Source organism: Panthera onca, chromosome B3 (genome assembly GCF_046562875.1).
Source record: "Panthera onca isolate mPanOnc1 chromosome B3, mPanOnc1 haplotype 2, whole genome shotgun sequence".
NCBI lineage: Eukaryota > Metazoa > Chordata > Mammalia > Carnivora > Felidae > Panthera > Panthera onca.
Window position 1 is genome coordinate 73,742,970 of NC_138344.1, and position 130,553 is coordinate 73,873,522.

The window sequence follows — 130,553 nt, forward strand, 5'->3', positions numbered from 1 at the left end:
ATAATAACAACTTGCCTAAACATTTGTCTATTGTGGGAATTTAGTCTTTTTCCGAATTTCAACATCATACATAATGTAATTTTTGTGTATTAAAGCAGACCTTGTAATAATTTTGACCTAAGTTTCGAAAGTTGGCTCTGAATTTCCTGCTCATTTTTTTCTTTTTTTAAAAAATTAAAAAAAAAAATTTTTTTTTACATTTATTTATTTTTGAGAAACAGTGAGACAAAGCGTGAGCGGGGGAGGGGCAGAGAGAGGAGACACAGAATTTGAAGCAGGCTCCAGGCTCTGAGCAAGCAGTCAGCACAGAGCCTCATGTGGAGCTTGAACCCACAAACTGTGAGATCATGACCTGAGCAGAAGTCGGATGCTCAACCGACTGGGCCACTCAGGCACCTCCAAAATTTTTTAAAATGTTTATTTATTTTTGAGAGAGAGAGAGAGAGAGAGAGATAAGCAGGGGAAGGGCAGAGAGAGGGAGACACAGAATCTGAAGCAGGCTCCAGGCTCTGAGCTATCAGCACAGAGCCTGACACAGGGCTCTAACTCCTGAATGGGGAGGTCACGACCTGAGCTGGTCAGATGTCCCACCACTTTTTACCACCTACTCACTGCTAATTAGTTCCATGACTTGGGTGTTACTTCACTCTTTCTTCATCCCTAAAACAAGTTATAGTTTTGGAAATATTTGCTTCATAGAGTTGTTAAGGATTCAATGAGATATAATAAGGAATCTAGGATTGTACCTATTACAAAATCAAGTGCTCAACAAAATTAGGATTTGAAGCATTATTTAAAAAATCACATTTCCCTTGATTTGCCTGATTAGCTTAAATCAGGCACCAATAAAACATCAACATCTTGATTAGGTTAAGATTAGTAGAAAACCTTTTTCTTCCAGCGACTTCACAATCTTTTTAGGGTTTGTCTTCGGTGCTCACGTTAGTTCTCCCAGACCACTGGAGCTGCGATGGCTGCTGAAGTAATTTTCAGTGAAATTTTAAGAACTATGACTCTGCTCAGAATTCCCCTGTTCCTGAGGTAAGGATTTTTGAGAAGTGAGGGTGAGGGGAAGAATGGGGTATATTGAAAAGCTTTTGACTTTTTGGTTTGCTAACAGAGATCTCCTCTTGTCCAAATCCCTGCCCCAGCCATACACATCCTATTGGGGTTGTCTGATTTAACTAATTTGAATGGCCTCATTTGAATCTGGCTGTCAAATCGTAGCTTGGTCTGGCCACAAATAACCCTTTTGCAAACTTAACACCGTCATTCCTTACTTTTTAAAAAACGCGTAGTAACACTGCTACAATAGGGCAACCCTGCTTTCCAGGACTAGGTCTCATTGGTTATCTCAGAGTACAAACGTGTGTTGGGAACCTGCGAGGAGGAATTCCTCTGCGGACTGAAGGAAGGTTTGGGGAGTGGGAAAGCCTTGAAAAATGAGGGTGGCACCCAGATCCCCAATAAATGCAAACATTTATTGGACATCTATTATGTACAAAGCATACTGCCCCACAGTGGGGTTGCAAATATAAGTAGGATCCAGCCACTCATTCCCAAACTCACAATGCAGGACAAAATGAGCGCACAGTGGGAGTAGGCCTGCTTGTTATGGGAAAGGAGGGGGTAGTGAAAGGTTCTTCAGTAGAGGCGATGCTGGGGCTTGCAGTGTACATGGGTACATTGCGTGTAGAGGTACAGACCTGTGTGCAGGTACACCCCCCCTGGAACGAGAAGGGTGGAAATAACATTTGCGAAGTAGGCTGGTCCTGAGATCTCTTAAGGCCACGGTAAAGTTTTATTTTTACCGGGCCAGCAAAAGGGAGCCGGCTCTAAGTAGCGGCGAGGCTTGGAAAGATGACACTGGAAGCTGAGAGACCTATTAGGGAGCTGTAGCAAACAGTCCAAGAAAAAGGCTAAAACTGGAGCATAAACAGGGGTTTGTAAAGTATGCCTGTGTAAGGAAGACAGATCAGACAGGGCTAGTAGCTCTGGAGTGAGGATTCCTCCCTGCTTTTTGGTTTGGGAGAACTGGTTGGTGGATGTTGGTACCAATAACCTGGATGGGAAAAGTAAGCTTACTGGAAAGCGCCATTCAGAACCTCCATTTCCAGCAACATCCCATCTACTGATTCTTTCCTGGTCAGCAAACCAGATTCCAGAAACCGCCTCAATGTTTCCGGCCTCTGCCTTCCAACAGCTCTCTACTTGGCAACCAGTAGTGTCAAAATGGCGGCCTCCCTAAGGACTAGTCATGTGACCTCGGGTTTCCCTTGATGGAAGCCTGGCCGTCCGTTGCGGGGCAAGGTTCACCTGTCACGAAACGGGTGTTAGCCCTTCAAATCCCGCGAGCCAATCGGCATCTGAGACGGCCGGTGCGGCAAGGCGATCGGAAGACTGGTTCTTTCCCCTCACCCAGCCAGCAGCCAATCCCCGAACGTCATATACTTCGCGGATCCGCCTGAAGGCGGGGCGGGAAGCAGGAATGTCGTCACAGCTCTGGCGGTATTGTTACCTAAGGACTTGAGAGGAGGTGGGACATGTGTTGATTGACAGACCAATTCCCCTACCGGGATTTGAGAATTTATTGCAATATCCCGCCTTAAGGGTGGGATCTTATTTGATTGTCAAGTAATATTCCCCAATGGAGTCCTAGCTGGTGGTGACGGGCAGGCTGCTAGACTAATGAATCCTCGGCGTGCCCGGCGCAGTTCTCCAATCGCCGGGCGGCGGGCCCCAGTCTGAGCGGCGATGGCGGCGGCGGCGGCGGCGGCAGCAGCAGCGGGGGCTGCGGGCGGTCGGGGCTCCGGGCCGGGGCGGCGGCGCCATCTTGTGCCCGGGGCCGGTGGGGAGGCCGGGGAGGGGGCCCCGGGGGGCGCAGGGGACTACGGGAACGGCCTGGAGTCTGAGGAACTGGAGCCTGAGGAGCTGCTGCTGGAGCCCGAGCCGGAGCCCGAGCCCGAAGAGGAGCCGCCCCGGCCCCGCGCCCCCCCGGGAGCTCCGGGCCCTGGGCCTGGCTCGGGAGCCCCCGGCAGCCAGGAGGAGGAGGAGGAGCCGGGACTGGTCGAGGGTGACCCGGGGGACGGCGCCATTGAGGACCCGGTGAGGGAAGGAGGGCGAACGAGCAGGGCCGTCCGTGTCACGGGAGGCCCAGAGCTCGGGCGAGCGGGAGGCAGGCGGGAGGCAGGCGGGGGGTGGGGGTGGGCGGGGAATAACGTGGCTGGGGCAGGGCCGGGGACGGATCCTCGACCGCCAGAAGGGGCCTAGCCGGGTTGATTCGGGCGTTATGGGTGCTTAGTATTGTTTTAGAGAAGGTAGCTTGCTTTTCTTTTCATCGTGACCCGTGTGTGGGGCGAGGGAAATGGCCGAGCATGAGGCCGCGCTCGGACGGAGAGCTGGGCGCAGCCCTTGCGTTGGTTCCTGTTAAGCTCTTCTCCATACCCTCTCCACTCATTGTAGGAGCTGGAAGCGATCAAAGCTCGAGTCAGGGAGATGGAGGAAGAAGCCGAGAAGCTAAAGGAGCTACAGAACGAGGTAGAGAAACAGATGAATATGAGTCCACCTCCAGGCAATGGTGAGTAACTGGCGGTTGCACGCGGAACCCGGGTCCTCGGAAGGGTTATGCGAACACGGGTTGTATGGGATTAGATGCTTGGGACTTTGAGGCTGCTTGTCTGAGCAATTACTGGGCAGGTGCTGTGGTCATTGTCCATTGTGTGTTCCTCTGACCTTAGTGAGGCAAAAACCTGTTTTGATGATGGTAATCTTGTGCCTTTCTTTGTCCTTTTTACATGTGTGTTGCTCTTTGTTCTTTATTCTACCTCTACTCTTTGTGGAGGTTTCCAATTGGCATTTGACCTTCAAGGCTCATGGTTCTTCTTTTAGTTTGAGACCTTTTAAGAGTCCTAAGAAATTGCTCCACTACAGGGGGCTTTCCCTTTAATCCAGAAATGTTGAGTTTGGGTTCCCTTGATTTTGTTCACTTTTCAAATGATTTCACTCAAAGTTATTCAATAAACAGGGACTTGGTTTGGGGGAAGGAGGGAATTCCTGTACTGTTCTCTCTGGTTTTTAGGACTGTGTTAATCTCTTGCTGATTTGTCAAATGTTCACTGAGTACCTTTTGTGTGTTAGATGGTATTCTTGATAATGGGTACAGCAGGGAACAGAGCAGACCTAAATCTTTGCCTTCACTGTAGCACTGGTGGTGGGAGGGGTACATTTATTGGTCAAATAGAAAACTAGCTTTGTTTTCCCCTCCGATTTCTTTTTTCTTCAAAGCTGGCCCAGTGATCATGTCCATTGAAGAGAAGATGGAGGCTGATGCCCGTTCCATTTATGTTGGCAATGTATGTATTAGGGCCCTGATTAGTGTTGGGGGAAGCTCTTGTTTTGGGAGTTGCTTAGTAGGAGTATTGAAAGGAACATCTCAAGGATAGGTGGTGGATTTGGGGAATATTGGGAGGGTTTGGAGGGGGTAAAAGGTACTGGTGATCAGCAGAGGCTTTAGGGTTGGGAAGAGAAAAGGATTAATTTCTTAAAGAATCAGATTTGATGTGCCTTGGTGTATATGGTGGCCCAGCCCAGAGGCTCGGCGGAGATACCTGTTGAGATGGGAGCTTGTTTGCCCAGTACGTGTGAAACATAACCCCTTTATCCCCACAGGTGGACTATGGTGCAACAGCAGAAGAGCTGGAAGCACACTTTCATGGTTGTGGTTCAGTCAACCGTGTTACCATACTTTGTGACAAATTTAGTGGCCATCCTAAAGGGTAAGTAGGGAAGTAAGTTGAGGTCATTTTAATCACATTTTAAAAGTAGACAAAATGTTTTATATTGAACAGTAAGTTAACTTGCTGTTAAAGTAAGTGGTGTTCATCTTATGAGGAATTAATGGAGATGTATATCATGAGTTGCACGTAAATGCTTTCAGAGGCCTTTAGATAAAGATGAAGGTTAGTGTGGGTGTATTCATGAGCTAGAAGAGAGAGGGACAGCTTCTGCTTAGCCCTAACTGGTTCTGCTATATGGAAATCCAGGCCCTGTGGATACTGTTTTATAATTTTCCAAGAGTAGCTAGAAATTTGGATTGAAATCTTGCATTTAAGAATTTTTTGAAAAGTAATAAAAAAATGTGGATGTGTTATTACTTGAGTAAAGCATGCCTAAAAATTGGATTTGACACGTAAGCTGCTTTTTTAAACTTCAGATAGATAAAATGACTATTATTCTTTTCAGGTTTGCATATATAGAGTTCTCAGACAAAGAGTCAGTGAGGACTTCCTTGGCCTTAGATGAGTCCCTATTTAGAGGAAGACAAATCAAGGTAAGCCCCATGCCCATTGCTGTTCTGGTTCTGTGTAAACTCTCCAGGCTTATTCTGAGGCTTTTTGTTGTACATCTATCACTGTCAGGTGATCCCAAAACGAACCAACAGACCAGGCATCAGCACAACAGACCGGGGTTTCCCACGAGCCCGATACCGTGCCCGGACCACCAACTACAACAGTTCCCGCTCTCGATTCTACAGTGGTTTTAACAGCAGGCCCCGGGGTCGCGTCTACAGGTCAGGATAGATGGGCTGCTCCTCTCCCCCCGCCTCCCATGAGCCCTGTATGTTTCCTTCTCTCCTGATCTGAGGAATCTCCCTCACTTACCCTCCCCTTGGTCTCCAGGGACTTGGTCTCCTGCCTGTGCAGGGTGAGGAAGGTAGTTGCAGGCCAGGCCAGGAGGCCAGTCTCATCATCGTTTTCTGGAGCAAGAGTTGGTGATAAGGGCTGGATCTCTCCACTTTGTTCTGAGAGATGGTTCTTCCCCCAGCCTTTTTTCCCTTGAGAGTTGGTGGCAGTGAAGGTGTTTACAAAACAGGCCAGGAAGAATGGCCTCAGAGTAGTGAAGGCACTGCTTGGACATTTGCTACTTTTCCCAGAGTTAAGGAGGAGTTGAAGATTGATCCTTTTCAACAGCCATGTGGGAGGATAATGAGATACTTTTTAACTGAGCCAGTGTTTTACAAGGTTAACTTTTTCTCTGGGCCTAGTGTGATGCCCATGTTGTTGCTTTATTATCGTCTCTCTGCCTTTAAATAGACAGGATAAGCATATAGACCTTGGCTTTTCATAAGATTTACTTGTCTACTCCCAGGAGTTAGGGAGGATCTGATGGTGAAGGCCTGGGGTTTAGAGCTGTGGAGAACTGACTAAAAAGTGGATAAACAATAAGTCCGTTTTCTTGCCCCTATTATCTCAGATATGCTTTTTTGCCAATGGCAAGGTATTCTGTTAAATTGTCCCCTCCCATTTGCCAGGTGTGTCACTATTTCTGGGATAATGGGGTCAGTTTTAGGATACTTGGAAACTTCTTTCCCCCCATTCCCTGCACTATAACTGGGGCAAGGGCCCATGGGGAGGGGCTTGTGCTGACTCTTAAGTGATTATGTTAACACCTAACTCTCCTTCTTTCTTCCAGGGGCCGGGCTAGAGCGACATCATGGTATTCCCCTTACTAAAAAAAGTGTGTATTAGGAGGAGAGAGAGGAAAAAAAGAGGAAAGAAGGAAAAAAAAAAAAGAATTAAAAAAAAAAAAAGAAAAACAGAAGATGACCTTGATGGAAAAAAAAATATTTTTTAAAAAAAAGATATACTGTGGAAAGGGGGGAGAATCCCATAACTAACTGCTGAGGAGGGACCTGCTTTGGGGAGTAGGGGAAGGCCCAGGGAGTGGGGCAGGGGGCTGCTCATTCACTCTGGGGATTCGCCATGGACACGTCTCAACTGCGCAAGCTGCTCCCCTTGTTTCCCTGTCCCACTTCACCACCTTGGGGGCTGCTCAAGGGTAGGTGGGCATGGGTGGTAGGAGGGGTTTTTTTACCCAGGGCTCTGGAAGGACACCAAACTGTTCTGCTTGTTACCTTCCCTCCATCTTCTCCCTAACTTTCACAGTCCCCTCCTGCCTGCTCCTGTCCTGCCAGGTCTACCACCCATCCCACCCCTCTTTTCCGGCTCCCTGCCCCTCCAGATTGCCTGGTGATCTATTTTGTTTCCTTTTGTGTTTCTTTTTCTGTTTTGAGTGTCTTTCTTTGCAGGTTTCTGTAGCCGGAAGATCTCCGTTCCGCTCCCAGCGGCTCCAGTGTAAATTCCCCTACCCCTTGGGGAAATGCACTACCTTGTTTTGGGGGGTTTTGGGGCGTTTTTTTGTTTTTCAGTTTTTTGTTTTGTTTTGTTTTCCTTTGCCTTTTTTTCCCTTTTATTTGGAGGGAATGGGAGGAAGTGGGAACAGGGAGGTGGGAGGTGGATTTTCTTTATTTTTTTAGCTCATTTCCAGGGGGTGGGAGTTTTTTTTTTTAATATGTGTCATGAATAAAGTTGTTTTTGAAAATAAAAATTGTTTGGCCTTTTGGGTGTAAGGGTTATTTATCTATTTTCCTATTTTCTCTTAGATCCCAGATGGCTGTTAATTCTCCTTTGTGGAAGTGCTGGTGTTGTGGAGGGGAAGTTCTCATTTACGAATTAAGGAGTAGGAGTTAAAATTACAACTAACAGGAACATTGTGTATTTAGTTGAGGATGATGAGTTTTCTGGGTAGCATGTAGCCCTGATTGGCATTTGAGGTAAATCAAATGAGCCTGGGAATGTAAAAGAACGGCCAGAAGAGAGTAATCTGATAGCACTTCAGTGTGTACTCCTGAGTAAATTGAACATGCAAATGAATTATCCACACCAGCAGCACTAGATTCTTAGGGGTATCTGGGTAGCTTTTCTTGTCTTTACCCCAAAGTCAGCTCAAAAAATGAGGGAGAAAGTAGTTAACTAACAAAGACCATGGCAATATCTTTTCTAGCCATGCAGTGACCACTTACTCTGTTCAGCTAACTCATTTTGAATCATTCCATTAATTAGGACTTAACTAACTGGCTTTTACTGATTTAATATCCTTAAGTTTAGTAGTTGGTCACATTAACACCAAATTTCTCTATTTTGTATTATGTCAAATCGGTATCCAGATTCCTTGGGTACTACTACATTGTGTTCCTGCCCCTCTGGCCCTGCTCAAGTCTTCTCCATTACTTACAGGATTTCTAAATTTAAACCTTTATATATTCTGTTGCACCATTAACCTCTGTTCCCAGAATATTTTGTGTTTGCCTCCGACCTAGGTATTCTCTTCAGTAATCTTAGGTTAAAGAAATGAGTGTCCTATATATCTCTGAAGCCTTAACCCACTTCTCCAATGGCTTTGTATTCTGAATTCTCAGGTCAGTATTGACCACTTCAGCATTTGCTCATTTATTGTACTGTTCCTGTTGTGTCATTTGTTAAGCATTCTGCAGTGGGGGGGATATCTGTCTGCTCTAACAACATTCAGCTAGAATAGTGTGGAGATTGCTGCAGAGGCTTATTAAGGAGTCTGGTAGCGATGGTTTCAATATTTGCTGGAATGTGAGAGGTCTGAAGTAGCTTGATGATGTTAATGCTGGGAAGGTCTCTTCTATCCACCAGGGGGCGTTAAGTGGCTATCTGCAAAACCCCTTCCAAATTGCTGGATCTTGGACAGGCGAGTGTCATTTTTTTGACCCTTCTTTGTTTTTAATTTTATATGTCCAGTCAGTTCTCCATATCCTGCCCATTCTTTCCATGCTATTTTAATTGCTTGAGCAACTCCCCATCTTAAAGTGGGCTCCTGGTAGATGTCTGACTCCACAAACTTAATGTTGCCAGAAATGCCCCTGTTCTACCACCAGTAATTGTAAACGCAGATGTGGAATGAAGTGCTTTCCCAATTTAATTCTGATTAGATTTCCCTGTCACATCTTGTTCTACATGTGATGCCCTGTGCATTGCAGTTAATTTTATTATATTTCATTTATTGCTCATGCTGTGCCCATTCCATCTGCTCTTTCAGAATCGTAATGTATAAAGCCAGGCACTACAGCCAGAAACCTTTCTTCATTCCCTAGTCATTATGAATCACTCCTGCACTCAGGGCAAATTGCTTCTATCTCTGTTTAGTACTTCATAGCTTTATAATTAAAACAATTACATCCCTGTTTCCCCACTAGACTGCAAGCTCCTTGAGGGTATGGATTGTGCCTTTGTATAACTTAGGTGCTCAGAAGGTGTTAATTCACCTTGGGGGTTCCCTTTATCCTGGACCTGCTAGTTCTTACCCTCACAAGCATCAGATTTCTTTCTTTACTTGGTCTTTTCATTTTTCCTGCATCATCCTCAGTGATTTTAGAGGAAGTAGCATGAAAGGAAAGTTGCTTTCCTTGGGAAAGATTGCTTGTTTTTTGGTCAGTCACTCCTGATGAGCTCCCTCTTATCTGAGGGATTGGAATGAACCTAGTCTCACATGGATCTTGTGGGAGGGAAGTGTCTAAGACAATTGGGGGAGCCTATCTCTAAGATTTCTCTGGAGTGAGAGTCTGAGTCAGGTCTTTGCAACGACAGCCCAGAGCTCTTTCAGATGGGATTTGCCCAACCTGACATCAGCAATAAAGAAAAGTGGTTGCTGTTTTTTTCCGGTAACAGCCTTCCTTTTATGTATGGTTGAAATGAGTGGCCTTTCTTAAATCAAGACCTGATTTTAAAACATCTTTCAATTCTGCTAATCTCAAATGCCTTTTTCCCTTTCTTTATGCTTGTGGTAATCATTGATTCAGCAAACATTTACTGAGTACCCAGCAAGTGCTGTTCTAGGTGCTAGCATTTGTTAAAGAGAAATCATTTAGTAAGAGAACTTTAATTTTATTCGCTGTAGAAAAGTGTCAGTTTGCCATACCTCTGGCATATCCCACTGAAAAGCTATATGGGTTTTGTTGTTAGATATAATTCACATACCATAAAGAATTACCTTTTAAGTGTACGATTCAATGGTATTTAGTGCAACATATATTAACCATCATCACTACCTAATTTTATTAACTCTATTTTCATAACCCCCCAAAGAACCCTATACCCATTAGCAAGCCCCCCTAATTTTCCCTCCCTCTAGCCCCTAGCAACTATTAATTTCTGTCTCTATGACTTTGCCTGTTCTGGATATTTCATATAAATAGAATCATACAATATGTGGCATTTTGTGTCTGACTTCCTTCACTTAGCATAGTGTTTTCAAGATTCATGTTGTAGCATGTATCAGCACTTCATTCCTTTTCATAGCTGAATAATAATTCCTTGTATGGATTGACCACATTTTGACTATCCATGAGTTGATGGACATTTGCATTATTTCCTTTTTTTTTCTTTTTTTTACTATTAGGAACAGTGCTGCTACAAGCTACATGTTTTTTTTGTGAGCAAACATTTTCGTTTCTCTTAAATACATACCTAGGAGTGGAGTTGCTAGATCATAAAGTAACTATGTTTAACCTTTTGAGGAACTACAGGGCTGTTTTCAAAAGCAGCTGCATCATTTTACATTTCTGCCAGCAGTGTATGAGGGTCAGTTTCTCCAGATCCTCACCTAACTTGTTACTGTCCATCTTTTTTATTATAGCCATCTTAGTGGGTATGAAGTGGTATCTCATGTTTTTTATTTGCATTTCTCTAATGACTAATGATGTTGAGCATCTTTTCATGTGCTTCCTGGCCATTTGTATATCTTCTTTAAAGAAAAATGCTCAAATTATTTGCCCACTTTTTAATTGGCTTGTCTGTCTTTTTATTATGAATTGTAAGAGTTCTTTAGATATTCTGAGTCTTAGACCTTTATCATATATTTGATTTGCAAATATTTTCTCCCATTTTGTTGGTTTTTTTTTTTTTTTTTTTTTTTTCCCACTTGATAGTATCCTTTGAAACAGAAAGGTCCTGGAGATTTATGCCTGTGTTTTCTCCTAAGAGTTTTATAGTTTAACTCTTACATTTAGGTCTTTGATCCATTTTAAATGAACTTTTGTGTATGGTGTGAGGGAGGGGCCACTTCATTCTTCTGCATGCAGATAATGCATTTGTCTCAGCACCATTTGTTTAAAAAGCTACTCTTTCCCCCATTGAATGGTGTTGGTACCCTTGTTGAAAATGAATTAACCAAGAATGTGCAGGCTTGTTTCTAGAGTCTCAAATCTATTCCATTGATCTATATGGATGTCCTATGCCATTACTACACTGTGTTCATTACTGTACCTTTGTAATAAGTTCTGGAAGTGGGAAGTATGAGACCTCCAATTTTGTTCTTTTTCAAGATTGTTTAGCTACTCTGGGTCTTTTACATTTCATATGAATTTCAGAATCAGCCTGTCAGTTTCTGCAAAAAAGAAAGCCAGAATGTTCATAGGGATTACACTGAATCTGTAGAACAATTTGGGGAGGATTGCCATTGTAACAATACTAAGTCTTCCAAACTACGAACACAGTATGTCTATTTATTTAAGTCTTTGATTTCTTTTAACAATGTTTTGTAGTTTCCAGTGTATAAGTCTTAGACTTCTTTTATTACATTTATTCTTAAGTATTGTCTTTTGCTATATTAAATGGAACTTTCTGCATTTTGCTTTCAGAATGTTCATTGCTATTGTATAGAAATACAATTGATTTTGTACAATGATCTTGTACAAGTTTAACTGTAAGTTTAGTAGCCTTACTGAACTTGTTTGTTTAGTTCTAACAGGTGTGTTTGTGTATTCCTTAGGATTCTCTATATACAAGATCATGTCATCTGCAAATATAGAGTTTTACATTGTCCTTTACATTCCGGATGTCTTGTTTTTCATTTTCTTGCCTCATTTCCCTAGCCAGAACCTCCAGTACAATGTTGAATAGAAGTGGTGAGAGCAGACATCCTTGTCTTGCTCCTGATCTTCGGGAAAAGCTTTCAGTCAGTCATGATAAATAAGGTGTTAGCTGTGGGTTTTTCATAGATTACCTTTATATCATGGATGTTTAAACACTTGATGTTCTCCACACCATCCATGTTCTGTCATACCTCTGGACTTGGCACTGTTTCAGTCCAAATATCCAAGAAGCTTTCCTTGACTGTCCCCAAAAGAGCAGATCCTTCCTCCTCAGAGCCACTGAAGCACTTTTACATCTCCACATTTTCCACGTAGGATTGTAATGATTTGTCTCACAGTCTTCAGAGCCCTTGCAGGGAAGGACCATGCTCCCTCCCCCAGAGCTGAGGCAGCACCAGACAGTGGGTAATCAGCAAAAAATGGTTATGTGGTGGCCAGGCTAGGTTGACCGAATAAGAGGAATGAGAGTGGCCTTCATGTCACTTAATGTAACTTAAGCTTATAAATGTACCCTGTATATACTTTTAATTTTCCTTTGAATAACCCATTATGGCTCGTAGTTGTGAGTCCAACGAAAACATTTCTACAGTGTTTCATGTTCGTGAAAGTAGTCACTTCCTTATTTTCCTAAAAACGATCTCCCAAGTTCCTGGGTTGTCTTCTAAACTGATTACAGGAGAATTAATATTTTTGTGGTGTTTGGAAATATTTTCTATCTGGTGTACAGGAAAAAGATTGCAGGATCTCAGTTCTCAAAATCTAGCTACTCTACTTAAGAGTCACATAACCTTGAATAAGTTACCTTTTCAAACCTCAGTCTCCCCATTTGTAAAACCCTAAACCATGAGAACTGTTTCTCATGGGGTTAGTGATCAGGCAGGGTCCAGTGAGATTATGTGGTTGGTGAATTTTAGAGCAAGATGCCAGTTGTGTTAGTTATACATGCTGACCCTTTTCACCTAGATTATGAATTTCTTAGGGGTGAAGGACTATGTTTTCCCCTGTGCTTCACTGATACTTCTTGAATGCTTTCATTTTCGTTGTCTCTACCTTTTTGGTTGAAGTCAGAGAATCTGGTTCTCTTTCAACTACCCTCCTACAGGAGCTGCTCGAACTTCCTGAGTGTTTTTTACTTTTTTTTCCCTGCCCTTCTTCCAGCAGTGTACAAAGACTGGATTTGCTGGAATGCCCCGTTGATACCATTCCTCACAATATGTACTGGATGATGTCATTAGTGTACGAATAACTCCTTGTACTTCCAAAAAGTACAGAACTTTCTTACCTACCGTCAGGTTGGTTTTCACCGAATCGCTGGAGACAGTAGTATGATCTCTTTTATCATTGGGGCTACCCAGAACTAAAAAGTGAACATTGGAATCAGTTACATTGTTCACAGACATTGTTCTACAGAATGTGGGGTACACGGTACATAACTGTGAAGGAACTAGTGGAGTTGAAAGAGCAGCCAGAAGGCCGGGTTTTGAGTCCTGGCTCTGCCATCTAATGGCAGATCCTTCCATTTCTCTCATTTCCATGTCCTCAGTAGTTAAATAGGATAAAAATAACAAAACCAATTTCAGAGGGCTGTGAAGATTAAATGAGAAGGGTTCTTATGAGTTCTCCAGTAATGCAATTAGTATGGAGACCCCAGCAGCATGGCTTAGTTCACAGAGCTTTGGGCCTCAGATTTGGATTGGCAGAGAGGAAGGAGATAGGACCCTGGGTGCTGCAGGAATGTGTAGAGAACGGGTCTCCCTTCTCTGGAAGAGACTGGCCTCAACACTTCAGTTTCCCCAAGAATCTTTTCCAGGACCGCCTCACCCATTTCCTACCTCCAGGCCTTTGCTGTCCCTATATCCTTTGGGTCGAAAGCACTGTACTTTTCTCCTAAGCCTTTGCGTGAGGGTTTCCTGACTCTGAGTGAAGTCTCACCTGCTTCAGGATGCAGCTGTCTAGTGCCCCAAACCACTGGTCTCTCTCCTCATTACTATTCCTAGTCTTAGATGGATTTTAAGGTCCCTGAAGGATGGCCTATGCCCTAAATATCCAGGATGGTAACTGGTTCGTAAGTTGGGCACAGGAAACATTTGCTGAAAGAATGAACTAACAATAACTTTTTCAATGTCTATCATGTGTCAGGCTTTTGTGTTTTTAAATTGAGAAAGACAGCGTTCTTGCCCTCAAGGAGCTTACCATCTAGTGGTAAATCAGTTTAAGAGACATGTATAAATACATTATCTTGTTTAATCTCACAGCAACCCTTGAAGGAAGCTGGACGTTAAGAGATTTGCCCAAAGTGGTCAAGCCAGGCCAGGGCTAGTCTGAGAGGCAGGTCCTGGCACTGATGTGGAAGACCTATTCACCTACTGCCAACTCCTAGGGTGCCTTGAGACTCCTTGCTTCCAAGGGTAATGCCTAAAGATTGGAAGGGGTTAGAAAGGTGGCCATAGTGTGCATCAGTGAAGAGCTCCAGCTCCAGGATCTAATTATGTCCCAGCTCTGTCACTCATTAGCTTTGTAACCTTGAGCAGGTTACTGAGTCTCTCTGAGCATCAGTTTTCTTATCTGTAAAAGAAGAAGAATACTATAGTGGGCATCCATTGTTTTTACCTGCACAACATCCTGTCCTACTTCTGCTAACAACACACAGTTGCTGCCTTCTGTCTCCCCAGTTGTCAGTAATATGGGTGGGGGTGCAGCCATGTTAACTCAAGTTAGCCAGTCATTTGCTCTCTGGAAATGACTCTTAAGTGGAATGACCCAAAGATGGAATCCCAGTGGAGGTCATTCATCCAGGTGAAGTCATACTTCCCAGACTAGGGGGCCTGTCTGGTTCCTGACCTTTCATGACTAGTTCCGCCTCTTCTGTGAGCTCCCTAACGCAACCTGCCCCACCAAATCCCTCTAGTAAATTCCCATTTTCGTTTAAGTTTATTATGGTCAGTTTTCATTGCTTGCAACAACAAAAACTTTTAATTGACCCAACACCTACCTTGCAGTGTTGGAAGGGACTAAATGATTAAGTGAAGTTTGTAAAGTGCCTAGCCCAGTCTTTAGCTGCATAGCAAGCCATCAGTAAAGGGTGGTGGCTGTCTGTAAAGTAACATGGGGTGGGGGGGAGGAGGGAAGGCCCAGGGGAAGGGGGAAGGGAGACTGTTGCTGATTTTGGTTCCACTAAGAGAAACCTTCCCCGAAGAGACAGTACAACAGAAGGGAGGGAAGTCCAGGCTATGATATGCTCATTTATTCAAAATGTCTTTATTGAAACAGAATGATAGAGCAAGAAAGAACGAGGTCTGGGAGGATGTCTTTGGGCACAGGATGGAGCCCAGACCTAGTGGTTACACTGTGGAGCTCGCTCCCTGTCCCCTGACTCTTGCCAAGGAAGTGAACACAAAGCAGCAGGGAGGAGGTGGGGGTGGGGACAGCCCTCTGAGCTCTCCTCGATGGCTGGCATGAGGTGCCTCTGAGCCTTCTGGACAGCCCTGCCTTCCTCACTCAGTCCTCCCAATCAGTTCGCCAGGGCCTTATACCACATTTCCGTACAAGCCAGCCTCCTGCCAGGGTGCTCAGAGGCCACTCAGAGGGCAGGGTTGGGGGTGGCAAGCAGTGGGACATGGTCACAGCGGTTAGGGGGTGGCTGCCGCAGCAGGGAAGGCCGGCGGCACAGCTCCCCATCCCGCAGCACTTCGGGGAGGAGTTTGCGCTTGGTCTCCGGCAGAAGCATGATGCTGAGGATGCAGAGGAGGGCACAGGCCGCCAGCACCACATGCTGCAGGAAGGCTCCGTGACCCATGTGGAGGCGCTGGGCTGGGCCACTCAGCCCTCCAAGAGCTCCCAGTGCCATGATCAGGCCCAGGCCTCGGCCCCTGGGAGAGATGGAGGAGGCACTCAGCCTCTAACCATGGGCCTCACCCCAACCCTTCTCCAGCACTTTCCCCTCCCTCCCTCAGGCCCTTCCTCAGCCCCAGCAACACTGCGCTCACCGGACAGTGGTAGGAATGACTTCAGCAGCGAGGAGGGTGCTGAGGATGCCAGCAGCTTGGGAGGAGAAGAGGCCAAGGACAGAGAAGGTGGTGATGGCAGCCTCATTCAGATCTGGAGGGCCAAGAGGGAGGATGTGAATGGAAGTGAGGAGATCACGCATGGCCTAGTCCCTGGCTTCATCCCCTTGGTTCTCTGATCCCATGGCTCTAGCCAGGTGGGCTCTCTGGGCATCCACTAATCGACTAGGGAGAACAGACAGGGTTGTGTGGTCTGGTGGGGAGGATTGTAGAAGATCTGGGCAGGGTCTGGTCTGGACTTGGGAGGTAGTGGCTGAGCCTGCCTGAGGCACCTCTGCTGGGGTTCCTTTGCTCAGCCCACACTGTGGGGAAGGGAAGATGCTCACAATCCCACAGGCCCAGCAGGACCAGGGACGCAATGCCAGTGAGGGTCATTGAGAGTAGCAGGATGCCCCGGCGGCCAAATCGGTCCACGGTAACCCCCAGGAAGACACAAGCCAGGGCTGCTGTGCCACTGGCCAGCAGAGAGCACAGGTAGAAGTCCGATGGGCTCCCTCCTCCTCCCACAGGCTGGTAGCAGTGGCGAATGGCATGGGCAATAAAGCTGTGAGAAGGGGGACAAAGCAAACAGCAGTGTCTGAATGCCCATCCACAGACTTCCACCACCCTGGCTGCCCTTGGCAGGGGTCCTCAGGCCTTCCCCACCCAGCCAGCCCCCATTCCAGCTACTGGCCTGGCCCTTGGCTCAGACACCCAGGCTCACTTGGTGAAGCCCAGGATAAGTAGATTTTTCCAGATGTTGCGGTAGTTGAGGAGGGAGGCGAAGGAAAAGGAGGATGTTGCAGGGAGAGGGCAGGTGTTCTCCAGGTCTTTGGGAAAGAGAGAGGAGCTGTCTGTTAGAAGAAACAGCTGAACCCCAGGGTCCTCCACATGGGTGGTGGGGACCCTGAGAGGTGGCACAGCTGTAACCATGGAGAGGGCACTGTCATGTGTACATGTGAAGCATCACCTGTAGGGACCCCTGTCTCTTACCCTGCAGGGCCTCCTGGGCCTCCTCTCCCAGCATCTGCCCATGGGGCCGGTTCCGCTCAGCCAGGATCCTCAGCACGGATTGCGCCTCCTCAATCTGTCGCTTCACTATTAGCCACCTCGCAGACTCCAGAAACAAACCAGGCCAGCTAGGGGTGGGGGTGGGGGTGCACTCTGAGGTCTCCTGATCCAGGGGTGGGAAACTCCCACCTCTGAAGGGCTAGGGCTGGGGCAGGCCTGGACAAAGGGCAGTGGAGAAGAGGAAAGGTCTCCAGGCTAGAGCCAGGCTGGAGATAGAGGTGGAAATGGCCAGACAACAGGTGGAGGATGATACTAACCCATAAAACAGGAAGAGGATGCAGGGAGCGGTGATCATTCGCTGAAGAAATCGCCAGTCCTTAGAGACAAGGGCCAGGCCCAGGAACAGGAAGTGCCCCCCCACCCCCACCAACTCCCCTGCCAGGGCCACCCGAAGCCTCTGGGTTGGGTCGCACAGTTCCAGGCCTAGAGATACAGCAGGGACAGGGAGGAGACGCCAGGGAGGAAGGAGGCATGGGAGAGAGGAGAAGAAAGGGAGGGAGGACAGAGAGCAAAGTCAGACCCAGAGTGGAGGCTGTAGTCATCACCTCCCACAGACTAACCTCTGAGTGGCAAAGAGTGGAGAGACTGTTCAGTCCTCTCTCCTCTCCTCAAACTTGGGAGGGCTCAAGGGTCAGAGTCCCTGGTGGGTTCAGCATTCCCAGTTTACAGGGCCTTTCACATCAGGCCTCTTATTTGACCTTCATATCAACCCTTGTTCAAGGACATACAGCTAGTCAGGATTTCATTTTTAAATAAAGCTCCATTCCCTGACAGCAGTAAGTCAAGGGCAAGGAAGGCCTTAAAGATTGGAGGGCTGGCGGGGAGGGGTGTGGAGAAAAGCAAAGTCCCTGGATCCTTCAAAGACTGGGGTAGAAAGGCAGCTGAGATCCTGGACAGCTGAAACTGGGGACTGAAAAGGGACTGAGGGGATCCTAGGGGGCAGTGGGAACAGCCTGGGAATGCAGACAGGCAGGCATGAGCCCCAAGGGAAGGACATCTGGGAAGTTGCCACTCACGCATTAGGTAGACACCAAGGTCAACTCCAGCAAGCAGAAAGCCCAGGAGGAATCGGAGGGCCATGACACCTGTGGAGGAGCCTGCGGCAGCCCCTCCCACTCCACAGGGGCCCACCAACCCCAAGGTCAGCAGCACAATCCCTCGACGGCCAAACCTGGAAAGTGGGGAGGGCCTCTGGTCACCCAGACTCCCTGGGAGAGGAGTTGCTGGGTGGAGCCCAGCTGCCCCCTTCAAACTTGGAGGTATGAGGACTGGGGTAAAAAGTTGGACTGAGGCTAGAGAAGATGGGAAGGGAAGGGGACCATGGATAAGTGATGTCTGGCCACTGGCCACTGGGATGTAATTATGGTTCTGCAGGGGTGGGACCATGGACTCTTGTGGATGGGGTTATTGGTCAGAGATGAGAGCATGGAAGCGAGACCAACCATTAGAGGGGACAGGATATTGTTTAGGAGACTTATAACCATTGATTTCTGGGGATAGATTGGTTAGTGGGGATAGAGCTTGTCTTGCTTATACTGGTCAGGTCAGTGGGGATAAAGCTTGTGCTCATACTTGTCAGAGGAGATGAAGTCACTGATATACGGGGTTGGGACTATAGATCTCTGAAGGTGGGGCCATTGGCTACTTATGCATGGGGATAGTATTAGTGAAATGTAGCTATTGATCTTAGGGGACTGATTGATTTGGGGGGATATGGCCATTGTTCTATGGGCTGTTTCATGGGTCAATTAACCCATAATGATGGTCAGTGGGGATAGGGTCCTTTGCCAGAAGATCCACTGATCCATGGGAATGGAACTATTTATTAATACATGGGGTAAAAGTATTGATCAATGGGGATGATCATTAACCTTTGAAGATTGGACAAATGATCTTTGGGGATGGAGTGGGAACATTAGTCCTTGGGTGGATGGGGCTATTGGTCAGTGGGGATGAACCTATGGGGATATGAATTCATGGGGATAATCCGTAAGCAGGGGGGAGTCACAGACCAGAGAAGCTGAGACTATTGGTCAGTGGTGATGGTCACTGAGTATGAGTCAGTGGAGGACAGGACTACTGATCCTTGACAGGCTGGGCTATTGATCTTTGGGGATAAGACCACTGATCTATGGGAATGAAGATAGGGGTCACTGATCATTGGGAAGGGGGACTGATCTCTGAGAGTGAAACTACTGACCCACACAATGGGGCCATTTTTCCATGGGGATGGGCTTATTGGTTAATGAGGCTAAGGGTACCGAATTTAGGAGACTGAATTATTGGAACTTGGGGATGAGGGTATTATTCCATAGGAATGATGCTATTGGTCTATGGGAATGAGACCACTGATGCATGAGAATGGGCTGTTGACCTGTGGGTATGTGACTATTAGGCAGTGAGGATAGGTATTGATTTTAGGGATTATTGACTGTTGGGTTGTCTTTGATCCGTGGAAGTTGAGCTATTAACCCATTTGGATAGGACTGTATATGGGTGGAGATGAGTCTAATAATCTATGAGGATGATCATGGAGATGCAATACTTGGTCAGTGGTGATGGTGTCAAGAATTAGAGGAATTGGGAGTTTTGATCCCTGGGAAAAGCTATTGGTTGGTGGGGATAGGCTGTTGACTTTTGAGATAAGGCCTTTGATTCATGCAAATTGGGCTTTTGATCTGGAGGATCTAAGAGCAGTGAAGACCCATGAGGATGGGACTATTAATCTCTGGGGGAGGGGGTGCTATTGTGGTCATTGATCTATGGGGTTTGGACAACTGACCCACAAGAGTGGAGTCATTTGTTTGTAGAATTGAACTATACAGGTCAGTGGGATTGTGGCTGTTGATATTTAGGAATTAATGTAATGATCTACAGGAATAAGGCCCTTGAGATGGAATCCATCATGTGGATGGGGCTATTAGTGGGGATGGGTCTGTGAAGATGGAGAGGGAGGTGGTTAGTGATGACAGGCACAATAGAGGAGGAGCTAGGACTTTTGATCTGTGGAGATAATTTTTGATCAGTGGGGATGGGGCTATTGTCTTTGGAGATAAGCCACTGATCCAAGGATACGGGGATGGGGAATATGTGGTAGTGTCCCCTTGTGCAGAAGAGGTATGGAAGGAGTATTTCTTGATGGGGAGTGAAGTTGAGACAGGGATGGGCTGCATATCATTGAACATAAGTCCAGAAGACTGTAGAGTCCAGCGGATCCTCTTCGACCTCTTGGAAAGGCCACTTGCCTGGGCTAGCCACCCTAGCACCCCCTCCTCTCTACTTGCCCCATCCCCACGGCAGCCCTCACCTGTCCGCCGGGTAGCCCAGGAACAGGTAGCCAGAGGCAAAGCCCAAGATGAAGAGGATCTGCTCCAGGATCACCTGCCAGCCCAGGTCACACACTAGATCCCACTGGGGATGTGAGAGGGATACAGGGGGTGTGAGGCCCTTTGCTCCTCGCTCTCGGCCCGCCCCCAGACCCGCGGCCCAGCAGGCTGCCTCACCTGGCCAATGGCGTTGGTGGTGAGCACCGGCAGACCGTTATAGTCCCAGTCCTTGAGACAATGGTTGAAGTCCGGCGGGGCAAAGCCGCTGCACGAGGGGTCCGTACTGGTGGCGACGCGGCTGGCGGCGCTGGCTGCTAGGGCCGCGCTGGCGACGCTGACGCCGCTGGCGTTGGGGGGCTGCTCCCAGCCGGAGGCGTTGGGGGCGAAGCCTCCGTAGTGGCAGTGCAGTGGGGGCGCCAGGGTGAAGATGGGGTCCGAGGCCATGCCCAGCGCCACGAAGAGCACGGGCAGGCAGCAGAGGCCGAGCTGCAGCTGCTGGCCGCCGCCCAGAGCCCCCACCTGGGCGAGCAGCGCTTCAAAGCTGAGGGGGCCGGGGGGCACGGCCAGCGACAGGCTGCTGCCCATTCCGTCGCCGCCCGCGTCGCCCTCCCCCTCCCGCTCCCTTTCGCGCTCCCGCTCACCCTGCAGCTGCTCCGTGGGCACCGCATCTCCGAGGGTCCCGACCTGCTGGGGGGTGGGGGGAGAAGGGTGAAGCGGAGAAAGCCGCAGAGCAAGGGAGGAGAGCCGGCGCGAGGAAGGCGGTCAGGGGCCGGGAGTGCGCGGTAGGAAAATGCCAGGCTTTTGGCGCGGGTGCGGGGGGATGATGGCGTAGCCCCGGGGGCGCGGGCACTTACTCCGTTGGGGCTGGGAGTGATCTCTACAGTGCTGTCGATTTTGCTGCCGCCCCCGCCATTGGGCTCGGGGGTCCCGGTGGCCACCCGGGGAGCCAGCTTGCCGACCGCGGAGGCCCTGTCGGCCCGCACCAAAAGGATGCGCTGTCCTTTGGCCCAGTGGGGGCACCGATGCCCGGATACAGAGGCTGGAGAGACCCCGCTCTGCAGCTCTGCAGCCGCGGGCGCCTCCTTCGTCTCTGCGATCTCTGCGCTGCTTTCCCCTCCCCTTCCTCCAGACTCTCCTCCCCTTCCCACGTCAGCAGAACCTTCGGTCCAGACTCTTCGTCAGAGAGAGGAAGGGGGGCCAGGGCCCAGGGGCTCTGTCTCCGTTCTCTGGGTCTGCGGGCCATTGCGGTAAAAGGAAAGAAAGCTGAAGGATAGTAGCTAGTCCAGGCAGTTGCCAGAGATTCCTCATTTGCTTCCAATTCTTCCTCCTCATTCATTCATCCAACCATCCATCCATCTTTCCATGCATCCACTCATTCATCAGTAAAATTTATTAAGCGTCTATCATGTGCCTGGCCTTGCGCTAGGCTTTGGGAGATAACAGGATGGACAAGACCCACCTTGGAGTAGCTTACTGGGGAGACAGCCATTTATACTGGCGACTACAGTACAGGGGATGAACATGGAGGGCTGGGCTGGGCTCTGTACTCAGCCCTGGCTGCAGTCCTCTACAAGACCACATCTCTGGGTTTTAGCACCCCCACCCTGGCGGAGTCTTCCTCATCCTCAGCATCATTTGGCACTGTTGACCACCCCTTCCTCTAAACACTTTCTTTTTTGGCTGCTAAGTCTCACACTCTCCTGGTTTTCTTTCTCTTGCTCCTTTTTTTCTCCATGGCAGGCTCCTCCTCCACCTCTTCACCATCATTCAGTGTCTTCGAACCTGAGGCTTGGTCCTGGGCCCTCCTCTCATTTCACTGTTCTTTCCACCTTGGGATCTCACCCATGCTCACAGCCTCGGCCTCATTCACCCCCAATGTAAACAATACAAACCTAATCCCCAGATTTACACCTCTAGCTCACACCTCTCTTCTGAGCCCCAGACCTATGTAGCCACCTCTTATTCATCTTCTTAACCTTGGGTGACTCACAAGGACCTCAAACTCAATACATCCAAGACCAAACTCACGCTCTTCCCCTGTAACGTCTTCTAGTGCTTCTTTGCCTTGTGAATGGTACCCTCACCATTCAACTGTGACCATATGTTCAAGGTGACAGCCCTTACAAGGACTCCTCCTTACCCCCATATCAAATCGTTTACAAAACCCTGTCCATTTTCCTTCCTGCATAGTTCTCAGATACTCTGCTTTTCTACCATTAGTCAAGCTACCTGTTGCACAGACTGCTTGGGCCTCCTAACTGGTGTTCTGCATCCACTTTGTTTCTGCCCCGTTCCTTTATCTGTATTTATAGTGCAGATGGAGTGTTTGTTTTTTTTTCATAATGCAGATCTGTTCATGGCCCTTTCCTGCTTAACAGCCTTCAGTGGCTTCTCCTCACCGACAAGGTATAAATACTAATGTTCCAGGAGCCTCATACATGCTCCTGCAGGCCTGGTCCCATGCTCCCTGGTGCTCCACCTCGCTTCTTTCCCCAAACTGCACTCATCACACTGGCCTTCTTTCAGTTTTTTTTTTCAATGTCACAGGGCCCTTGGACAAGTTAATCTTTATGGCTTGAAGGCTTGTCCTCTCCTGGTCAGTTCTCCTCATCCTTCAGCATATTTGCACATTTGTCTCAGAGAAGCCTTCCTTAACCCCTAGAATTACTACTCAAAAGTGTGACGTACAGACTAGAGCTCCCAAGTCATCCAGGAGCTTGTCAGAAATGCAGAATCCAAGCCTTTGAATCTTAATCTCCATTTTAACCAGATCCCCATGAGTAGGTACATTCAAGTTAGAGGTACACTTCTCTAAGAGATTTGATACCTAACAGGTACTTGATTCTTCATCTAAGGTAAGGGCTATAGAGGAGTGTCCTGTTAGTCTCAGCCAGGAAATCCATTGCTTCTTCTCTCCACTGGACCACACTTCCAATTTGTCTCCTCTGTTCAGAAAATTTCCAGATATGAGAAGCCTTCCAATACACTAAGCAGCTTCCCACCGCTCCCCTCCGCCCCCCCCCCTCCCCCCCGCCCAGCTCATTTCAGTATCTCTTTAGGATTTACTTTGGTGCTGTCACAGTCAGCATTCCTTGGGGATTCATTTGTCTGTGTCCTTATGTCTGCCCTGGAATTATAATCCCTTAACTTTATGTGGCTCTGGGCCCTTCACATGTATTATCTTGTATGGCCTCTCAACAACCCTGTGAGACCATTATGATCATCCTCATATTAAAGATAAGCTCAGGACTCAGAGGGACTCACAGGATTTACCCACAGACACATGGATACATGGCAGATCTGGGACTTGCACTGAAACCTCTGACTTGATTTCCAGGTTGATCTCTTCACATTCTTCCTGGGAGATGGAGGACAGCCCTGTTATAAGTCTTCAATACATAGTGTGCATTTTGGTGACCCCAGAATCTGGAAATGAGTTTTCTTTAAGGGTGAAATGAGAAAGAAGGAACCCAAAATGGAGAAGGCAAATGCATAGAGGGTGCCAAGAGACCTGAACTGTGACTGAAGCTTGGGGTGCCTCTAATCCAGTCACTGTGCTAAAATGTCATTTGGGAAAAAGTACAAATGAAGCAATGGATCTGTGGCTTGGATTTCTTCCCTGTGGTAAATGGCTGGGGCGATCCCCCATCTATCTAAGCCATGGCTCATCAATTTCACCAAAGCATGAGGACTATGGACTAATTGAATTCACCTGCCCCTTGGCTCCTCTAAAAGAAGGTGTGTCTAGAAAGGCAGTGAGCAAGAGGACTGGGAAGGAAGGTTTAAGGGGCCAGACCTTCTTGGGTTAATCTAAGGCGGAGGGTGCCCAGGCCAGCCAGCAGCACTTTCCAGTTGGCCAGAGCTGTCCTGTGGTGCCAAGCTGAGAACAGGCCTTCACTGGGATGATGTCTTCAGCATGGCACCTTTCAAGGCTCTTGTGAGGCCAACCTCTCCACAAGTGCAACTCTCTAATGACATCATATGATAATGAAGTCTTGGTGGAAAAGCTCCCATCACTAACAGTGTCTGCCTTCTGGGAATGCTAGTTCTCAGACTCTTCTCAGTTCTCTCATCCCTGGGGCCTCAGCTCAGCTATTACTCTCAACCATCCCATCTAAAGTCTCCTTCAACAGCCTCTCCTTCATCCAGTTAGTCCCTCACATCACTCTGTTCATTTCCATTACCAGCAACTATCAAATCTGTGGCAGGTATTCTTTTTTATTTACTTATTTTAACTGACTCAGTTATATCCATCCCACCCCCACAATGTACCTTCAGAACTGTGCTTGGCACATCATGGGAGGTGAAACCCACCGAATGAATAGTTGTTGGAAAAAACAGCAAAATCTCCCCCCCAAACCTAAAGACATCCTGCCCACAGTGTGTATTCCATTGGTTTGGCCTAGGGTTGCCAGGCCTGGCCCCTCCTCCAGGTGCCCAAGAAGCAGAGTCAGAGAACCAGACAGCAGGGCTTATTGAGGCCCAGTTCTGTCCTGCCTGCTGTGGGGAGGAGCCCTTAGGCCTCTCCCAGACCTCCACATTCTGGGTGGTCAAAATCATGCCATCACTTTCAGCTAACAGTAAGGTGCTGATGTCCTAGAGCCAAGAACCAGGACAGGAAAAGGGATCTGGATGGCTCCAGGTTTCAGCCACCTGATTCTCTGTGGGGCCAAGCTTTCAGAGGTGGGTGGCAGTGCAGTGACCAAGAACTTCCACCCCAGGCTGAGGGAAAGAGTCCAGTTCCTCCCTGCCCCAAGGGGCCTGGCACCTGCCCCTGACAAAGCAGGGAATAATATTAAATATAAATAATTTATACAAAATGGCTCGTACAAAAAGCTGTGGGGGGAGGGGGGAGGGACATCTCTGTGAGAGGCTGAGATGACTGGAAGGGGAGAGATGTCCCCACCTCTCCTGGTCCCTAAAAACAGAGCCCTCCTGCCACCTAAGGCCCAAAAAGGGGCTCTGGCAGGCAGGAGAGGGACAGAGCAGGACCCTCAGGGGGCCAGGCCGGAGAGCAGAGTGGTGAACTGCAGGGCCTGCCCTGCCAGCTCTGCCACACGCTGTGTCATCTCTTGGGCCGCAAGGCGGGACGGGTAGCCCAGGGCGGCCCCCTTGACAGCCAGCACAGTGGCTCGCAATGCCTGGCCCAGCGCTATACCTGCAGCCCCGACCTGTGCTCGCAGAGAGGCGGAGGCTGCCAGCCGGCCCAGGGTGTCCCCAACAAACACCAGGCGGTGAGCGGCCACCACCACCCGCTTGCCATGGGGCACGAAGAGGGGTGGGGGCTGGTTGGCCTGGGTGCTGGACATCAGGGCCGCCACGGCTGCCTGCAGTGCTGAGTAGTGGCTCTGGCACTGCCCGGCGTAGAAATGCAAGAGCTGTAGATCTCCGGTGGGCAGATCCAGCGGCTCCCCTGCAGACAGGGCCTCCTGAGGGCAAGAGGAGTGGTTGGCGGGATGCTCTCAGTAGTGCCACTTTTGCAATCGTTTCCTCCCTCCTTCCCTCCCTCTGTTCCTCATTCTATCCTTTCTACCTGAGCTCTTCCCTCTGCTCATCAGAAAATTTAAATTCTCACAGCCAGTGGCAGGAAAGTGCTCAGAGGTGATGTCAGATAAATCTAGATTCAAACTGAACTTGTTTCCTTATAATCTAAAATGGAGAATCTGGTACCATGCTGTCCAGGATCAACATAATGTAAACCACATGTGTAATTAAAATTTTTCTAGTAGCCATGTTAAGAAAAAGAAACAAACTGGAATGTTTTAACTCCAGATATAAAAATTGTAATTTCAACCTATAATCAACATATAAATTACTTAGATTTCTTCTCATACTAAGCCTGCAAAAGCTGGTGTGCGTTTTATAGTTACAGCACTTTTTGATTCAGACTAGCCACATTTCAAGAGCCTAAGAGCCACACGTGACTAGTGGCTACCATACTGGATAGTGCAGTTCTAGTATCTGCCTCCCAAGGCTGTGGTGCAGTTAATGATGCAGCATATAGAAAGGGCTTAGAACAGAACACTGTACATTGTGAGCACCATATGAGTACTAACTATGGCTGTGATTAGTGTTGACAAATGCGATGTGCTTATTAGCACAGGGTCCGTACTTGGTAAATACCTGATAAACAGTAGCTACTACGCTCAGGACCGGTCCACACAGTTGAGGAGGCCACCTCACTTTCCTGAGGCCCAGAGAGATTATCTGGTGACTTCAGGGCCCCTGGCTGCTTACTGGTGGAGCCGGGATTAGAAGCCAGGTCTCTTAGGAACCCAGGAATTCACAGTTGGAAGGAGCCTCAGAAGTTACCTGGCCTAGCTCTGACCCACATCCCAGAACTCTCTCTGCTTCCCTGGCTGCTCGGTTTTCTGATTCCTCTCCAACACATTCTTTCCCCTCTTTCTGAATTCCTAATACTCTTTTTCAGGTCCCAGCTCCTTCATGCTGACTCCTCTGTACTCCAGCTCTGGCTCACCGAGCTCTTACCCCCATCCTAATATCTCTCCCTTGATGGTTCCTCTTCCTGGTCCCCCTTCTCTAGCACTGACCCACAGGGTTACCTGCTGCTCCAGTGGCCCCCTCTCCAGCAGTTCAGGATCCCCTGGGAAGGCTTTATCCAGGGGCCTAGATCCCTGAGCTTTATCCATGCCCTGCAGGAGGGATCAGGGTCTCAGTGCAGTGGTGGGGGAGCAGGGAAGGTGGCCTCCCCGTGTTCCTGCCCCTTCCCCCTCCGCCTTCCTTCCTGAGGTTTCTTCTGCCATCAGAGATTCCAGTCCCTTGACTCCAGGTCTGGGAGAAGCCCTGGTGGCAGGTCAGATGACTTGGGGACCCTAGGCTGGGTTTAGAAGGAATGTGGCACCAGTATAAGTGGTGGGACCAAGTACTGGCGACCCAGGCCATAAGGTGCAAGGCCAGTGAAGAAAGGGACGGTCCCTCTGGGTCCCAGACCTTCTCACTCCTCCCCTTGGCTCTCTTGGGGGCATTTCCGGTGGGGGTGTTGGGAGGTGAGCTCACCTTCAGGTGTACATAGTCATATTCCTCGGCCATCGGGATGCCCTCATACTCATTGTGGTGTCCTGCTGGATCATCCTCTACCTCCCCACCTTCTGGATCCCCCTCAACCTTGGGGCCCCTGTAGCCAGGCAGGCGAGGTGGGGGTGGGGGCAGAGGCCGGTCCTGGATGCTGCCCTTTCGGCCTGGAGCAGGAGAGGGAGCCGGGGAAGGGTTGGGGGCCTCAGGAATAGGCAGGGCAGGCAGAGGGCGGCGGGACAGGCTCTCAGCTGAGGGCAAACGGGGCCTGTGTGGAAGTGGGGGGCTTCTGGCCAGAAGCAGGGCCAAGGTGTCCAGGTCATTGGAGGCAGAGGCTCCTGGGGGCTCTGGAGAAGGGGGTGCCTCCGGCCCGAGCAGGGGCACATCGTAGATGCCCTCATCAGTGCCTCCACCTTCCCCATCTGCTAGCAGTTCCTCTGGTGCTTCATACAGATTGAGCAGGGCTGATGCCCGTTTCAGGTTGGAGGGGGCAGCGTAGAGGGGAGGCTCTGGTTCCCGGCCTCCCTCCCACTCCAGATCTGGCTCCAGTTCTGACGGTGACTTTGGGGCCAAAGGCACATCATAGGGAGCTTCATCCTCTTCAGGAGCCTGTGAGGCAACCCGGGCTAGAGGGCGGGTAAAGGAGGCAGGGGAGTCGTAGGGGCCACTGGAGGGAACTCGGAGGGCAGTGGGGGGCACGTCATAGACCTGGAGAGGGAGCAGAGCCACCAGTTACCCTCAGCCTCAGCAGTGGACCCCACTGAGAGCCCTCTGTTCCCTGACCAACATACACAGACCTCTGGTCCTCACCTCCAAGGCATCTCCAGGGGCAGCTGATTGGGTCCCACTCCCTCTGGGGACCTTGTAGATGGGATCAGGGGAGGGCGGGCAGGGTCCAGGTGAAGGTCCTAAGGTAGGACAGGGCCGAGCTGGGGGTGGCACCACATATACCTGGGGGATCAAGACAGATGTGTGGGTCAGGACCAGGAAGCAGATAATGTATGCCTTACGGGAGCTTAGATCACTTCCAGCCCCCACCCCGTACCAATGGGGAAACAGAGCTGAGGAAGGGTTGGCAGGCAGGTTTCACATAGTACAGGATCAGTGAAGAGCTGCAGCCTCAGGGATTGCCCTGCCCCACCTCGCCGCAGGCACCAGTGAAGGGGAACTAGGCTCTTCTGGTTTGGGGATGGGAGGGCTCTAGCTCTCACCTCCTGGTCCTCATTGCTGTGCTCTGGGGCTGGATGTGGTGAGCCATGCTGGGCTGGGAGCACCTGGGTGAGGCTGGGCTGGGGTGCCGGGCCAGCAGGAAGGAGCTTCACTCTGTTGGCGGGCACAATGCCCTGCTGGCCATGCAGGGAACAGAGGCACCAGCCATCCAGCCCACCAGCGCCCTCCCTCTGCAGTACCCGTAGAACATCCCCTCGGCGGAAGGACAGCTCCTGGGGGGACTCAGCGGTGTTGTCGTAGAGTGCCCGAGCCAACTGGGCCTGGTGGGTGAGGTGGGAATGGGGAGATGGGTCTCACACATATATATCAGGTCATGACATTCCTTGCTCAAACATTATGGAGCTCCCCATTTCCCACAAGCTAAAAATCTGACCTCCTGACTCCACTCTTCCTGACTGGTCCTGCCTGGTCTCCAGCTGCATCCCCTGCATTCCTCCTCTTCCTTTCTATTCCTTGAACTAAAGAAATTCTCACCTCAGGGCCTTTGCACTTGTGGTTTCCTTGACCCAGAATGCTCTTGCCGACTCGTCATCTGACTGGCCCTTTTTTTATCCTTCAGTTCTCCTTAAGTGTCTCCTTCTCGAAGAGGTCTTTTCTTCACTCTTCTCCCCACCCCATTCTGTGTCATCTCCACTATTGTTCCCTTCATAACACTTTACACTATTTGCCTATTTCATTTCTTATCTATTTATTCCCCTGCCCTATAAGCTCTGGGGAGCAGGGACTGATGTATTCCTAGCCCCTGCAATAGGGCTCCATAGAATCTTCTTCACCCTTCCTGTTTCCCAGTCAGCATCCCCCACAAGCAGAAGGTTAGATTAAGTGGCAGCAGACACCCATCAATCTGAGGGAGGCTGGGAAAAATGCAGCCCAGACAGTGCCTAGGCATAAAAAGGAAGAAAACAGAAACTGAAGCAATGCTTTTGTTCTCAGTCTGAGCAAATAAGGTTCTATCAGAGGAAGTTGAGGTTACCATGGAGAGGAGAAAAGTGTATACACTCCAGTGTGTGTGTGTGTGTGTCGCGGGACTGGCAGACCAACCAAGAGCAAGCATTTACCATCCTGTTTCCAGTCCTGTCTGGTCCGGACATCTAAGTTTTTTTCCTCCAAGAGTCACATGCTAAGGTGGTAAGTCACAGATATTAAGTGCAAATTATGTATCCAGACACTGTGCAAGTCATTACACTAATCATCTCATCTCATTTAATCCTTAAAACAACCTTATGAGTGGGGCACCTGGGTGGCTCAGTCGGTCAAGCATCCAACTCTTAATTTTGGCTCAGGTCAAGATCTCATGGCTCAGGAGATCGAGCCCTGCATTGGGCTCTATGCTAACAATGTGGAGCCTGCTTGGGATTCTTTCTCTCTCCCTCTCTCTCTGCTCCTCCCCCACTCTCTTGCTCTCTGAAAATAAATAAATAAACTTTAAAACAACAACAACAAAAACAAGCTTATGGTGCTCCTGGGTGGCTCAGTCAGTTAAGCGGCTGGCTTTGGCTTAGGTCATGGTCTCATGGTTTGTGAGCTCGAGCCCTGCATCAGGCTCTGAGCTGACAGCTCAGAGCCAGGAGCCTGCTTTGGATTGTGTATCTCCCTCTCTCTCTGTCCCTCTCACTCTCTCAAAAATAAAAATAAACATTAAAAAAAATTAAAAGATAAATAAAAAATTTTAAAAAACAAGCTTATGAGGAAGGAGCCTTCATTATCCCCATTTGGAAAGGAGACTGGGACAGAGAGAGTAGGACTTTGCCTACAACACATGAACCCCAGGCTGTTTGACTCCAGAGTCCGCGTTCTCAATCACCCCCTATTACCTCTCCACAATCACAAACGTAAGGTTCTACTTTTCTTCTTCATATGTTAGTAACTTAACCTCTTGGTTAAGTAGAGTCCATGACTCAAACATGACTCAAATACATTATGAAATCTTCATTATTCCCAATTTCCCTTTGGTAGCCACCTCTCACAGGGCTCTGGTTCCATGTTGTTCTTTGGTAGAATCAAGCTTACACCACTCACAATATCAAAATATATTCTGGTTTGGTTATGTTTGCTAAATGACTGCGCCTGCTGGCAGGATCCCAGGCAGTGGTGGTGGAGAGCAGATAGTTAGTAGTTAGACATAACTACCTAATAGGTAATTCATGTGGGCTAATTCAGTAAAACATCTCAAGCTAAAGATCTCTGGCAGACTGCATTTGGCCACCCTGGAGAAGGAGGCCCTGCTCAACCAGCATGAGTGCATGTTCCTCTTGACTGACATTTCCCTTGGGTGGAGAGGTTGTCCAGCCCTTCATGGCTTGGTGATTCTAACAAACTGACTTTTTTCCTCTTGCCTCATTCCAAACTCCTCCAACTATTTTCTGATTATATTTTGGCTTCTAAATGATATTGTTTGGGGTGCCTGGGTGGCTCAGTCAGTTAAGCATCCGACTTAACTCAGGTCATGGTCTTGCAGTTCATGGGTTCAAGCCCTGTGTCGGGCTCTCTGCCATCAGCGCAGAGCCTGCTTCAGATCCTGTGTCCCCCTCTTTCTGCCCTTTCCTGGCTTGTGTGCACATCTGCTCTCTCAAAAATAAATAAACTTAAAAAAAAAAAAAAAAGGATATTGTCCCACAGAAAGAAAACATGCCAATCAGATGACACAAACTCCTGGTTAGGTCCACACTTTTCTTTCTAAGTGTAAATTTGAAATTAGTACTTTGGATTAGACAGTGGGTTAAAAGCACAGTTCTGAAGCAGACAGACTTGCGTTTAAGTCCTGGCCCTATCCTTTTCTAGCTGGGTGACTCTGGGTAGGTTGTTTAACTTTCCCAAGCTTCAGTTTCCTCCTTTGTGCAATTTCATATCCATATCCAAATATCCATTTTCAGGGGCACACAGGTGGCTCAGTTGGTTAAGCATCTGACTCTTGATTTCTGCTCAGGTCATGATCTCACGACTCATGGGATGGAACTCTGAGTTGGGGTCTGCACTGACAGCATGGAGACTGCTTGGGATTCTTTCTCTCTCTATCTCTCTTTCTCTGCCCCTCCCTGTTCACATGTGTGTGTGTGCTCTCTCTCTCTCAAAATAAATAAACTAGGGCCAGTAAATGCTCGATAGATATTAACTGTTATTAGGATCCTGTGAGTTTGATTAGCACAAATGCCACCTCCCACCCCTAGGTAAAAAGAAAAATCTACCTCCTGGGACCACAAAGCTGACGAGCTGACCAGCTTCTGTGCCAGCATCTTTATGTCAGAATACCCCCACCATTTTCAGGCTCTGAGCTAATCTTACCATCACACAGATTGAGGAGCTAAAAGGAGTTTGGTCTGAGAGTGATAATCGAACTCTTTGAGGGGTATGGGAGAATGTCAGGAGCCGTGCTTCCAGCCTCATAAATCTCCTTTTCAGAGCACCCATTCAGAGGGGGCCAGAAGGCACACAGCAGACTAGCTTTCCCTGGGGAATCACAGCGTCTAGGGAACGGTGGAAAGGGGACAGAGTTGTTTGAAATCAGACTATAAGGTGCACTGGACAGAAAGCAGAGGTGGGGCTGTGGAGAGCTCCTCTTTGTGCTCAGGTCTGAATTCCATCCAAAGGGTCCAGACCTCTGGGCCTTCCAATTTCGGGAACCCAGGCCAGAGTTGCTGATAGACTGACTGATGATGGGTGTGGCCACCTCTGCTCTACCCCCTCCTCAGGGGCCCAGCTGACTTGTGAGGGAGTGGCTGCCTTAACTGGGGATGGGGGTGGGGTGGGCGGGTAGAGTGGCAGTGGGCCACACACTCTCTAGGAGGCCTCCTCCCACTGTCCCATCATGCCAGCTGTCTCCTCCCTTTGTCCCCAGTCCCCGGAAAGTGGCCAGAAGCTGGCTGACATCACCTCTCCTCCTCCCTCTATTTTTGCTGTCTCCCTAACAGATCTCCTTCTTTGGCTCAATTTCCCCCCTTTCCTCCATACTTCCTCTAGAGAAGGGCCTCTTTGGCCTCTCCTACTTTCCTGGAGCCACCTCCATTCAGCCCCCTCCCAACCTTTTACTTGCCTCCCAATCACAAGCCCCTGCGACCACCGGTGGCCATCTGTTCCCGCCCATAAAACAGCAGATAGGACTCGGGCTAGACTTGCCCCCTCCCCTCCATCCAGAGGCAGCCACCAGAAAAGAAAAGAGGAGAATGGGGAGGAGGAGGGGAGATGGGGGAACCTAGACCCAGAAGGAGCTGGGGATGAGGAGAGGGAGAAAGGGAAACAAAAGTGGGTTGGGGGGTGGGGGGGAGAGAGACACAGCCTCCCGGAGGAGAAAGGGCCCAGGGAGAGAGACAAAGAGAAAGCAGAAATAAAAGTGACAGGAGTGCAGGGCAGACCGTGGAGGCCAATAGCCCGCATCCTCCTTTCCCTGGTGGACTCACCGACGTGGCTATGGCCATGGCCTTGGCCTCCTGTGTGGCCTTCTCCAGGCCAGGCTCGGTTTCGCTGAGTTCAGCAGCGGCCGACCCGCACCATGGAGGCGGCCCCCGGCTGCGGCGCCTGAGTCGTGGCCTCCGCGGAGGTTGGAGGAGGAGAAAGAAAGCCCACAAAACTCCCCAAATGGGAGGCAGCTTGGCCGGGCAGGAGGAGGAGCGGGGCGGGCCGGGGCGTCGCTGCGGGACCTCATCCAAGGGCGCGCGCTCCGTGCTGTCCCGGGGGCCACGGGGTTGGCCAGGCCCCCGGAGCTGCCTGCCCTAGGCCGCGGAGGGACCCCGGGTCTGCATGGGCCGAAAGCTCCCACCCAGAGCTGGGGCAGGCGAGGAGGCGGGAGCTGGGGCCGCGCTCGACGACTCGCCAGGCCGCTCAGGACGGCCCCGAGGGCTGGGAGAAGCCGCAGAAGCGGTTGGGCTGGACGAGCGAGTTCAGAGGCCAACCCTCCCCACCCGGGGGCCGCGGCGGAGAGCGGTGCTCCCAGGGCTGTGGTCGGGGCGGCCCGGGGCCCTGCGGCGGCCCGGCTGCGAGGGGGTGGGGCGAGCGAGCGCTGAGACGTTCGCCCCTCTTCAAACTCGCCCAAGTTGGCGAAAGAAGGCCAGGCTGGCGCCGAAGGCCTCCGAGAGCGTGGCCGTTGGGCTGCGTTGACCGAGTGGTTGCGTTCGGCCCAGACACTCTCACCCCCCGCGGCGAGGCGGCTTCACACTCACGCACACTCTCCCTCAGGACGCCAGGGGCTGGGGGGGCGCCGCGACGGAACCTCGCTCCCCGCACGCGGGCTCGGCCCGAAGGGGCGGGACGGCCTTCCTCGCGCCGTCTCGGGGCCCACCCGCGCGCCGCCACACCTCAGCCCGCTCACGCGCACCCCCGGCAGGGCCCCTCGGCGCGCCGCGGAGCTCTGGGCAGCTCCCAGGTGTCTCTGGGGACGGAGAGGAAAGCCACAAAGCAAAGGAAGCAGCACAGAGAAGGCGAAGGAGGAGCAGGGGCCAGGGTCCTGTGGACTCGCCTGGAGTGGGTAGGGGGAACACTGAAGGGGCTGCGAAGGCTCCGGGGGGTCGCGCGTGGCCTTCGAGCTCAGCCCCCACGCGCGGTTCCCCTTCCCTCCCCTTCCCGGTCTCCTGGCTCCCTCTCAGGGCAGTTTCTTCCTCCTCCCCTCGGGCCCTCTCAGCTCCGGCGCGGGACTCAGTCCTGGGGATTAAAAGAAAGGAGGGAGGGGAAAAGGGAGGGGAAGGGAAGGGGCGGAGGAGAAAGGAGGACGATCCCTCCAAAGGCGGGTGTTGAGTTTCAGCTCGGGACCCTCGGGCCAAACTGCACGCCCCCTCCCGGGCCCTGTACGCGGCGCCTCTTCCTCTCTCCGTCGCGGAGGACCTCCCGGTGGTGTGGTCTGCTTTCTCCCGGGAGCTTCCCTCACCCCGCCACGCCCCCGCTCTGCCCGGCCAGCCCCGCGCCGCTTTCTGCCTCCCTTTCGTGAGCCCCACATCTGTCTTTCCCTTGGGAGGGAGCGCGCTCCTTCTCTTTTCTGGGGTCCACAGCGGAGCGTCTCTTCTCTCTCGGCGTTACCACCGCAGGGGTGGCAGGGGTGACGGGCGGTTCTTGCGGGGGACAAGGACGGGGAGCTGAGGCTGGACATGGATTCTGGCCCTGGCGAGAGAACATGAGCCTGGTCCCAGAGCTGCAGGCTGGCGGGTTGTGCGGCTCTTACACTTCTCTGCCAGTCTGGGCCTGTCCACCGCCCTCACTCTGGCTCACTCTGCTACCACGCGGAGCAGGAGTGCGGACTGCGGGCACGAAAGGGCAGACCTCTTTCAGAGGAGCTGGGATCAGCTGCAAGAACAGGGTTCTTGGGTTCCCACACCTCTCCTGATCTATTACTACTCCTTAGTGTGTGCTGTTCCCTCCAGCTACCCCTACCTCCTGCTTCTTCCTATTGAGACACACCTCAAGGCCTCTTAGGCTGGAAGGGAGCCTTCCTTCTTCCATTTTTGAGATTCCTAGTATTTAAAAAAATTAGATGCTAAACAGGATTAAAAAGCTGTAGTAGATTTTCAGTGTTTACATTTAACAAATTAACACTTCAAATACATGAAGCAGACAATGACTCTAGGTATAACTTCATTTGTAGATAACATCAGAAGTCTAATTTAAGGCCCTTTGTGAACCCGAGGCTCCCTCCTTCTCTCCTCACATTCCACAGGCCCACACATCCAGACATTTCCTAGGAGGGGAGGGGGATACCTGGCCTGGCTCCCCCTCCCTGTCACCTGGGCACCTGTGAAGAGCCCTGTGGGACCTATAGGGTGGGTTAGGAAGAGATTCTGTTCTGGTCTTGGCTCAGAGTTAGGTGCAGACCTATGGGTGGGCCTGGGAACTCCAAACAGACTTAGATGCCCTTAGGGCAGTAGAGGAACTTATAAATTTCCAGATGCATCTGAAGGGAGAGCTCCCCATCCCAGCTCCAGCCCCATCCAATCTCCTCCAGACCCCAGCCCTGGGGGTCCTGGATGCCTGGAACACAGACATTCAGCTGCTGGGGAGTGACTTGGTATGCTCTGCCCAGAGGACTGTCAAGGCAAATGGGGGCCCAAGATGGAAGTGGGCAGAAAATCCAATTCCCAAAGATGAATGCTCAGGCACAAGGAGAAATAGATGAAGGTCAGAAGACTAGGCAGAAGAGAAGTGCTAGGACCAGGCAGAATGGCGGTTTGGGAGGCAGGCATTGGGGCTCACTGCCTGTAGTTCAGTGCCTGGGGAAATAAATGTAGATGACGGGGGAGCAGAGTACAAACCTGCAGGAAAATAAGAATATGCTTCTGGAGTGCTCAGGCATGGAATGTAGCTTGTGAGACTCAAGAATGAATCCTGTTTTATTAGCTATGTGATTTTGGCCAAGTTATATAACATCTCTGAGTCTCAGGTCCTCATCTGTAACAGTGTCTTTGGTGAAGAGCAAATATATGTAAAATGCCTGGGGCAAAGATCTCCCTCCATGACTTTTCTTCATCTTGCTGCCCCCCCCCACCCCCCACTTTACTTTCATGAAAATTGGAAGTGTTTTTTTGTTGAGGCCAGGAAGAGCCTTTCTCTGTCCTTATCTCATCTTTGCCTTCTCCTTTGCAGAGGTTTAAGGCGATTCTACCTTCTTCAGGGAGAGCTCTGGGCTCCAGGTAAGGTTGGAGAAAACCCAGGCTGGCAGTTAGACCCTGGTTGGGCAACAGCCTCAGGCCGCTGGGCCCTCAGCTTCAGGGCTTACCCTGGTCATATTCGAGGGGCAGAAAGGAAGGAACCCCTTCATCTGGCTTTCTGGGCCCCAGCTTCTCTCCCCTTCCCAGCAGGGCCAACTGCTAGTCTCTTCCATCCCACACCATGACTTCCTTGACCTGTTTTTACTCCTCTTGCTGCTCAAAACTCAGGCGCTCAAGAATTCTTCCAGTTCTCCTCTCTTTGGACCCCACAGCACCCAGATTGCCTGTATTCTACTCCTGGTTTCAACACTAGTTAGTGACCTTGGCATGGAGCCAAGGCTCTTGGAGCCTCTGGTTCCCTGTCTATAAAGTGGGGATAATAATGGAACCAATAGCATCAGGCTTGTTGTGAGGTTAAGAAATTCCTAAAAAAAGGGCACCTGGACGGCTCAGTTTGTTAAGCATCCAACTCTTGATTTCAGCTCAGGTCATGATCTTAGAGTTCATGGGGTCCAGCCCCACATCGGGCTCTGTGTTGGCAGCATGGAGTCTACTTGGCATTCTCTGTCTCCCTCTCCCCCCCGCCCCCCCCCCCGCCTCTTTCTCCTTCTCAAAAATAAAAATAAATAAACATTAAAAAAAATAAAAAGAAATTCCTGAGAACAGTACCTGGCCCATGTTGTGTAAATGTTGGGTAAAAGCAACTATTATTATTGTTATTTGATGGCAGCCCTATGGGGGCAGCAGAAGGTCAAGGAAACCGTGCGTGCCCTTGAGAAACTTACCTCACATAGATCATACTCGAATCCAGTCAGTACCTTCCCCCTTACCTTGGAATAAAGTCCAAATGCTCTACCACAACCTGGAAGACCTTGTGTGATCTGGCCCCTGCCTACCTCTTTACCTTATCTCATCCCACCCTCCCCCTTATCCTTCGTTTTCTATCCACATTGTCCTTTCTGTTTCTCAAATATGCCAAGCTCTTTCCCACCTCTAGGACTCTGCATGTCCTGCTGCCTCTGCCTAGACCACTCTTCCCCCACATGCTTTCCATCATCATGTCAAATTCTGCATTCTCAGAATGGCTTTCCCTGGCTTCCGAAGTTAAAGCAGCCCCCTTCTTCCATCCCCCTCAGCCCTCTAGCTCATAACACTGTTTCATTTTCTTCGTAGCACTAATTATCCAAAATTATCTTGTTTCCTTGTTTATCATCCGTCTCCTCCTAAAACGTAAGCTTCATGAGGCAGAGAACTTATCTGGCTTGTCCTCCTCTGCATTCCTGTTAGCATTTAGAATAGTGGCTGGCATATAGTAGGTGCTCAATAAATAGCTAGTGAGTGGATGAATGAACAGGGCAGCCATGACTGTAGAACAAATCTGAGTAAGCCCAGGGCCCTCCATGGGCAGGCATCAGTGCTGGGCTGGGGGAGGGACTTGCTGGGTCCAGCTCACCTTGATTTTCCACGTGTCGCCCAGGCCAGACGAGGTTCTCTTTGAAGGCAGGCTCCTAAGCCTAAACATTTTTGTACCTAAAGGGATAGTATAAATAGGTAGCAACCAGTACCATTATCACTTACTAATCAGGACACGGGAGCAGTATTCTGGAGACCCCCATCTGGGCCAGGCATTCAGTTGCTGGATCACAGGCAGGTTGTGATATAGAATGCACCCCCACCCCCTGGGCTGAGGACAGCATGCATTTACCAGCAGGGGCAGAAGCATTTCAGCATTTTAACGACCAATGCCCCTACCTCACATCAGATGTGTGCAGATGAGCCTCAGCAGACTCTGCTGAGTCCTGTGGTTTCAGCATTATTTCAGGAGCTGGGGTCCAGAGCAGCTGAGCTGGTTGGCGCTTTTGTGTTCAACCAGGTTACCCCCTCAAAAACAAAAAACAAAAACCCTTCTACAAATGAGCAGAATGGTCCAGAGAGGACCTAAAATCAAGAAATGACCAGAGGCAGTGTCAGGACTTCAAGGCAGCAGGTGAGGACTGGGATGTCTTTTTGCGAAAGGGCAGGACAGTCCCATTCTAGCTTTCTGAAAGCCCCCAGAGCTTTTCTTGGCCAAAGGTGGGGATATGTTCCATTACATCTCCCCTGCCCTTTCCTTCTGGGTGCTGATCCCTCTTCCCAGGGACTCAGCCAACCCCTCCTGGCTGCCAGTTGGGCCCAGGCAGGTGAGGACAGGTGTGAGGTGAACTTTCCTTTGTTTCCGCCTCCAGCATTCTTCCCATTGCCACCCCTTTCTCCCCACACCCCCAAGGATTCCCTGGAAGCTGAAGTGACTCAGGGATTCCAAAACTAGTTACCCCAGGAGGAAAACCCTCTGGAAAATGTTTCTCATGGCAGGGGATCACCCTAAGGAGTCTCACAGAGCTGCTACTGAGATAAGGGCAGAGGCTGAGCAAACCAGAGGGGTGGGGTGTGTGTGACTCAGAGCACAGGTTCTCAGGTCAGAACTGATCATCATAGTGGGGGAAAGGCCAACCTGAGGGGCGACTGTGTGCTTGGAGGGGGCCCCCTCTGCCTTTTAGGGGTTTCCTCAGAGGACATCCTGGTACAGAGGTAGGGGAACACCCCAAAGGCTTCTCCTAAAGGGTAATGGGGGTCTTTTGCAGCATAAATAAGTGAAACAAGTAGCTGGGATCACTTCCAGATCTTTCGAGCACCCCTTCCTGGACAGGGCCAAGATGGGAAGATCTGGGCCAATGTCAGGTCTGTGGTTGTGATTGGTTTGGGGGACACCCAGAGGAATCCAGCTCTCGTGGGAGGGTAGTGCACCCTCAGAGCCTTTTCTGCGGTTGGGGGTTTCTCAGGAACACCAAAAGCCACCCTGGTGGCCATGTGCCAGACCAAATTCTGAGGAATAAGGAGCTAGAGCAGTGGATCCCAGACAGCAGGGCTGAGTGCCTGAGTGGGCAGGAACATCCCATGGCCTCTGGCAGGTTCAAGTGAGACCTGTCCTGGCCCAAGCCTGGGTAAGTAGGAAAGCACATACTGCTGCGTGGGCTTCTCATCCATTTGCAGCTTACTGGGTGTCAGCACAGTGTGTCATCTCCATGCCAGGAGATTAGGTTTGGAGTTGCTCAGGGCTGGAGTGGAAAGCCAGCTCTGCTGCTCCCTAACTGTGCAAGCTTAGGTAGATTACTAAATTTCTTTGAGTCTTAGCTTTCTCATCTGTAATATGGGGATTATAGTTTCCACCTCATGGTCTTATTGTAAGGATAAAATGAGCTGGTGCATGTACAAAGCTTGGCACCATCCTGGCACGTGACACACAGGAGCTGAGGCCAGTGGCATGCAGAAATGAGAGGGCGTCAGGGAGCATAGCGCAGACAGTGGGTCAATGGGAGCGGGGTGATATGTTCCTGGCCTCAGTGCTTTTCCTAAGAGCTCCTGCTCTCCCAGCCACCACCTATTTCCCCTAAGTTCCCACCTCACCCCTAATTCCAGGCTTCCCCCAAACCACCAGCACAGCTTCTCCCAATTTTCCAGACTGCCCCCTGTCCTCATCACTCCTCTGCTTTGGGGCTGCTCTGCCCTACAACATTTGAAGGATTCCTCCTCATTCTGCAGTTTAAGTTCTTCCTGGTTCCCTTTGTTTATTTTCTGAGTCCCTGGTTACTAGAGGAGTATTTTCTAAGGGAAAGCACATGCAAATCAGAAAACATCATTCTAGAGACCATGTCTGTGTATGAGTGTGTTGGGGTTGGGGGGGTTGTGGGTGTGGGGGATGAGGGGGGTCGATGGGCAAGGATGGAGGGAAAAGACCCGGAGGGAAGTAGGTGGCCTGCTCTCAATGCAGTGTATCCCAGGAGGGGTGACCCCTGGCTGACCCATGTCTTTGCAATCAGGTCTAGTTAAAGCATTTCTGAGCACACATGCTCCCCCAGTGGCCCAGGGAGCTGGGGGTGGGCTGAGGCTGGGTGGGCTTGCCCTATTGCCTGAGAGGGGCAGCTAACATTGCTATGGCCTTTGTCCCCAATGCCCTGTGAGTGGGGGTAGGGGCAGATCTGTTCTGGAGGTGGGACCTCATGTTGGGTCTTAGTGAGGCTGTTAATTACCGAGCCCTTTCTCTTCCTGGCCTCACCTTCTCATTTATGCAATGGAAGCAACCACCTACATCTTCTTCCATCAGACCCTGAGCATCCAGTCAATAAACTGATGGGGTCAGGGTATTCCTGGCAGTCCTGTGGGGTTAGACCTGTATCCCTGGCCCAGAGGAGTTCAGGGAAGGGTGGGATGGGGGGGTGGGGCAGCTACTGGAGAGGGCGAAGGGAAGTTAGGGAGTGGGTAATGTACAACAAGGAAGAAATCTTAGATGATGAGGGTCCTAGAAGTTGGGGTCATTGAAGGTGAGGAAGGTCATTGAAGGTCAGAGAACAGAAGGGTTGAGGGTCAACAGAGAGAGAGGGAAAGGTTCCCTGAAGTGAGTGATCAGGAGGCTGTCTGAGAAGAAAGGGAATGGTGAAGACAAGGCCCTGGGTGGGAGCATGGAAATGAGGCTTCCTGAAGACAAACCAGATGATGTTCCCTAATTTGGAGTACCAAGCCAGCCAGGGAAATTCCCATAATGCCAGTTCTCAATGCCCAGAATAGCAGAATACCATTACTTTGACCCCATGCCAGGAAAGGTGCAAAGAACAAAGTGTCCCAAATAGGCTATCAAGGTGTGATGTGAATTATAACTTCCATGCAGATGGCATTTGAGCAGCTTTTGAAAACACTTTCAGGGTTTTTTGATTTTGTTTTGTTTTTTAATGTCAGGTCACTCCCTCCAAAAGGTTGTGGAAATAAATTTGAATAAACAAAACAGGTTTGCTGAAAATAAAACCAGGACGCCCAAGCTGCTCCAGTCAGCCTGCTTCCACAAGGCCCCACCTGTCAGCCAGTGCAGAACCTTGGCTGAGCGAGCAGCATCCATCATGAACCAGGTGAGTGCAAGGGGGCCTGGCAGGTGCTGAGATGTTGCTGTGGGCGGAGAGAGGCCAGGCTCTGGGTTTGGGGCTGGGGATCAGGTGGAGCTGGAAACCAGGATCTCAACTGGGAACAGCTGGGGAAGGAGTACCCAGATTAGTTGAGAGCAGGTCTCTTACTGGCCTTTTCCTATAGGTGATCGTGTTCTTGGTAATGGCCATGGGAACCCACACCCTCAGTATTCGGATCAAGAAGGACTGCATCCACTGGTCCAGCTGCTGCCCCAGCAAAGGGCAGAACCCCACTCATGAATGGCTGACGCAGAACACTGTGCTCATGACCCCGCCAGAGAGCGCTAGCCTCATCCACCCCCTAGAATCCTGCAGGGCCAGTGAAGATGGACCCCTCAACAGCAGGTCTATCTCCCCCTGGAGATATGAGTGAGTCTGCAGCCCCCTCCCAAATTCTTGCATGTGTGCCTGTCAGAGTATATGCGAGGGTCTGGGGAGTTCCACACAATTCCAGCCTGCCTGCCCCTTTTTATCTGAGACTCCATAAAGATTTGAGTGTTTCAACAAGGCCTAGTCTGGGTAGCTCTGACTCTTATTGGGTGATAGCCAATTACCCAAGATTTCAAAGCTCAGCTTTTTCTTTTCTTTTTTCTTTTCTTTTCTTTCCTTTCCTTTTCTTTTCTTTTATTTCTGTTCTTTTCTTTTCTTTTCTTTTCTTTTCTTTTCTTTTCTTTTCGAGAGCGCACACATAAGGGAGAGGAGCAGAGGGAGAGACAGAGACAGAGCGAGAGGGAAAGAGTCTTAAGCAGCCTCCATACTGAGTGCAGAGTCCCACTCGGGACTTGATCCCACAACCCTGGGATCATGACCTGAGCCGGAATCAAAAGCCGGATGTGCAACTGCCTGAGCTACTCAGTCGGTTGAACCTTTGATTATGGGCAGTCTTACTCTTTCATTTGGTGTGCTACACATATATTAAAATTTTCTATTTGTGCCACGATGTAAAAAATATTAGGGAGCACTGAAATCAGGACAACAAAACAATATATTAAAAATTAGGGCTTAAGGGATCTCTATCCTGTGTCTTCTTGGGGCGTCTGTGTTCCCATTCCCCATAAATGTAACTCTGGGATGGGTGGACAAGTTCAGGGGGAAGGGGGAAGGTCAGCTTTGATTGAGACCAGATCCAGGGAGGAGACTGCAGGTCACCATGCTTTGAAGTGGTCTTAGAAGTCTGGCTGGGTCCTGGGCTAAATCCAAAAGAGGTGGGAGCCCCTTTGGGGAGGCTGGGTGCCCGATGGTTGACTTGGCTGGGGTCCAGACCCCTTGTTTGGAGGCCATGACCCCCTGAAGACTACGTGGCTGATCTTCCCCAAAGTGTTCTTGGCGATACTCGTCCCACATTAATCAGAAATTAATGATGACAGTTAAGTGTGGGAAAAGCTGCTTGAGCCCTCACCCCTCAGAGATTCATAATGTGCTCAGAGCGTTAAAGGTTGCAAGAAGTCTGTGGAAAAGAAGACATAAATTCAGTATTTCCCAAACTCATTTGGCCACAGGCCTCTTTTCTTGCAGGGTAGTTATGAGGGAACCTACTCTGGGAAATGCTGTGCCAGCTGAGCCCCAGCTCGGGAGGGCTTGTCTGTAGGAGAATGGCCTTACAACCGAGCGACTGTTTCCTGCTAGCCTTTGGGAGTCTCAGACCTTTGGAGCATCTACTTTTCAAGTCTTGTTTTGGCCACAGAATCCTTTCAGAATGAGTAAATAAGTGTTACCATGCTCGCTTATGTGTGTTTATAATATATGCATGAAAAGTGTCTGGAAGGATGTGCAGAAAATGGTTGACAGTGGCTCCCTCTGGGGAGTGGGACTGGTAGGGAGACAGTGAACTTTACAGTTTTTTTAATACTTGGACGTAAGAGCAGTTTTTACTTTATAAAAGAACGCTGAAAGTGTAATGACAATTACAAAAAGAAACCTCATGCCTGAGCCCAGCAAGACTATCAGATGGAAGCAGAGCCTGTTTGGTGGAGGCTGCTAGCCTTCCCCTGCCTCTGCAAGGGCTCCCAGGACCAGAAAACCACTCTTCTTTCCCCGATCCTCACTTACAGGGGGTGAAACAAATCCCAGAGAGGAGGGGGTGACTTGCTTAAAGTCACTAAGCAAGTGGGTGCAAGAGCTGAGACAAACAGCCAGGCCTGCCACACTACATTTCCACGTTGGGACCTCCCTGCTTCCGGCCCATCCCCTGTCTGCCCAGCCAGTCTCCCTCCAGAGTCTGATGAGTGCCACCCCCACAGGTTGGACAGGGACTTGAACCGGCTCCCTCAGGACCTGTACCACGCCCGTTGCCTGTGTCCACACTGTGTCAGCCTACAGACTGGCTCCCACATGGACCCCCTGGGCAACTCGGAGTTGCTCTACCACAACCAGACTGTCTTCTACCGGCGGCCATGCCCTGGGGAGCAGGGTACCCGTGATGGCTACTGCTTGGAACAAAGGCTCTACCGCGTCTCCTTGGCTTGTGTGTGTGTGCGGCCCCGAGTGATGGCCTAGTCATGTGCCCATAGCTGGTTCCCGGGTGGAACACTGGAACTGGGTGCATGACCACCTGCCATGGTGAGCCAGGAACCCGAATGCTCAACCCTTACAAAACACTACAGGAGCAGCAGGATTGTGGGACAGGGTGGAGGACTTTGGGGGGATCCGCACATTTCACCATTTGGAGTGGATGGGAAATGCAGGGTGAAGCAATGGAGCTGTTTATGGCCGCTAAAAGAGAGCATCCTGCATTTCCTCTTGGGAAAGGTCATAAAGGCCCTCCTCGTTTCTGGAGGCCGCCACCCCCATCTCTTCCTTTTCTCCCATCCCCAGCTGCCCTGGCACAGCACAAGCACTTTCTTGCTACTTTCCTTGTTGTCAGTGGAGAGGCCCTCATTTCATTTGTTCGTTCATCTGTCCATCCATGCCTCCATGCCTCCATGCATGCATCCATCCATCCAACACTCAGTGAGCATCTCCTTTGCACATACCTTGGTTCAGTTACTAGGCTCTGAGGAAGAGGCTGCTATTGAGCGTGGAGACATTTATCCAAATAAATAATCTGTATTTAAAATGGCCTAAATTGTCTTGGCGTCCCTGGTGCCTGAACACCAAGCTCCCCAGCCTGGTTCTTTTTCTTCCCCACCGTCAGCCCTTACCTACTGCCCTGTTCTTCTGCCTTCCAGAGTTTCTGCTGTGGCCTCCCATCCCTCCCCTTCTCTGGCTCCCTGGCCTACCCCTGAACACTGGAGTGGGGGTCAGTCTGCCCTCCTGGCATGCTGGAAAGACAGAGGCCCATTGAGGCACTGCAGCAGGCACACAGCGCCCCCTTGTCCCCCCAACAATCTGCCTTTGTCCTCAGTCTTGGCTGCTACAGCCTGGTCCTGGGGGGTGCTGCCTGGGCCGGGCTCCAGCTCCCACCATCCCTAAAAGGAAAAGGGAGAAAGGACAGCCAGGAAGAGAGGAGTTAGGGGAGGGGGAGGCAAACTTCTTCAGGCCCGGGTCCTTGGGGGGCTCCTAGTCTAGCCCATTTCTCGGCTCACCACCTGGCTCCTCCGGTTTCTTTGTGGACCTCCTCCTTCCCCCCCCCCTCCCTTTCTCTGGGCGGGGTTGGGCTCCAGTAAGGGGAAGGCTGACCACTCCTCCCTGCCCCGCCCCACCCCTCCCCATGTGCTTCCTGGGGGGCTGTTGCAGGCCCCAGCAGGGGCACTCTGGGCAGCTGGGAGAAGACCCATCTGGACAAGCCTCCTTGCGGCCCCACAGCCAGCCTGCCCACTTCTCTTTCAGGTTTCTCCAAGTGCCTCCCTGCTCCTGTTTGCTTCCCCATCTCTCCAGGTTTCCGTCTTCCCAGTACCCTTCCCGGGCTGGTGGCAGTGGGGGCTGTGCCTGGTGGGCCCCACAGAGATGCTCAGTGCTCGGGATCGCCGGGACCGGCCCCCCGAAGAGGGGGCAGCTGCAGTGCTCCAGGGCTTCGCCGTGGACAAGACCTTCCTCTCCTCCCTCAAAGGCATCTTGCTGGAAACTGAGCTGGTAACAGCCACCTCCCCAACCTGGCGCCTCGATCTCTCCCAGTGTTATCCCACTCCTCCCTCTCCCTGTCCCAGGGCCCCCACTGGGCTCACTCCTCAGCCGCCTCCTTTCCCAGGCTTTCTGGACACCCCTGCTCTCCCCAGCTGCCCTGCCCTCACCTCCTACCCTGCCTTCTTGCTGCCTCTCCATCTGAAGGCAGTTACAGCAGGTTTAGGTGCAGCAGGAAGAACTGAAGTTAGACCGGACATAAAAGGGCAGACTTTCTGCACTCCCACTGTATCTGTTGTCTGCTCCCCATGAACATCTATTCTCAGGAAAGGATCTTCCCTTGTCACTTAACAAGACCTTAGTGTAAACTTAAGTCCATTGCATATATGTCATCCTACATTGCCAGAGCCCAGGGACCCTTAAAGTCCATCTGCCTTCTAAACTTTGTCTCTGGGTATAGAACCAAAGGCCTTGTTTTGGTCCTTGTTTAGAGGAGTTTCTGATATCTGGGAGTGGGGATAGGGGGTCCCTCTGGGGGTGCAGGGCTGCTGTGGGCATGACTCCAGAGGCTGGAGTTTACCCTGTACCCTGTGCTTTAGCAGGACACCTCTTTTGTGGTTTCCATAGAATGGTGCTCCCTGGGGCAGTGCAGCTGGGCCACACTGCTGGGGTTGCTGGGATCCAGGGCAGGGGGAAGTGGGAAGCTGGAGACTTCCCTCAATGGGCAAACACCCTGGAGTATGGCTCCCGGTACCAGAGATGGGGAGGCCTCCAAGGATGGGTGGTGGGGGCCAGCCTGGGGGAGTTCCTCAGGAGGGGAAGGCAAAAATCTGGCCATGCCTGTGTCCCCTTCCTGGCAAGCTTCACATATTTGGTCCCACAGGCCCTGACCTTCATCATCTTCATCTGCTTCACGGCCTCCATCTCCGCCTACATGGCTGCAGCACTGCTCGAGTTCTTCATCACACTCGCTTTCCTCTTCCTCTACGCCACCCAGTACTATCAGCGCTTTGATCGGCTGAACTGGCCGTGTCTGGTGAGGGACCCTGCCTCCCCTACCTCATTCTGGTCCCTTTCTTCTCTGAATCCTAAGTTTTCCTTTTCCCTCCCAGCCTCTCTCCTTTTCCTGGGTCAGTAAGGGGCCCAGCCCTGACCCTGATTTCACTGTTGTCACTGACAACAAGGATGCAGGTCACTTAGAGTTGCTCTTCCACTCACCAAAGGTCCAGGTCCAGGTCCAGCCCTGCCCTGGCCCTCCTGGCTGGCATGCCCCAGCCCTGTGCCACCCAGGGCCTGGCTTCTCGTCCTGGTCTCTTTGCATTCACCTGTATCCCTTCCCTGGTTAGCAGTGGGGTCTCTGTCTCTCTCTCTCTTTCTCTCAAGTGCTTTATATTGTGTCCAGGGGTATCTCCATTCAGGGATTCATAGTGTCTGAGGGTCAAGCTGCTGACCAGCCTGGAAAACCTCAGGGTGATGTTCCCTTGCCCTCTGACTTCCCTTGACCCTGCACCCCCGACCCCCCAGGACTTCCTCCGCTGTGTCAGTGCCATCATCATCTTCCTGGTGGTCTCCTTTGCGGCTGTGACCTCCCGGGATGGAGCTGCCATTGCTGCTTTTGTGAGTCCAGCCCCACAGAGCTCCCCAGGCCCTAAGGACCTCTGGCTGGTGTTTGCACACTCTCTGTGCCTCCCCACAAGCCCAAGCCAGTGCCCAGGCCTCTGGCTCACACCTTGCCCCATACCACCCATCTCCTTCTGCCTAATAGATGGTGGCCAATGGCCTTTATTGTGCCATCCCTGATTCTACTCCCACAGGTTTTTGGCATCATCCTGGTTTCCATCTTTGCCTATGATGCCTTCAAGATCTACCGGACTGAGATGGCACCCAGGACCACCCAGGGTGAGTGTCCGTGCTCTGGGGAGAGAAGATGCCCCCTCTACCCTTTGCTCCAGCTACCCCATCCTGATATGCCCTTCCCTGCCTGCCTCCATATTCACAGATGACCAGCAGTGACCCTGAGCTACCTGGCTCCCAGGCCCAGCCAGACAAAGGCAACAGTGCACATTTCCTTTGGTTTCACTAGCCCACAGCCTACTACCTCCCAGCCAGGCCTACAGAGATGGATTCTGGCCTGAGAAGTCACCAGATACTTGTCTGTGGGGCTCAGTGCTCTGATGAAGCTCCAACAGGAAGGAGGTGTTTTGGGGAGGGAGGGCAGGAGGAAGCTGGTCATTCCCAAATTAAAAGATTCAAATCCTACTGGTGAGTCTTTTTCTTCCCCAGAAATCAGGCAGATTAGGAAAGCCAGGGAGTATTCATAGAAATGCTGCCTGGAGCGGGTCATGGTCCCTCTTCTGCAACCAGGTCCGAGCAGTGAGGAAGGGCAGCTGCACTGAAGGTGCTGAAAACTTCCTTCAACACAAAACTTCCTGTCTACATTCTCTGTGTGCCAGGCCTTTGCGGTGTGCCTGGTGGCTGGGTTCCCAGAGTCCTGTGTCTGAGAAGGCACAAGCCTTCCCCATGTAAGTGCCCACCTGCCATACCTGCACACCCAGGTTCGTTGGTGAGTTTGGGACCAGGTGCTTGCCTGGGGTGTGTGTAGAGCTCCCCCTTGTGGTGTGGGAAGGACTTGGTCCACAGGCCACAGGAGCGAGGTCAGCCTGCGGCACCAGATGAGGGCAGAACTTCCCAAAATGCTGGCTCTGGAAGAGCCCTTAGACATCAGCTGGTCTGATGACTTCATTTCACAAAAGAGAAAACAAGCCTAGTCACAGGGAGCGACCTCTTTACTTGTGATAGAGCTAGGACTAGAACTCAGCTTGCCTAACACCTATCTGTACGGGTGATCTGGACACTGTACTAAACTCCTATAGCTCAGGAAAAAAATGGCCCAGCCTCATCTCCAGCTCCCTCCACTAGTGGGTCCAGTCTTCCAGCTTACCAGTGCCTCATCAAATATTTCCTGAGCATCTCCTGTATGCAGGCCCTGTGCCGGGCCCCAGGGATTCAGAAGTGACAGGTGGGCCTGTCCTTGAGCTCTCACAGACTGGGAAGGAGACAGGCTAGTCATGACTGTCCACATAAATGCTGTGGGAGAGTTTGGCTAAGGGGGTTTGGAGAACAGGCCCTGCCACAGCCCAGGAATCAGCCCTGCCTGGCCCATGATAGTCCAGCGCAGCTGGGATGTCCCTGCATAGCCCTATAGAGCCCACATGACCTAGCTCAGTGGCTTGCTCTACCTCTAACACTGGTTTGCTCCCACCCTGAAATAACTCCTTTTCTCTGGGGTGCTCCTTCCAGATGCAGCCCCCAACCCCAACCCCTGGCTGAACCTTGGAACTCTGGAAGAACTGCTCTGCTCCCTTCGGTGATAATCATGGGTCTCTCTTGGTCTGACTGCTCTGATTTTCCTGTCCTCATGTCCTCCCTGGCTTCTCACCAGTACTGGCAGCCTCTCCAGAGCTAGAACCAATCAGATTTTGTATTTTTCTGGTTTCTCCACATTCTCAGGGATCCATGCACAGTCCATTCTCCACCCTTGGGGGGGTTGGGATCAAGGCTTCAGAGGAAGCATAGGAGGGGCTTAGCCAGGTCAGTTCAGGAGATGGGGCGCCAGGCGAAGGGATGAGAAGATGGTCAGGAGAACCTGAGCCCATAAAGCCCAGCAGGGGGCAGGCATTTGCTTGGAGCAGAATGGGAGAGGGGCCAGCCCTGTCTGTCCCCTGGGCAGTTGTATGACCTGGGCCAGACTGTCCCTGGTGAGAGCTCAGAGAGAGTGGGAGTGTGATCTATGGTGCGCACCTGTACATACACCTGTGCTCATCTGTGCCTGTTTGGAAGGCCAAACTAAAACGAGTAATGCCCAGCTTTGGTCCACAGTGCCTGTTGATTCAGGGTCAGTGGCAGCTGGCTCCAGTGTCTCGGGATCCCCTCATGATGAGGGGCTGACCATAGAGGCTGAGGTCAGACCTGGGTCTCAGCTGGCTGTGCCTGAGGATGATAGGGAGTGGGGGGCACCCTGTGGGTTACTCATAAGGGGCCTGTGTCAACCCTTTTATGAACTTCCATCCCCAGCGAGCCCTGAGCCTCCCTAGTGTCAGTGGGAAATTCATTTAGGAGGGAATGGGTATCTCAGGACACCTGTAACCCCTGCAGCCTCAGAGCTGGGGTAGGTGGAGGGTAGCTTCAGCTTTGACACTAAAATTCTGTCTCCCAGCACATAGAATTAGCTCACCCCTCCGGTGCCTTTGTTTTCTCTTCTGACATTTCTCCCTCTCCTCCCTTGTATGGTTGACTGAGCAGAACTGGGACTCAGGGAGGACACCTCACTTCTCTGGGCCTTGGCTTCCTCCTCTGTAGATGTGGAATGCTTTGGTTCGCACAGCTCTGACACAGGGACAGGGACTCCCTCTTTTCAGGAACTTTAAGAGCTCCAGGCTGGCGGTGGAAAGGACAGGGAGCAGGCAGAGTCTGGCACTCATCTTTATTACAGGTTGGCAAGAATGAAGTTCCAGAGGCAGTGTCACTCCTCATCATGCAGTTTTTGCTGAGAAAGGAATAAAAGGTGTGAGGGGGCAGCTGGCAAGAGGGAGGAAGGGTGTGGGGAAGAATCTCTAGGGCTTTTAGGGGCCTAAAGGGGATGCCTTTAGGGGGAGAGGTTCTGGCCTCAGGGATTTTGGTTCTCATTTGCGGGTCTTTGTAGTTTAGGGGGCAGAACTGGGCTTTCTTCAGAGGTGCCAGTCTGTACGGGCCACTCTGAGTAGGAAGGGGATTCTCAGGCATGGGAGCTGTGGGACCCCCAGGTCTGTCACACTGTAGGGTAAGGAGTGCCCACTCTGAGGGGCACTGATATTGGCGGGTGTGTTGACATGGGGTGACTAGTGGGGCCCAGAGGAGGGACCCACCTTGGCGCCGATGTCGCGGCTCTTGGCCCGCAGCTTGTTGACCTGGGACTCGGCGATGTCCGCCCGCTCCTCTGCTTCATCCAGCTCGTGCTGCACCTTGCGGAACTTGGACAGGTTGGTATTGGCCTGCTCCTCCTGCAGGGGTGGGGGTTAGGGCGGGGGAGGATGAAGTGAGAGGCAGCGGGGGTTGGAAATACTGAGCATCCCAATCTGAGGGACTCCCTGTCCCTGAGCTAGGGGCTTGGTGTTCTCACCCCCAACTATGTTCCCCTACCAGCTTTGCCAAGGATATCCTGCTCCTGGCTTGGCATCCTCTTCAACTTGCCCAGAATTCAGAATCCTTCATGGCCACCCACTGCCCAAGATGCATTAGATACTGTCTGGTCTGGTTCCTTTCAGAACCCAGCCTCACTGCACCTGCTCAACCAGAACTCTGATAGATGCTCCCAACCGCAGGGTTCCTGCACACATGTGAGCATTAACACCTTATTTGCACACTTTGCTGCCCACCCGGAGTCCTCCCCACTGCTCTATGGTCAGGTCCTTCTCTGGGCCCAATTCCATAGCCACCTTCCAGCCTTCAGCACTGTCTGGCCCCCTGGCCTGCTTAGCAGTGGCACTGCTTTCTCTTGGGCCTACTGGTGTATGGATTATAAGCAGTTTGTAGGCAGGTCCTGGGTCTATTTGACCCAAAAGCATTGCTTTTGTTTGCTCAGGGTGCCTGACATAGCTCTGAGCACCCAGAGCACATGGAACGTCCAGTCCCCATGCTGAGGCGGACACCTGTCAATTCTCACACATGAGAGGTATGTTGACAGAGAGTGGAGAAAACAATGAACTCACTGCCTCCTCTGCCTGGCGCTTGTAGGCCTTGACCTTCAGTTGCAGCTTGTCCACCAGGTCCTGTAGCCGCAGCAGGTTCTTCTTGTCCTCCTCCGTCTGGGGGTGGATGGATGGGAGAAGCCAATTGAGAGGAGGAGCAAGTGGAATCATTGTTCCCTCCCTCAATACATCACTTTCCTCCCTAGGCCTTAGTTGCCTCTCCCTCCCATGGGCCAGGTCAATGAGGGGGTGGGGGATTCTACCTCTGTTGCTACTTATAGGTCAAAGGGCCACAGCAAGGTCCTCGGTCCAGATCTAAAAGGCAAAGAAGGCTGTAGCGCTAAAGTTGGAAGTGGGGGAAGGGGCCCAGAACCAAACAGAATTCTTTCATCTGATAACATGGAGACATCGGGGCTGTGTCAGTTCCAACCTGGAGCACTGTAGATGCTCCTGGCCAGTGGTTTTAGAGTGAGCTGAGAGGACTAATGAGGAACCCAGAACAAAGGGTATTATCATAGTCCAGACCATTCTGACCTATCATATATATATATATGATATATATATATATATATATATATATATCATATATATATATATATATATATATATATATATATATATATATATCATATATATATATATACTGGGTCAGATTTGGGCACTGTACAGGATCACTGTCACCTGATCATTCCTATCTCCACATCATTGCATGTGTTAGGATACCACTTGCCCTTAGGATTGCAGTACATCTGCAGTTCTATAGCTGTGTCTCCTTCTTGTGCCTCTCATATCCAACTAAATGAATCAATACCCCATTTCTCTGTCCTTCCTTCCCAGGCACACTGTGAAAACAACAGGTCAAGGGCAAAAGCTCTGAGCTATGCAGATGCAGGTCTTAGAACATTTTGGGATCTTCTTTATCTAAGGCCTTCTATCTGTTGTTCCAGAAACTCCTTGGAAGATCTGAGTCTTTTCCCAACTCTGACTTTTAACCCTAAAGTGCTACACTATGTCCCTCCCTTTCAGGCCAGTAGAAGCGTTCCTTGGACTGTGCTAAAGCCTTAATGGTAGCACTTTAGGTTATTAAAAAAAAATCCTGAGGAAATTGCTGGTTAAAAGATTTTCAGGAAGTAGAGGTAGGTTCTGCATTCACTAGGAAAAATCATGGACTCAAGACAAATTGACTCCAGGGAATGTGAAAGAAAATTAATCTAAAGATAGCTTCTCAAGACATGGGTTCCGGGGGGTCGGGTGGCATTCCTGGAAAGTGCATGTGCGTGGGGCCTGTGTGGGTTGGGAGGTGGGACTAGAGAAGCACTTTCTCATTCGCTCTCAACTGCCCCCTAGAGCAGCTCCCACGCCCACACCTGGTAGGTCAGCTCCTTGATGCGACGCTCACTCTTCCTCATGCCCTTGACCGACTCCGCGTTGCGCTTCTGCTCGGCCTCCAGCTCATTCTCCAGCTCCCGCACCCGGGCCTCCAGCTTCTGCAGCTGCTTCTTGCCGCCCTTGAGGGCGATCTGCTCGGCCTCATCCAGCCTGTGCTGCAGGTCCTTGATGGTCTGCTCCATGTTCTTCTTCATGCGCTCCAGGTGGGCGCTGGTGTCCTGCTCCTTCTTCAGCTCCTCTGCCATCATGGCAGCCTGGGGACGGGAGACACGTGTAAAAGAACAGAGGCCCGGGGCCTCTTGTCCCTTGAGGATCACCTTTTTCCCATCGTGGCGTTTGTTTCCCGAGGCCCTCAGACTCACGCAGCTACAGAGTCAACTTGCCACGGCACAGTGGCCTGGCCTGGACCCAGGGCCCCATGTCTTTAGCGGGGACAGGAAGGGGAGCAGTCACTCACATCCGTGATGGCCTTCTTGGCCTTCTCCTCGGCGTTCCTGCACTCCTGCACGGCCTCCTCCACTTCAGTATGAAGCTGGGACAGGTCTGACTCCATCTTTTTCTTTTGGTTGATGAGGCTGGTGTTCTAGATACACGTACACGTAGAGAAAACTATCAAGTAGATACTTTGTTATTTGATTCTACACCTGTATCCACAGAAAATTAAAGCCAGTCATTTTTTTTAAAGTCTTGTTTTTATTTATTCCTTGTATCCTTTGTTATTGTGTATTCCATGTTTTGTATCAGCTTTCCCTTTTCTTATGAAAACAGATATGTTCTTGAGGTTTATCTAAAATTACTCAGCTCTGAAGAAAGACTTCAAGCAGCGAAAGGTCTGCAATTCTTCTCCTGACATCTTTCATAATGTGTCTATTCAGGAGCATGAAAATATTGCAGGGAAAATGGGAACAACTTTTTACCAGGACAATATCCTGGAAATGATTACAGTTGCAGAAAGAATATAGTAGAGTAATGAAGAGGGGGTGGAGTCAGTGGATGATATCATTCCCACACATACTAGATTACAGCAAAAAGGCCCACAGGACCCTGCAGTAAGATGGACACGAAAACTGAAAACTCATTGCAGAGAAGAGCTGACATCACTGTGTATGGGACTGCAGAAAAATGGTGTTCCGTTGAGAATTTGGCTTACAAGTAGATGCACTTGTACTTCGTTAAATGCCCCACATCTCCCTCTACAGAGGAATCTGGGGGCTGTCCTCCAGATCAGGGATGTCAGATGACAGCACGCATTTCACCGCTCCCAGATTTGTGACTTTGGTGGATCTCGCCAACCAATCACGACCCCATTAGCTTTTAAGTGTAGGCCCTCTTCTCAAGGTAGTGATTCCGACAGCCATGACTGACAGATGAGAGATGGCCCAACAGATGAAGCAATTTGCCATTCTGGTTGGACATACTCACTCAGAGCATCTGGTTCAGAAGCTTCTGTGGTGTCCCGGCCTCTGCCACTCAGCAGGTTTGTCCACACGGCCCCTGACCTCCTCACCTGGGAATGCAGCAGCTGCACCCGCTCACTGGTCTCGATCAGCTCCTGCTCCGCCAGCTTCCGAGACCGCTCCGTCTGCTCCACCACGGCCCGCAGCTCCTCCAGCTCAGCCTGCAGCAGGTTGTTACGCCGCTCCACGATGGCGATGTTCTCCTTCAGGTCGTCGTTGGCACGGACTGCGTCGTCCAGCTGGATCTGGGTGTCCTGCGGGGGAAAGCATGTGAGAGACCTGCACCCATCCCATCAAGGCTTCCTATTTGGGGTCTGACACACCCTATGCCATGTTCAAACCCTCGGTCTAGTAGAGGGCAAAGGGGCACATCCCCTCATCTATTTTCTAGGCCTGGAAGCTGGACTGGTCCAGGACATGCTTAGGATCTGGTCGCTTTTCTTTCCTCAAGCCTCCAAGCCCAGGAGGTGGATGGCTCCCACTTTCTCATATGTGTCAGCCCAGGGCCCTCATCATACCTGTGGGCAGCTCCCTTCTGAGCGTCCCAACCTCTTTTACCTTCAGATGGGCCTGGGCAATCTTCAGGTGCTTCTGGGCCTCTGAGGCTGTCCTGTTGGCCTGGCTTAGCTGGATCTCCATCTCATTGAGGTCGCCCTCCATCTTCTTCTTCACCCGCAGGGCCTCGTTGCGGCTGCGTGTCTCTGCATCCAGGGAGGTCTGCAGCGAGTCCACCACCCGCAGGTGGTTGCGCTTGGCCTGCTCCATCTCCTCGTCCTTCTCTGCCAGCTTCCGCTCGATCTCTGCCTTGATCTGGTTGAACTCCAGCTGGGCCCGGAGGATCTTGCCCTCCTCATGCTCCAGGGAGGCCTGGAAGAAGGTGGGGAGAGAGGGTCCAAGGCAGACAGTCAGGGCACAGGGCAAGGTGGGGAGGGAGGCCAAAAGTATGCAGGGTATCAGCCAGGACTACGGCCTCTGGAGAGGAAGGCCTGGGAAAAGATGCAGGTGAGACCTGCATCCCAGACCACCAGGGTGCCCTGGCAGAGGAAGTGCAGGATGCTCTGGGTTTCCTCTGTCAAGGAAAGGGTTTGACCCTCGCAATCGCCAAAACACTCTAGTACCAACACTGCGTAATCCTGACCCTCTAAACATCATAGAAAAGTGGGAGATTTTTCGGGGCGCCTGGGTGGCTCAGTCGGTTAAGTGTCCGACTTCAGCTCAGGTCATGATCTTATGGTTTGTGGGTTCGAGCCCCGGGTCGGGCTCTGTGTTGACAGCTTAGAGCCTGGAGCCTGCTTCTGATTCTGTCTCTCTGCCCCTCCCTTGCTCACGCTCTGTCTCTCTCTGTCTCTCAAAAATAAATAAATGTAAAAAGAAAAGTGGGAGATTTTTATGACCACATATTCCAAACTTTATCTTTGTTTCCTGGGTCACTTACCCTTTAGTGAAAAATGTTAGAAACCCCCTAACTCAGGACTTTCCCTAGGTTCTTAAAAATGAATAGTAATAATAGCAAATATATATTAAGTGCTTAAGTTTGTTACCTCATTTAATCTTAGTAATAACGCATAACATCTTATTAGGTATGTACAATTAATTCCATTAGAGATAAGTAAAAGAAGGTACAGAGAGGTTAAGAAACTGGCCCAATGACACAGTGGAGGTTCTGAAGCCAAATTTCACATTCAGATCTGTTTGACTCTGAAGCCCACTTAATGTCTGAGGGGTTATTATGATAACCACTTTATAGACATGATAGGAAACATAACCTTATGACTTATAATCAGACTGGGATGATTTTCTTGGGGCAGACCTTGGCTTTGGAGGTAGTCATGGGTACCAGATAGTAGGTAGACTAAAAAAGGAGCTAATAACTTTTGTCTTGGGGTCAGCGCCACCCCCAGGTGAAGGAGAGTGGGGAGTCAGAAACAAGACAGGGTAGGTAAGAGAGGGTATGAGGTAAGGGTGTGGGCAGAGACAGCCTCTCACTTCTGCCTCCTCCAGGGCCGACTGCAGCTCCAACTTCTCCACTTCTAGCTGCTTGCGGACCTTCTCCAGCTCATGTGCATTCTTCCCTCCTTCTCCCAGCTGCTCAGTCAGGTCAGAGATCTCCTCTGGGGGTCAGAGGGCCAGAAAGCCCAAAGCCTGAGTTTTCCCTGCCCAGTGTGGCCCTCCCTGTCTCCCCCTCCCCCGCCCCTCCGTGGTCTCTCAGGCCTCAGCGCACCCTGAAGGTTCTTGTTCTCCCGCTTGAAGGTCTCCAGGTGCTCCAGGGACTCCTCGTAGGCATTCTTGAGCTTGAAGAGCTCTGTGCTGAGAGAGCGCGCCTCCTTCTGCGAGGACTCCAGCTCTGACTGCGACTCCTCATACTTCTGCTTCCACTCGGCCAGGATCTGTGGGGACCTGGCTCACTGCGTGGCCCCCAGCCCCGCCCCAGCCCCGCTCCAGGGCCTGCCCAGGTCCCTGGGCTGGGCTCAGCCTCCTCCCCTGCCCTCAAGGAGGAGGTCCCAGTCTTCACGGTGACGTTGGCCTCCCTGCTCCGCCCCTGGCTGCGGCCCCCAGCTTGGGCCCACCTTGTCGAAATTCCTCTGCTTCTTGTCCAGGGCTGCGGCGGCTGCATTGGAGCGCTCCACATCCACCATCAGGTCCTCGATCTCATTCTGCAGCCGGTGCTTGGTCTTCTCCAGGGATGAGCACTTGGCGTTGACGGCCTCCACGGCCTCCTCGGCATCCTGCAGCCGCTGGGCCAGCTTCTTCCTGCCCGGGGCAGTTAGTGTGTGTGTGTGTGTGTGTGTGTGTGTGTGTGTGTGTGTATGTGTGTGATTCTACCTGGGAACAGTGGGACCTTGGAACCACCTCCTCCCCAGACCAGGGTGACCCAATCCTCCTCCCCACAATACCTTGGGACCCTGAACAGCCCTTTAGGCCCTGCGTCCCTAGCCTCGAGCAACCTAAGCCTGCGAGTGCCTAGGACAGAATGTCTTCCCTACATGCAGTGACCTCTGGGTGACAACCCCCACCCCTCCCCATACCAGGCTGATCGATGGAAGCTCCTCTGACCAACAAGCTTTTTGCTCGTCTTATACGTGAGCGTCAGGTATAACCCGAGCCAAAAGCTCATGCGTCACAGGAAGTGAGTCAGGGCCAGCCAGGTTCACTCAGAACACAAGATCCAGGCTCCCTTTCAACCATCTCTGTTAGCCCCCATGCTTCTTCCACCCTCCTCAGATCTCCTTCCCATGCCCACTCTGCCTGTCTTGCTCCTTCCTCTCTTAGAATTGGGTGGGGGACTGCCCCGAACTCACTTGGCCTCTTCGAGCTCTTCAGTCCTCTGGATGGCATCTGTCTCGTACTTGGTCCTCCATTGGGCCACCTCTGAGTTGGCCTTGGACAGGACGCGCTGCAACTCAGCCTTGGCCTCCGTCTCCTCCTCATACTGCTCCCGCAGCAGGTCACAGTCATGTCGGGCTGACTGCAGTGCATGGGCCAGGGCGTTCTTTGCCTGGGGAGAGGTGGGCACTGACAGGCTCATCCGAGGAAGGGAGGAGGGAATGCCCCACCACCATCATTCTCTAGATCCTTTTCATATCTATGGACTTCAAACAAGCCCAGCCTCAATTAGAGTGAGGGCTGGTGTGGAATCTCAGCATCTTGGAGTAGCCTCCCAGTTTGCCCACCCCACCCCCTTACAAATGAGGAAAGAGGCATTTGATGATGTTGAGGTGTGGCTTAGCTGGAGTGTAGAGGAAGCTAGATTGGGGCTCTTTCCACCACAGAGGATTCTCTCCAGTCTCTAGACCCCTAATCCTGGTCTTGATGTTAATTGTCCAGCATTGCCATCAAGCCTGTCTCACTGTCCCTAGCTGCGCCTCACCTTGCCCTCCTCCTCCAGCTGCCTCTTGAGGTCCTCCAGCTGCTGGGTATAGGAGAGCTTGCCTCGGGTCAGCTGGGAGATCAGTGCCTCCTTCTCATCCAGCTGCCGAGACAGCTCCCCTGGAGGTGGGAATAAGAGGGATGAATTTGTGGGCTACGGAAGGGGGCAACTAGTACCTGACCCTCAGGAAGGCGCAGGGCTGGTGAGGGGCACCCACCATTTTCAGTCTGCAGCTTAGCTCGCTGGGTGGTGAGGTCATTGAGGGAGCGTTGGGTCTCTTCCAGCTTTGCACGGTACTCATTGGCCTGGTCCTCCAGTGTCCGGGACACCTTCTCCAGGTTTGCCTTCAGGCAGTAAGGGACAACTTGTCATGGAAAGGGGCTGGGTGGACCAGAGAAAGGATGGGAAGGCCAAGGTGGGGAGAGCACAGGGATCAGCGGGGTGAAAAAGAGAGGTGCTGACAGGAACAGTCTGAAAAGGGTACATGAACTAAAGGAGAGATGGTGAAGAGCTGTGGGCAGAGGGAGGGAGGGTGAGGGAGAGAGCAAGACAGAGACCAAGAGGTGATGAAGGGGTGACGATGAGAAGACAGGGCAGAGACAGTGGAAGGAAGGCCACTGAGACAGAGAAGGGGGCAAGAAGGGTGAGAGGGCAGCCCACCTTGGCCTTGATGATCTGCTCCATGTTGGAGGTGACATCATCCAGCTCCAGCTTGAACTCACTCTTCTCCTTCTCCAGCTTCTGCTTCACACGCTGCAGGTTGTCGATCTGCTCGCCCAGCTCGGCCACGCTGTCGGCGTGCTTCTTGCGCAGGGCCGCCGCCGTGGCCTCGTGCTGCAGCGTGGCCTCCTCCAGGTCCCGCCTCATCTTCTGGAACTCGGCCTCGCGCTTCTTGTTCATCTCGATCTGCACGGACGTGGCCCCGCCGGCCTCTTCCAGCCGCTCGCTGATCTCCTCCAGCTCCCGGGACAGGTCTGAGCGCAGCTTCTCCACCTTGGCCCTGGCGGTGCGCTCGGCCTCCAGCTCCTCCTCCAGCTCCTCGATGCGAGCCTGGGCCGGGACACAGAAAGCTCAGACCCACCGCCTGCAGACCCCACCCCAGGGCTCTAGAACATGCAGGTCTCTCCAGAGCAATGGTTCTCAACTAGGGAAAGTTTTGTGCCATGGGGGATAGTTGGCAATGTGTGTAGACATTTTTGCTTGTCATGACTTGCCATCTAGTGGGTAGAGGCCAGGGGTGCTGCTAGACATTCTGTGATGCACAGACCATCAATATCAATTTGGTTGAAGCTGAATCCTCAAAGCACTTCCTAGAGACATTTAGACTCAGTCTGAGAATCTGCAGCCCTGAATCCAGAGAATCTGTGTTCAGATGGGGATTTGGAGCTCCTGTGAGATCCTGAATCTCAAAGATTCCACAGATTCACTAGACTCTGCTCTGCTAAACATAAGGCAGGAAAGCTGGTGCTTGTATCTTACAAACAGTTGCAATAATATGCCTTAAAACAATCAAAGTGTTTATAATCCGGGCTCCTGGGTGGCTCAGTCAGTTGAGCATCTGACCTCAGCTCAGGTCATGATCTCACGGTTCGTGAGTTAAAGCCCCACATCGGACTCTGCACTGACAGCTCTGGAGCCTGGAGCCTGCTTCCGATTCTGTGTCTCCCTCTCTCTCTGCCTTTCTCCCACTTACGCTTTCTCTCTCTCTCTCTCTCTCTCTTTTTCTCTCTCTCTCAAAAATAAACATTAAAAAAAATTTTTTTTAATGTTTGTAATCTTCCAGGTTCACCACGAAGTCCAGTCAACTATACTCCTCACTCTCCAGGGGTTGCCTTATTTATGTCTAGGGTGGGTTCTACTTTTGTTGTTCCTTTCCAGGCCAGATGAGTGCTAGAAAGTTGGCCTTTTCATCATCATGCCCCTACCTCATTTTTCTGGCCTTTTCCTTGGCCTTGACTAAATTGGGAGAATGTCCCATCTTTCATTTTGATCTGTTCCCTGACCAGCCAGGAGCAAAAGGGAGTATCAGTCAGTGGAATCCCTGAATCTGTGGTTGAGGACAGTGTTAATGGAATGTCTGTGGGTGGGCCCTGGGAGCAGGAGAGAGAGGGCCACCATGCCTCTGCTCTCAAGATGAGGAAGGTAGGACTATGTGCAAGAGCTTGGGCAGGAAGAAGGAGGGCCTCAGCCTACAGCCAAGACCTGGTGAGGATAATAGCACTGTTGTTCTGGGCCTAAGGGCCAAAGAGTTTGCCTAGACCCAAATAGAAGAACCTGGAGAATGTCCTAATATTCTGGCTATAACTGAGAGGGGCATCCAAGAAAATGGAAGGGTAAATTATCACTGAAGGCAGGCTAGCCCCTGAGCAGCTCCCCAAATGAGTGGAATTGTGTTCATGTATCACTTGTAGCCTGGACCATGGGCCCCGAATGCTGAGGGGAGTTCAATGCTCTCCAATAGCCACAGTGTGACCAGAAAATCAGAGGATAAGGCCTTGCCTGTAATAGTTGAGTGCCTGCTGTCTTTGTGGCCACTATGTCCAGACCTGGCCATGCAGTTTCTGTAGCTATAAAATGGGATCGCAGTACCTGTCTGCCTTGCTTCCAGGGCTCTTCTGACAAACACAGGACTAAAAGCACGTTAAAATTCAGGGTGCACTAAAAGTAAGGGTGGCTATGGCTGTTAATTTAATCTCCTCCTGCAGAGGGATGAGAAGGCCATGGAGAAAATAAAAGAACACCTTCTAGCTAGTGGCAGGCTGACTGCTAGCTGTCTAAGTGGTTTTATAAACATTATCTCCTCTGGCCTTCTGTAAGGCAGGTGCTATTATCTCATTTCACAGGTGAGAAGAGAATCTGAGACTCAGCAAGGGGAAGTGAATTGCTCAGGGTTGTAGGAGTTGACTGAATACCATAGGGTCAGTACCTGGGAAGAGTATGATCAGAGCACTCCATAGGAAGGTGCTCCATGAAGGCCCTCCTCACCTCCATGTAGAGGGAAGAAGTACCAGAAGAGAGTAAGAGGAGACTTGAACCCTGTCATTTGTGCTGGAGGAAAAAAACCCATGAGACAGGGCACAGCTCATCAAGAGAGCCCTTTTAGTAGGCTTGTTTGCCTCCCAAAATAGGCCTGCTGAAATAAGACTCATTGCTCTAATGGGGGAAGGCTGGTGTTCCCAAGTGCCAAGTCAGGGGGCATGGTGTCTCCAAGGCCGCCTGGAGTTGTAGATGCTGTCTGGAACCCTACAGAGCTCTTGCAGCCTCAGCTGCCTCACCACTGAGCTCCGCATTTGGCTGCACCAGGAAGAACTTCACCTGGTTTTCCTTCAGTTTCTTCTGCAGCTGAAGGGCCAGTGCCTGCTCATCCTCAATCTTACTGTTCTGCTGATTAATGTCAAACTCCTTCCTGGAGGAGAAGGGAGGGGTGACAGGTGGTCTTCCGTCCTCTGTGCCCATTCTCTTCTCTTGCCTGGCATGCTAGGACAAGTCCCCTCCCCACTGGTGCAGAGGGTGAATGAGGGAGTGCTGTTTGACTTCCTCATTCACACTGTGCCCGGGACAGTCATGGCCAGTGGGGTTGTGGCATCCTGTGCTCTAACCCTCAGGCCAGACACCTCCATTTGCCCCTCTGGGACACCCCAGGCTCCTACTTCTTGAGTTTTTCTTCAAGCTGCTGCTTGTCATTCTCCAGGTCCATGATGCTTTCCTGGGTCAGCTTCAGGTCACCCTCTAGCTTCCGCTTTGCTCGCTCCAGGTCCATACGAACCTTCTTCTCCTGCTCCAGGGATCCCTCCAGCTGGTGGAGAGAAGAAAATAAACAAGGTATAGAAAACATGAGATCCACAGTACATGCTCTTCTGCTCTCTTCTAAAGTCAAAGTCCAGCGGGATTGGAGGTCAAACTAGCAGAGAAATCCCTGCAAGCACAAAAAATTCTGAGTCCTAGTCTAGTGAGGAATTGCAGAGGGCAAAGAGGCTTCAGGGGTCATAGAGGTTAGCTCTAAGTACCAGGAACTCCTTGGCCATTGATGTTGCCTGCAAAATCCTGACCTGAGAGAGACAGAGCATGGCTCTTACTACTCACATCATCCACCTGCTGCTCCAGTTTGACCTTAGACTTAGTCAGTGTGTTGGCCTTGTCCTCCTCAGCCTGAAGGTCATCTAGGGCTTGCTGGTGGGCCTCCTGCAGAGCCTTCTTTTCCTTGGTCAGCTTGGCGATGATCTCATCTAGCCCAGCCATTTCCTCTGTCAGGTTCTTCACCTGCCAACCAAGACCCCCATCCCCTTTAGGGTCACAGGTCACCAGCCTGGAGATGTCTATGGGGATGTCCAATGCCAAGGACCAGGACCACCTTGTGGTTTGGGAATCCTGAGGAGACCTGGGCTGGAGCCAGAAGGAGCTGCCCTCACCTTGTTCTCTGTTGCATGCTTCTCCTTCTCCACCTTGGCCAGCGTCAGCTCCAGGTCATCAATGTCCTTCTTGAGCTCAGAGCACTCATCTTCCAGCTTGCGCTTCTTGGCAGTGAGCTCTGCATTCATCTCCTCCTCATCCTCCAGCCTCTCTGTCATCTCCTTCACCTTGGCCTCCAGCTGGATCTTGTTCTTGATCAGCTGGTCACAGCGCTCCTCTGCATCATTGAGGTTATCTTGTTCCTGGGAGATGAGGAAGGAGAGCAGAACTGGTGATTAAAGAGAGAAGAGACACAGGACCTCAGTCCCTGGGGATGAGATGGGCTATAATCCAGGGGAATAAAGGGGGAGGCATGAAGAGATAATTGCGTGGCTTTACCGCCTGCACTTGGAGCTGGAGGTCATTCTTCTCCTGCAGCAGGGACACCATCTTCTCCTCCAGCTCCTTGCGGCGAGCCTCTGACTTCTCCAGTGCCTCTTTGATGCGCCCAAACTCCTCCTTCATGGTGGCCATCTCCTTCTCTGTCTCTGCGCTCTTCAGCAGTGGCTTGATCTTGAAGTAGAGCTTCATCCAGGGCCAGTTCTTGACCCCCATGAAGGCCCGAATGTTCCACTGGATTACCAATAGGGCATCCCTTGGAAGGAAACATGGAGGTGGGAAAGAGCATTCAGAAAGAGCACTTCCCAAACATGGGACCGACTGCAGTTGGCTCCCAGCCCATCTAAGCAAGTTTGTAGGCACCAGAGGGCTGGAGCCCTGTCTTGCGCCTTGATATACAACCCCACTCCAACATTACCTCACTGATCATGGAGTTACTCAATAAATATTTATTAATTGAACAATTCAACCAGAGGACAGTTTATATCTTCCCTTCTGGGGCACTAGTAGTAATGAAAGCTATGCCACTCAGAATGTCTACTAAGTTCAGTGTTTTTAATCCCATAAGAACTGCAAATATGTTAAAACTTGTATTTCACAGGTAAGAATATCTATAGCATATATGTAAATTATGAAGCATGAAATAAAATCACGAACCATGAACCTATCAATTGTTCAAACAACAACTAGAGCCATTATCAGTGTTGATTCAACCTGTGTGCTTCTCTCCATCCTCTTTCCTGGTCCCCCCACCAGAAGTAGCCACTATCCTGAATCTTGTGTTTTTCATTTCCTTACTTTCTCAAAACATACTTTAACTCAATGCGTATGTGTCTTTAAACAATATGTTACTGTTTTTTGTTATCTCTGAGTTTTATAAAAATTGCATTACACTGTATGTATCCTTCTGTGACTTGCTTTTGTTCACTCAACAATATGCTTTTGAGGCTCATACACATTGTACCATGTAGTTGTAAGTCCCTCCTTTCATTGCTTTATAATATTCCACTGAACAACTATTCTACTATTTACCCGTTCCCCCGGGGATGAAAATTGGAGTTGTTTCCAAATCTTTGCTGCTCGTCAATGATGCTATATTCTTTTTTTGTCTCATGTTGTACATGTGCAGGAGTTTCTGTGGGAATGCACTTAGAAGTGGAATTGGAAGGTATGCAATAGTCCATCTTTTTTTTTTTTTTAAGTGATGCTATACCCAACACAGGACTCAAACTCACAACCCCGAGATCAAGAGCCGCATGCTCTACCAACTGAGCCAGCCATGTGCCCTTACAATTGCCCATCTTTATATTTGTTTTTTTTAAATATTTTTAAACGTTTATTTATTTATTTTGAGAGAGACAGAGAGAGTGTGAGCAGGGGGTGGGGGAGAAGGGCAGAGACAGAGGGAGAATCCCAGGCAGACTCTGCGTGGTCAGCGCAGAGCATGATGTGGGGCTTGAATCCACGAAACTGAGATCATAACCTGAGCTGAAATCAACAGCCAGACACTTAACCAACTGAGCCACCCAGGTGCCCCACAATAGTCCATCTTTAAGAAATAATACATTGTTTTTTCAGGGAGGTTGCACTAATTTACAGACTTCTTGATTTTTGTCAATCTAGTGTTTTTAAATGGTATCTCATTGAAGCTTAATTTGCATTTGCTTATGAAGAATTTTCTTTTTTTTTTTTTTTCAAAGAATTCAAAATGAGACCCAGAATGGTAAAGTCACTTGCTCAAGCCAGCTAGTGAGTGGTGAAGCCAGAATTTGAACTCAGGTCATCTGACCCACACCAATTAGCACTGCTTGTTTGCCTCTTATATCTCTGGGAGAGCCTTTCCCTTTCCTTCACCTCACCTGCGTTCCACGATCTTCTTGAACTCAATGCGCATGAGCTGGCCCCGGGCTTGTGCTTGGATGCGGGTGATGATGCGGCTCAGCCTCTCGTCCCGCATCTCCTCCAGCAGACCCAGCAGCCCCGCCTTGAAGAACACCTGTGGGCAAGAGAGCCACATCCTCAGAGAAGGGTAGCTAGGGTGGAGGAAGTAGGTGGGAGGTGCTGACTGAGCTCCTAGGGGATCCATCACCCATATATCCTAGACCTCAGAGTGAAATATGAAAAAGAAGACAGAAAGGAAGCCTGGGTTCCAGCCCTTGGGTTGATTCAGGAAGCCAGGATTCAGAGGCCTGCCTTCTAAACTCCTAGCTGCTCCGCTTAACATGGCTGGGCGTCCTGCAACTCCACGCTGTGGGGCTTTAGACCCACCTTGGTGTGGCCGAACTTGTACTGGTTGTGGTCAATGTCCAGGGAACCCAGCAGCTTCTCTGCCCCTTTCCTGCTGTCAATGAATTGGCCCTCAGGGATGGCCGTTGGGTTCAGGATGCGATACCTGGAGAGGGAGGTGCCCCAAGTCACCCACGTTCTGTGCTGACCTGCTCTGCCCACAGCATTCAGGGCCACCTGTGGACTCCCCTCCCCACCAGGTCTTCCCAGTTTCCCCCTGTTTCCTCAGCTCCAGGGCACCCTGTATCCACCTCTGCCGGAAATCTCCATAGAGGATGCGGTTGGGGAAGCCCTTCCTGCAGATGCGGATACCCTCCAGCACACCGTTACAGCGCAGCTGGTGCATGACCAGGGGATTGTCCATCACCCCTGCAGCAGGAAAAGAGGAGAAAGGGTCAACCTCAAGGCAAGTGGATGCCAGGTACCCTCTCTAGATTAGACCCTTACACATCGCTCACCCGGAGCCTTCCTTTCATTGGGGATGATGCAGCGCACAAAGTGAGGGTGGGTGGTCCTCAGGTTGGTCATAAGCTTATTCAGATTCTCCTGGGGGTGGATGAGAGTGGGGACTCAGAAGCCACAAGAACCATCTTTTTGGTCCCCGAGCCCCTGACAGCTTGTCTCCAGAACTCTCCAAGGGACAGAGAGTTAACATATAATTTATGATGTGAATTCAGGCTTGTGTAGAACTCCCATGCCCAAAATGACCACATAACTCTAACTTCTTTCATTCCCAAACTCAGAGCATCAGGTTAGGGTGACAGCCAAAGGGCTGGGCCTGCCCACCATGGGCCTCTTGGCATCTCTGTGTCCTTCTTACCCGGTGGAGGGCTGACACTGTCTGAAAGGATGAGCCTTTTTTCTTCCCTCCTTTGCCTTTGCTGCTGTCCCCTAATAACAAGAAAAGAGATGAGAAGCCAGAGCCTGAAAGTGGAGGAACCCTTTGGCAGGGGCAGGGTTCTGCCCCTCACTAGCCATGTGACTTCACAAAGTGATTCTCCATGTCTTAGGTTTTCCAGGAGGAGAATGGTAACTGCCTCTAAAAGATGTGATGAAGATTAGATAAGTTTGCTTGCTACATGGTATATGCTGAAATAATACCAGTGCTTTTCTCCCACCTTCTAACTCCGCCCTTCATGCTTACATCTTTCCATGGTCTACCTTCCTTCTCATAGTTCATCCTCCTCATTCCAGTCCACACCCTCTCTTTTCCTTCTCTGAACGGGACACTCACTTGTTCTACCAGATGTTCAGTGATCCTCCTACAGGCATGACTCTATGCTGGGCCTGGTGCAGGGATGCATGACACCCTCACTGGCCTCCAGTTGCTCACAGTCTTGAGGAGACACAAGACATGTACACCAATATCCATAGCACAAAGTGGAAAATGGCACTTTCAGAGATCAGGTACAGATGGATGCCTGTGGTATCTCCTGACCCCCATCCTGTGACTGGAAAGCAGGCTCCCTTCTGCCTCTATGGTCACATGGTTTGAAGCAGTGAGACCCTGGCCCCTCACAACTTAAGAATTGCTCTGGCCCAATACAGGGGCTGCCCTCTTACCAACATCAGCAGAAGCATATGAGGAGAAGAGTGTGGCCATGAGCTTGAGGGAGGACTTCTGGTACAAGCCCACCACTGTCTCGTTGAGTGGGTCTTTGTTCTTCTCCAGCCAGCCCAGGATGTTGTAGTCCACAGTGCCAGCATAGTGGATCAGGGAGAAGTGAGCTTCCTGCTTCCCCTTGACATTGCGTGGCTTCTGGAAATTGTTGGACTTGCCCAGGTGGTTGTCATACAGCTTGGCCTTGAAGGTCATGTCAGTGGCCTTGGGGAACATGCACTCCTCCTCCAGGATAGACATGATGCCCATGGGCTGAGAGCAAGGGGAGGAAGCAGAGAGAGCATCATTGCATGCACTCCCAAGATTCCAGAGTCCCACACCCTACCAGAGGAAAGACTACAGCCCAGTATAGCGGGCAGGCTACAGAAACTCTGTGCTAGCACCTTCTGTCACAGTATAGGAACCTAATATTCTTGGAATCAACCTAAATCCAATTCTATTCTGGCCTACATAACCTCTTTTTGCCCCAGTGGACCTAACAAAGAGCCCTGTGCTCCCAGTTGTCCTGCAAGGTCCCAAGGCCTTGCAGCAAGTCCCTTCTTCTTGTAAGACTCCTTGCCCCAGGGCAAGGAGTATGTATGTGTCAGAGGTGCCAGACTAAGGGACAGGCCAGAACCCTGTCTATATGACGGGTAACAGTTCTTCAAGGGATGGTTAGAGGGATCCAGATTCTGTACAACATCCTGCTCTTCAAAAAGGATGGTAATTCTTGACTTTTCTTGGGGCAGGAATTGTAATGAGAATTTGATTAAACTAAAGATGTCTCCCTGGAAAAAGGCATGTTCATTCTCTCTCTCTCTCTCTCTCTCTCTCTCTCTCTCTCTCTCTCTCTTTCTGTTTCTCTTTCGCATATAATTTCAGGCAATTCTGAGGCTTCTGGAAGAGCAGCACCCTGGATAACCACCCAAAGCTTCTGGTAAGCTCGCATTTTCTGAAGGGCAATGGCTGGCTGGGTGAGGGTAGTTATTCCAAGCTCTGGTCTGTATCAACAAAGTGCAAAGGCACACTGAGAACAAGCCAGCACTGGGAGCCTCACACCTCACATCCTTGTCTCTTCTGAGTCTATAGACAAGAGGGGCTGAAACAGGCTTATTCTCTGCTATCAGGAAGAGGAGGGAAAACCAAATGTCTCCAGTTTCAGCCTAGGATCTTTCCATGAATGATGCTTCTCATGGAAGTCAGAAGGACCAAGAGTCCTCTCCTCACTAAATCTCCTTCTTAGGACTCTGGGAGGTGACCACCATGCAGGACAAGTTCTTAGGTCCTGGGGAGAGAAGAAAAGGGCTCATCCTCTGTATGCCCATGACTTTACAGTGGGTAGAAGCTGGGTCTGAGAGAGGCTTGGGATTCTGGGGACTCCAGTATCCTGGTTGTAGAAGGGATAGTACTGCCACTCTGTCTGGGATGACAGGGGAAGGTGACACACACAGGTGGCAAGATGGAGGCAGCACCTTCTCGATGAGGTCGATGCAGGCCTGCAGGTCCATGCCAAAGTCGATGAACTCCCACTCGATGCCTTCCTTCTTGTACTCCTCCTGCTCCAGCACGAACATGTGGTGGTTGAAGAACTGCTGCAGCTTCTCGTTGGTGAAGTTGATGCACAGCTGCTCAAAGCTGTTGAACTGCGGGGGGGCAGGGGTGGAGCGGGTCAGGCAGGCAGAGGTCTGAGAGGACAGTGGGGTCAGCCCAGGCCTGTGCCCCAGCCCAGTTAGGAGTGTGGCCGGACCCCTCCTCTGTCAGGCCAGGGAGAGGGAGCCCCCACTGGAAGACAGGATAATGTGTTTATCACCGCTGAGCCCCACCGCCTTTCCCACTCCTGGCCATGATGGTCACAGGTGCGAATGAGTGAGTTACTGTTCTCCCCACACCCAGGCTCCCCCAACTCACATCGAAGATCTCGAAGCCGGCGATGTCCAGGACCCCTATGAAGTATTGGCGTGGCTGCTTGGTCTCCAGGGTGGCATTGATCCGTGTCACCATCCAGTTGAACATCTTCTCGTACACTGCCTTGGCCAGCGCCCCAATGGAATAGTACACCTGCTGGACGCTCTGCCCCTTGGTGACGTACTCATTGCCCACTTTCACCCGAGGGTGGCACAGCCCCTTGAGCAGGTCAGCTGAGTTCAGCCCCATGAGGTAGGCAGACTTGTCGGCATCTGGTGGGGAAGGAAATAAATAAGCAAGCACTTTCCACAGACCTCCTTTCCCTGCCCCAGAGCTTTTCTGAAGCATTGAGTCTGACCCCTGTCACTAAAGAATTGCAAATCCAGGCCTGGAAGGGCACAAGTCTTGCCAGGGGCACCCATCCCAGGCCTCTCCATCTGTCCAGAACTTCCCACCACCCAGCAATTCCTCTTGCCTCTGTCTTTGCATCTATTGGGTGTCCCTGGGCGAGGCCCTTCACCAGCACAGCTGTGAGCTCATCCTTGCCCTCACTGTCCCTTCATGTCTCCAGGGCAGACACTGTGGTTGACAGAAGAGACATGTGCTGCTCCCTGCCTCCTTTCTTCCATCCCAGGATTGGGCCCATTCTACTCTTAATCCATGTGGGGGTTTTTGGGTTTGTTTTTGTTTTTGCTTTGTTTTGTTTTTAACATGTATGTATGTATGTATTTTTGAGAGGGGGTGTGAGTGAGCGAGAGGCAGAGAGAGAGGGAGAGAGAGAGAATCCTGAGAGGGGCAGAGAGAGGGGAGGGAGGAGAGAGAGAATCCCACGAAGGCTCTGCACTGTCAGCATGGAACATGAAGTACCTTGAGCTGGAGCTCACCCGATGCAAGACTCAAACTCACAAACCATGAGATCATGATCTGAGCCAAAGTCAGATGCCTAACAAACTGAGCCACCCAGGTGCCCCAATCCATGTGTTGACCAACTTGACCAGCTGGGAAATCAAGGTTTCTAACAACGTGTTACATCCCCCCCAACATACAATCTCTGTTTAGAGGAAATTTATTTGATTTAATTTCAAGAGTTTTATGGTAGCTTGTAACATGCTGTCATGAAACCCAGGCTTGGCATTTTGATATGGATAGACACAGATAAGTGGTCCTTGAAGATAGGCTAAGAGGAACGTTCTTAGGCATTTGTCTAGCCCTATACACCTCTTATCTCCTTCTCCATGAAATGTTACCGTAGTCCCGGAGTGAGCTAGGAGGGACTGTTGTTCCATTTCACTAAGGAGGAAACTGAGGTCCAGTGAAATGTATGACATGTTGATGTCAAGCTGTATTTTGACCCCTGGCCTTTGCCTCCCAAACAGGACATGGCACAGAGTCCGAACAGGGCTCACCCAAGGATTGGGAACCCTTTGCATACATACCGCATTAATGATCAGGATGCACAGAGCTCAGAGTCCACTTTCCTGAGCTTGGGTGAGTCTTGGGCCCAGGAGGAAGCATCCCCAACTCATAGTTGGGATTGAAGAGTTGGCAAGATTGTGGGGGACCTCCCTGTCTGCCCACCTCCCCCATGTCCCCGCCCCTCCCTGGCTCTCACCCCATCCATCTACCCTACAAGCTTCAGGGTCCCTAGGGAGCAGGCCTGTCTGGGGAGAGTGGGTGGCCTCTGGCTAGGCTCTAACAAGGAGAAAGCCTGTTGGTAGGGGTGGATGGGGTGAGGGTGAGGGCAGAGCCTCCTTCTGGGAAAAGGTGCTGCCCTCTAACCATGTACTTCTCGTACTTCTGGTTTCCTCTAACTTTCTCTATTTTATGGTCCTAATAGTCTTAATAAATTAGGTTGTCAGCTCTTGAAGAATTTTTGAAAGATACCACTTTTGGATGCAGCTTGGGAGACCCTGCTCCCAGTGGACTATCTCCTCATGACAAGTAAATGCCCAGCACCTCAGGCCTTTACAGCACCTGCCTTCCCTGCCCCACCTTCAGTGCCATCTGGCTCAGCCTGCTCCTCCCGCTGCTTCTGCTTGAACTTCATGTTCCCGTAGTGCATGATGGCACCTGTAAGCTTGTAGACACCGGCTTTCTCCTCAGGAGTGAAGCCCAACACATCAAAGGCACTCTGGGAAAGAGCAAGAGAGGCAAAGAGGGTGGTTGGATTGGGTGGTACAGGAGCCCTCAGGAGCTTTCACGCTGCCTCCTTACTCACATCCGTGGCCACGAGCTCCTCGGAGTCATCGATGGAGGCCACGGACACCTCTCCCTGAGACACGAAGGCGTAGTCGTAGGGGTTGTTGGTGACCAGCAGCATATCTGTCCAGGCAAGGAGCAGGGCAGGGGACAAGGGGATGGAAGAGGATAGAGACAGAGAGAGAGGGGTTGGGAGAGGGACACCATGGGGGTGGGGCAGGGATAATAGAGGAGAGGACCGGGAGCAGGGAGAGAGGAGGAGAGTCAGCAAGGACCATGCAGAGAATCAAAAAGACATGTAAAGGTAGACAGGAGACCCAGGGAGGGAGGACAGTGGGAGAATGATACCTGGGAGTAGGGCAGGCACAAAGAGGAGAAGGAAGAAACCGACCAGGAGGAGGAGAAGAAATATGACAAAGAAAAAGTAGGAAAGGAAGCAAGAGGAGACTCAGGCAGGTCTGAGATGGGGGAGGAAGAGAAAGCCACTGAGCAGACCAAAGGAGGAGGGAGGTGAGCAGGAGCAAGTGAGGAGAAGGAGGGTACCTGCCCTGTATGGGGAGGGCCATGTGGGCATTGAGGCATCAGGTGGGCTCACCCAGCAACTCTGGCTTCTTGTTGGACAGGATCTGGTAGAAGATGTGGTAGTTTCTCTCAGCCTTCAGCTGGAAGATCACCCGAGACTTCTCCAGGAGATCTGAAGTGCGGAGACGGGGGGAAGGCAGGTAAGAACAGAGAGTCAATCCAACAAAATGATGGAGATTAGGGAAGAAAGGCTCTTATAACAAAATGGAGAAAGCAGGGGAAGAGGCAAGGAGATGCAGCAGGAATGTTAAGATAGGGTCGCCCAGCTAGCTGGGAAAGAAGGCAGAGATAGAGGACACAGAGAGGTGGGCAGGGCTCCCTGTCATACTCACAGGTCTCTATGTCTGCAGAAGCCAACTTTCCAGTGGCTCCAAAGTGGATCCTGATGAATTTCCCCTGGGGGCGGATGGGACAAACAGTGAGGGAACTGACCTGACCAGAAGGGACAGAATGGAGATCTTGGACCTCAACACAACCCAAAAAGCCCTGAATAGTTCTGGAAATGTTAATGACTTAGTTGGTGTCCCAATTTACTATCAGGAAAACAGAGAAAAGGATGCCTATTCCCCTATTACCAAATATCTCTGAGCAGAAACAACAACATGGGAATGAAGGTAAATATTACTACCTTTGTTTCTTTTTTAAAAAATATTTATTTTTGAGAGAGATGGGGGAGGGGCAAAAGAGGGGGAACAGAGGATCCCAAGTGGGCTCTGTGCTCACAGCAGAGAGTCCAATGTGGGGCTCAAACTCATGAACCTTGAGATCATGATCTGAGCCAAAGTCGTATACTCAACTGACTGAGCCACCCAGGTGCCCCACTACCTCTGTTTAGAGGTAGGGAGTTTAGATAAGGGAGCTGGGACTTAGGCATGGAGACTTTCTGGGTAGGTGGAAAACTCGGAAATCAGCTCCAGCACCTATGCTCTCTTCCCCCTTCCCATATGGAAGAGCTTTGTAAACAGTCATTAGGAAAATCTAGAATGTGACAAAAATCAGCTCCATTACTTGGCTATGAAACAGCCATGGTGACTCTGGGTCTCTTTTCTTGAGTTCTCAGAGCTCAGGGAGGCAGACTGAGTGGGGAGGGTTTGGGGTGTGTGTGTGTGTGTGTGTGTGTGTACACACACACACACACACACACACACACACACACACTTGCTGGTAACCTAAAGCCAAACACAGGATGATCAATTGGGTGTAGTGACTGTTAGGAAAACAGTGCCCCCCTTTTCCTGTCAAGGCCAGATGCGGCCAGTTGGCAGTCATCAAGGGCACTCACGAAGCGGGAGGAGTTGTCATTCCGAACTGTCTTGGCGTTGCCAAAGGCCTCCAGGGCGGGGTTGGCCTGGATGATTTGGTCTTCCAGGGTGCCCTGCAAAAGCAGCAAAACCTCAAGGGTTTATCTTCCGTCCACCTCCAGCAGTGGAGAGGGCAGGAGACTGCTTTGGTCCCAGGAAATGGAGGTGGGCCTGTGGCTCCAAAGGGCCATATTTGGACATCAGAGTGTGTGTCTCCTGCCAGGAAGGTCTTGAGCATTGGGCTTAGTGGTGCTGTCCCCACTGTTCCCCAGGGCAAGGCTGGGGGTCCCCTGGGTCAGCCTGCCCACAGGCCCCCTCTGCTGAGCCTGTGGCCCTCTCCATACCTTGTTGGCATTGGCATTGTCCTTCTTGCCACGGTCACCTATGGCCGCAATGCTGGCAAAGTACTGGATGACACGTTTTGTGTTCACAGTCTTCCCTGCACCGGATTCTCCACTGGAGGCAACAGGGACCCATCAGAACCCAAGATCCCCTCTGTGCTCCATTCAGAGTTCAACACTGCACCCTCCTCCCTCAGAATCCCGGCCATCTAACCTCCTCCACTGGGGTCTTGCAGAGTTTGCATATCATTGTAGGTCACTCCGGCACCCCTCTGAAAACCCAGCTCCCCACACTCCTGACAGTCACAACCTTGAAACTTTCCTCCCCTCTGTACCCCCAGGAATCAGCCTGGATCCTCCCCAAGTCCCTGTGTGGGTAGATGGCATTTGCTCACGTGATGAGGATGGACTGGTTCTCCCTATCTGGAAGAGGAAAGAAGAGAGGCAACAGAGTCAGGTCCATGGGGTACAGGGCTGAGGGGGCACAGGTCAGGGCTGCTAGACTCACCTGTCAGCATGTACTGGTAGGCATTGTCAGAGATGGAGAAGATGTGGGGTGGCGCCTCACTCCTCTTCTTGCCCCGGTAGGCAGCCACCACCTCCGCATTGTACACAGGCAGCCACTTGTAGGGATTGACGGTGACACAGAAGAGGCCAGAGTAGGTCTGGAGTAGGAGAGAGGGCAGACATGAGGGGCTAAAGTGGTAAGCCTGGGGCAGATGGTGACAGGCAGGGGAGTCTCTTGCTTATCCCAGCTGGCTCCTCTCTTCCTGCAGCTACCAGGGGTAGGAAGGGGGCAAAGGGGAGCTGGGCCCCATGGGCGAGTTCTGACCCCTATCCTTGAGAGAGTTGCCCTGGCCTCCTTTGGCCTCTATCCAAGGCTGGCATCCTGTCATGTATACTCACGTAGATCATCCAGGCTGCATAGCGCTCCTTGAGATTGAAGAGCACAGCGGGCTCGTGCAGGAAGGTCAGCATGGCCATGTCCTCGATCTTGTCAAACTTGGGTGGGTTCTGCTGCAACACCTGGTCCTCCTTCACGGTCACCGTCTGGGGAAGGTGCATGGACAGGGATGACCACACTCCTACCAGAACCCTTGCTATTGTGTACTCGCCAGCCTCGCCCACTTACCTCCTCCCAGGACATGGGCCACAACCTGGCCTCGATCTCCCAGCTCTTCTCTGACCAGTGCCCATAGCTCCCCCACAACTCTTTCCCCACATAACTTACGGCTCACTCTCCCTCCCATCCTAGGTACTGTCCTAGAGTCCCTGTGTCTTGCCAGGACCCCAGAGCTTGTGCCCTTGAGCAGCACTTTTCCATCCCTGCTCCAACCGTCTAGGGGCAAACTTGGCGGGGCTGGCAGCTCTCCTGTCTGTGCACACACCTTACCTGACTCCTGGGGGCAGTGCTTGAGGGTGTCAGTTGCTCAGGGTCAACCTTGCCCTGCTGGAAAACATCTCATCCACCTTTCCTACACCTCCCTGCTCTGCATTGGTCACTATCAGTGTGGTTTGATTGGCACCAGTTTGCATGCCCTAATGTCATTAGATCCCGCAGGTAGGCATTCTAGCATTGTTTTCTTTTCTTTTCTTTTTTTTTTTTTTTTTACAGTGGAGGAAGCTGTGAATAGAATAATTAAATGGTTTACTGGCAGGGTGGATAGCCAGTGGCAAGGCTGGGATCAGAGTCAAAGCTCCCAGCAGGCTGTGGGCTGTCATAGCACACCTTGTTGGGACACAACATTCAGTCACCATGTCTCAAGGCAAATGGTTCTGAGCTGCTGCTGGTGACCAGTGGCGATTCTCATGGCTGGCCTGAGGAAGCAGGGACTGTGGACATCTGAGTGCTAGTCCCCAGCTCTGGGACTGAGCGTTCAGCTCAAGAGTTCCTGCTTCTTTGATGAACCACGGGAATCTACTCCCAAAACCAAGAGCACACCGTACACACTGTATGTTAGCCAATTTGACAATAAATTATATCGATCTATCAATAAACATTAAAAAAAAAGAGTTCCCACTTTTTGTGTTCCTCTGGGCCTAAGACTTTGCTCTTGGTTTGGGTGAGGTTGTGGTTTGGGGGAGTTGGTCCGTGGAGGAAACTGAGGCACAGAGGGGAGGGATACACATTCAAGAGGGAGCTTTACTTGATGCTGTGTCTGTGTCTTCTTTATCTACAGGACCCCTCTGAGGCCAAAACCAGTAGAGGTCCCCCCATTCCCGCCCCAGCATCCTCTCTGGCAAAGGATGTGCATCCCTGGGATGGTGCCCTGTTACATCTGCTCAGGTCCATCTGAGAAAGGTCAGAGTTCTCACTCAAATGTTGGGCTCCCTGGGGGGGGGGGGGGGGGCGTGTCCTACACCCTTGCTGGCTTTGGATCTCCTACAGAGCCCCTCAGCTCCCATTGCAAGTGGCCCCACTCTTTATACACCCCCTACCAAACCTTCTCTCCCTTTCCCTGGTGCTCTGCCCCACACACCTTGCCATTTTCTGTTTCAGCAATGACCTTGCCCCCTTCCCGGGACAGGATCTTGGCCTTCACAAACTCCTCCTTGTCGTCGGGCACAAAGCACTCAGTGCGGATATCGAACGGCCGGGTCTGGGCCTCCAGACGCTCCTTCTCTGATTTGCGGAGGTACTGGGCTGCTGCCCCAAAATCAGCCATCTGGGCATCAGTCATTTTGGCGCTCCTTTGTGCCTGAGACCAGAAGACCCAAGCCTCAGTGAGTGGCACTGCCCTCCACACCCTCACTCCCTGCCACACTTCCTTATCGCCTGGGTCCTATTGCTCTTCCCCACCGCTGAGAAGATCCTCGCCTGGGTACCTTGCCCTGTGACATCATGCTGGAGGAGAATCTCTAAGGAGTTTGCTAAGGGGAGGTGCTGAGCTGCTTGGAGAAAGGACGGGGGCCCTGGTCCAGCAACCTGGTTCCCAAGAGATAATTGGGAGGCTCTCACCTGGTTATCTCTTCACAGAGAATCCTGAAGACTCTGAACCATGTGTGGAGCCACAGAGGCACAGCCAGGCAGAGGGAAGACCAGACAAAGAGAGTGAAAAATAATGGAGGCAGGAGGAAGTGAGCCAGGAGGCTCGACCCAAAGAGCCAAAGAGGGGAGTTAGGGAGATAGAAGAGGCAGCGAGGCAGGAAAGAAGGACACAGTGTTAGTGAAAGTGCCAGGGGTGGAGGATGAATCAGACTTGGAAACAAAGAGAGATAAGGAGATGAGAACACACAGACAGGAAGAAAAGACAAAGGGGACAGACAAAGAAGGACCATAGTGACAAGTATTGACAAAGAGGAAGGACAAAATAAAAGCCATCCAAGGAGGGATCAGGATGAAGACAGAGCATGGAGAATATGGAAAGTAGATAACAGAAGCAGGGAAAGAAATGCAGGTCAGAGGGGAAAAGAGGTTTTGGGCTTTTCCCTTGGAACCTCCCCTCAGTCCGTGGGAACTCCCAGGGGTTGGAGTGAGGCAGTTCTAGCAGAACCCTTGGGCCTCTGACCAACCTGCACCCCACTCCCCAAGGAGGCAGAGTCCCTCGGGGGGGGGGGGAGCTCTGAGGGTTGACCACGAAGGCCCCCAAAGAGCCTCTTACCTGGTTCAGAGGAGTAGGTCTGTCTGTCCTCGGGATCCATCTCCTTTATATCCCGCTGCCCCCACCCCTTGCCTAAATTTGGAGTCCTTCCGGAGGGACCCTCCCTCCCACCTCTCTGGCCTTCCAGCTCCTCCTCTCTTGATCCCTTGGCTCTAGAGGTGACAGGAGGACAGCAGGGCCTCTAGATTTGCCCATGAAAGGTCTGTCGCCCTAGCCCCTCTGGCTCCAGGGCCTTTTTTTAGTCCTTGGGCACATTCCTTCCCTCCAAAGAACTGATGGGCAGATAGTAGGAAGACAGGACTTTCTCACACAACCGCCCCTGCCCACCAGGCCCTTACCTTGGTTATTTTTAACCTGAAGAGTGAGTTGAGCACACTGGGCAAGAGTCACCTTCTCCTGCAGGCCAGATGCTTGTCCCCTGTTCCCCAGACATGGGCTCCCCTCCCTCCTACCCATTTCCACCCTGGCCTGTCCTCACACAGCCCTGGGCTAGGAGCATCTCCCCACCCTCTCTGACCTACAGTCCCACAGTGCCAGGGGCTGGGGGCTGGAGCCATGATGCCCAAGAAAAGGAATCTGCTGCCCAGCTCCACGACTCAGTTTCCTTTTAACAGGAAACAAACGTCTGTGCTGCTCTTTCTCTGCACAAATGCAGTACCTGGTTTCCTTCTGTTCCTCAAGTCTCCAGGCAGGTGTCCTCCTGGAGACTTGAGGCTGTACTGCTTTGGGGACACATCTGAAGCTTCCCAGCCCCTCCCCTGATGCTTCTGATATGGTGGCCACCAGCTATCCTCTCAAAGAAGAAGGAATTTTCCCACGCCACCATAGCAGATTTGCACTCAGATCTACAGTCCAGTACCCTCACACATTGACTTGACCACCACACACCCATGTGCATTCTTAGCCACACACATGCAGATTTTTCACATTTTACACGCTTATGATCACAGATTTTCCTACTTGCTGTTGTGCACACCAACACACACATTTGCACACCCACATTCACATTTTACCCTCCACTGCCACCCTCTGGTCCTGGTGTGGGGCAGGGAGGGGGTGGGGAGAGACAGGAGGCATTAATCCCAGAGCCTGAGGGAGGACGGGTGGGGGTGGGGGGCTGCTCCCTTCCGCCTTTCTGGGCTGCCAGAGGGTGCAGGTGCTGCTAAGGCTGGCTGGGGCGCCTGGCAGGCCCAGGGATTTACACCAGCTGGGCCCCAGGCTCTACATTCCAGGGGGTGGGGGTGGCGGTGGTGGGGGGCTGGGGGGGGGCTCTGTAGTCTGTCCTCCTCTCCCCAGGGAGAATTCTGGTGTCCCCTCCCAACTGTCCTGGGGCTCATACTCACAATGCCCTTCTTTGTGGGCATCCCAAATCCCAGGCCCTCAAGGGCCCCCACCCTGTCCTCCAGTGATGCCCCTTCTCAGAGGCAGTAGGTGTCAGGTCTTCAGCAGGCCGTGCCTGTTATGATTAAGTGGACATTGTGTTCAGGAAACAAAGCCAGACACCCCTGCTCTGGCTTTCCCCCACACCCTCACACGCAGGAACACTCTCCCAGCTCCCCCCTCCCACTCCATCCACTGTCACCTCTCAATATAGCTCTAGAGTGTGGAGGTGGGTAGGACAGACAAGGGTCAGTTTCTCCGGGTAGGAGAGGTGTCCATTGAATATTTGGTTTCTCCTGCGAGATCCACAACTCCCTAGGACCCTCCACTGCTCCCATTATTAGACTCAGGGATACACACCCATCTCCATAGGACTTATACCCTATACCTAGTGTCCTTGGGAGTGACCTAAGTCAACTCCACATCCACGTCTCCTGCAGGTACATACACCAAAATGTTACCTCCAAGGGACGCAGGCCACCTGTTCCCAGCTCTAGGTCACTTGAGGCCCCAGTGTGCAAGCTGGGGGGTTAGCCCAATGCGTCACTGCCTGGTTCCCACTGCCCTGGGGATGTGATAAGGGACTAAGAACACCAGGTCAGGCTGGGTCAGGTCCAGCTGACAAAGACTAGGCTTTGTCCTCAGGGAACCCTGTGTCCTGAGCAGGCCAGACTCAGTAGAGGTGACGGGTGAAGGGTAGGCTGACAGCGCCCACTGTCTCCAATGGAAGGAGGAAGGGGGAAGAGGTTAAGTTGATTCCAGGGCTCTGCCCCCCTGTCTGGTCCATTTGCCCTCCTCTTCCTTCCTGATAGGTCCCCACCTAGCCCCAGGCTCTCACATCCATCCCTGTGCTCCATCCTCCCTCATCTGCCTCCTACAGAGCTCTTCATTGTGCTGGAAGTCCTGGAGCACAAGGGCATGGGATGGAGGCTCCTGCCACAGGTGAGGGACACCGGGTCACCTCCCTGTGCCTGGCTCCTTGGATCTCCGTCTGTCTCTGTCTGACCTCCCTTTCCCTCTGCCTGGTTCCCTGTCTCAAAGTTGGACCTGGCCTCCGATTCTCCCTGGCGCCAGGTTTCTGCCCAACTTGGAGTCTGCCAGGCCTGCATTTCCAAGAGTCTCTGCTTTCTCTCAGCTCGACCTCCGCTCACCCTCTGCCTGTCTCTTCTCTGCTTCCACGTCTCACTCCGAGGTCTTTGTACCCCTCTCTAATGTCACTATTCCTGGCCTTGCTGATTTACCTCACATCTGAAGGTGACCCGGATTTCTTCCCTTGCTCAGTGTCACTTCCCTCAGCTCTTGCAGCATCTGTCTTCAAGGCCCACCCTGCCCTTCTGCTCTCCCACCCATCAGCCCCCTCCTCCTCTCTCTCCTCCTACTGCCGGCTGCCAGGCTCTGCTGCTGTTCACCATGTGGTCTCCACTGTGTCCCCAGCCTCTCTTCTCTGCTCTGGGAGCTTATGTCCTCAGGGTGTCCCTGCATCTCCCTTTTCTCTACCAATCTCCTCATTGTTCCCAGGTGGTCCTAGGGCAGGTGAATGGAGGGGGCCTCAAAGAGAAGGGTGGGAACCCGTGAAGGCCTCCTCACTACTTGTATTTTTTCTTTGTTGGTTCTCCTGGTCCTCTGCCCCCTCGATTTCTTGAGTCTCCCCACTCTCTCTGATGTCTGTCACCCTCCTCAGTTCTTTCCTTTTTCCTTCCCTATCCCCTTTCTCCCTGCTTCCCTGTCCTTCTATTCTCTGATTCTTCCTGGGGTAGGCCTTCTTTCTGGCTGCTCAGAGTAGGGGTGACCAGGAGCCTGGCTGGGATGGCTGTGTGGTAAGGTGCAGGAGATTCAGTCCAGGGCTAGCCAGGCCTTCTGGGGTTCCCAGTGGGTGGCTGACTGCCCCATTCCTTGCAAGATGCTGTGATCCATAGGGCCAGGCCTTCTCTAAGCAGCCCAGGTGTGGCAGTGACTCCAGGGGGCCAGGCTTGTTTAGTTGGGGAGAGGCTTGCTCCTTTCTCCACTCCCGAGCCCTCTGGCCGCCCACCCTCCCCTCCCCAGAGTCCTGCTCACTTGGGACTCTCCTCTCCACAGTCCCTTATCTGTCTGCCTCCCCTCCATATGGCTGGCCATAAATGGGCCAAAGATCCTCCATCTTCCAGCAAGCAAGGTGAAGAGGATCTTGGGAAAGGAAGATACAGCAAGAAGAAGTGAAGGAGAAGAAAGAAGTGCTGTGGAGAGAGGAGTATAAGAGGAAGATAAGAGGAGGAGAGGAGGAGAGGAGGGTGGGCCCAGGGTACAGTTCTGACTGTGATGAGGAAGGCGCCCTGGCCTTAGGTTGCTTAGAGACAGAGGTGGCTGCATCTGTAAGGATGATGGGCTACAGCTATGAGTCCGTGTGCCCTCTCAGAGACCTGCTGTAGACTGGGACTTAGAAGTCACTACCCCACACATCAGAGGGTACCCCTACACACTAAACCTCCTCCTGGAGGCTCAGGCCTGGTGCTGTTAGGGGTGGTGGGGGGTAGTGTCAATCAGCTGGGATATAAGTCCATAGCTGATGGGCTCTGCCTGCTCTAGGCAAGACTTAAAGGTTTTCCTAAATTTCCCTTAACCCTGAGGGTCTCTGGGCCAGGGAGAGGACTGGGAGGAGAGGTGTCACCTGCTGAGAAGGAGGTGAAGGGGAGCATCTGGGTCAGTCCTGCACCAAGGATGCTCAGAGACTCACAGCTTTCCAGGAAGGCCTCCTTGGGCTGTGTATAAAGCCGCCCCTCCTCTCCTGGATTCCCATCCCCTATCCCCCTGACCCCGTTCATGTCCCCATGGCTGGAAGGCTTTGAAGAAGAGTCTGAAGGCAGGGTATTGGCTTCAAAGAAAATAGCTTTATTCTGCTTCATCCAAAGGGGCTGCTATATAGACTCTGGAACTGGAGGCTTCGTCAGCACCCTCGGGACTGGGCAGATCAAGAAGACGTGGCAAAGCTATTCCTCATTCAAGCCCTTGTGAAAGGAAACAAAGTCCAAATTAGCTATGGGGAGGTGGGGTTTGGGCAGGGATGGGCACAGAAAACAAAGGGGAGACGGGGCACCTGATGGGGTGGAGGACTGCTCTGGGCGTGAGGGAGGCCCCCATGTGAGGGATGTGTCCTAAGGGCTGGTGTGGAGGAGCGAGGGCTGGAGGGCAGTGCTCTGAGGTCAGCCAGAGGGAATAAGCCTGGGCAAGGACAAAGGAGTCCTCTGGGATGTCCATTTTAGGACTGAGTTACAAGGCTGTAGGCCTAAACTAGGTGGAAAACAAGAGGAGGCCAGCAGTTGAATTGAGACATAGACACAGTGGGTATATACAAATTGGCACCTACTAGGGTTGCTGAACACCTTAGGGCTGGGATTCACAAAATCATTGAAAGTTGGAGTTGGAAGAATCTTAGAAATCACAGAGGATGGCATTACCTCACCCTCTGTGGCTTCATGGTTCAGTTGTGGGGAATGAATGAAAAGGAAGCATCCCTGATGTGAGGGGGCTCTGTCTGGGGGACGCTGATGTTGGCAGGTGTGCTGACATGCGGTGACTAGTGGGGCCCAGAGGAGGGACCCACCTTGGTGCCGATGTCGCGGCTCTTGGCCCGCAGCTTGTTGACCTGGGACTCGGCGATGTCCGCCCGCTCCTCTGCCTCATCCAGCTCGTGCTGCACCTTGCGGAACTTGGACAGGTTGGTGTTGGCCTGTTCCTCCTGCAGGGGGGTTTGGAGGGGGGAGGATGAGGTGAGGGGAGGCCAGAGATTCTTTCAGCCTCCCAGCCTGGAGGACTGGCTCAGCAATGTTCCTCCCTCAGGCTCCCAGAAGAGCTACTCACCGCCTCCTCGGCCTGGCGCTTGTAGGCCTTGACCTTCAGCTGCAACTTGTCCACCAGGTCCTGTAGCCTCAGGAGGTTCTTCCTGTCCTCCTCCGTCTGGGGGTCAGGGGGGCAGAGTTAGGAGTGAGGAGGGCACACTCATAGGAGGCAGCGCACCCCTCCCCCGCCGTGGTCGTTACCCTGAATGTAACATCCTCACCCGATTCTACGTTCTAATCCCCAACAAACACTTGCACCCTCCTTATAATTTTTATGGTAAAAAATTATTTAATTTAATAATTAAATTTAAAAAGTAACTAATTAAATTAAAATATTAAATAAATTAAATTAATTAAATTATTTTTAAAATAATTTTTCTACCATAAAAATTATAATTTTTTAATGGTTGTGCCAGGAGAGAGTCTAGGGAGCTGCTGAGACTCCTGAAATTGTGCACAAGCTCATGTGTGTGCACTGTTCTGAGGAGCAGGCCCTTAGGGGTCTTGGGGCCCCGTGGAGAAAAACTCTCCTGCTCTAGAACCCAGCATGACGTGTGTATAGAGAGATGGTAACTTTTTGGATTAGAGCAAAAACAAAATCTAATTAGGAGTCTGATTCTAGAAAACATAAGGGAAAGCTAAAGTCTATATCTCTATAGGTAAACAAAAAATTCTGAGGTTTGTTCAATGACTTTGGTGTATTTTTCGTGTATTTTGGTGGTCATGGCACCCAACCAGAATTTGGCAACATATTTGCTTTCTGGTAATCTGCACTGGGTGAGCTCTGTCTGGAGCTCTCAGTGTTGTCCCCAGGGGACAGGTGGAGGGTGAAGGTTGGAGGTAGAGCTCCTAGGCCAGGGGGCTCAGAGGCTGAACTCTAGCCAGGGGACAGTTCGGGTAGAAGACAGTTAGGCAGGGTGGAAATGGGGCAGCCAGGGGCTGCATTCCCACTCCTTGTCCTGGAGGAGGCTACGAGAGAGCACTTCATCCCTCGTGGTGGTGTCTCCCTGGCTTCAGGTCACGGTGCAGAGGGTCCAGCTGCAGAGCAGCCCCCACGCCCGCACCTGGTAGGTCAGCTCCTTGATGCGACGCTCACTCTTCCTCATGCCCTTGACCGACTCCGCGTTGCGCTTCTGCTCGGCCTCCAGCTCATTCTCCAGCTCCCGCACCCGGGCCTCCAGCTTCTGCAGCTGCTTCTTGCCGCCCTTGAGGGCGATCTGCTCGGCCTCATCCAGCCTGTGCTGCAGGTCCTTGATGGTCTGCTCCATGTTCTTCTTCATGCGCTCCAGGTGGGCGCTGGTGTCCTGCTCCTTCTTCAGCTCCTCTGCCATCATGGCAGCCTGGGGACGGGAGACACGTGTAAAAGAACAGAGGCCCGGGGCCTCTTGTCCCTTGAGGATCACCTTTTTCCCATCGTGGCGTTTGTTTCCCGAGGCCCTCAGACTCACGCAGCTACAGAGTCAACTTGCCACGGCACAGTGGCCTGGCCTGGACCCAGGGCCCCATGTCTTTAGCGGGGGCAGGAAGGGGAGCAGTCACTCACATCCGTGATGGCCTTCTTGGCCTTCTCCTCGGCGTTCCTGCACTCCTGCACGGCCTCCTCCACTTCAGTCTGAAGCTGGGACAGGTCTGCATCCATCTTCTTCTTCTGGTTGATGAGGCTGGTGTTCTGAGGACCAAGGTGGGCAGAGCATGAAAAGTACTGAGCATTCATGGGTGGCTTCCAAACCTCACGTGCTGAGTCCGGCCAGCCCGTGCTTCCCTCCAGGAATGCCCAGGGGAGTTGCTCACCTGGGAGTGCAGCAGCTGCACCCGCTCGCTGGTCTCGATCAGCTCCTGCTCCGCCAGCTTCCGAGACCGCTCCGTCTGCTCCACCACGGCCCGCAGCTCCTCCAGCTCAGCCTGCAGCAGGTTGTTACGCCGCTCCACGATGGCGATGTTCTCCTTCAGGTCGTCATTGGCACGGACCGCGTCGTCCAGCTGGATCTGGGTGTCCTGCAGATCAGGAGGGTGGGCATGAGAGAGCGGCTGGCCTCTGGGCCCATCGGAAGGCTGTTACACTAGGATGGATGCCGGTGCGGAGCCCAATATGGTGGGTCAGGAGGGCCTGTGAGATGTCTCTGCAGTGGCCAGGGGACATCACCACCAACTTGGCCACATGGAGGCCAGTCTGTCTCTGAGTAAGGTGACTTCCTGCGTCAGGAGTCTCCATGTACCTTCAGCAAGCTCTGGAGACCCTTGACTTGCTTCTGGGCCTCAGCAGCCATGCGATTGGCGTGGCTCAGCTGGATCTCCATCTCATTGAGGTCGCCCTCCATCTTCTTCTTCACCCGCAGGGCCTCGTTGCGGCTGCGTGTCTCTGCATCCAGGGAGGTCTGCAGCGAGTCCACCACCCGCAGGTGGTTGCGCTTGGCCTGCTCCATCTCCTCGTCCTTCTCTGCCAGCTTCCGCTCGATCTCTGCCTTGATCTGGTTGAACTCCAGCTGGGCCCGGAGGATCTTGCCCTCCTCATGCTCCAGGGAGGCCTGGAAGAAGGTGGGGAGAGAGGGTCCAAGGCAGACAGTCAGGGCACAGGGCCATAGGCAGGGGTCTGTCCATGAATCATGGATACAAAGTGAGTTCAAGAGTGGTATTAAGTGTGTCCATCAACTGATGAATGGATAAAGAAATTGTGGTTTATATACACAATGGAATACTACGTGGCAATGAGAAAAAATGAAATATGGCCTTTTGTAGCAACATGGATGGAACTGGAGAGTGTGATGCTAAGTGAAATAAGCCATACAGAGAAAGACAGATACCATATGGTTTCACTCTTATGTGGATCCTGAGAAACATAACAGAAACCCATGGGGGAGGGGAAGGAAAAAAAAAAAAAAAAAAGAGGTTAGAGTGGGAGAGAGCCAAAGCATAAGAGACTGTTAAAAACTGAGAACTGAGGGTTGATGGGGGGTGGGAGGGAGGGCAGGGTGGGAGGGAGGGCAGGGTGGGTGATGGGTATTGAGGAGGGCACCTTTTGGGATGAGCACTGGGTGTTGTATGGAAACCAATTTGACAGTAAATTTCATATATTAAAAAATAAAAAAAAAAAAATTATAGAACATTAAATAAGAAATCAAAAAAAAAAAAAAAAAAGAGTGGTATTAAGTGGTTAAGTCAAAGAAGCAGAAGGAGGGAGAAGAAAAGTGAATTTAAAAGAAAAAAAAAAAACAGGCCTAAGAGAAGGTGATTCAGACCCTCACAGAGGAGAGCGAGCTGTGAAGACAAAGAGGAAAATGAAAGGAAAGGTGTTGCCAAGGAAACCAACAGCAATCAGGCTCAGAATGTAAAAAAATGCTGAAGTGGAAGGCAGAGGTGGAAAGGAGAGGGGAGTGGAAATGGGAAATCTTGTCTAAGATGTAATGGGTAAAATGTTTGTGTGAAGGAACAGAGTGACCTGTCCATTCACTCATTCATTCATTCATTCATTCCACAATGTTTGTTGAGTGGCTGTTATGTACCAGGCACTGTTCTAGGCTCTAAGGATGGAACAGTGAACAAAACAGACAACAGGGAGATGAGAACAGGGACCACAGCCTAGGGCTCGGCTCCGCCCCGCCCCCAACCCCGCGCCACCTGGCACACACACACACCTCAGCCTCTTCCAGGGCTGACTGCAGCTCTAGCTTCTCAGCTTCCAGCTGCTTCCGGACTTTCTCCAGCTCATGGATGGTTTTTCCACTGGAACCCAGCTGCTCAGTGAGGTCGGAGATCTCCTCTGTGGAAGGAACGGGGCCACTCAGCTGGGGGCTGCTGTGGTCCAAAATGTGGAGCACACATCTTGGAGCCCCTGGGTGGCACCACATGTGGACGCTACCCCCCGCCCCTCCGTGGTCTCTCAGGCCTCAGCGCACCCTGAAGGTTCTTGTTCTCCCGCTTGAAGGTCTCCAGGTGCTCCAGGGACTCCTCGTAGGCATTCTTGAGCTTGAAGAGCTCTGTGCTGAGAGAGCGCGCCTCCTTCTGCGAGGACTCCAGCTCTGACTGCGACTCCTCATACTTCTGCTTCCACTCGGCCAGGATCTGTGGGGACCTGGCTCACTGCGTGGCCCCCAGCCCCGCCCCAGCCCCGCTCCAGGGCCTGCCCAGGTCCCTGGGCTGGGCTCAGCCTCCTCCCCTGCCCTCAAGGAGGAGGTCCCAGTCTTCACGGTGACGTTGGCCTCCCTGCTCCGCCCCTGGCTGCGGCCCCCAGCTTGGGCCCACCTTGTCGAAATTCCTCTGCTTCTTGTCCAGGGCTGCGGCGGCTGCATTGGAGCGCTCCACATCCACCATCAGGTCCTCGATCTCATTCTGCAGCCGGTGCTTGGTCTTCTCCAGGGATGAGCACTTGGCGTTGACGGCCTCCACGGCCTCCTCGGCATCCTGCAGCCGCTGGGCCAGCTTCTTCCTGCCCAGGGCAGTGGGGGTGTGGCAGATGGGAGAGGGTGGGGAAGATGGAGGGTATAGATTTGGACAAGGGGAAACAACGTGAGTGTTCTAGAAAACAATCCTTGAAAATTCAGAAGCATTGTTGGAAATGCTGAGGACAGGCCCCAGGGGGCTGAGAGCCGGGCAGGCAGAGGGTCTTGGTGGCAGGTTGTGAAGACCCACAGAACCCAAGAGGGCCTTCCAGGTGGTCTCCCCTGACCCTGGGCCAGCCTGTATGCTGCAGACATGGAGGACGCATGGGCTACTACAACACCCCCCCCACCCCGCATCCCTCATCCCACCACAGCACCCTGCCCCAGGTGGGAGCACTCTGCCCTCAGACAAACCTTTTGTTCGTCTTATATTCGGATGAGAAACATAACGCGAGCAAAAAGCTTCCCTGAGAGGAGAAAGAAGTGGGGGGCCCCCAGACAGAGTTCTCCTGTGTTGTCAAAACCTGGCCAAACGTCTATCCCAAGGTGCAGAATCTTCCCAGGTCTGGACAGGGTTGTGTCCTGCCTGCAGAGAGGCCTCAGTGAGAGGCAGGCCACCCGGGACTCACTTGGCTTCTTCAAGCTCCTCTGTCCTCTGGATGGCATCTGTCTCATACTTCGTCCTCCACTGGGCCACCTCCGAGTTGGCCTTGGACAGGACGCGCTGCAACTCAGCCTTGGCCTCCGTCTCCTCCTCGTACTGCTCCCGCAGCAGGTCACAGTCGTGTCGGGCTGACTGCAGTGCGTGGGCCAGGGCGTTCTTCGCCTGGGGAGGGGTGGGAACCGGAAGGTGGGCTCAGCTTTCTCCAAAGTACAACCCCAGACAGTGCCCACATGCTCACCCTAGTTTCTCCATCCTCCCCGGGACCTCACCTATTTCTAATTCCCCCGTGGACCCGGAAAAGTCTACTGAGGACTAATAACAAAGCATGTCCATATAGTATTGTACAGTTCACACAATGTGTCATGCCCACCACTCCTTGCTCTTCACTGCAGCAGGCATTATTGACCTCGTCCTCATTTACGGGGGCTCAGAGAGGTTAGGTGGTTCCCCCAAGATTACCAAGCTCTAAGGGACAGGTTACGATGGAAGTCCTGGCCTTTTTAAAAAAAGTCATATTCTCCTCCACCCCTTTTCTTTAAATTTTTAAAAAATGTTTATTTTTGAGAGAGAGACAGAGCTGGAGAGGGGTAGAGAGAGAGGGAGACACAGAATCTGAAGTAGGTTCTAGGCTCTGAGCTGTCAGCACAGAGACTGACATGGGGCTCAAACCCACAAACCACAAGGTTGTGACCTGAGCTGAAGTCAGGCACTTAACCAACTGAGCCACCCAGGTGCCCCTAGTTTCTTTCTCTAGTTTTCAGATTGCCCTCCTAATCCCAAGACCTATTTGTACTGTTCCTTCACCCCATACTTGTGCCCAGCCAAGACAATCATTCCTGCCTAGTTTATTTCCTCTTCTCTGCCTCACTTTCCCCAACCCAGGCATCCTTATCCCATGCCCCTCTTTCTCCAGAGATGGCAACAGAAAGGCAGAGGGCCTCAGCCTGGGCAATAGATTTAGGAAGCATGTGGTAGGCTCTGGGCTATTATTCCTTTTGGAAAATGGGAGAACAATGAAAAACAGCAAGCCTCATTCTTGGGACCTGCTTGCTCCCTGCCTGGACCTAGTGGCCTGAGTCTCGGCCTCACCTTAACTTCCTCCTCCAGCTGCCTCTTGAGGTCCTCCAGCTGCTGGGTGTAGGTGAGCTTGCCTCGGGTCAGCTGGGAGATCAGTGCCTCCTTCTCATCCAGCTGCCGGGACAGCTCACCTGGAGAAGAACCCAGGCACACTCAACTCCGGAAGGTCAGTCACCTCTCTCCCCAACCCTTCCCTTAACTGTTAGGCCCCACTCTTTGGAGATGTGTGTGTGTGTGTGTGTGTGTGTGTGTGTGTGTGTACACGTATGTGAGTGTCTCCCTAAGGCTGGGTGGCTTAGAAATGGGGGAGGTGGAGGGGGGCTTACCATTCTCAGTCTGTAGCTTGGCCCGCTGGCTGGTGAGGTCGTTGACAGAACGCTGGGTCTCCTCGGCCTTGCTTCGGTGCTCATTCATCTGGTCTTCCAGGGTCCGGCACATCTTCTCCAGGTTAGCCTGAGGGAGGAAGGGGAGTGGATACGGTGGATGAAGGGTTGTAAGGGGTGCATGTACAGAAGTGAAGAGGAGAGGCATAGTGGGGAGAGGATGGGAGAACAGGGTGGAAGAAGAGAAGTGGGAAACTGGACCATCAGAGAAGAGAGAAGACATGCACAGAAAGTGAAGGTGGGTGGAGGGAATTGGGTGCAAGGAGGGTGAGCGGGCAGCCCACCTTGGCCTTGATGATCTGCTCCATGTTGGAGGTGACATCATCCAGCTCCAGCTTGAACTCGCTCTTCTCCTTCTCCAGCTTCTGCTTCACACGCTGCAGGTTGTCAATCTGCTCGCCCAGCTCGGCCACGCTGTCGGCGTGCTTCTTGCGCAGGGCCGCTGCCGTGGCCTCGTGCTGCAGCGTGGCCTCCTCCAGGTCCCGCCTCATCTTCTGGAACTCGGCCTCGCGCTTCTTGTTCATCTCGATCTGCACGGACGTGGCCCCGCCGGCCTCTTCCAGCCGCTCGCTGATCTCCTCCAGCTCCCGGGACAGGTCTGAGCGCAGCTTCTCCACCTTGGCCCTGGCGGTGCGCTCGGCCTCCAGCTCCTCCTCCAGCTCCTCGATGCGAGCCTGGGCCAGGACACAGAAAGCTCAGACCCACCGCCTGCAGATCCCACCCCAGGGCTCCAGAACATTCCTGGCCTGTCTGGAATAGCAAGTCAGTTCAGTTCTATCAGCAGAGAAGTGGAAATAAAAGATTTAGGGAAGATGTTTTGGCTGCTGAGCTAGCCCTCCTTCAGTCCCGAACATTATACATTGTCTGTTGGAAGGACAGGGGGTTGAAGCTCACACTTTAAGAGGGACAAAGAGACTTATCTTCTAGGGATATTTTAAGCAGTTTAGGAGCAAAACTATGAAAAGTTTAGAATGAGAGAGCCATGTTTATCTAAAGACCTCACATGGTGTCTTCTCTAGGGTAAGAATACAAGTCAAAGATTGTTGGGGCTAAAGGGACCTTAAAAGCCATTGGTAACAGGGGAGACACACAGACTCAGAGATCTGGAGTGGGCTCCCCGCGGTCACCAGCTAAGCCAGAGTTGAGACAGGAAGCCAGGATTTCTGCCTCCTACACCTGTGACCTTTTCAAGGTCTCTTCCTATGTCATCCCAGCCCCTCCAAGGGGTGCTTCATGGGTGTGCTGGTGTAGCTCAGCATCTCCCCTCATGGACACATAGCAAGTGCCTGTAATGCTGGGGAGGACATCCTGGAGGAGGGGGTCGAGGAGGCTGACAGCCAGCCCAGGGACTCCAGCCTAGGCATCCCACACCTCACCTGAAGCTCTTTGAGCTTCTTCTGCAACTGGCTGCCGAGGGCCTGCTCATCCTCAATCCTGGCATTGAGGGCATTCAGTTCAAAGTCCTTCCTGTAGAGAAGTGGGGAGGGTAAGGTGAGGAAGGTTGGTTGGGCACCTGGAGGGCCCACCAGTGGTTGGAAATGGTAATACAAAAAATGAAGAGCAGGATTTCACTAGAAAAATAGCGTCTGGGGCTGATGTAGAGTCCCTGAAAATGTAACACATGCTGAAGGGCTGAAGTCCAACAAGAAATGTAATTGGCAGAGCATCGCAGGTGGAGTGACAAGACCTGGGCTCTGTGGGACTTCCTCTCTGTGGTTCTGTAGAATGAGGCATTGGATGAGATGGTTTCAAAGGCCCCTTTTTGCTCTGATGGCCTTTAATTCTGTTACTGTTACTTTAGACCCTTTGGTTAACCTTTCTGAACCTTCATTTCTGCTTCGGTAAAGTGGGCCTCAAAATACCATTATTAGAAGGTGGTTTGAGGGTCCATGGGATGATATAGTCATTAGTTCATTCAACAAATGCTGTGTCTGGAGAAGTGTAAAGATTCCTGAACAGAAGCAAGCCCAATGAGGATATAATCATGATAACTCTCAGAGCCTTTCGAAATCCTGACCCTAAAGCACCATAAGATCCTTGATTGTCCAAATACATCCTGCAGGTTCAGTTTCCCAAGTGTGGAAAGTGGATCTATACAATTTTGGTAGAATTTGCAATAAGGATTGGATCCACAAGTTCATAGGACCCTGCACTGCTCAAGTGTGGCAGCTGACCCGCTTCTCTGTGGTCCTCCAGGTTCTCTGTGAAGGACCTGAAAAGCCTTTCCTGAGAGGCTTTTGTGTGGAACCTTCCTCAGTGTTAAGCAACTGGTCTCCAAAGAGACTTGTGTGAAAAAGGAGGTGAGCTGTTATTTTCCATCTCTTCACTCCCCAACAGGAAGAAAAGGTTTGAGGGATCCAAGTTCAAGTTTTTGCCAGGGAGGACTGCGGGGCCTGGCTACATGTGTCTGGGGGAGGAAGGCCCTCTTCCTGGACGCCTCTGCCCACAGTTTTGTAGCCACTGATGGAGGCTGCATGGGGTTCTGAGGGCGGGTGTCTTGGGGCAGTATGTACTGTCATGGGCAGAACAGTCCGCTGAGCTGAGGGGGAGGAAGGGCACCAGGGAGGGGAGCACGCTACTTTTTCAGCCGCTCGTCCAGCTGCTGCTTGTCGTTCTCCAGGTCCATGATGCTCTCCTGGGTCAGCTTCAGGTCGCCCTCCAGCTTCCGCTTTGCTCGCTCCAGGTCCATGCGTACCTTCTTCTCCTGCTCCAGGGACCCCTCCAGCTGGTGGAGAGAAGGACCAGTGTGCCCCGTAAAACCAATCGTCCTGATTTGGTGATTTGGAAGCTCAGTCACTCCAGGGTTAGGGAATCCTAAGAAATGTCCAGGACTCGGAAAAGCTTCCCCAGAGTGGGCGAGAGGACTGGGAGAGTGCCTGGTATAGAGGGATGCTCAGTAACCATTTGATAAATGATTTAATGAATGGCTGTGTGCTGAAACCCCAAAGCTGCCTTCATTCACTCAGCTTCTGCAGACCTGTGTTAGGCACTTTAGACACAACCCTGAATAAATCCAAGTCCTACCTAAAGGCAGCTTTTGGTCTTAGGGCTGAGACAGATACTTCAGTAATGATAACATGGGGTGATAAGTGAGCCCATGGACATATGCACAGAGAACTATCTGCAAAACAATGATCACTGAGGACCAGATCCTGCCTAAAATATTAGAGGTCCAAAGATCCTCCTTGAGGAGTCTCACAAAATTCTCAAAGAAATGTATCACTTTTTATGTGATATCTCTCTAATCCTATGGTTGAAAGTAGAGATATAAAGGCTTGACCCTAAATCGAGAAAAGGAAGCCCATCTCTACTGTTGATCATATCAGTAGGATGAAATGGATAACTCATAATTGATCACTCTTCCCCTTTGCTATTCCCCAGCTCCCTTTTAGAAAGTTATCAGGGGAGGGAATACTCTCCAATCCCATCCTTCTAAACACACACACACAAATACACATGGACATGGACATGGACATGGTATATCTAGGCCCTGTGACAATCTACTTACATCGTCCACCTGCTGCTCCAGCTTGACTTTGGCCTTCGTCAGGGTGTTGACCTTGTCCTCCTCGGCCTGAAGGTCATCCAGGGCTTGCTGGTGGGCCTCCTGCAGAGCCTTCTTTTCCTTGGTCAGCTTGGCGATGATCTCATCTAGCCCAGCCATTTCCTCTGTCAGGTTCTTCACCTGCCAACCAAGACCCCCATCCCCTTTAGGGTCACAGGTCACCAGCCTGGAGATGTCTATGGGGATGTCCAATGCCAAGGACCAGGACCACCTTGTGGTTTGGGAATCCTGAGGAGACCTGGGCTGGAGCCAGAAGGAGCTGCCCTCACCTTGTTCTCTGTTGCATGCTTCTCCTTCTCCACCTTGGCCAGTGTTAGCTCCAGGTCATCAATGTCCCTTTTGAGCTCAGAGCACTCATCTTCCAGCTTGCGCTTCTTGGCAGTGAGCTCTGCATTCATCTCCTCCTCGTCCTCCAGCCTCTCTGTCATCTCCTTCACCTTGGCCTCCAACTGGATCTTGTTCTTGATCAGCTGGTCACAGCGTTCCTCTGCATCAGCCAGGTTGTCTTGTTCCTGAGGACAAGGCACAGAGGGGAGGCTGATCAGTGGGTGGGGTGGTTGCCCTAACAGATGCAGGGAGGGAGAGGCTCAGCCCTCACTGTAGGAGGGCAGCTCCAGGATATCCCAGCTGAGAGAAACCTCAGAAGAATGAGGTAGGGAAGAATTGCAGGACAATATGATGGGAACATTGGGGGATGGAAGTAGAGAGGAAGGGAATCAGAAGTCTCTTTAGTTGGCCTTCTTCCTCTGGTCTACTCCACTGAAGGGAAGACGCTACATTTGCAGATGCCAGCACTTCACATATTTACAACCTAGTGAGATGGGCAGCTTTATCCCCCGTCCAGAGATGAGGTCATTGAGACTCAAAGATAACATGTGGTTTTCTCAGGGTCACAAAATTATTACGCTGTGGATCCAGGCTGAATCCAGGTGGAAAGTCTGTTTTTAAAAGGTAGTTCTTTTCCCCTTCCCATTCATTCTCTGGAGGGACCTCCTTGGAGGTGTTTGAAGTATTGACCCTAGAATCCTGTGCCTATGAGAGGAGAAGGTGAGCCCCAGGCGGGGAAGTACAGGGTGTGTGGGAGATGTTGGCTGAGCAGGGCAGGCAAGCTAGCAAAGGCCCAGGAGCCTCACCGCCTGCACTTGGAGCTGGAGGTCATTCTTCTCCTGCAGCAGGGACACCATCTTCTCCTCCAGTTCCTTGCGGCGAGCCTCTGACTTCTCCAGCGCCTCTTTGATGCGTGCAAACTCCTCCTTCATGGTGGCCATCTCCTTCTCTGTCTCTGCGCTCTTCAGCAGTGGCTTGATCTTGAAGTAGAGCTTCATCCAGGGCCAGTTCTTGACCCCCATGAAGGCCCGAATGTTCCACTGGATTATCAGCAGGGAGTCTCTGCAGGGGCCCAGCAAGGGGTGGTGAGAGAGTCCCCTCTCTCCTTCCTGTCCTAAGGCCCTGACTCCTAAGTAATGGCCCTTCCTTCCTCTATGCCGCTCTGGCTGTGAAGCCCACCCTGGGTCTGTAGGAGCCCTTCCTGCTGGTCTGCTTGCTTGAAATTTCAGTGAGCTTTCTCCTGACACTGCCCCTGAACCAGCCTGGCCTTAGATGGTCAGGAGCCTCCTTCTGAAGCTCTCACCTGCGCTCCAGCAGCTTCTTGTACTCCATTCTGGAGAGCACACCCCGGGACTGGGCCTGGATGCGGGTGATGATGCGGCTCAGCCTCTCGTCACGCATCTCCTCCAGCAGCCCCAGTAGCCCAGCCTTGAAGAACACCTGTGGGCGAGGGGTGGATGGGCCAGGAGGGGAAAGAAGAGAGGGTCATTTTAAGGAGGGTGACACCCTAGGAAAGAACTGGAGGGAAGAGGTCAATGGCAGCTAGAGCTGGGATGGGGGTGGTGCTGGAGGGTTCACAGGGAAGGAAGCATGCCTTTCAGAGATGGTCCTAAGATGATTGGTCAAAGGGAAGGAGGTACGAGGTGAGAAGCCAAAGGACGAGAGAAGTCTTTCTGTAACCAGCTTGTCTCCTCCCTTCCCTTACCTTGGTATGGCCGAACTTGTACTGATTGTGGTCAATGTCTAGGGAGCCCAGCAGCTTCTCTGCCCCTTTCCTGCTGTCAATGAATTGGCCCTCGGGGATGGCCGCTGGATTCAGGATGCGATACCTGGAGAAGGAGGTGCCCAGAGTCACCCACGTTCTGTACTGACCTGCTCTGCCCACAGTATTCAGGGCCACCTGTGGACTGCCCAGGCTCCCCCTGTTTCCTGAGCTCTGGGAGACCTTGTACCCACCTCTGCCTGAAGTCCCCGTAGAGGATGCGGTTGGGGAAGCCCTTCCTGCAGATGCGGATGCCCTCCAGCACACCGTTACAGCGCAGCTGGTGCATGACCAGGGGGTTGTCTATCACTCCTGCAGCAGGAGATGGGGGGAGGAAGGTGTAGGGAGAGTACTGGACCAAGCCAAAAGTTCTGGGCTCTGATCCTCGCTCTGTCACTCACTAGTCCGTAACCTTAGCAAGTCATTTAATAATGGAAAGTGGTCCTTTTTTTTTTTTTCATTTTGTTCGTAGCTATACTCTTTTTTTTATTAACAAAAATTTTTTTTAATGTTTTGTTTATTTTTGAGAGAGAGAGAGAAAGACAGAGTGTAAGCAGGAGAGGGGCAGAGAGAGAAGGAGACACAGAATCTGAAGCAGGCTCCAGGCTCTGAGCTGTAAGCACAGAGCCTGATGTGGGGCTCCAACTCACAGACCGCAAGATCATGACCTGAGCCGAAGTCAGATGCTTAGCCGGCTGCTTAACCAGGCGCCCCTTCCTAGCTATACTCTTAAGAGTAACCAAAAGACTTTCGCATTCTGTATTTTATATTGTGTTTATTATCATAGGTGGTAGCCAGGGCAAATATATCCCATTTTCTAGAGAAGAAATTAATCCCAGAGGAGTTAAACCCAGAGAGTTTAAGGGACTTCACCAAGGTCACTAAGCTGACCAGAGCAGAGTTAGCCAAGCCTTGAATCCAGGCCCCTGAGACTCCAACTCCTAATCAGTCAAAAAAGGGTAAACAATCTCTAAATGTCTCACTGGAGGGCTGCATGACATGAGGCGATGCCCATTTAAGTGCATTACATGGCCCCCGAATCACACTGCAAATGCAAGGAAATGGGGGTGGGTGGGAGTAGTCTACTATCTCATAGGGGATGGGAGGAGAGTGTCATTTGGAAACCACCATTGTGGGGGATTAGGAGATGGCTTAGGAAGCCCTGTCCCCGGGGCCTGGGGCATGTGGCCAGCAGTGGCAAGTTCTGGGGCTCACCTGGAGACTTTGTCTCATTGGGAATGATGCAACGCACGAAGTGGGGATGTGTAGAGCGCAAGTTGGTCATCAGCTTGTTCAGATTTTCCTGTGGCCCAAAGTGCAGGAGGGAAAAGTAATGCAGATGAAGGAGAGGGATGTAGGGAAGGGAGAGGAGAGGAGGGAAGGGAAAGAAAGACAGAGAGAATGAAGAAATGTTGGGGAGGACATGGAGGAGGGGACAGCCTGAGACCAGAGGGAAAGGGAGATATTGAGATGGGAGAAGAAGAGAGGAGAGGGCAGCCCACAAAGGGAGAGAGAATGGAGAGAAAGAAAGACAAAGAAGGAAAGGGGTCACAAGGGAAGGAGGAGACAGGGGAGTCAGGGATGGAAAGGCAGGAAGGAGCAGGGCTGGTGGGTGCTGGGGAGCCTAGCTGGGTGGGGGCTGGGCTCACAGACTCACCCTGTGCAGAGCTGACACAGTCTGAAAGGATGAGCCTTTCTTGGCTTTGCCTTTGCCTTTATCAACAGCTGTGGAAGGAGAGTCAAGGAAAGGGGCTTGAGTGGGCATGTGGGAGGCCAGAGTTGGGGGGTGGACAATCACAGGCTCTCTTTATGTCTTTGCAGGCATTTGGCCACCAGGTGAGGGTCTTCACTATGGGGGCCTCTGCCTCTCCACCCCCATTCTATCTCACTGATCCTGTACCCCTTGGGGGCAAACCTGACACAAAAGTGGTGGAATGTGCAATGAACCTGTCTCAGAACCAGGTCAGAAACGCTGCTTTATAGTCCCCAGAGCCCCAGTCTCTACTTACGTGCATCAGCACCCGCATAGTTGGCAAACAGGTTACTGAGCATCTTGAGGGAGGACTTCTGGTACAAGGCCACCACCGTCTCGTTGAGTGGGTCTTTGTTCTTCTGCAGCCAGCCCAGGATGTTGTAGTCCACGGTGCCGGCGTAATGGATCAGGGAGAAGTGGGCTTCCGGCTTCCCCTTAATGTTGCGTGGCTTCTGGAAGTTGTTGGACTTGCCCAGGTGGTTGTCAAACAGCTTGGCCTTGAAGGTCATATCAGTGGCCTTGGGGAACATGCATTCCTCCTCCAGGATGGACATGATGCCCATGGGCTGAGGGTCGAGGGAAAAACATCGTTGAGCATGCTTCATGCAGATGCAGATGGATCCTACTCTAAGGTCAATATTTGTTTATGGTGATGCCTCTTTTGGGTGTTAAGGTATCAGGTTTAGCTTTCAGTACAGTTATTTACAAACTTGCACCTGTTCAAGCTTTCCCAAGGTGGAAGATTTTGTGTGATTTCAGAGGGACTTTTGTGAAAGTCTGGGAATGTGGATACTCTAGGTGCTTTACACACCACTGCATTGCCCAGATCCCTAAGATGTTGGGGTTGAAAACAGATACATTGTTTTTCCCTGCCCAGTGCTCAAACCAGGTTAAACCAGGGCTTTTAAACATACTGATATGAGAGGCTTTCCTGGAGCTGCCTGTCCTCCCTGTGTCCATTCTCAAGCCCCTGGGACCTCGGCTCTCCTGTGCCATCCTGTCCTGGGTGGTCAGGACAACACAGGACTCTGGAAACTAGGGCTTGGGATCGAGATCATGTTCCCCAGCAGAGAGAGGGGCTGCCATTTTGTCTGGGGCATTCATGTAGGGCGTGAGTGGGTAGTTTAGGCAGCAGGTGGAGGCAGCACCTTCTCGATGAGGTCGATGCAGGCCTGCAGGTCCATGCCAAAGTCGATGAACTCCCACTCGATGCCTTCCTTCTTGTACTCCTCCTGCTCCAGCACGAACATGTGGTGGTTGAAGAACTGCTGCAGCTTCTCGTTGGTGAAGTTGATGCACAGCTGCTCAAAGCTGTTGAACTGCGGGGGGGCAGGGGTGGAGCGGGTCAGGCAGGCAGAGGTCTGAGAGGACAGTGGGGTCAGCCCAGGCCTGTGCCCCAGCCCAGTTAGGAGTGTGGCCGGACCCCTCCTCTGTCAGGCCAGGAAGAGGGAGCCCCCACTGGAAGACAGGATGATGTGTTTATCACCGCTGAGCCCCACCGCCTTTCCCACTCCTGGCCATGATGGTCACAGGTGCGAATGAGTGAGTTACTGTTCCCCCACACCCAGGCTCCCCCAACTCACATCAAAGATCTCGAAGCCGGCGATGTCCAGGACCCCTATGAAGTATTGGCGTGGCTGCTTGGTCTCCAGGGTGGCATTGATCCGTGTCACCATCCAGTTGAACATCTTCTCGTACACTGCCTTGGCCAGTGCCCCGGTGGCATATGCCACCTGGAAGGTAAGGGAGAGACCCAGATGAGCAGAGTTAGTGGGGACAGTGAATTCCAAAGCCCCCAGTGCAGCATTCCAGCACCCTCCCCATTTATCTCCTAAAGATGACCCACCTGCTGGACATTCTGCCCCTTGGTGACATATTCATTGCCCACTTTCACTCGAGGGTGGCACAGCCCCTTGAGCAGGTCAGCTGAGTTGAGCCCCATGAGGTAGGCAGATTTGTCAGCCTCTGAAAGGAGAGGGTAGGCAGCCAAGTTGGTAAAGGGTTGACTCCTCTACAGATGTGGCCCTCAGTGACTCCACAGCTGCCCTCCAGCATCCAGACTCCTACCTTCAGTGCCGTCTGGCTCAGCCTGCTCCTCTCGCTGCTTCTGTTTGAACTTCATGTTTCCAAAGTGCATGATGGCACCCGTCAGCTTGTACATGGAGTTCTTCTCCTCTGAGGTGAAGCCCAGCACATCAAAGGCATTCTGTAGGCAAATCCCATATTGGTGGACCCCGGAATAGGAAGTATGGTACGTAAATGAGATCCTGCTTCAGTTGGAGACAGAGCTTCTTTCCTGAATCCTTGTGGCTTCTGATACTCCCATACCCGGTAGGAAACTCCAACACCAAGATGGGCAGTACAAGAGCAAGATGGTGTGCATACTGCCCCAGATCTGGCATCTGTGGTCACAACTGTCCTCTGGAGCTGCCCTGTTTACCCACTCATGATTTCTACTTTTGTCCTTCATCTGGGCCCTATACTTGCTTCCCTGCTGGAACCATTTATACCTATCTCTGGTCTTCACCTAACAGCCTGCCCCAGCCCCATGGTGACTGCATGACCTACCCCTCTTCCCTGGGTGATGCCTTGCTTCTTGTCTTGTCTGCTTCTCTGTCTCATGGTGTTCAGCCCTTTTTGCTTGAACATCAAATACTGGCCACCACTGTCTCATCACACCTATTTCCCAACACATAGTGGTCATAAGGCTTGTTCTGCCCCATGGGGAAGGCCATACCACTTTGAATAAGAGATAGACAGTGTCTCAGCTCTCCTACTGAGCCATTGAACTGGCCTCATTTACCCCTCACTGCCTGTCCCCTCACCTCTCAACCAGGTTCTCACACACTTACATCAGTGGCCATGAGCTCTTCAGCGTCATCAATGGAGGCCACCGTGGTCTCTCCTTGGGAGATGAATGCATAATCATAGGGGTTGTTGGTGATCAGCAGCATGTCTGGGAAGAAAAGATGTGGTTAGGATGAGGCACAACCCCCTGGCTCTCGCTGGGGCTGCCTACCACAGCACAGGACTTGCAGGAAAGCACATGACAAGGCTTAATGTGGTCCCACATCCCACAGAACTGAATCCAGCAGTGCCATAAACCCAGGGCATGCTAGCAAGCAGCCTCAAGCAGAGGGGACCAGGTTGCCATGGAGATAGTTGGTCTCGGTTGGTAGCTCTGACTCACCCAGCAGCTCGGGCTTTTTGTTAGACAGGATTTGGTAGAAAATGTGATAGTCTCTCTCCGCTCTCAACTGGAAAATAACTCTGGATTTTTCCAGAAGGTCTGTGAACAGTAATCGGAGAAAAAAGAGAAATGTTGGGATTTAAGTGCAAGGAAATAGAGGGAAATGAATGATAAGCATAGCAAGCAAAAGGCAGAGGGAAAGGGAGAGACAAAGAGAGAGAGGTTCCCATACAGACATGCAGAGAGAGAGGTGGAGAAAGACCAGAGGGAGTCTCAGAGAGAGAGAAATATATAGACCTAGAAACACAAAAGAGACAGAGACAGAAAGGCAGACAGACAGAGAGAGGAGAGAGACAGGTTGGGATCATGATGACTTAGAATGAGGGTGAGCTCAAGCTGAGTCCTAGCAGATGCATGGCACTCACAGGTCTCTATGTCTGCAGACGCCAACTTTCCGGTCGCCCCAAAATGGATTCGAATGAATTTCCCCTAGAGAGATGGAGGAGAGTGGTGACGAGTGGAGGCCAGGCTCATGTTTGACACCATCCCTTCACCAGCCCAAGTCCCAAACCCAAGGTCAGGGACCACTCACAAAGCGGGAGGAGTTGTCATTCCGGACTGTCTTGGCATTGCCAAAGGCCTCCAGGGCAGGATTGGCCTGGATGATCTGGTCCTCCAGAGTGCCCTGCAGAGGTCAGGAAGGATGGCTGGTGAGAGGTCTCCCCTTCCCTTTTTGCAGTGCAGGCCCGTGGAGGACAACAGGCCTACCTTCCCTTGGGTCTGCTCCTTCTTGCTGCGATCCCCAATGGCGGCAATAACAGCAAAATACTGGATGACCCTCTTGGTGTTGACAGTCTTTCCTGCCCCAGATTCCCCACTGTCGGGAGAGGCAGGGGCTCATTAGGCAATGAACAGACACCGCTTGAGACAAACAGGCCTCAAGTCAGGAGAGAATGTCTGGTCCTACTCGACAGTGGGAGCCCTGAAGCAGGAGCTTCCGGGTAACGTGCATCCCAAGCACACAGCTGTACTCCGACACACATGGTGTCAGGGAGAGCACCAGGAAGGATGACAGGAAAATGCCGGGTTTGCTGGTCTTAGCTAGGCAAGGTCAACATGAGGCAATGGGCCTCGGCCATTTTGGAAAAGAATGGGGGGCGGTGGGCGTGGCAGAATGGGGAAAGATGAAAGAAAGTGTGGAGGGGAAGAAGATACGGTGACGGTGACTCTGGGCTTATGGATAAGAGAGCCATGAGTTGGAGGAGAGAGAGTGAAGGGAAGGAGAGAGGAAAACTACCACAGGAGTGGGAAGCAGAAAGGAAGCAGGGGAGCAAAGGCAAGGGTAAAGGTCACTGGAGAAAGAAGAACTGGCATGAAGGTAGAGGGAAAAGAGAATGGCGGGTCCTTGATGGGATCTGAGGTCCCTGATGGGGGCTGGGGTCAGGGAGGTTCTGGAAGGGACCAGGGTAGGAGGTACACTCACGTGATCAGGATGGACTGGTTTTCTCTGTCTGTTGGAAGAAAGTGGGGAGGAAAAATCAGGAGCCACACAGGATGCTTTTGCCTGGCATCCACCCACCCTACCACCCCACCTCCTTGCCTCTCTCCAGGCATCTCCCAGTGGCCCAAACCAATAAGCCCATTCCCTCCCATGGGGTTCTCCAGAAAACCCTCCAGTCAAGGCCTGTCACCTGTCAGCATGTACTGATAGGCGTTGTCAGAGATGGAGAAGATGTGGGGTGGCGCCTCGCTCCTCTTCTTGCCCCGGTAGGCAGCCACCACCTCTGCATTGTATACCGGCAGCCACTTGTAGGGATTGACGGTGACACAGAAGAGGCCCGAGTAGGTCTAGGGTAGAAAAGGAGGGTTGACTTTTTGGTGATGAAGAGGGGAGGATGGCAGATTTCAGAGTTAGAGAACCATTCCAGGAGGGGAAGAGGAGAAAGGAAAATCTATGAAAGCACTAAATCTGAGTAATCCCAGCCTGGGGGGGTATTAGAACTGAACCAGGGAGGCAGGGGCCCAGATAGAGTGCTGTAATGGCTGCACACAAAGAACAGAAACCTGGGGTTCCAGGAGGCAGGCCTGTGCAGACCAGGAAGCTACTAGATTCAGAGGATGTCCTGGAGGGCGCACTCACGTAGATCATCCAAGAGGCATAGCGCTCCTTGAGGTTGTAGAGCACGGCAGGTTCGTGCAGGAAGGTCAGCATGGCCATGTCCTCGATCTTGTCAAACTTGGGTGGGTTCTGCTGCATCACCTGGTCCTCCTTCACGGTCACTGTCTGCAACAGTCCACATGCAGGCCGTACGGTCAGCCCTCCCTCCTCCCAGAAAGGAGTCAGGTGAGTTCTAGGACAGTGGTTTTCAAGAGAGAAGCACCGGTGATCATAGAGAAGACAGACGGGATGTTGGGAAGGAGAAGGGCTATTTGGCAGGTGTGGAGCCCTGCCCAGAGGAAGGGGAAATCGGACTGTCCTCAGGTCTGCATGGGGTGGGTCCTGGTGGCAACCCTCTCTGTGTACCCCAGCTATGGAGGAGTCCAGGAGGGCCACTCATACCAGCCCTGCTGCCCACCTTGCCATGCTCAGTCTCAGCAGTGACTTTGCCACCCTCTCGAGACAGAATTTTGGCCTTGACGAACTCCTCTTTGTCATCAGGCACGAAGACATCCTTCTTGAGGTCAAAAGGTCGGGTCTGGGCTTCCAGCCGCTCCTTCTCTGACTTTCGCAGGAAGGGGGCGGCGGCCCCAAAGGCGGCCATCTCCGCATCCACCATGGCTGTGCCTGCAGTGGGTGGGAGCTGGAGAAGATGCTGGCGGCCCTCCTGTCCGCCCACCCTCCACTCCCTTCCCTGGGTTCTCTGTTTCAGTGGGAGCCCCAGAGCCTAGCACCGTACTCATGAGTCAGGGGGGTCACTGTGAGTCCCTGGTTCCCTGAGCTTATCCCTCAACCATGTAATAGCCTAGCAAACCTGTCAGGCAGAAAGGGAGGCTAACTTTTGTTCAGCTTGGGGCTCTCCTAGAGGAGGGAGGAGCGTTCTGGGCTTCTCATGGGAGCAGAAAGTTAACTCCATCCATCTCTTATCCTTGTCCCTCCTTGGCACCTCCTCTCTAGTCACAGGCAAGGAGCTCTTGGTTACCAAGACATACTCCCCAAGACAAGGCAGAAACAGAGTCCCATGCCTGGCTTTGGGGCTGTCATGGCCAATCTTCCCAGATTCCCCCACATTCCATCTTCTGCTTTCCTTACCTTGGTTTCTCGAATGTGTGTACTAGATGAAAGGGGCTCAAGCCTGCAGGGGACCTGGAAAGAAGGAAGGCTGTGTCAGGGCCAACTCCCTGCTGCTCTCTGGCTCTGCCCCTCAGCACCTGCCCCTCCCCTAGGTCTGCAAACAGGTGGGGAGTGGTGGCCAGCTTCTCTGGTCCTGTCCTCTGTCTGGCTTTCTAAACACTGTTGCCCTTTCTCCTAGGCAATAGTTCTGACAGTTTCCTGATGTCCATTCATCCTCCTCCCACCTGGAGATGGTCTTTCCCTTGCCTATACTCATCTAGTGAAACTTGCCTTCTTTGAGCCACCTGAGAAACAACTAATGCTCGCATATGTTCAGTCCTTTACAGTCTACAAAGCATTTTTATGCACACTCTCTTACTCAGTCTTCACCCTGTTCTACAGATGAAGAAAGCAAGGTTAAGAGGCTTTCTTGTCCAAGAACACACAACAACTATTTAGTGGTGGAGCCAGGCCTTTAGCCCATGTCTCATGACTAAATCTAGTTCTCTTCCATTCCGTTCCCATTTGATTGTCAGTCTTGGTAGACCCTCTCAGAGAGGAGACCCTTGTGGGCATCCTCTCATAGGCACACCCATCACACAGCCAAAAGCTCTCCATATGTCCTCTGATGAACACATATGCCTGCTGCTCACACACATGCCTCATACAGACACGTTTCCTTCCTCTACCTTGGCACACACATCCCTCCCACTGTGCCATCATGCCTGGGCAACAGACACGCATGTTAAGTATTTGTCCAGTATAAATAAGTCCATATCACTGTACATTCTCAAGTATACAAACACTTGGGTCAGGCACACCACACGCCTGTGAGCTCCTTTTGCAGGGTGTACACATGCTGTAGCAGTCTCGACTTCTGAATGTGCACACAAGCACCTCCACGTGCATGGATATACGTAGTTGCTCATTACGGACACCGTAGAACTAGCTTTGAAGCATATGTACTTCCTAAGTAATTCTTCTCTGCCATCCTCTTCTCCCTCCCCTCAAATGGACCAGCTATCCTCAGGCGTGATCATAAACATGTCTCCCACTTGACATTTTTGTATCTTAATTAGGCAGTAAGGTACATACCCTCCCTCACCATGCATTGAGACTGCATGCTTGTACACAAAACACGCACGCACACACACACACACACACACACACACGCACGCGCGCACACCTCTAATGCATAATGCATTCTGGTCCCATATGTTCATATATAGACATCCACACACACTCCCAACACATGAGCCCTCCCACTCCCAGGGCACCTACACTCATGTTTAGACCTGCACATGTGTGCTCAATGATCAGACCTGTACTCTGCATGAAGCCCTGCATGCAGCTTGCTGTTCCTAGAGGAGCCCCTTCCTGAAACTGGGGCCCCCTTATCCCAGAGGAAGGCCTCCTGCTTGGCGCTCCTACCTGAGAGCAGCAAGGAAAGACAGAGCACAGGGGAGAGCCGTGGAGCTTGACCTGGTCAGGGGCTGTATATATCAGGCAGCAGGCACCCCCACCCCCACCTGCACCCAGTCCCTAGCCGGATTTAGAAAGGGCTGTTGTCACTAGAAGCATTTCCCCCAGGCTCCCCCCCTTTCCCCAAAGTGCTCTCCCCACCCCCACCCCCCCAGCTAGGAAACAATTGGAAGTGGTCGTCATTGTTATGGCATGGAGTGTACAGGGTCTGAGTTCCAGGGGGCGGGGATGGCTCAAAGTGCAGCCAAAATATCTCCCAGGCCAGGCTTCACATTCCATAGCTGGCAGGAGAGGGGACTGGTCAGACCACCATGACCTCAGGCAGGCAGGGCCCTGGCCCTCCCCCAGGGCTCTCCTGGCCTCTGACACTGCTGCCCCTCCTGCCCTACCTCCTCCGCTGGCCCAGCCCCACTTGCATAGTGTCCTCTCTGCTTCCAGGCCTGGGTCCTGCATCCAACAGTGAGACGGGAAGGGGCTGAGTGTCAATAGCAGAGGGGTATGGCAGAGTTGGGGGCATGGCCCCTGGGAGGGGGCTAGACTGGGGCAGCTGGCAGAAGGTTTCCAAGCCAAGTGGAATGACCAGGGAGCTTAGAGATGGGGACGCTGGGTTGGGCACTGATTTCCCTGGACCAGCCAGGCAATGTGTTGAGGTCACTGAACCTCAGAGCCAAGCAGGCCATTCGTTAGTCCTTCATTTTATGGAGACGGGAAGTGCCTTCTTTAAGGTCATGCAGCTAGTCGGGGCAGTAAGACTCAAGGGGGTGGAAGGAGCTGAGCAGATGGGGGATGGAGGCCAGCCCGTGGAGGGAGGGCTAGAAGTCCAACCAGGCAAGGACCCACTGTGCTCAGAGGGCAGACCTGGCTGCTGCCTGATGGTCCTCGTGGAGCCCCCTGCCTGACTCATTTTCTTAGCTCAGCCTTCAGCTGAACGCTCTAGCCCAGAGTCAGACACTCTTGGTGCCAGAGATAATACAGCTTCTCTCAGCTAGGAGACCCCTGACCAAGACAGCTGCTGTGTGGCCCACCTATCCTCTTGTGTTCTGTGGAGTGATCTATCTCCAGAGCTGGTGAGACTGGTGTTCTGGCAAGTGGGGCAGAAGGACAGGAAAAATGTCCCCCTTTTCCTGAAGGCCTCAGAAGCAGCCATAAAGTAGGTGAGGAAAGAGGCCTGAAGCTCAGCCCATGAGCACAGAACGTAGTTAATGCCACCCTCTTCTAGCCACCTCGTGTGCAAGCTTCACTGGCTCCGTGTCCAGGCAACCACTGTGTGGTTTGCTTTGAAATGCACCCCCCCCCCCTTTCCCAAGCACAGCTCTTCAGCGCATGCGGATTAATCTATCTGATTAGCTGTCAGCCTGGGAGGAGAGCAGCAGGCCTGGGGGATGGCGGGGGGGGGGGGGGGGGGGGGGGGGGGGGGGGGGGGGGAGTGGGGGGGCGCAGTGCAGAACAGGTACAGAACAGGTACATTTTGAAGGTGGAGTAGGCACAGCAGGGAAGGGCAAACCCAGGTGGGGGCCCCCGTGGGGGCTGCTTGGTAACCAAGGCACAGTCTGTGGGCATTGAACAGCCGTGGGGTGGGGGAGGGTGCGGGCAAGGGGAGTTACATCACGAAAGCAGCAGGGGCTGCGGCGATGCCGTGCAGCTGCGCAGTGCCGAAGTCCACAGCTGCTGCAGCGGTGGCCCACGCGGGCTCTGCTGCTAACAGACCTGGTGGAACAAACTCTGTGGGTCTGGACCAGGCCCTCCCAGGTGCCGAGGAATTAGGCCCGCTGCTAGAGACCTCAGGGTTTGGTGACAAAGGGCAAGATCTCTTTTTATCCTCCCCTTGCAGCTTCCCAAGTTCAAAGCTGCAGATGCAGGCAACCGAGCACACATGCAGGCAACTGAGATGCCCAAAGGATGGCGAGCCATTTCAAAGTCGGTGTCTTCACTGTGGGCCAACCGTCTTGGCTGTGGAGTTGGGAAACCTTTTCTACGTATAGTAAATTAAACTTTGTTTCCCCCTTTGGGGCTTGTGAGGGCACTGACCTACTGGTGTTACAGCATTACTGTGTTCGAGCACTCCATTGCAGACTGGAACTTATCTCTCTGCTGCTAGGCAGAGGCTCTGCCTCATGTCCCCACGATTGGGAGACAGATTGGAGGGTCTGATGTCTTTAAAGACCCCCCACTCACTCGCCAGCCCTCCAGCACCTGCCCTTGGCTCTATTATGATTCTCTGCCTTCCACTAGCTACTGTCTGAAGACTGAGCAGCAGCTTTGCTAATTCCTTCACTCAGCAAGTATTTACTGAGTGCCTAATGTGGCATTGTTCTCATCAATAAGGATCTAAGGGGTGACCAAAACAAAGACCCTTCCTCTTGGCAGCTCTATTCAACTGTTTGTAGAAATGGAATCTGGGCCTCAGCTCCTAGCCAGCGCCTTTGCTCACATGCACATTCCTGGTGGGGAGAGTGAGGGGCCGGGGCCCCACCATGTGGGGGTGGGTGGGGAGAGTTCAGAGTGTACTACAGAGTGAGAGCAGACAAGACAAAGGCGAGCAGAGCAAAATGCTATAAATAAAGAGGGGCTAGAGGGAGGGTGGCTTCACCAAGGTAGACCAAATAAGGCCTGGAGAGAAAGGAAGGTGATCTGTCTCCCCTGCCCTGCCCTGCCCTCCCCTCCCCGGCATGGTGCCTGCTTTGTCTGAGCTCTGTCACCACCCTGATCAAGTGTCAGGCCCAAACAGGGGCCATTTGCTGTGACATGCCAGCAGGAGTTCAGAGGAAAAGTTGCTAAAATTACTCCAGGAATGGGGAAGGAGGGGGTGCACTAGGGCAGGTTAGAGTGGACCTCAGTATGGAAAGAGGGAAATTAGAAAGGAGGCCCCAACCCCAAAGATGGGAGCAGAGGGGGATAGGAAGAGGCAGGGGGCTTGGCCCAGGGAGAGGAATGAGGCACCAGTTGTATGAGTGCCTGGGAGAAGGGACCCACCCCAGAGTGGGGCCAAGTGCTCCTATCTGCCCACCCCTAGAATCTCTGACCTTGGGGGCCCCCTACCCTGGCTCCACGAGAGCCTGGAATTAGGGCCTGAGCTTTGTGCCTGTCTCAGGTTTCCCTTTACAAACAGCTGTTCCTTCTTGTCATTCTTTTGTCTTCTTGCTAGCTCCAAAATCTTTTGTACCCCTCTGCACCCTGCCCCCACTCTCTACTCCAGAGTCTCCACTTTCTGATAGACAGTGGACAACTGGAAAGAGAAGTGGGGAGAAGGCAGTGACTGGGTCTGGCCCTCTTTAGTTTGGGGTACTTGAGAAGGTGGGTCTTGCCTTCAGAGAGTGTTTGTAGCCTCACCAAAAGGGAGGCTTTGTGGGGCATGGCCAATTTAGATGCAAGGCTGGAGGCCTCAGAGGGCATGCAAGGAGCAGCCTGGTGACCTTTGGGGTCAGTCACAAAGATCCACTTTGAAACCCAATGGAAAAGTTGGAAAATGGAAAAGTGCCATTTTCCAGCTGTGTATTCAATGTCAGTCACAGAACCTCTCTGAGTCAGTTTTATCATCTGTAACATGGGAAATGTGACCATCCCTTCCAGGAATATTAAGTTCTAATATAGGGTTTGCATAGGTAAAGGGCCCAGCATAGCCCAGATACATAGTAGACCCTCGTGAAGTGGCAGTTTTTACTGTTAGGAACATAGACCTGGCTGCCAGGTGGTAGGACTGGTTACCTTGCCATAGGTTCTTTGCCCCACATCTCTCTTAGCCCCACTAAGTCAATTTGGTGTGAGGGATGGTCCAGGCCAGGGTGGATCAAAGATCCAGCAATCCTGTGGTCTCTTCTACCCAAATCATAGCTGCCACACCATGATCAGGGAACATTGTGACCAGGAGGCCCAAGTGTTCAAGCTGTCCTAGGCTCAGTCTAGGCCTATAGTCCAGCCTTGGGGCCAGGAGAGGCAGCAGTGCCTGACTGCTGCTCATGGACTTGCCCTCATGGCAGGCCAACATGCTGAACTGAGGCCCACCAGGAGTCACCCATCTAAGTGGCGGTATTGACCAGGGACACTTGATGGGAACAGAGGCCCCCCCCAGGTGGAGGCTGCTTGGCCATTCCAGACAACTGTCATCTAGATTGTTCTGTGTGCGCCCTGGCTGAGGATCTTAGAGATCCCACTACCTGGTGGAGCTGGGCTGGCTCTAGGATCTGAGAACTGGGTTGTGGAAGGGAGGCAGATTAAACTGAGGCCCTCAGAGATGGGGCTGACCTGGGTTCCTTCAGAAATCCCAATCACCCCTTAGCCAGAGCCAGACTTAGGATACAGGGGGGCTAGAAACTCATGGAAAGCGAATGGCCAAGGTATTGCGATATGAAATAATTAGGCAAACCAAGAAACAGCATCCCGGAGTTGCCTGCTGGACGGACACTTTGGTGTCTAGACCTGGAGCCCTACACTGGTCTCTTTATGTTGGGCCCCAGCTGGGGACCCAGCATAGGCCCCTGCTCCACCCAAGGACCTCTGCTCTGGTCACAGTTATCCTGTAGCTTCCAGGCCTGAATCAGCCCAAGATACGGACAGACCATGCAATTTACTAGGAGCAGATGGTAATTGCTCAGAGAGGAGCCAACAGGCTGAGTAATTAGCTGTCGCCCTTCCCAAGGGGAGAAGGGGTTCTCTACTTCATTCTCTCTGTCAGAGGCCCTACTTCCCTAAGCAGGCCTCCCTGGGCCCATCGTCTATCTTTCCACCTCTACCCACCACTGTGCATGCAGATGAATGCACACAAACACACATGCCTGCACACATATACACACACACATATGTGTGAGCGTACATCCACACACACACCTATGACAGGGTCTGAACTACTTTCTACAGCCAGTCTGAAGACAAAGCACTGGTATTTGTGAAATTGCCAGGAGTGCCTCCCTCCCAGCTTTCAGCCTATTTCATCCTTCCTTCCCTCCAGCTGGGTCCCAGTCAGTCATTTCATCAGATGCCTTGCTGACCCTGATGAATACCCGGCTTTGTGGGGACTACAGAAGGATACATGGCCTCTGACTCACAGGTGTTCCCATCAGCTCAGGAAGCCACAGGTAACATACCAGAAACCAAGGGAGAATGGTTCAGGGCTACACAGTGTGGCCCAGATCCAGAACAACCCAAGGGCAGAGAAGCTCTTCATCAGTGAGGGTTGAAACTGTCAAAGATTTCTAGGTGACGGCCTGAAACTGGGGCTTGAAAGAAGGGTAGGGCTTTGAGAAGCATTGGGAGTGGGGATGTGGTATAGATGGTGGTGAGAATCACAGCATGACAGAAAGCATGGCAGACAAATGGCATGGTGAAGTCATGAAGACTCAGAGAACATATGCCTTGTTGGACTATGGGGAAGGGGTCTTGAGATTCGTGGGGGGGGGGGGCACACTGTACAAGAGGGGAAATGGCTGTTTGTTTGTGGAATGCCAACCTGTGCCAGGCACAATGCACTGTGTTTTATACGTATTACACTTGCCTGCCAATTAAATTGAATTTTATGGTTGAGCAACAAGGTTCAGAGAGGCCAAGATGTTTGCTGAAGGTTAAAGCCAAGATGTCTGCTGAAGGTCAACAGTAAGTATGGCACTGGGATTCAAACCCAGGTCTCTCTTGCTCTGAGGTTCTTTCTACTGACACTGCCATGTTTCCCAAACCAGCAAAATGGACAATATCCTGGAGGCAATGAAAAATAATTAAAGCCCTGAACCAGGGGCAGTCACTGTGACATCATGACAGCAGAATTAGAGGAACTGAGCAGGATATTATTGGGTGCTTTAAGGGAGAAGAGGCTGAAGGCAGGGAGACCCAGAGTAGGACAGAATAACAGTCAAGACTGGGAGGAAGGCAGGGCCAGAAGACATGAAGAGGAAGGGGCAAGGCTGGAAAGGGTTTCTAAGGAAGAAATAAAATGCCTTGCTGGGAGACTGGACACAGGAAACAAGGAAGGAAGACTCATGACTGCACAATGTTGGCGAGGATGGGAGTGGCAGCAATGGGGATGAGCTCTTCAGCAGATGGGAGAAAGGACAAAAATGTTTGGTGTGGGGGCGTCAGAGGTGACCATGGGGCAGCTGTTGGAGGACAGAGGACGTTTTGCATCCTTGTAGGAAGTTGAAATGATGGGATGGGCTGACAGGGCTGGTGCCTGAGATCCACTGCCTCAGGGGGCCCAGGGAAGAAGCCATGAGGTTGCAGGCGAGAGGGAAAGCCCCAAGAGATACTTGCAGTGCAAATATGGGAGAAGGAAGAGAAGCTCACAGAGAAGGGAGAAGGTGACCCAAGGAGAGCCAAGGAGACAGAAAAAAAGAGAAGTTTCCTAGAAGCCAGAAGATGTGTTTCAAGAGGAGCAGGTGGCCACAGTGTCAGATGCCAAAGAAAGACTGAGTGACAGGGAGACAGAGGAGGAACTTGGGTGACTTTGGAGCAAGGACCTTAAGCAGAGTCACAGGGCAGAGCAAGCTGCAGAGAAGTATCAGGAAAAAGATGAGTGGCCAGGCTGTAAAGGCAGTGGGTGGCCACCGTGCATTTGAGGAGCTTGGCAGTGAAGTAAAAGAGATTAGACAGCAACCAGAAGGGAAGAGAGTCAAGTAACATGGTTTGTTGTGTTTTTAAGATCGGGCAATCCCAAACTCATGAAGAGGGGGTAATAAGAGATGCCCTTATTTTGTTTCCCATTCCCTTTTGCATTTTCTGGTTCTGTTTTCCTATTCCTGCCTCTGTCTCTCTGGAAGACTGAGTGGTGGTTTGGGAATATCTGGAGAGTTGGGGTGCCTCCTGCCATAAGCAAGACTCAGCCGGTTCCCCCGCATCTCCAGATGTGCTTGTAGGGAGCTCAGAGCAGAGCCTGGGGCAGCCACGCCATCATCCTCTGGCCCTCACCAACTTGCCCGAGGAAGTTCTTGGGTCTTGGCCTCCAGTGTTCCAGGTTATGAGGACAAAGTAGGGCTGGAGGGCAGCGAGTAACCCTTGAGAGTGTTCTGGAAACACAAGTGGCACCTGTGAATTGGATTCTTCTGCTTGCTAATGCCTCCGAATTTTTATTTTACCTGAAAAGATGATGTTGCTGCTTTGACCATGCAGGTGCCTCTATGTACCCCAGCCCCACAAACTGGCCAGGGGATAGCTGCTGGTCTCTTGGAGCACGGCTCTTGCTAGGGTTCCAAGAGAATGCAAGGTGGAAGGCTGACCTCCTGTGCAGCATTCCTGCCGCTGAGTGTGTGAGCAGGGGTTTAATTCCAGTCCTTTGCTGCACATGCCTCAAAGTCCATACAGCTATTAGAAACTGATTAAGAGGGGCACCTCAGTCAGTTAGGCATCTGACTTCAGCTCAGGTCATGATCTCACAGTTCATGGGTTCGAGCCCCATGTCGGGCTCTGAGCAGAGCCTGCTTCGGATTCTTTATCTCCCTCTCTCTCTGCTCCTCCCCGACTTGCACTCTTTCTCACAAAAATAAATAAACATTTAAAAAATATTTTTTTTAAAAAAAGAAAGAAACTGATTACGAACACAAAGAGATACACACTTTTCACCTTCCAGCCCTGGGGGCGGGTGGTAAGGACCTCCCTGGGTCTGATTTGGAACGGAGGAGGAGCCCAGAGAGCTGGCTGCTGTTTTCTCCCAAGGGAGCTTTTCAGGGGCAGCAGGCAGCCTGACTGCCAGATCACCTCTGGACCAGAGACGAGACTAAAGACAGAGCTGGTCAGGCTTCTCCACCCTGAAGGGACCAAATCTGGGGGCTTAGCTTCCCCACCTGCAGCAAGGAAGGAAAGACCTTTATCAAAGGGCTTTGGATTTACTAAATCAAAACAGCCTGAACCATTCTGAGCAAGAAGAGGGGGAGGAAGCAAGATGGTGAAGTAGTTGGTTTGTTTGGAGTGGGGAAGAGCCAGTGAAGGGTCCTTTGGGAGCTGGAGAGAGAGGGGCGGGCCAGGAGGTGCAGTGGAGGAGTAGGGGGTGGGGCCGGCAGATCGGAGGGTCAGCTGTGGAGTGAATAGGCCAAGAATGCAGAAAGAGTGGCAGAGAGAGTGGCAGAGCAGTGTGGCTGTGTGTCTGTGTGTTGTGGGGGGGAGATGACCTTGCCCCAAGGGCAGAGTCTCATGGCTCTGAGAAGCCAGGGCAGGGGGCACAGTCTCCAGCCTGGCTTCCCCGTGCCTGGGCCCCCTGTCTCTGAGATTACAGCTTGGCTGCCAAGAGCAGTTCCATGGGGGTGGTGTGAAACAAAGCAAAAGGCCTTTTTGTGGTACTGGGTTCCTAAAAATAGCTGTGGCTGGCCTCAAGGAGGTGTCTCCTGTGGCCTGCATGTCCCAGGTCTTGTTCTCAGAGGTGTCCCAATGCTTGGTGTCTGGTGGGGAATGGAGGCTATCAGTCTACCTCAATCTCTGTTACCTATACTTGTCCAGCTCAGCTTTGAGGGAGGGCAGAGCAAGGGGACAGGGGCAGGAGAGGGAGAAACTGGCTCAAATGTGTTGGGAAAGGGGAGACAAAGGCCACCAGCTTGGAAAGCAAGTCTGGTGCCTGAAGCTAAAGACAGTGGGGAACCTGGGAGGAGGAGAGGGGGTGCGGCGGTGGGGGCCAAGAGGGAGACAGAAGTGGGCAGGAAGGTTATGTAGGAAGGACTTTGTGGGAAGCGGTGGAAGGAAGCAGATCAAGGCAGAGAAGTCAGGAAAATCAGTGCAGGAGACAGAAAAGGGATGAGGAATGAGGACGGGCTGGAGAGGCCCTGGGGCTGGGCAGACAGGGTAGGGAGAGATCGGTTGGGGGTTAACAGAGAAGAGCAGATGGAAAGAGGAGAGAAAGAAGTGGTGAAAGGCGGTGAGCACTCCTTCAGAGACACAGGGCAGAGGAGGGGGTGGTGCCGCTCTTGGAAGAGCTTGGAAAAAGGCTCTCAAAGGCCATTCCTGTGAGATAACAATGCAATTCAAATCCCTCCCTAATCTCCCCTCCTATTATTAGCCCTGTGTCCTCTCAAAGAACAGGCCACAGGTCCCTGGGCTCTGTCCTTTCCCCCATGCCCTTGGCTAGAATTAGACAGCCGTGCCTGCATGGTCATCTGCTAACCGTGGTCCCTCTGGCTTCTGGCAGTGTCACTGGAGAAGAGCATGGAGAGATGGTGGGAAGGGGACAGGAAGGTCACTGCATACTCTTTGTGGACCAGGCAGCACCTAGACACTGAAAGGGGTCAAGAGACAGGTCAGAGGCCTCCTTGTCCTCAAAGAATTTTCAGATCAATGAACACATGGCCAACATGATCACAGGTCCAGAGTGACAACAGTTGACAAATGCAAAATAACTGAAAAATTGAGGACATAACTACAGGAATGAAGGAGTGTCATCATTGAGGGCAGAGCTGCAGGGCAAAGGGCAATTAAGGGAGGCTTCCGTGGAAGGTAAGCTCGAGATGGATCCTGAACAAAGAGTTGTGTCTTAAGCAACCACATCCACAGCCACTGGCCCACACTGTGGGCATTCTGGAGGAAAAAGGGAGACAAGGGCTTCTAGGTTTACCTTTCTGGCCCAACCTTTAGGGAACCAGGTATCACAGCTTAAGCAAGGAGTAGTGGCCTCCTGGGGTTTTTAAGCAGACTGGTGTGTGTTGCTATTTATTCCAACCTGTTGTTTCTTTCTTGCTCTGTATGTTCTTTTTATGTTTTCCCCTTCTCCCGCCTCTTTACCTCTAGTCTCCCTAAATGTAGTTCATTGTTTCAATATTTATTTTTATTCACTTATTGTATTTATTTATTTTAATTTTTTATTTTAATTTTTATTTATCTATATTTATGTATTTACTTACTCCTTCTTACTTATTTTTAAAGGCCTTATTTTTTTAAGTAATTTCTACACCCATTGTAGAAATGTAGGCTACAACCTACAACCCCAAGATCAAGAGTTGTATACTCTACCCTACCAGCTGAATAAGCCAGGCGCCCCCCATTTTGATATTTTAAATGACCAAAAGTTATTATGTATATTTTTATCTTGAGCTCTTTCAACTCTGACAAATTGAAATCAAATAAATACTTGATGAATAATGTACCAAAGAAGGTGGACAGCTGCTGTTCTCTGTTCCTATGAGGGCTCCAATTGCTCCTGGAGGATGAGGGACATAGATGAGATTCCCTGGATCTTATTCAGGGAGAGGGTGGAGGGAGCTCCTCTTCCTTCCTTCTCTTTCTTTCTTTCTTTCTTACTTACTTGCTCTCCCCTTCTTTGTATTTTTGCCTTTCTGTATTTTCTTCTCTCTTCCAAATTTCTGTCTCCTTCTTTCCTCCCTCCTTTCCCCTTCTTCCTTCTCTCCTTTGTTCCCAGTTGTAAAAGTAATGCTCATGACTTTGAACATTCAAACAATGAATCTTCTATAACACAAAAGAAGTGAAGCCCCTTCCACTATTCATGGTCCCGTTCCACAAAGATAACCATGATTAGTAGTTAGAGGGTATCCATTCAGACCCTTTTGTGTATATGTATAAAATATACATTGAGATTTTTTTTGGGGCGCCTGGGTGGCTCAGTCGGTTGAGCGTCCGACTTCAGCTCAGGTCACGATCTCGCGGTCCGTGAGTTCGAGCCCCGCGTCGGGCTCCGGGCTGATGGCTCAGAGCCTGGAGCCTGCTTCCGTTTCTGTGTCTCCCTCTCTCTCTGCCCCTCCCCCGTTCATGCTGTGTCTGTCTCTGTCTCAAAAATAAATAAACGTTAAAAAAAAAAAAAAAATTTAAAAAAAAATATACATTGAGATTTTTTTTTAAACTGGGACACTTAAATTTAAATGTTGGTAGTTGTTGGAGGCTTATCAAGCCATGAATGATTCTAGGGGTCTCTCTTCAAGTAACTTGCATTTGAATGATTAACAGAGTCTCCAGGGGCTAACCGGTAATCAGCTCTCAAAAATGAACCAAAATGAAATTTAAAATAACTCAAGGAAAAGAATGAAATATGCCTTTTGTAGCAATATGTATGGAACTGGAGAGTGTTATGCCTAATGAAATAAGTCATACAGAGAAAGGCAGATACCGTATGTTTTCACTCTTATGTGGATCCTGAGAAACTTAACAGAAGACCATGGGGGAGGGGAAGGAAAAAAAAAGTTAGAGAGGGAGGGAACCAAAATATAAGAGGCTCTTAAAAACTGAGGATAAACTGAGGGAAAGTGGGTGATGGGCATTGAGGAGGGCATCTGTTGGGATGAGCACTGGGTGTTGTATGGAAACCAATTTGACAATAAATTTCATATTAAATTAATTAATTAATTAATTAATAACTCAAGGAGGCCAAAAAAGGATATCTAAGAGGAGAGGGTACTGGCTGGCTCGGTTGGTGGAGCATATGACTCTTGATCTCGGGGTTGTAAGTTTGAGCCCCATGTTGGGTGTAGAGATTACTTAAAAATAAAATGTTTAAAAAAAAGTATATCTAAGAGGATGCTGACAAACAGTGTCTTTCTGCCTTGGCTCTTCTTTGCCCCTTGGACATCATCCTCTTGGGAGAAGGGGTCACTTGGACAGAGAGGGAGAAGGGGTCACTTGGACAGAGAGACCCTGCTTGTGGGCAGAAGTGACAGTAAGCACATGGTGGGTTCTCAGGTCATGGGAAATTATCCTAGTATAGCAGAGGCTATAATGTCTGTATCTGCATAAAAGACTTTTTCCACAACGCTGATATTGACATGATAGTGTCTGAGCATTTCTTTAGCAAAGCCAATTCTGAAATGTCTCATTTTTCATGCTCAAAAATTTATCTGGTCATTTTTTTCTGTTTGGGGCTTTGTAACTAATCCTTTAGGTCACATTTGTACCTGTCCTTTGTTGTGGAAGTTCTGAAGTGGCCTTTAGCCAAAAGTCAATCAAAAGTTCTGTCCAAGATCCTAATATAGCTGATGACTCTGATGCAGCTCTTGAGCTGACAGCTGGTGCAGCGTGGATGGCTGCTTTCCTGACACAAAAGCATAAGCCCAGAGGCATCTAAAATACTCCACTCTCTATTCTCACCCTGCTCTGTGCTGCTCCCATGGGTCCCCCATGCCCCACTGCAGACCCCAAACTGAGTCAATAATAGTGTCTCTGTTTTCTGCCACTTCCCAAACACCCACCCTATGCCCTGGCCAATCAAAGGGAGCAAGTCAGGATGGAAAAAAAAGGAAAGAAAAAGCAAAGGCAGTTATTATGGGTCCTGACAGAACAAGGTCAATAAGATAAGGGCCTGAAACATGGAACCATCCTGTCATACAAACAGGGAGTATGCACATGGAGGACTGTGGTGGGAGGAAGGCTCGGAATCAAGAGAATGGAAGGTGAGCAAGGAGAGTGCAGGGAATGGATTCTATAGCTCCCAAGGATATGGGTGAGCCCTAGGAAGGCCTAGCCTCTCTGGGGAGTGCCAAGGATCCTGGGGAGCAAGGTATGAAGGATAGCCTGGCTCCCAACCCTCTGTCCATTTTCTCCTCTGCTATGCCTTGTTGCACGTGCAGGGGCAGTCCTATCCCTGATTAGGTCCCATGCAAGAGGGATAGAACGAGCTCTGGCCTAACTTGGAGTCTCAGCATCCAGTTATCCTTGCCCCCATGCAATAGTTCCAGAAACTTAGCTTCTGTCTTGTTCCTAAGACTTGGGCCCCACCCTGTGCCCCAGTGTGGTAACTGACCCTGGTCATGTTACCTCTGTCAGAAGCCCTGTTTTGATAACTCTTTTAGTTTTTCTGGCTCCCATCTACTCAGAGATTAGATGTTTCCCTCAAGCCCTAGACTGGAAGCTGGTGGCCCTGTCTCCTGATAATAAGAGGAGATAACACATCTTAATATCTAAGAGCATAGGTTTTGTAGTCAAATAGACCCGTGTTCAAAAACTCTGGCTCTGCTAAGGACCAGCTGCGTGACTTGGGTGATTTACTTCACCTCTCTGAGAAAAAAAGTATCATTCAAATCTTGTGACTCAGTGTCATCCATGGGCTGATGCATTTGTATCCATGGGAGGTTGTTGGAACTGCAGAATCTCAGGCCCCAACCTAGGCCTATTGAAACATAATCTGCATTTTAACAAGACCCTCTCAGGTGATTTAAAGCACATAAAAGTTTGACAAGAACTATTCTCAAGAACACAGGCTTTGGAACCAGGAAGATTTGGCTTTGAACCCCAGCATTAAACCTCAGCTTTATCTGTAAAATGTGGATGGTAGGGGTGCCTGGGTGGCTCAGTTGGTTGAGCGTCCCACTCTTGATTTTGGCTCAGGTCATGATCTCCCAGTTTGTGAGGTTGAGCCCTGGGTTGGCCTCTGTGCTGACAGCACAGAGTTGGCTTGGGATTCTCTCACTCCCTCTCTCTCCCTCTCTGTTCCTCCCCCTGCTCACTAGTGCATTCTCTTTCTGTCTTAAACAAATAAACAAATATTTTTAAATATTATCTCTCTCTCCCTCTGCCCCTCTCCCCCACTCACACTCTCTCTAAAATAAATAAATAAATAAATAAATAAATAAATAAATAAATGAATGAAATTATTTTCAAAACGTGTATGGTAATATCTAGCCCATTTGCTTGGCTTAAGGATTATGTATATGGAGTTATTTTAAAAAATTGGTTACAGCCATTATGGAAAATAGTGGAATATGGAGGTTCCTCAAAAAGTTAAAAATAGAACTATCACATGACCCAGTGTTCCCACTTTTGAGTATATATCGAAAGGGAATGAAATCACCATCTCAAAGAGATATCTGCACCCCCATGCTCATTGTAGCATTATTTATGATAGTCAATCCATGGAAAAAGCTAAGTGTCAGTCAAAGGATGAATGGATAAAGAAAATCTAAAAAAAAAAGAAGAAGAAGAAAAGAAAAAAGAAAATCTGATTCCACACACAAGGAATATTACTCAGTCTTTAAAAAGAAGGAAACCTTGTTATTGTGATGACATGGATGAAACTGGAGGACATTGTGATAAGTGCAATAAGTCACAAAAAGACAAATACTATATGATTTCACTTGTGTGTGGAAAATAAAAGGCCAAACTCCGAGAAACAGGGAGTAGAATGGTGGGTACCAACAGCTAGAGGGTAGGGGAAATGTTCAGAGGACAAAATTCCAGGTATGAAAGATGAATGGGTTCTGTTGATCTGATGTACATCAGAGTGTCTATAGTTAACCATACTGTATTGTGTACTGGAAATTCGCTAAGAGTAGATCTTAATTGTTCTCATCACTAGACCCACCCCCCCCCCAAAAAAAAGAAAGAAAAAGGAAAAAAAAAGGTAACTATATGAGGTAATAGATTGGTTAATTAGCTTGATTGTGGTAATCATTTCACAATGTATACATATATTTACACATCACATAGTACATCTTAAATATATACGATTTTTATTTGTCAACTATACCAGAAGAAAGCTAGGGGAAGAAAAAGAAGTTACAAGCATAGCTCCCAACAAACAGTGAGTGCTCAGTGAATGGTATCTATTGTTACCACTAGCCTGCTAGGCTTTCCAAACCTGTCCTACTGCCGTCTTGTTAGAACATCTTCCTGACTCTGACTGTTTAATGGACTAACTCCTTTTACAAGCTTCCAGGCTGGTCTGGACTTCCTTCCAGCATCTGCAATGACAACGTTCTCCAGAACTTGCCCCATCTCAGTGGGCCCCATCTAGTAATTCTCAGCTCCTTGCAGTCTACCTGTTCAGCTAGCCCCCTTTTCATACCTGATAATTGCAACAGCACCTTGACTAGTCTTCCAGCTGCTCATTTCACCAAATGACTGGCAAACTCAATTTTCTAAAGTATCACTTCTTACATATCTTACATATCTATCATGAATAGAAGCCTCCAGGGCCTATGTTGTATCTGAGACAAAGCCTAGGCCCCCCTGGCTGGCATTTAAATTGGCCACAGCTTATACCATCTTATCCTTTCACAGCCTCCCACCTCCAGGTCTGACTGGCCTACCAATACTCCCTCACCCCAGGCTGGGCTTTCCCACCTTCCTGACTTGATTGGGACTCTCCCTGTCTTCCCCTAGCTAAATATGGCTATTGAGGACTTGGAATGTATTAAGAACCACTGAGAAACTGAATTTTAATTTAATTAAAATTTAAAACTAAACTAGAGCAATTGATTTTCAACAAAAATCCCAAAGCAATTGGGTGAAAATGTCTTTTCAACAAGTGATGCTGAATATCCACATGCAAAAAGATAAATGTAGAACCTTACCTCACACCATACACAAAAATAATTTAAAATGGGCCATACACCTAATTTTAAGATCCAAAGCTATAAAACTTTTAGAATAAAACATAGGGAAAATCTTTGGTTAGACACAAATTCTTACATATGATACTAAAAGCTCAATCCATAAAAGAAAATATTGATAAATTATACTTCATAAAAATTAAAAACTTTTGTACCTAAAAGATACTATTAAGAAAATTAAAATTAAAGTTTAAGCCTCAGACTTGGAGAAAATATTTGGAAGTCATATTTCTGATAAAGGACTTCTGCTAAGAATATACAGAGAACCTTTACAACTCAAGAAGACAGTTGAGTTTTAAAATGATCAAAATATTGCAGCACCTTGGTGGCTCAGTTGGTTGAGCATCTGACTTTTTTTTTAATGTTTATTGATTTTTGAGAGGCAAGAGCGTGAGTAGGGAAGGGGCAGAGAGAGGGAGACACAGAACCTGAAGCAGGCTCCAGGCTCTGAGCTGTCAGCACAGAGTCCGACATGGAGCTTGAACTCACGAGCTGTGAGATCATGACCTGAGCTTGAAGTTAGATGCTCAACTGCCTGAGCCACCCAGGCTCCCCAGCATCTGATTCTCGATTTCTACTCAGGTCTATGATCTCACACTCAAAAACTCAGAATCATTATGCTTAGTGAAAATAGACAGATGAAAAAGACTACATACTATATGATTCCATTTACGTGAAATGTATAGTAAAGGAATACCTATAAAGGCAGAAAGTAGTGATTGCCTAAGGCTAGATAGAAATGAGAATGATGATAAACTGCAAAAGGGCATGAGGGATGGTGGTAATGTTCTAAATTGTTTTCTGGTGATGGTTGTATAACTCTGTAAATTTTCTTTAAAAATTATTGAATTATACATTTAAAACAGGTGAATTTTATGGTATATAAATTATACCTCAATAAAACTCTTTTTAAAAAAACTAAGTCAGTGTAGATAACTTTTCTGTAAAATACAACTTTATTCTTTTTTTTAATTAGTTTATTTTGAGAAGGGGGCAGAGAGAGAGGGAGAGAGAGAGTCCTAAGCAGGCCCCAAGCCCAGCACGAGCCTAAAGCGGGGCTGAATATCACAACCATGAGATCATGATCTAACTTGAAATCAAGAGTCAGATACGTAACCGACTGAGCCACCCAGATGCCCCTAGCTTTATTTTTTTTTCATTGTTTTTATTGAAATTCCAGTTAGTTAACCTACAATGTAATGTTAGTTTCAGGTGTACAATACAGTGATTCAGCACTTCCATAAAACACCTGGTGCTCATCACAAGAAGTTCACTCCTTAATCCCCATCACCTATTTAATCCATCTCCCACCCACGTCCCCCCTGCTAACAGTCAGCTTGTTCTCTATAGTTAAGAGTCTATTTCTTGGTTTGCCTCTCTCTTTTTCCCTTTTCATTGTTTCTGTTATTTCTTAAATTCTACATATGAGTGAAATCATATGGTATTGTCTTTCTCTGACTGACTTATTTTGTTTAGAATAATACTTTTTAGATCTGTCCACGTCCTTGTAAATGGAAAGATTTCATTCTTTTTTATGGCTGAGTAATATTCCAGTGTGTGTGTGTGTGTGTGTGTGTGTGTGTGTGTACCACATATACACATATGTATGTATACCACATCTTCTTTATCCACTCATCAGTTGATGGACACTTGGGCTATTTCCATAATTTGGAACTAATCTTTGGGGCACCTGGGTGGCTTAGTCAGTTGAGCATCTCACTCTTGATTTCGGCTCAGGTCAAGATCTCACTGTGGGATCAAGCCCCATGTTGGGCTTGGAGCATGTTGGGCTCCGTGCTGACAGTAGGGAGCTTGCTTGGGATTCTCTCTTTCCCTCTATCTGCCCCTTCCCCATTTGCATTCTCTCTCTCTCTCTCTCTCTCAAAATAAATAAATAAACTTAAAAAAATTAAAAAAGAAAACGCTGAGCAGGATGGATACCAAAAAAACAAAAACCTAAAACCAAAAAAACCCCATACATAGGCATACCATGTTGAAACTGCAAAAGCCAAAGACAGAAAAATCCTGAAAGAAATCAGAGAGAAAAAAAAATCTTATATCTAGAGGAATGGACAGGAAGTACAGTACATGCAAATGTTATTAATGACTAACAGTTTATGGAATTGTTGGAATAGAAAATAATAAATTTAATGATCTTGTGTTCTCTGCCAATACTTGGTTGAGTCCTGGAAGAGTTTTACAGACTTAGTGTACTGTTAACTCCAAGATTTTCTTGTAACGAAAAGAATGATTAGTAAGTATTTAATAATCAAAACCAAAACAAAGTAGTGTAATTTGTTCTTTGCTGACATCATAATGCATGGGAACAGATTAATTTCAAGTCCCAAGGAAAAGAAAAGCTTACTTGTAACCTAACAAGACAAGTACGAGAATTTATGTTGAGATGGAAATTTTTCATAATACAGATCCTGACAAATGGTACAAAAATTATTGGTTAGGGGAGCCTGGGTGGCTCAGTCAGTTAAGCCTCCAACTTCATTGCTTGTCAGGATCTCACGAGTTCCAGACCCACTTGAGGCTCTGGGCAGACAGCTCAGAGCTTGGAGCCTGCTTCGGATTCTGTGTCTGTCTGTCTGTCTGTCTGTCTCTCTCTCTCCCACTTGTGCTCTCTCTCTCTCAAAAATAAATAAACATTAAAAACTTTTTTTTTAATTATTGGTTAATTGAATGAATAGGCTGTCAAGGCACCCTGAGCTTCCATGGTGGGCCTGAAGCAGCAAAACAATGTTAAGAGACACGGTGATTGGATACAACCCCTACCTATTCTTCCTGAGTCCAACAGAAGATTTAGAAACCAGGATTTTCCCACCCTGAGTGCAGAGATACAGGGGTTATTCCTTCCTTAGTTCCAGAAGACAGTTCCAAGTCAGGAGATCTGATTTCTAGTCCTAGGTCAGCTTGGACAAATTCAAGACCATTATTAACCTTTTGCAGTGCTTATTTCTTAAGGCAGGTGATGGAAGCAAGTAATACCCACCCAACTTACTTTATCAGCTTGTGAGAAGCAGGAGTTGACATATTTTTAAGTATTGAGAAAAGATGAGGCAGGGCATAATGAAATACGGGGTGGGTTTGGGCCAAATTCGGCTGCGAAATTGTGTGACGGGGGCAAGTCACATAAATCTCAACTGGCTTCCTCATGTGTAAAACGTGCTCCCTTTTAAGTCCCCAAATAGATAGGGATGAGGAGTGTTGGGGCTGCATCTGGGGAGGGGGGGGGGTTCTTTCCGCAGTGTCCCCAGTAAACACGATGAGGGACATGGGCGCCAAGTGTCGGTGTGTCCGTTTCTAAACCCTGGTTCTGGACTTCTCTGGCTCAACTGTCTTATTTACAGATGAAAAAAATGTCAGAGACCGAGTGACTTCTCCAGGGTCACACAAGAGTGTATCACAAAGTCTATGCAAGGGCCTTGAGGCCGGTGGGGAACCTCGCGTGGACCGCGTTGGAACAGCAGACAGCTTTGGCGGATCCGCAACGCTGCCGTGTCAGAGCGAAGCCAAGGACTGCCACCTAGCGGTAGATTGTGGCCACGCAAGGGCAGCGTAGTGAAAAAGACTGGGTTCTGCGGCATCCGGGGAGCCAATAGGCTATCAGTTTGCTCAGCAAACTCCTTTTTTCCATAGGGTCTTTCTAACTGTCGATCAATCGCTTGCCCCGATTTTATTGGTTTAGCTTCCATCATTCTCCTCAATATACTAATCACGCGCCCCTTTCCACGAGTAATTTTACGTCATTGGATCTCCCCCTAAGTCTGACGAATTTAGTCAGTTCTTCCATTCTATTGGCTGGGCGTGGCTTCTCCTCCCCACATCCTGTTCGGGGCGGAAGTGAGAGGCCCTTATTTCTATTGGCTTAGATTTGCAAGCGGGAGTTGTCTATCAAGTCTATCAGATAACGTTGGCTCTCCGAAAGTACCGCCCCGGAACAGGCGGGGTTTGTGAAGATGGCGGCGCCTGGGAATCTTGTGAGTTTGTTTCCTTGTGTAGGCATTTCCTTACTTCAGCGGCTCTGGGCAAATAATTGGCGCGAGGGAAAGGAGGTGACGAAAGTAGATTCAGAGAAGCAGCTTCCCTGATACAGCAGGGTAAAAGCAGCAGTAGGGTGAGGGGGCTGAAGTTACCGCTTCTCCTAGAAACCTGGAGGGCTGGCCGACTGTGAAACGAGTCTGCGAAAAGTCGGGAATGTGGGGTGTCTGAAGGAGAAGAGGGTTTTCCTCCCCATACGTCCAGTCTTCTAATAATCCTGAGGAAATAAGTGCTTTTCTTTAATTCTCTCTCCCTCTCATAGGCGGTGCTGGAGTCAGACCTGCAAAGTGCCGTGACACTTTTGAAAAACCTTCAGGATCAGGTGAGTCATGTCACCCCCTTGGGGATGGGTCACTGACGGATTGGCTTTCGTTTTGTGTGCTTCACCTCCAAACTTTGGTCGTTTGAGGGACATATATTTGAATGATACCAAATTCCTTAAGAGCCAAGTGACTTAATGAAAAAACCTTTTCGGGCTAGAATTCAAAGTAATTTATTTCTGCATCTAAAGCAATACAGAAAACTCCAAAAAGAAGTTATCTGAATGTATTTCCTTTATTCTCATAGCTAAAGAAACCAATGCTGGGAAAGGTGATAGGATTTGCCCTTTGGGTAGCCAGCTGTATTGGTTGATTCAGCCAGTACAGATAAGGTACAGTCTCCCCACATCACCACTGACCCAGTTCCCATCCCCTCCCCATGGTTTGATAAGATGATTTCTTTAGCTTTAAGAAGTAGAAATTTTTTTGTACTTTATGAAAAAGTATCAGAAACCATCTTTCCTATACTGTCTGAGAAGAAAGGTAGTAACAATATTTTAGGCTTTGTTTCAGGTGATTTGTTTAGTTTTTGCCCTTCCATGCTCAGAGATGACTAGGTGTATTCTCGTCAGCGGTTTTATTTGGACTAATTTCAGGTGATGGCTGTAACTGCACAAGTACAAGCTCTGACAAAAAAAGTTCAAGCTAGAGCCTATCCTACAGAGAAGGTAAGACGTATTTGAAGAGTCAGCATTCCCTGACTTCTTCTCAACAGCTGTTTCATCATAAATTTATTGTGTTGTATTGGAACTTCAAAGATGAATAAGATCCAGTTTCTGTGCTGAAGTCTAGGAGAGGAGACAGATCAAAACAATAGGTATAAGCAACAGCAGAATTGCTGATGAGTCATAATGAGTACTGTGCAAGCCCAGGAGAGAGATTAAATAATTGCCAGAGGAACAGAGGAAGTCAGGGAAGGCTTCTCACACAGGTGGTAACAGGATTGTGCGGAATAAATAGGACTCCAGGGAACAGAAAGAAACAGCATGTACAAAGGGACACAGTCCTGAAAGCATGGTGATATACTGGGAAAGGAGGTCATTTAGTGTGGTTGGATGTACAGTGTGGGGGTGGAAGGTGGGAAGTAGGAAGTAAGACTAGGAAAGTAGTCACTCTGTGAAGAGCCTTGTAGGCCAACTGAGGAGTTACTGTTGTATTTCATCCAATCTAATGCTGTTAATTTGGGACCTGCCACTTATTTTGTATACAAAAAAAAATTCGGCCTGTTAACATATGACATAACATTAAGGTACCATTGATTAAAAGATACATCCTGACTTTAGAGATGTGAAAATATGAAAACAATATGCATGTTAAAATTGAAATATGGTGGTTTTTAATTTAAAGTCTTGTAGAACCTTCTTAGGGATCATTGGATATGGAGCAGTATAGAAGGAGGGCTTTGGATCCTTCTTGAAAGATCCTTGAAGTGGAAAACTCTTGTTTTATATGTGGAGTTTTTGTTCTAAGATATTACTTAATATACTCCATAGGTCAACAAAAGTATGAAAATCATTGTGGTAACTTAAAAAGAGTCACTGAAAGATTTTTAAATATGGGATTTACAGAAGATTTATGCTTTAGAAAGACAGCTAATAGAATTTTTTTTTTAATGATTTTATTTTGGGAGGCACCTGGCTGGCTCCATTGGTAGAGTATGTGACTCATGATCTTAGGGTCATGAGTTCAAGCCTCACGATGGGTGTGGAGCCTACTTAAAAAAAAAAAAAAAAAAAAAAAAGATTTTATTTTTTAAGTAATCTCTACACCCGTGTGGGGCTCAAACTTCCAACCTAGGGATCAAGAGTAACATGCTTCACTGACTGAGCCAGCCACGCGCCCCTAGAGCTAATAGAGTTTCTAATAGGTTCTCTTTGCCTTTTCTATCTCATTATTCAGTTTTGTTCTTACCTATTTTTATTTTTATCATTGTGTTTTCTTCTTTTTGATTTTTTTCTCATATGCTTATAACTCTATTTGAACTTGACAGAGTCCAAGCTAGTCAGGAAGAACCTACTTCTCAAATTCTTGGCTGGTTCTGGGCTGCCAGCATATATATTAGATCACTATATATTTGTTTATTCATTGAACAGAATTTAGTAACTTATCTTTCAGGACCGAAAATTACTAAGTGCTTTACAGACTATAGAGTTCTTTCATATTATCTTTTTTAAGCTCGTAATTACTCTTCGGGGCAGAAAGGAAATACTGTATATGCTATAGATGAGGAGACTGGGGTTATGAGATTGAGTTACCCATTATTTGACTACCAAATGCCTAATTCAGAAGTTAAACTCAGTTTGTCTTTAAATTCTTTGCGCCTCCACCTGTTACCACACTAGTGCTGATCTCCAGCAGCTTCCCATGTTTGTTTAAAAATACCCAGGGCTTTGGTGTTAGAGTCAGACTGAGTTTGAATCCCATACTCCTCTAATACGTGTGTAATTTTAGGCAGAGTATTTAACCTGTCTGAAATAAAATAGGTCTTCCAAGGGCTGTCGACTTTTCAGTTTCATTTTAAGTAGTCACAAAGACTTTTTTTTTTTAATGTTTATTTATTTTTGAAAGAGAGAGAGAGCACAAGCAGGGAGGGGCAGAGAGTAAGGGAGACACAGAATCTGAAGCAGGCTGCAGGCTCCAGATATCAGCACAGAGCCCAACGTGGGGCTCAAACCCACAAACCATGAGATCATGACCTGAGTTGAAGTTGGATGCTTTACCAACTGAGCCACCCAGGCACCCCAACTTCTTTAACAACTGTAGCTTAAGTGCCCTCCTGTGTTACTCATATGATATTTGTTTGATTATCTGACTGTAAATGTAATGTGATTTTAATTTTAGAAAGTTTGGAAGATGCATAGAAGCATAAAGAAGAAAATTTTAAACCAATATAATCACCATTCTGAGATAACCACTGGGGTATATTTTTGGGAAATTTATTTTATTGTAAAAGTAATGTATGCCTGATGAAAAATACTTTCACAATACAAATGCTCCATTTCTTCCTTTTCCTCATCTTGATCCCCAGGGAGAGCAGTTGTTACTAGTGTGTTATCTTCCAGAGATTTTTCTCTGTGTATAAAATGTGTGCGTCAGGGGCACCTGAGTGTCTCAGTCAGTTAAGCGTCCGACTTCAGCTCAGGTCACGATCTCATGGTTTGTGAGTTCCAGCCCTGCATCTGATTCTGTGCTGACAGCTCAGAGCCTGGAGCCTGCTTCGGATTCGGTGTCTCCCTCTCTGTTCCTCCCCTGCTCGCACTCTCTCTCTCAAAAATAAATAAAGATTAAAAAAAAATTGAAAAGGCTGATTGGGGGTGGGAGGGAGAGGAGGGTGGGTGATGGGTATTGAGGAGGGCACCTTTTGGGATGAGCACTGGGTGTTGTATGGAAACCAATTTGACAATAAATTTCATAAATAAACAAATAAATAGAAAGAGACCCCTTAAAAAAATTAAATAAATAAAAATTTAAAAAAAATTGAAATAAATAAAATGTGTGCATCATACTCTCCCTGCCTTAACTGAAACCATATTGTAGTGTAGAAAGTGCTGACACGGAATTAAGTCCATGTCAGTATGTATAGATCATTGTTTTTAACTGTATCACATAATTGTATGGGGATAAAAACCAATAATTGTTTTGATTAAAGATTGAACATCATATGGTGACAAAATTTGTCAAAATTTGGAAGGGCCTTAAAGGTAGAAGCCAAGGATACTGTTTTCCACACAGACTCCACAATAAAGAATTGCCCATTCCCATACGTCAATGGCCCTGAGATTGAGAAACCCTACCATAGTAGTTTTGGGGACATTTTATTGATTTTTGTGCTCTTACTGTCTTGCAGTAATCCTCAGAGCTTTGCTTCTCTCATAATTTTCTTAGTGGCCATTTTAGGTACAGTCACGTCCTTGAGACTACTCCAGATACCTTGTATAAACTGATGAGGAAAAACTTGAACTTGGAAAAAATTACCCTGTTTACCCTAGGCTCTCCTCCTGTTTCTTTGGCTAAAACTGAATTGGCATCTCTTACTCTTTTGTTCTCAGGGTCTCAGCCTCTTGGAAGTGAAGGACCAGCTATTGCTCATGTACCTTATGGATTTAACCCATCTCATCCTGGACAAAGCCTCAGGAGGGTCTCTTCAGGGACATGCTGCAGTTCTGAGACTGGTAGAGATCCGCACGGTATGAAGCATTTCGCATCTTAGCGTTCTGGGTTTCCACAGCCTGAACCCTAGGACTGTCACACAATAGCTCTCATTTAAGTGGGTGTTCTCATGATTAAGTGAGGAAACCAAATGAAAAAAGTATTTTTTTTTTCACTTGCTCTACTTTGTTTATATTTTAGATGCTTTATCTGGCAAGTTAATGTAGAGGCTTTGACATGTTTAATTTGGGGAAGGGAACGTAACCCTATTTAACCACATTATAGGTTTTGGAAAAGCTTCGTCCCTTGGACCAAAAACTGAAGTATCAGATTGACAAGCTAGTCAAGACTGCAGTGACAGGCAGCCTCAGTAAGTGGCAGAAGCTGTAAGATTATGTGGGGACTATCATAAATTTCCAAATCTTGTAAAATCCCTTGTTTGTGCCCCCCCCCCCCCCCCAGGTGAGAATGACCCTCTCCGTTTTAAGCCTCATCCCAGCAATATGATGAGCAAGGTAAGGGATTGCATTCACCTGATTTTCCTGAGGGCTCAAAGCCTGAATGAGCCTCATGGTGATCCTGGATCTCCTGGGATTCTCTTATTACTGTTGACTCCTGTCTTGTGCCTTAGAATGTAGAGTATGAGATTTTCCTTTCTCCCCTTTGTTTATATTCCCAACTCCCCAGGGTACTCTAGCTTTGGTTTTACTTAGTGTCTAACACTTGCTGAGTTTATGGATTTTGCGTTCCTTTTGTAGTTGAGCTCTGAGGACGAGGAGGAAGACGAAGCAGAAGGCCAATCTGAAGCTTCAGGAAAGAAATCTGTAAAAGGAACAGTTAAGAAATACGTTCCACCACGCTTGGTTCCAGTACATTATGGTATGAACTGTGTCTACTGCCTCCTCAGCATAAATTGTGTCTCTTTTATCTTTTTCTCTGTTCTGGGATAACCCTCGCTGATTTTTATCATATAGATGAAACAGAAGCTGAGAGGGAAAAGAAACGCCTAGAACGGGCCAGAAAACGGGCATTGAGCAGCTCTGTCATTCGTGAACTTAAGGAGCAGTACTCAGATGCTCCAGAGGAAATCCGTGATGCTCGGCATCCTCATGTCACCCGCCAGAGTCAGGAGGATCAACACAGGTCTGAATCCTTGCAATTGGAAATTGTTTTCTACCCCATGGAGACCTGTCTTTATGCTTTGGATGGATATGATTAAGCCTGGTACCAAGAGAATTCACATTATAGAGAAAGTAGAGTGGAAAATGGGCTGATAGTTTCTAAGAATTAGGGTTGGTAAGTACAGGATAGGAGCTCGGGAAAAAATATCTTCCCAAGTGTTTAGGCTGAGCAGATGCTATACGAAGAGGAATATGTGCAGTTCCGCCTAGTGGGACTTTAAAAATTCCGTATTTCACTGTCACAACTCTCACTTCTGTGCAGAAGCCAATAAAATCAAGTTTTTATAGTGGCATCAAGAATGCTAGACAGGTTCAGGAAAGAAAAGCAGGAAAGTGACTATAACGTGAATACAGACTCATCAACTTTACCTGGGCGGCAGTCTCCACCGTTGATAGATTTGAGTGAAGGGGCTCATGTAGGAATTCTGTTCCTGAAGGTGAAAGTTTTTTGGTATAATAGTTTAAATATTCTTATGGATGGGCTATGAGTTCATCTCTAGGGAGGAGGGAATTTCTAGCATAAAGAACATTTCATTGAAGAAGCTCAATATGTGCATTGATTGTTCTTAAATATTATATTGACTTGCTGTGACATTTCTTGAGAACTATTTGAAGAAGGGGTGAAGATTTTTAGCTGCAGCTTTCTGTGTGTAGATTGAACATGTTGTAAACTGTGTTTCTGTGGCAGGATTAACTATGAGGAGAGCATGATGGTGCGTTTAAGTGTCAGTAAGCGCGAGAAAGGACGACGAAAACGAGCAAGTGTCATGAATTCACAACTTCATTCCCTCACACACTTTAGTGACATCAGTGCTTTGACAGGAGGAACACCCCATCTTGATGAGGTAAGGCTGCGATACAGTGGTGGGAAAGCAGCCTCCTTGATTTCAGCCAGGTGCACGTGGGGCTCATTACCATGAGGAACACGGAAAGGGGTGCTGACACCTGGAAGCACCTGCCATTCCTTCACTTTTCCATCTGTCTCCAGGACCAGAATCCTATTAAGAAGCGTAAGAAGATACCTAAGAAAAGTCGAAAGAAAAAAGGTCAGTGAATGGCTAGGACTTGGATGGTTAAGTGCAGAGTAGGGAGTATGAATTGGGATGTCAGCTGTCTGGATTTGCCATCTTAGGTCTCAGACCAACCCCTGTAGTTACCTCTTCCAGACTGAGCATTGATTTTTTTAGAAGTGGGCTTTCTCTTTTTTGCCAAGCTGAAAATCAGCATCATTCACAAAAAAAAAAAGGTTTCTGGGTTCTGTTTCTAAGGTCCCACAGTTGGTGTGCATGCTTCCTTAAGTAGGACTATGAAAATGTCACTTGAACTGTTTTCCAAGTTTAGTTTCATTCCTACTTCTAGTCCTTTGTCCTGGGAGGATGTACAGAGTACTGTCTAGGGGACCCAACCTTCTTGAGCCCTTTTCTCTAGGTTTCTTTTTTTCTGTCCCCTCAGCTTTTCCAACTGTCCTTTGCCTTATTCTTGGTTTCCCTTCCTTTCAGGTTTTCGGAGGCGGCGGTGATGATGGGTGTACATATTTGTATATCTGTTGTTATCCAGGGATACTTCTAATTTCACTGTATGTAGGTTTTGGTTTTTTTTTCCTTGAAATTCATTAATTGTTTGCTCTGGATATGTGGAAAGATCTTTATTAATAAAATTGATTTTACTTACGAAATGAACCTGCTTTTGCATATGTATTGTATGACTGGAATCACTGGGTGTGGGGTTTTTCTGGTGAGATGGTAATAAAAGGATAAAGGGAAAGATGAAATTTTGCAGGGGGAGTGAGAGAAGGTTGGCTTTATAGTTTGTTTTGATAGTTTACTTTTCTCAGAAGCTATAAATTGGTTCCTTAGCAAAAAATATTGAGAGATTAGAGTGGTGTAATCAACTCTTCTGGCCCACGTGGCCATAAGTTCGTGTATGATTTGTTGTAATAGAGTGCAAGTCATCTTAAGGTATGTGGGTTTTGTTAATGTAACTTGCTGGCCACCAGATGGGGTCAGTGATTCAGGAAACCTTTGGTTCATGACTAGCAAAAGCTGTATTGTAGAACTTTTTCTCATTGTTAAGTTACTCATATCTCCACTTCTGAATGTTTTTCTTTTCTTCCTAAAATAAAATAAACATAGGGCTGATCTTTGGTCAGTTATAGGGAGAGAGTTTATCCAGAGAGAACAGCAGAGTGAATGAGCAGACTAGAGTATGAAGAATCAGTATAGTCTTGTGTTTTGCAGCCTCTTTGACCTTCCTTTAACTAAGGTCTTAGTTCACCAGTCAGTTAAAGGCCAGTCCTTTTATAAATGCTTGCAAAGGAGTGCCAAAAAAATAGGCAGATGGAAAATTCCTAGCTTGAAGATCAAAAGAATGAAAATGTCACCAAAATATCTGCCCAAATCAAGAGACTGGTAGGAGTTACATATCTGAGATCTTGTATTCTGTCCAGAGAACGACCTCTGTTGGTGGGAGAGCCTTTAGGCTTG

The 130,553-nt window shown here is 50.4% G+C and overlaps 8 protein-coding genes across 19 annotated transcripts; 4 read left to right on the forward strand and 4 right to left on the reverse strand.

The window, feature by feature from the left end:
* Nucleotides 1-2,543: 2,543 nt before the first annotated feature.
* PABPN1 (poly(A) binding protein nuclear 1) lies at nt 2,544-7,398 on the forward strand. Of its 2 annotated transcripts, none has more exons than XM_060619261.3 (7): nt 2,544-3,105; nt 3,463-3,577; nt 4,285-4,352; nt 4,669-4,775; nt 5,242-5,329; nt 5,418-5,569; nt 6,472-7,398. In XM_060619261.3, the coding sequence occupies exons 1-7, from the start codon at nt 2,755-2,757 to the stop codon at nt 6,509-6,511; spliced, it is 921 nt and encodes a 306-aa protein (XP_060475244.1). In that variant the 5' UTR covers nt 2,544-2,754; the 3' UTR covers nt 6,512-7,398. The 2 variants fall into 2 exon arrangements, with proteins under 2 accessions (XP_060475244.1, XP_060475247.1); XM_060619264.2 differs by lacking the exon at nt 2,544-3,105 and adding an exon at nt 3,231-3,317.
* A 7,568-nt stretch (nt 7,399-14,966) lies between these two features.
* On the reverse strand, nt 14,967-21,142 carry SLC22A17 (solute carrier family 22 member 17). Of its 2 annotated transcripts, none has more exons than XM_060619256.3 (10): nt 21,032-21,142; nt 20,355-20,864; nt 20,159-20,262; nt 17,868-18,022; nt 17,109-17,274; nt 16,774-16,919; nt 16,505-16,610; nt 16,128-16,345; nt 15,724-15,835; nt 14,967-15,606 (listed from the first exon to the last, which is right to left on the reverse strand). In XM_060619256.3, the coding sequence occupies exons 2-10, from the start codon at nt 20,760-20,762 to the stop codon at nt 15,318-15,320; spliced, it is 1,704 nt and encodes a 567-aa protein (XP_060475239.2). In that variant the 5' UTR covers nt 20,763-20,864; nt 21,032-21,142; the 3' UTR covers nt 14,967-15,317. The 2 variants fall into 2 exon arrangements, with proteins under 2 accessions (XP_060475239.2, XP_078304510.1); XM_078448384.2 differs by having other exon boundaries at nt 20,355-20,861; nt 21,032-21,136.
* A 117-nt stretch (nt 21,143-21,259) lies between these two features.
* EFS (embryonal Fyn-associated substrate) lies at nt 21,260-34,268 on the reverse strand. 7 transcript variants are annotated; one of them, XR_013556224.2, is made up of 8 exons: nt 32,834-34,267; nt 28,421-28,699; nt 28,020-28,160; nt 27,195-27,917; nt 26,741-26,830; nt 25,336-25,606; nt 22,866-23,122; nt 21,260-21,409 (listed from the first exon to the last, which is right to left on the reverse strand). XR_013556224.2 is itself a non-coding variant. In XM_060619248.3 (7 exons), the coding sequence occupies exons 1-7, from the start codon at nt 32,849-32,851 to the stop codon at nt 23,064-23,066; spliced, it is 1,581 nt and encodes a 526-aa protein (XP_060475231.1). In that variant the 5' UTR covers nt 32,852-34,267; the 3' UTR covers nt 21,260-23,063. The 7 variants fall into 7 exon arrangements, 5 of the variants coding, with proteins under 5 accessions (XP_060475231.1, XP_060475232.1, XP_060475229.2 ...); XR_013556225.2 differs by adding an exon at nt 23,442-23,535 and having other exon boundaries at nt 21,260-23,122; nt 32,834-34,266; XM_060619248.3 differs by having other exon boundaries at nt 21,260-23,122.
* A 6,573-nt stretch (nt 34,269-40,841) lies between these two features.
* IL25 (interleukin 25) lies at nt 40,842-44,165 on the forward strand. The gene is made up of 3 exons (XM_060619266.2): nt 40,842-41,001; nt 41,180-41,424; nt 43,296-44,165. Exons 1-3 carry the CDS (start codon nt 40,993-40,995, stop codon nt 43,549-43,551), a joined length of 510 nt encoding a protein of 169 aa, XP_060475249.1. The 5' UTR covers nt 40,842-40,992; the 3' UTR covers nt 43,552-44,165.
* A 309-nt stretch (nt 44,166-44,474) lies between these two features.
* On the forward strand, nt 44,475-49,454 carry CMTM5 (CKLF like MARVEL transmembrane domain containing 5). 2 transcript variants are annotated; one of them, XM_060619267.3, is made up of 5 exons: nt 44,477-45,066; nt 45,938-46,090; nt 46,579-46,671; nt 46,869-46,953; nt 47,054-49,454. In XM_060619267.3, exons 1-5 carry the CDS (start codon nt 44,941-44,943, stop codon nt 47,065-47,067), a joined length of 471 nt encoding a protein of 156 aa, XP_060475250.1. In that variant the 5' UTR covers nt 44,477-44,940; the 3' UTR covers nt 47,068-49,454. The 2 variants fall into 2 exon arrangements, with proteins under 2 accessions (XP_060475251.1, XP_060475250.1); XM_060619268.3 differs by lacking the exon at nt 46,579-46,671 and having other exon boundaries at nt 44,475-45,066.
* A 107-nt stretch (nt 49,455-49,561) lies between these two features.
* Nucleotides 49,562-73,545, reverse strand: MYH6 (myosin heavy chain 6). Its single transcript, XM_078448395.1, has 36 exons — nt 73,403-73,545; nt 73,005-73,161; nt 72,892-72,919; nt 72,500-72,611; nt 72,137-72,229; nt 71,187-71,250; nt 70,868-70,966; nt 70,292-70,395; nt 70,066-70,204; nt 68,077-68,345; nt 67,641-67,811; nt 66,132-66,441; nt 65,389-65,459; nt 65,027-65,114; nt 64,820-64,937; nt 64,551-64,674; nt 64,142-64,278; nt 62,283-62,538; nt 61,904-62,146; nt 61,578-61,754; nt 61,145-61,290; nt 60,810-60,900; nt 58,155-58,544; nt 57,712-57,838; nt 57,495-57,613; nt 56,926-57,122; nt 56,194-56,377; nt 55,848-56,013; nt 55,613-55,737; nt 54,185-54,493; nt 53,677-53,880; nt 52,627-52,752; nt 52,148-52,423; nt 50,802-50,897; nt 49,959-50,093; nt 49,562-49,600 (listed from the first exon to the last, which is right to left on the reverse strand). The coding sequence occupies exons 1-36, from the start codon at nt 73,478-73,480 to the stop codon at nt 49,577-49,579; spliced, it is 5,553 nt and encodes a 1,850-aa protein (XP_078304521.1). The 5' UTR covers nt 73,481-73,545; the 3' UTR covers nt 49,562-49,576.
* A 6,777-nt stretch (nt 73,546-80,322) lies between these two features.
* On the reverse strand, nt 80,323-103,168 carry LOC132669424 (myosin-7). 2 transcript variants are annotated; one of them, XM_078448386.2, is made up of 40 exons: nt 103,090-103,168; nt 101,638-101,691; nt 100,964-101,172; nt 100,528-100,671; nt 100,079-100,235; nt 99,871-99,898; nt 99,156-99,264; nt 98,980-99,072; nt 98,813-98,876; nt 98,388-98,486; nt 98,050-98,153; nt 97,265-97,403; nt 97,044-97,162; nt 96,781-96,930; nt 96,346-96,516; nt 95,454-95,763; nt 95,102-95,169; nt 94,660-94,747; nt 93,639-93,756; nt 93,388-93,511; nt 92,986-93,122; nt 92,489-92,744; nt 91,625-91,867; nt 91,299-91,475; nt 90,370-90,515; nt 89,167-89,257; nt 88,075-88,464; nt 87,734-87,860; nt 87,420-87,538; nt 86,296-86,492; nt 85,530-85,713; nt 85,184-85,349; nt 84,923-85,047; nt 83,507-83,815; nt 83,082-83,285; nt 82,834-82,959; nt 82,355-82,630; nt 81,313-81,408; nt 81,056-81,190; nt 80,323-80,459 (listed from the first exon to the last, which is right to left on the reverse strand). In XM_078448386.2, the coding sequence occupies exons 3-40, from the start codon at nt 101,162-101,164 to the stop codon at nt 80,442-80,444; spliced, it is 5,808 nt and encodes a 1,935-aa protein (XP_078304512.1). In that variant the 5' UTR covers nt 101,165-101,172; nt 101,638-101,691; nt 103,090-103,168; the 3' UTR covers nt 80,323-80,441. The 2 variants fall into 2 exon arrangements, with proteins under 2 accessions (XP_078304512.1, XP_078304513.1); XM_078448387.2 differs by having other exon boundaries at nt 100,964-101,188; nt 103,090-103,159.
* A 19,123-nt stretch (nt 103,169-122,291) lies between these two features.
* NGDN (neuroguidin) lies at nt 122,292-129,745 on the forward strand. 2 transcript variants are annotated; one of them, XM_060619269.2, is made up of 11 exons: nt 122,292-122,359; nt 122,683-122,742; nt 123,337-123,408; nt 126,790-126,927; nt 127,175-127,259; nt 127,352-127,404; nt 127,648-127,768; nt 127,864-128,032; nt 128,759-128,915; nt 129,059-129,116; nt 129,570-129,745. In XM_060619269.2, the coding sequence occupies exons 1-11, from the start codon at nt 122,339-122,341 to the stop codon at nt 129,587-129,589; spliced, it is 954 nt and encodes a 317-aa protein (XP_060475252.1). In that variant the 5' UTR covers nt 122,292-122,338; the 3' UTR covers nt 129,590-129,745. The 2 variants fall into 2 exon arrangements, with proteins under 2 accessions (XP_060475252.1, XP_060475253.1); XM_060619270.2 differs by lacking the exon at nt 123,337-123,408 and having other exon boundaries at nt 122,301-122,359.
* Nucleotides 129,746-130,553: the final 808 nt, after the last annotated feature.

What these genes read in the sequence shown, in the direction of transcription:
- PABPN1 (XM_060619261.3), top strand. Translation starts at nt 2,755, where the DNA reads ATGGCGGCGGCGGCGGCGGCGGCAGCAGCAGCGGGGGCTGCGGGCGGT. An exon ending in GAGTCCACCTCCAGGCAATG is followed by an intron (nt 3,578 to 4,284) that starts GTGAGTAACTGG and finishes TTTTCTTCAAAG; the next exon opens with CTGGCCCAGTGATCATGTCC. An exon ending in TTTAGTGGCCATCCTAAAGG is followed by an intron (nt 4,776 to 5,241) that starts GTAAGTAGGGAA and finishes TATTCTTTTCAG; the next exon opens with GTTTGCATATATAGAGTTCT.
- SLC22A17 (XM_060619256.3), bottom strand. Translation starts at nt 20,762, where the DNA reads ATGGGCAGCAGCCTGTCGCTGGCCGTGCCCCCCGGCCCCCTCAGCTTT. An exon ending in CCACCAACGCCATTGGCCAG is followed by an intron (nt 20,263 to 20,354) that starts GTGAGGCAGCCT and finishes TCACATCCCCAG; the next exon opens with TGGGATCTAGTGTGTGACCT. An exon ending in GTCATTCCTACCACTGTCCG is followed by an intron (nt 15,607 to 15,723) that starts GTGAGCGCAGTG and finishes CATCTCTCCCAG; the next exon opens with GGGCCGAGGCCTGGGCCTGA.
- EFS (XM_060619246.3), bottom strand. An exon ending in CCCCTGGAGATGCCTTGGAG is followed by an intron (nt 27,918 to 28,019) that starts GTGAGGACCAGA and finishes CTCCCTCTCCAG; the next exon opens with GTCTATGACGTGCCCCCCAC. An exon ending in ATGACTATGTACACCTGAAG is followed by an intron (nt 26,831 to 27,194) that starts GTGAGCTCACCT and finishes TCCCTCCTGCAG; the next exon opens with GGCATGGATAAAGCTCAGGG.
- IL25 (XM_060619266.2), top strand. An exon ending in ATCTCCCCCTGGAGATATGA is followed by an intron (nt 41,425 to 43,295) that starts GTGAGTCTGCAG and finishes CCACCCCCACAG; the next exon opens with GTTGGACAGGGACTTGAACC.
- CMTM5 (XM_060619267.3), top strand. Translation starts at nt 44,941, where the DNA reads ATGCTCAGTGCTCGGGATCGCCGGGACCGGCCCCCCGAAGAGGGGGCA. An exon ending in TCTTGCTGGAAACTGAGCTG is followed by an intron (nt 45,067 to 45,937) that starts GTAACAGCCACC and finishes TTGGTCCCACAG; the next exon opens with GCCCTGACCTTCATCATCTT. An exon ending in GGCTGAACTGGCCGTGTCTG is followed by an intron (nt 46,091 to 46,578) that starts GTGAGGGACCCT and finishes CCGACCCCCCAG; the next exon opens with GACTTCCTCCGCTGTGTCAG.
- MYH6 (XM_078448395.1), bottom strand. Translation starts at nt 73,480, where the DNA reads ATGGCCATGCTGACCTTCCTGCACGAGCCCGCTGTGCTCTTCAATCTC. An exon ending in GCATCGACCTCATCGAGAAG is followed by an intron (nt 66,442 to 67,640) that starts GTGCTGCCTCCA and finishes CCTTGCTCTCAG; the next exon opens with CCCATGGGCATCATGTCTAT. An exon ending in CGGCCCTGGAGGAGGCAGAA is followed by an intron (nt 54,494 to 55,612) that starts GTGAGAGGCTGT and finishes ACCTTCTTCCAG; the next exon opens with GCCTCCCTGGAGCATGAGGA.
- LOC132669424 (XM_078448386.2), bottom strand. Translation starts at nt 101,164, where the DNA reads ATGGTGGATGCGGAGATGGCCGCCTTTGGGGCCGCCGCCCCCTTCCTG. An exon ending in CAAAAAGCCCGAGCTGCTGG is followed by an intron (nt 98,154 to 98,387) that starts GTGAGTCAGAGC and finishes TTTTCTTCCCAG; the next exon opens with ACATGCTGCTGATCACCAAC. An exon ending in GTCTCCAGAGCTTGCTGAAG is followed by an intron (nt 83,286 to 83,506) that starts GTACATGGAGAC and finishes CCTGATCTGCAG; the next exon opens with GACACCCAGATCCAGCTGGA.
- NGDN (XM_060619269.2), top strand. Translation starts at nt 122,339, where the DNA reads ATGGCGGCGCCTGGGAATCTT. An exon ending in GACTGGTAGAGATCCGCACG is followed by an intron (nt 126,928 to 127,174) that starts GTATGAAGCATT and finishes ACCACATTATAG; the next exon opens with GTTTTGGAAAAGCTTCGTCC. An exon ending in CTTGGTTCCAGTACATTATG is followed by an intron (nt 127,769 to 127,863) that starts GTATGAACTGTG and finishes TTTATCATATAG; the next exon opens with ATGAAACAGAAGCTGAGAGG.